Source organism: Neomonachus schauinslandi, chromosome 15 (genome assembly GCF_002201575.2).
Source record: "Neomonachus schauinslandi chromosome 15, ASM220157v2, whole genome shotgun sequence".
In the NCBI taxonomy this organism is placed as follows: Eukaryota; Metazoa; Chordata; class Mammalia; order Carnivora; family Phocidae; genus Neomonachus; species Neomonachus schauinslandi.
The window spans coordinates 53,762,615-53,884,510 of NC_058417.1; the positions used below are offsets into that span (position 1 = coordinate 53,762,615).

Below are 121,896 nucleotides of genomic sequence, written 5' to 3' on the forward strand. Positions count from 1 at the left end.
CAGTGTTGAGGGGTTTTTAAGGATGTTTCATTATGTAGGTACAACTAATTAAATCATTGGCCGTTGGTGATCAAATTCAGTCTTCAGCCCCTCTCCCTCCCACTGATGTCCAGGGTCAGCAAGTAGGACTGGATGTTCTAACCTTCTAATGGTGCTTGGTCTTTCTGGGGACCAGTCATTAGCACAAAAAAGACATTTTTATCCCTCAAGAAATTGCAAGGGTTTTAGGAGCTCTGTGCTAGGAACCAGGAACAAAGACCAAATACTTATTTTTTAGTATACACTTTTGTAATGGGAGTGCTACCATTTAACACTCAAACACTTTCACTCTCAGCTACCATCAGCAGAGGGTAAAAGTGGTTTGAACATTGGTATATTGTGGGATTCCTATTTAATATATTATTCCCATAATAAGGTTTCACTCTGAATAAGCCAAAATATGGTCCACATTTTCAGCATGTATGTCAGATATGAACCACTTAAGAAGATGATGTGACTTTCTTGTCCGAAGTGATTTTATTCTATTTTCTACTTTGGGAAATAGATGAAATCTAAGCACATAATTCATTTCTCTGAACTTCAGAATTATTTTACCCACTAATTCAGAGCCTTGGGCCTTTTTTTTTCTTCCTTTCCTTGGATAAGTTTTTATTGAAAAATGACATTGCTCCTTGTCAGAGGGGTTAGTGTGTGGCTGTCCAGAAAAAAATGTCCAAGCAAACTCCTTTTCGGTGTTCGTTTTTGGGAAGAGCCGCACCAGGGCAGCTGCAAACTGTTGTGTCCTTGAGATTGTTCTTCAAAGTCTATTGGTTGTCACAGGGCCCTGTGAAGCACGTGTACAGAGTCCTGCAGTGCCAGGAGGAGGAGCTTACACAGATGGTCTCCACTATGTCTGATGGTTGGAAATTCGAACAGGTATGTTTCCCAGGAGGCCACGCGCCTCAAACCATCGCCACCCGTAGGCAGCTCATAACCCAGGGGGTTCGTAGGGCCAGGTGGGAACCTGTTCAGAAACGTGGGAAAGAGCCACTTGGTGTGGATTATTTGCTCAGTCATACAGGTTGAGTTGGGGAGAATTCCAAATAGTATCATGTCTCCCGACTTCACATCCAAGTTTCAATTTGATTGTGCCCAGAGGGAGCCAGCCAGCTTGCTTAGGCTTGAAAGTGCCTCTCTGGGGTTTTTCCCTCCCTCAGAGGGATTCCTTTCAAAAGTGCTCAGTTGACACATTCTAGAATAAGTACCTGAAGGGGGCTAGGATTCAGCAACAGCCCTTCCTTTCTTTCCCCCAGAGTGAGAATGCTATCATTCCGAATATATATATAATCCACCCAGAAAAGCATGAACAGGTGTAAAGTGAAAGGAGTCAGGCGTGGTGAGAAGTGTGGCCTGGCCGTTTCCCATCAGTCTGGGCATTTCTGTTCCTTCAGCTTTGTGCCGTGGCGGAAGTATCTAAACAAAGCCACACAGTCAGAATTGTACTGTTTTCTTCCATTAGATGGCAGAATTGTTCAGCTCATCTATTGTGTTCGCCACAGGGAGGCTGGGCACGCACAGAATGAATCGTTACAGTTTTGTGTGGATCATGCCAATTTTTGTGCAGAGTTGAAGAGTCAGTTGAATGGTCACCATAAACTCGCCTTCTCAAATAGCGGCTGTGCTTCCTGTTAAGAGCATTGTGTTATAGATCGAATATACAGGTGTCTCGGCCTTCAGAGCCAACACGGGATCATTCCTCACATTTTCCTGCACTGCTGAATCCATTCTGCCTATATATGTTGGCCTAGCTCTTAGTCAGGTGGGGGCTGCAAAATGTTGCCATACTTCCACTCCTCAAGTATTTCCCCTGATATGTCCTTTTTTCTTTTTCAAAGATTTTATTTTTAAGTAATCTCTATGCCCAACATGGGGCTCGAACTCATGACCCTGAAATCAAGAGTCACATGCTTCTCCTACTGAGCCAGCCAGACACCTCTCCCTGGTATAAGTCTTAAGCAAAGAATACTATAAAAAAAAAATTTTAAGTATTTTTTTTTAAGATTTTTTTTTTTTTAATTTGAGAGAGATTGAGCATGAGAGTGGGGTGAGGGGCAGAGAGAGAAGCGGACTCCCCACTGAGCAGGGAGCCCGATGCAGGACTCGATCCAGGGACTTTGGGATCATGACCTGAGCCAAAGGCAGACGCTTAACCGACTGAGCCACCCAGGGGCCCTTTTAAGTATTCTTTATGAAACCAGTGAATAATTTTGAATCTTTTTCTCATCTTGTTAATGTTCTGGGGGCAGGTGAGGCATGTTTGTACTAACTCTGTTATATGGATGAGGAAGTTAAGGCACAGGGAGGCAGAGGGGCCCAAAGCCCATTCATAGAGCAAGTCAGTCATGTTCTTCTTTTTCTTTTTTTTTTTTTTTTGAAATATTTTATTTATTTTTTTTTGACAGAGACACAACGAGAGAGGGAACACAAGCAGGGGGAGTGGGAGAGGGAGAACAGGCTTCCCGCGGAGCGGGGAGCCCAATGCTGGGCTCAATCCCAGGACCCTGGGATCATGACCTGAGCCAAAGGCAGATGCTTAATGACTGAGCCACCCAGGCACCCCCAGTCATGTTCTTCTGACTTAAGGCCCTACATGCTTGCCCGGATGACTTACTCTTTGGCTCCGTTTTTCCCTGTGCATGTGTATTTCCTATTTAGAATTGAATCCTGAATTCAATTCGCTAAAAAGGTTAAAAGTTCCAGCAGCATATGGCTTATGGTAACTCTTCAGTGATTCAGTGCTTTCCAGAGCCTTCTGAGTACCAGTCCCCGGTCTAGGACTTCTGCCTAAAGATGAGCCAGCTCTGTGTAGGTGTTTGGCTGAAACAAGTGTCCATTCTCATTCACAGAAACATTCTCATTCACCTCGATGTTTGCTAGAAGTATGATCATGTTAATCCTGGTTGCTGCCTTTGAGATTGTTTCAAGTGGTTGGGTGGGGAGACAGTGGCAGAGCCCATACTTTCCTTCTCTGGAGAAAGTTTGTTGAGGATGCCCTGGTGAGTAACTGAGATCCAGATGTCCCCTGGGGCCTTGATAGTCCTGGACAGTCATCATCCATGAGAAGCAAAACTACACAGTTCAGTCAGGAGGAGGGTTGGATTTGTGTAGCACTTTGGTACCTTAAGGTGAATGTTCACCATATTCTTGTTCTGTCAGCTAATCAGCATTGGATCTTCCTATAACTATGGAAATGAGGATCAGGCAGAATTCCTCTGTGTTGTCTCCAGAGAACTAAATAATTCTACCAATGGCATTGTCATAGAGCCCAGTGAAAAGGCAAAGGTAAGAAATTGCGTCACCAGAAATTTTGTCTCTAACTCGTTTGTTTCCGGCCCCTCAAGGGGCTTTGTCTGAACCGTTCGTTGCTTGAGGTTTCTTCCCTTTCCTTCTGAAGCAAGCTTTGCATTTTGCCTTCATTTTGGTCTTTGACTGTTATGATTTGAATCAGGATTTATGGAGCAGAGACTGAGGGTTCTTAGTTAGGAAACGGGTACTGAAATAGGGTAGACTTACATACCCTCTGTCAAATCAATGAAAAAATCTTATTGCCTCTAATTACTACAACGTGAGAATTCTGAAACTCAAAATTGGAAAATATTTTGTGTTTATTCCTTGAAACTGTTCTCTTTTTTTTTTTGCCCTGCCTCAAGAGAAAAGGTATTTGGTTACCTTTGTGACCTCCTCATCTTATGTAACTGGAAAACTATACACTGTTCTCTCACAGGCTCATACGCTCACACCTGCACTCCTAAGTCAGCAGCACATGGTGTGTCTGAACCATTTCCTTTAGCATCAACAGCACGTAATCTTGGGGCCCCACGGTGTTCAGCAAGAGTCTTTTACAACTGAAGTTCTTCAGGGGAGGTCGGGGCTGCAGCCCTGCCTTGCCTCTTGGTTTAACAAGGATTGTTGTGCTGCTCACGAGGGTCCAGCGGAAAGCAGCCGTGGGTCCCTTTTCCCTCAGCAGTCTGCTTAGCAGCCTCAGCCTAAAAGGAAGTCTGCTGCAAAGTCTAAGCCTCAGCCCTCTCCCCGATCTTTCACTTGCAGATTCTTCAGGAGAGAGGATCTCGGATGTAAATTCCAGATCCTTAACCAACAGGAGAGCAACCCGGCAGAGCACCTCGTGAAGTTAAATCTTGCTCCTGTACAGTAACCGAGCTACTGCAAAGCAAAGCTGAGCCTGGCCCCCCAGTGGAGAAGTGTTCTGGTCAAAACCAAAGGAACCCCTGCCCCCACCCACAGGAACCTGAAGACAGATACGGCTCCCGGCTGCAGAATACCTTTTCAGAAACCTGCTTTTGTTTTCTTAGCCAGTGTTGTGACAAATCTTTATAACCGCAGCTGGGCTGGGTTCCCAGTTGGAGCCCTTATGGACATCTGGGGGAAGGGAAGAGGAAGGCTTAGCTCCTTGTACATGCCCATACTTCAGGGAAGCTGGAGCAAATGAAAGAGGATCGTCCCTGAGCTGTGCCATATTTTCACCTGAGTGCCACTTTGGACGTTGGCAGCTGCTTTGTAACACTATCTTTCCCCTCCTCTGCACCCCAAACTAATGCAGCAGATGCCAAGGATCGTGGCTTCAGTTTGTCAAATTGAATTGAGGTTTTGGATAAAGGATAGAGTTGCCAGAGTACCTCCACATTCCCGTGAACAAAACCTCTTTGAGGAAGGGGATGATGGGGTGTCCTTGGTTGTGTGGGGGAGTTGGGGATCGCCGCTCTGGGTTTGGGGCACTCAGCTGCTACCATGTTCATCCTTGCCTCATTTACCTCCAGTAGCTTACTTTCTCCCCAAGAGGAGGTCTGGGGCAGGTGGCATCCTGCACTCTGTCACACAGACAGATGGGAGCTTCAGGTAGTTGGTCTGTAGCCTTCACTCACCCTCCGTTGGTCCATCTTCCTTCTCTGACTTTTTAAACTGGACCGAAGATAAAAGGGACTTGGGATTCTCTGATGGCTTGGGGTGGGGACAGCATTTCTTTGAAAGTTGCCAAATGTGTTATGTTGTAGTATCCAAAAGTGTTATTTTTGTGACTGTCTCTTGGAAATGCCTTGACTGAACATTCAGTATTTATTTGTGTCTCTTCTCGGTTTCTAACCTTAACAAACTTGCCTGACAGGTGTGTCAGTGACCCCACACCATCCCCAGTAGAGTGTATGTGTTTGCTGGGCAGTCCAAGGATGCCACCCCTTAGCATCACTTCCTTCTTCAGAGTGCCATGTCATGGAGAATCAAATACTTGTTTGACCAAGGAGGGGAGTAAAGCCCTCCTTTGGGCTGGGATCACGGAGTTTGTAGCTGGATCTTCTCTCTGAGCTTTTGAGTCTTGGTGAGCAGTCATCGAACGCAAAGGGCCAGAGAATCCTTATTTTTCCCTAGATGACTTTCCTAGTGTGGCAGATGGCCCAGAGAAGGGGAAGGCGCCATGGGACCCTCCGTCTGTACAGCCACCTCGTGCCAGTCACTCCTGGCTTCCTCCGCGGCGGAGTGTCTATCTGCTCCACAGCTCAACTGCTTCCTACGTGGGTCTGGGGCTGTAATTTTTGGAAATGACTTACAGGCTGTGCTAAGTGTCTTTTGCGCTTGTGACCTGCCCACGTGCAGATGGCGTAACTCTTCTTCAGGATTCTCGCTTTGACCTTACCTGTGTGTAGAGCAGGATAGAAATGTGTGCGCAGGGGTGTCTGCTGATATGTGAGCGTGCGTGTGGACGTCGGCACCTCAGAACTCTGGCCTGTGCCCACGATTTCTACAGCTGTAAAATGTTACAGGAACTTCTCCCTACGGAAAAGCAGTCACCTTTCAAAAAAGCCACAGGTATCATCCTATCATCTTTCAGAAAAAATAAAAAGATTTGAGAGTGTCAAGGAAAAGCTGCTCTGACGAGAATAAGACAGAGGACTTTGGAAGAGGTGCTCTTTGGCCAATTCAAACAAGTAACATTTGACTCAAAAGAGGGAAAGCAGCCTCATTTGGGGCCTGGAGCCCAATCACATCTGCTTCCCCAGGGCATGCCTGGTGACGGCCGTGCTCCCCAGCCTGCACAAAGGAGTGAAGCACGGTGGACCAGAGGGCAGAGGAGAGCGAGCCCCTCAGAAACACATGGTTACTCATTTCTCTTTTCAGAGTCCCACAGAGGATCCCGTAGAAAGGCTGCTGAGCCCCTTACTCAGCAGAGGAACAAACAGAGGTGACATTTCTGCTCTCCTAGAGGGCTGGCTTTCGTGAGGATTCCTTCCTCATGGCAGCCCAGTTCCAGTTCAGTGCTCCTGAATCTGCAGATGATTCATTTCCCAAGGTTTCTGGAAAAGTACTCACCCCAGCCCTTTATGAACCGAGTCAGTATTTTTTCCTGAAAGCCTTCTCCCCCTGAGAGAGTCTGGCTGATGACTTCAGAGAGAGGTCTTGCCATTGGTTTGGGGGTGTCACATGGCCAGTGACCCACATTCTCTCCAGCTGCCCAGTGCTGCCAGGTGGGAAGGGTCTTCCTTCTTCATTCTGTGCTCAGGCCCGAGGCCACGGGCCATGCAGGCCCAGCTCACAAAGCAGCCTGGCCTCTTCTAGGAAACGCCACAATAGGGCGCTTCTGTCTTTCCCTCAGAACCTGCTTTCTCCTTGGCAGGGAGGCACGGCCCAACCTCCTCTAGAGCGACTTCGTTTCTGCAGTCTTAACTGATCTCAGGGGTGTCAGCGAGGTGTAGGGGAGGAAGGGACAGAGATGCTGGGGGGGAGGGGAGGCCCAGAGGACACCCACACCCTCCAGCATGGCCTTTGACCCAGAGGTTAGGGACCATGCCTGTCACTTGTGGGGGCCGTTTGTTACTGTTTGTGTATTTGAATAAAGTCTGAAATGCTGTGACCTTCTTTTGTCAATAAAGACATGAAACAAACCTCTGACTCACCTTGGTTTCCCATCACTCCTGATGATTCTCAAACTGTTCTCAGGAGATGAACTTCACTGTACCTTTCCTGCCAGGGCCTCTTATAAAGTCCTCATTTCTCCTGCTGCTGAAGCTGCCTGAGGGGGTGTTGGGCCTTCTTCCTCCTCAGGACCAGGAGAGAGGTGAGAAACAGGTGGGGACAGATGGGCTACCCACCAGAGAGTTGGGAAGGGGAAGAGTATGAGACCATTTTTAAGGGAAAAGAAGTCTTCCTGGAAGATTAAGTGGCTAGGTGCCCATTTTCTCTGCATGGTAGAGAATGAGGAATGAATGTGAGGTGAGACAAGTAACCAGCAAGCTAAGTATCGGTCACTGAAGGCACCAGGCAGGGTGTGGGACCCTCAGAAGGCATTAGATCACCCCCTCCCATAGGGTGCTTACAGTTGGGGAGACATCGTGTACACACAAACGTAGAAACAAGGTATGTGTTTGTATCAGCTAGGGTCCAGTGGAAGAGAGACCACAGCAGTTAACAGGTGGTAAGAAGAGGAAAGGGCCCCGAGGGACACTGAGGTGTCACAGATGTAGTGACTGCCGGACACAGTTATTGCTCCCAGGGCGGGGGAACAAAGGGAAGAGGTTGGGACTGTTAAAAGGTAGAGGCTTGCAGGAGGGGCCCCGCAGAGGAGATGCTGCCATCTCAGGGGGCTCAGGGAGGCTGGTTCTAGGACCACACTACTCCTGCGACCAGCTGTGGCCGCCGGAGCGAAGCCATGTTTGTTGTGGTTTCTCTGGCAACAGGAAAGAGCATGTCCCTTCTTTTTTGCCTCTAGCCTTGCAGTCTCCCTCTCACGTTCCCCATGGGTGAACCTGTCCTGGAACGAGCTGGTAAAGGGGAATTGTGCTTGGCAGCTTCCCAGCCCCAGGGGCACAGGGCAGAGTCTTGGGGGGGCGGTTGGCGCTGGGAGGTAAGAACAGCCAGTTCTGCCACCTCTGGCCGCTTAGCATCCTATACGTGCTTCGATGTGTATTTGAATCTAAAACAGTAAAAACAATTTTATGCCTCTACATAACACGATACAGGTACTCTACACAAGGTGACCTTGCCCTCTCCCCAACAATGAAACAGTGCCAATACTCACTGCTCCCAGGTCTGAGAGACTGTGACATCTATTTCTGGGCTAGGTTAAATACTCAAATTGGCATGGTGGGTTAGACAACCCCTAGTTTGTGACCGGCAGTCCAGGCCACATGGTCACTTGATGTCCCATGGTTAGGTACCTGATTCTCAAAAGGAGAAGAGTTATCTGCAAAAGAAGGCATGGATATTTTCCAAAACCCTGGAGTTCTTCATGGTAATTCTCCAGTCAGGGACCACTGGAGGCTCCATACAGCATCAGCATTTGCAATAGATCATTTGACTGTTGCTGAATCTGCTCAGTCATAAAGCCGAGGTGATGGCCCAGAGCTAAATTTTTAATAAGAATCACACCACACAGATTTCCATCAAAGCTTTCCCTTAGAGTGAACTATAACTCCATTAAGCCAGTTTAATTCCTTGATGGGTTTTCTATACAGTACAATTAAATTGTCTCTGTTTTCTATTTTTATTTTCATTTTTACTTTAAAATATTTTTATTAAGATCATTGTTTTCCGGGGCGCCTGGGTGGCTCAGTCGTTAAGCGTTTGCCTTCGGCTCAGGTCATGATCCCAGGGTCCTGGGATCGAGCCCCGCATCGGGCTCCTTGCTCTGCGGGAAGCCTGCTTCTCCCTCTCCCACTCCCCGTGCTTGTGTTCCTGCTCTCTCTCTCTCTCTCTCTCTGTTAAATAAATAAATAAAATCTTAAAAAAAAAGGTCATTGTTTTCCATGAAATGTTACGATGGAAATTTAACTCAATCTAACTAATTCTAGTTCTTGCCCTTGCAAGCTGTAGCTTTTGCCCTTGTGGGCTTTCTTTTGTGGCTGTTACTTCCTCCGTGTTTATTTTCCCCAAGTCAAGCTTGACAGCTCAAAATCTAAGTCTCATATCTAAATGTATGTGTTTTTAGCTGATGTCATTTTTCTGTTAATGATTTCTAACAAAACAACATGGAGAGAATATTGTATTTTTTATTTTAAGATTTTATTTGAGAGCGAGAGCGAGAGCGAGAGCACGAGCTGGTGGGAGGGGAAGCAGAGAGATAAGCAGACTCTCCACTGAGCAAGGAGCCCAACACAGGGCTCAATCCCAGGACCCCGAGATCATGACCTGAGCCGAAGTCAGATGCTTAGCCAACTGAGCCACCCAGGCACACACACCCCCCTTTTTAAGGGAAAATTTATCTAAACGGCTTTTTTTTTTTTTTAAAGCAAGCTTTATGCCCAATGTGGGACTTGAACTCATGGACCCTGAGATCAACAGTTGCATGCTCTACTAACTGAGCCAGCCAGATGCCCCAGGCTGTGTGTATGTCTTAGCTTTCCTGTAAGGAAATAGTGAGCAATATCCCTTAGATTATCCTCTATCATTCTTTATGTGCAAGGCTATGCCATTGCTTCTACTCACATTTCATTCTGATAACTTTGCACATGCGCCCTCTACACAGTTGGCAAATCAAAGACTACAACATCCTCAAAATATGTCCTGCTTTGTTAAATTGTGATGGATAGCCAATAAGTACATATTTGAAAAAGGAGGATTAGAAGGCTTCTTGAACTAGACCCTGAGGTTGGAGAAGGTGCAGGAAGTTCGTTGGCAGAAGGATAGTTTATACCCTGCGGCTAGTATTTCTCAGTTCTGTCACCTCTATCACAGGTCTAGAGTAGACATCCACTTATTTGCTGCCATTTTCTGCACAGCCACTGCATGCCCAGAACTGCAGTAGGCACTGATGACCAAAGCTGAGTCATGGAGGCCTGCAGAACACTGAGTGAGAGCAAAAACTGCTGGAGGCAGGGAGGAAATAACCAAGCCGCTGCTCTAATGGCTGGGGACAGTCTTCAGAACCTGGGCAGAGGCAGATGGATGAAAATCCCGAGCTGGAATCAAGCTCCATTGAGATACTTAGCATCCTTGCATTCAAGAATCACTACCAAATCCTGGGGTGCCTGGGTGGCTCAGTTGGTTAAGTGTCCGACTCTTGATCTCAGCTCAGGTCTTGATCTCAGGATCATAAGTTCAAGCCTGGCACTGGGCTCCACACTGGGCGTGGAGCCTACTTTTAAAAAGTGAGGGAGGGGTGGCACTGGGTGGCTCAGTCAGTTAAGTGTCTGTCTCTGGCTCAGGTCATGATTCCAGCCAGGGTCCTGGGATTGAGCCCCACATTGGGCTCTCTGCTCAGTGGGGAGTCTGCTTCTCCCTCTCCTGCTCCCCCTGCTTGTGTTCACTCTCTCTCAAATAAATAAAATCTTAAAAAAAAAAAAATCACCACAAATCCTAAGCAGGAGAAATAAAAACACACATATTATAATAAAAGTGATGAAAACAAATATGGAGAAAATCTTAAAAGCCACCAAAAGCAGAGAGGAAAGTTACTTGCAAAGGAGGGACAATAAGACTTATAGCCAACTCTCAACAGAAAAATATAAAGCAGGGTGCCTGGGTGGCTCAGTTGGTTAAGTGACTGCCTTTGGCTCAGGTCATGATTCTGGAGTCCTGGGATCGAGCCCCGCATCGGACTCCCTGACTCTCACCCCTCTCATGCTCTCTATCATTCTCTCTCTCTCAATAAATAAATAAAAATCTTTAAAAAGAAAAATATAAACCAGAACACAGTGGAATTAAATCTCCTAAGTGCTGAAAAAAAATAGCTGCCAACCTAGAATTCTATACCCAGCGAAAATACACTTCAATATTGAAGATGATATAAAGGCATCTTTGACAACCAAAACATGAGAGCATTTGTCACCTGCAGACTTTGTATTAAAGGAAATATTAAAAGGTGTTCTTCAGGGGGTACCTGGCTGACTCAGTCAGAAGAGCATGTGACTCTTGATCTCAGAATTGTGAGTTCAATGGCACAAAAACAGACACATAGTTCAATGGAACAGAATAGAGAGCCCAGAAAGGGACCCTCAACTCTATGGTCAACTAATCTTCGACAAAGCAGGAAAGAATATCCAATGGAAAAAAGACAGTCTCTTCAACAAATGGTGTTGGGAAAATTGGACAGCCACATACAGAAGAATGAAACTGGACCATTTCCTTACACCGTACACAAAAACAGACTCAAAATGAATGAAAGACCTGAATGTGAGACAGAAATCCATCAAAATCCTGGAGGAGAAGGCAGGCAGCAACCTCTTCCACCTCAGCGCAGCAACTTCTTCCTAGACACGTAGCCAAAGGCAAGGGAATGCAAGGGCAAAAATGAACTGTTAGGACTTCATCAAGATAAAAAGCTTTTGCACAACAAAGGAAACAGTCAACAAAAACAAAAGACAACGGACAGAATGGGAGAAGATATTCGCAAACGACATATCAGATAAAGGGCTAGTATCCAAAATCTATAAAGAACTTATCAAACTCAACACCCAAGGAACAAATAATCCAATCAAGAAATGGGCAGAAGACATGAACAGACATTTCTGCCAATGGCCAACAGACACATGAAAAAGTGCTCAACATCACTCGGCATCAGGGAAATCGAAATCAAAACCTCAATGAGATAACACCTCACACCAGTCAGAATGGCTAAAATTAACAAGTCAGGAAACGACAGATGTTGGCGAGGATGCGGAGAAAGGGGAACCCTCCCACACTGTTGGTGGGAATGGAAGCTGGTGCAGCCACTGTGGAAAACAGTATGGAGGTTCCTCAAAAAGTTGAAAATAGAGCTACCCTACGACCCAGCCCAATGCAATTGCACTACTGGGTATTTACCCCAAAGATACAAATGTAGTAGTTCAAAGGGGCACCTGCACCCCAATGTTTATAGCAGCAATGTCCACAACAGCCACAGTATGGAAAGAGCCTAGATGTATAGATGTCGAATAATCATCGACAGATGAATGGATAAAGAAGATGTGGTATATATATATAATGGAATATTATGCAGCCATCAAAAATGATATCTTGCCATTTGCAATGATGTGGATGGAACTAGAGGGTATTATGCTAAGCAAAATAAGTCAATCAGAGAAAGACACAAGTATCATATGATCTCACTGATATGAGGAATTTGAGAAACAAGACAGAGGATCAGAGGGGAAGGGAGGGAAAAATGAAACAAGACAAAACCAGAGAGGGAGACAAACCATAAGAGACTCTTAATCTCAGGAAACAAACTGAGGGCTGCTGGAGTGGTGGGGGGTGGGAGGGATGGGGTGGCTGGGTGATGGACATTGGGGAGGGTATGTGCTATGGTGAGCGCTGTGTATTGTGTAAGACTGATGAATCACAGACCTCTACCCCTGAAACAAATAATACATTATATGTTAATTAAAAAAAAAAAAAGAATTGTGAGTTTGAGCCCCACGTCAGGTATAGAGATTACTTTAGAAAAATTTTTTTAATAAAAAATAAAGTATGGGACTTTATCATTCCCAAAACGCAATTAAAAAGGGGGGGGGCACCTGGGTGGTTCCCTGCTTGGTGGAAAGTCTGCTTCTCCCTCTCCCTCTACCCCTGCCTCCTGCTTGTGCTCACTCTCTCTCTCGAATAAGAAATAAAATATTTTTTAAAAAGTAATGCTTTATATTAGACTTTGATAAGCCATGATGCATGTTATAATTTCTCAGGTAACTACTCAAAAAATAATAATTAAAAAAGTATAGGGGTGCCTGCGTGGCTTAGTCGGTTAAGCATCTGCCTTTGGCTCAGGTCATGATCTCAGGGTCCTGGGATTGAGCCCTGCATTAGGCTCTCTGCTCAGCAGGGAGTCTGCTTCTCCCTCTCCCTCTACCCTTTCCCCGCTGCTTGTGTGTGTGCTCTCTCTCATACAAATAAATAAATAAAATCTTTTTTAAAAATAACAAATAAATAAATAAGTATAACCACCAGGGCGCCTGGCTGGCTTAGTCGGTTAGAGCATGTGGCTCTAGATATTGGGGTAGTGAGTTCGAGCCCACACTGGATATAGAGCTTACAAAAAAAAGGGGGGGGGGGATAGATTTAAAAAAAGTATAGCCACCAAGATAATAGAGAAGGAGGAGGAAATTGAATAATAAAAAATCAGTAGTGGTAAAACTACAATTCACCAGGAAAACAATGATTATAAATTTGTGTACATCCAATGATCTAGCCTCAAAACTAATGGAAGTAAAAGGAGAAATAAGCAGGGCACCTGGGTGGTTCAGTCAGTTGAGTGTCTGACTCGGTTTCAGCTCAGGTCATGATTCCCAGGTCCTGGGATCGAGCCCTGCACTCGGCCCAGTCTGCTTCTCCCTCTTCTCCCTGCTCCTCCCCGCCCCCCCCCCCGTTCTCTCTCTCTAATATAAATAAATCTAAAAATAGTAATTAAAAAGGGGAAAATGTATTAGCAAAGGCTAAAAATTGTTATATAAACATCTCAGGAACTTAGAACAGCAAATTCAACCCAAGAAAGCAACAGAAAGGAAATAATATAGAGAAGAGCAGAAATCAATGAAATGGAAAACAAACACATAATACAAATCTCAAAACCAAGAGCTGATTCTTTGAAAAGATTAAAGAATGGATAAACTCCTAGTGTTGAGACTTATCAAGAAAAAAAAATACAAATGATATCTGGAATATAAAAAGGGGACACAAATACAGATCCTACAGTCTTTATAAGGACTATAAGTACCTTATATAAGGTATATACCCAAAGGAATTGAAAGCAGGGACTCAAGATATCTATTCACCCATGTTCTAGCATTATTCATGATAGCCAAAAGGGAGAAGCAACCCAAGTGTCCATCAACAAATGAGCAAACAGAATGTGGTATAGTGGAATATTATCCAGCCATAAACAGGAATTCTGATACATGCTATAACATGAACCTTGAGAACATTAAGTGAAATAAGACTCAAAAGGACAACTATCATATGATTTCACTCATATAAAATAGGCAAATTCATAGAGATAGAAAGATTAGAAGTTATTAGGGGCAGGAAGGGGAGGGGACAGTGGAATTATTGCTTAAGGGTTACAAAGTTTCTGTTAAAGGTGATGAAAAAGTTTTGGATATAAATCACTATCTATGACTATATCACTATTTATAGATCACTACATAATGATTGTTTAACATTGTGAATATACTTAATACCACTGAATTGTATATAAAAATGATTAAGATGCAAATTTTATATTAGGTTAATAATTATAAGTGGATGTTATAAACAACTTTATACCAAAAGAATTTGAAAATTTAGATAAAATGGACAAATTCCCAGGAAAACACCATTTACCAAAATTGATACAAGAACAAACAGACAATATGAATAATTCTAAATCTCTGAAAGAAGTTGAGTATGTAATTAATAACCCTTCCACATCCGGGGACAGCATCCATAGGCATTCAGAATGGTCCAGCATTTGACCTGCTGTCATAGGTTGTCCTACGATACAGCCTCTAACAAAACTAGGCTGTCCCAAACCCCTGGTAATAGAATCGTTTACCTTTATACCAAGAAGGTTGGGAAATCACCCAAATCTGCATGTGGTGTGGGCCCAGGGCGACTTCAGGAGTTCGTGCTATGAGACCTAAAGTCCTTACGAGGTTGTCTAAAATGAAAAAACAGGGGCGCCTGGGTGGCTCCGTCATTAAGTGTCTGCCTTCGGCTCAGGTCATGATCCCAAGGGTCCTGGGATCGAGGCCCCACGTCGGGCTCTTTGCTCAGTGGGAAGCCTGCTTCTCCCTCTCCCGCTCCCCCTGCTTGTGTTCCCTCTCTCTCTGTGTCTCTCTGTCAAATAAATAAATAAATGAAATGAAATGAAATGAAATGAAATGAAATGAAAAAACACATGGTGATTCCATGTGTGCTAAGTGTGTTCATGACAGGACCAAGTGTGCTTTCCTTATCAAGGAGCAGAAAATCATTGTGAAAGTGTCGAAGGCACAAGCAGAGTCAGAAAGCTAAATAAACAATGAAGTTTTTTTGAGTAATAAAAAAAATCAGAAGGCTTAAAAAAAAAAACAACCCTTCCACAAAAAACACTCAGGGCCTAGGCGGCTTTACCACTGAATACTGCCAAACATTTAAGGAAGAAATAATATCAATCTTACTCTTCCAAATAAGCAATAAAGAACACTCCTGAACTCATTTTATGAAGCTACCATACCTTAATACCAAAACTTGACAAGGACATTACATAAAAGGAAAATTCCAGGCCAATTTCATTCATGAACATAGATGCAAAAATCCTATGACAATATTAACAAGTTGAATCCAGCATATATAAAAAGCATAACACATCATGACCAAGTAGAGTTCATTCCAGAATACAAGGTTGGTTAAGAATGAAAATAAGTAAATACAGAATTGCCACATTCACAGAATAAAAGAGGCAATGCTTACGGTCATTTCAAAAGATGCAGAAGAAGAATTAGATAAAAGTCAATATCCATTCCAGATAAAAACTCTTAGCAAACCAGGAAGGAAAAGGAGTCTACATAATCTGATACAGTTATCTACAATAAACCTATAGCAAACATCATATTTAATGAAGAAATGTTGAAAATTTTTCCTCAAGGGGTGCCTGGGTGGCTCAGTCGTTAAGTGTCTGCCTTCGGCTCAGGTCATGATCCCAGGGTCCTGGGATGGAGCCCCGCATCGGGCTCCCTGCTCGGCAGGGAGTCTGCTTCTCCCTCTCCCACTCCCCCTGCTTGTGTTCCCTCTCTCGCTGTGTCTCTCTCTGTCAAATAAATAAATAAAAAATCTTTAAAAGAAAGAAAATTTTTCCTCTGAGATGGGGAAATGAGAAAGGGATGCCTTCTACTTACCTTTTCTATACAACAAACAGGGCCGCACTAACCTATTGGAGCAAGACAGTGATACACTGCAAGCTTTTCAGGGCATTTATCCTGTTGGGTGGGGGAGAATGGGAAACAGAAACCTTTAACAAAGAAGCAATTATAGAGCAATGAGAATCTCTCTTCCGCTTCGCTCATCCCTTTTTTTCTTCTGAGGATCAGAACCAGAGTGGAAGCAACAGTTTTTAGGATCACCAGTCAGATAATGTTGATCATTCAATTTCAGACCAAGAAGGGGCCTTGAAATATCATCTCCTATAACAACCCTGTTGATTCACAAGAAAAGGACCATGATCCAGAGAGTTGTCCAAGATCCGACTGCCACTTAGATGCCATTTTCCTCTCTGGTTGGTAATGTGAGTCCCTTAGGTCCAATGCATGAAGCCCCAGGTGCAACAGCGACTTCACCCCCTGGGGTGAAGGCTGTGGAGTAAAGCATCACCCATGGAGAGGCTGAGCATGTCCAGTGGCGCACCTTTTGCCCTGCTGACATCACAAGCAGAATGCTGGGGCTGGTCACACTTGAACTGTGATGTCAGGGAACAAAGCTGGGGGAAATCTTTGAGGAGGGGGGCCAACTTGATAGGGAGATCACGAAAACAGCCGCCAAAGGGAAAGGTACGAAGGCAGCCATCGGATCCCAAGAGATGGAGAGGGCTGGGGTGGGGGCGCACAGGACCCTCCCAACAGCTGGTGAAGTGGGACCAGGGCAAGACACCTGCACCTGAGTGCCTGGGGGTTCTATTCTCTCCCATCCCAGGGCAGCCGAGCCTCTAGCCCTCCCTGACATGGAGAAGGTTTCACGTAAGTACTTGTGCTTCCTACCTTTCTTCTGAAGGGCCAGAGAAGTGGCTCCTTTCCCTGACATTGATGTGACTTCTTTCTGCCATCCGCTGGCTTGTCCAAGATGTGTTGCAGGAGTTAGGGCTGGGACACGGAGAACACAATCCCCATGTCATGCCCCCCGTGTGGGCTGACCGATGACACAGTCTCTGTACCCCATGAGCAGACAGCTGCTTGTATGGGAAGGACTGGTGTACCCCTGAAAGGCCCCTCAGCGCCTGCTGTGGCTTCTTCATGGCTCTGCTCTGTCTTCTCAGGGCTAGCCGAGGACCACAACCCAGCCCTGCAGCCCCCTGCCCAGCCCTCGAGACCTCCCCAAACCCAGCTCCTGAGGAGTAACAGCAGTCTCCGCACATTCGAGGACCAAGTCCTCTGTCCCATTTGCCTGGAGGTGTTCCTCAACCCGGTCACCACCGCCTGCGGGCACAACTTCTGCATGACCTGCCTCCAAGGTTTCTGGGACCACCAGGCCTCCATGGGCAAGACCCTCTACTGCCCCCAGTGCCGAGAGAGCTTCCCCTCCAGACCGCGCCTCTGCAAGAATGGCATCCTGCAGGAGATGGTGACCTGCTTCACCCAGGCCAAGGGCCAGACCTTGGGATCCCCCCGGATCCTGGCGGGGCCCGGGGACGTGCCCTGCGACTTCTGTTCTCCGCAGAAGCTCAAGTCAGTCAAGTCCTGTCTGCAGTGCATGGCCTCCCTGTGCGAGAAGCACCTGCTCAGCCACTTCGAGGACCACGCGTTCCAGGACCACCAGCTGCTGGAGCCCGTGTGGGACCTCCAGAGCCGCGTGTGCCGGAAGCACCGCAAGCTGCGGGCCCTGTACTGCCGCACAGAAGGCTGCTGTGTGTGCGGGGCCTGCCTGCTGGAGGAGCACGAGAACCACGACACCCTCCCCCTGAGGAGGAGCGGGCCCGCGAGGAGGTGAGGCGGGGGGACCCGGGACCTCACGGCTCTGAGGCTCTCACGGAGGGTAACTGTCTTCACAAGCCGGGGCACACCGGTCCTTGGGGGGCAGTTACACAACCATGCAAGTGATGGTCATGGGGGCGGACGCACCACGACATGAGAAAGGGTTGGCGAGTTCGATGAGCGAGGGCCCCGGGTTGTATGTACGAGTTGCAGGTTCTGTGGTTGTTGTTGTTGTTTTTGCACAGCAAAAGGAAAGTCTGAGAGAAAACCTGTCGTGTCAGGTGGGGCATATCCCCTCCTTTTCTCTACTTTTTTTTTTTTTTAAGATTTTATTTATTTATTTGAGAGAGAGAGAATGAGAGACAGAGAGCATGAGAGGGAGGAGGGTCAGAGGGAGAAGCAGACTCCCTGCTGAGCAGGGAGCCCGATGCGGGACTCGATCCCGGGACTCCAGGATCACGACCTGAGCCGAAGGCAGTCGCTTAACCAACTGAGCCACCCAGGCTCCCTCCTTTTCTCTACTTTCAACTTTTGTTTAATATAGTTGTACTGCTTTTTCGAGGGGAACACTTAGATTTCAGACATTCCCTCACATGTATTCAGTACAAGTGCTCTTCCCACATAGCCACCCAGGAACGGTCCACGGCCAGGAGGCCCGGCCGGAATGTAAACCCATTCACCACCCTGTTGAGCTCAGCTGACACTTTTTCCATAGCAAGACTTGGTCAACGAAGCAAGCAGTGTGTTGATTTATAGTCTGGCTTGAGCTTCTTAACTTGACGGTGCACCAGCAACAGTTCCTGGACAGGCACTTGGAACGGCACAGTTCTGTCATCTGTTATAAACAAGAACGTGCCCGTTGCTGGAACGGGTGGAGACTGAAGGCTTCTCTGTAGAGGGACTTGGGACACAGGGCTGCCTGGGCCAGGCAGGGCCACCCCCAGCAAGGTATCTCCGGGGCTCCATATCTGATAAGTCCCTCCTCAACCCACTGCTGCCTCTCAAGCCCCTGAACCCTCCACAGCCCCTTTCTGTAACCTGAGACCCGGTGGTCATCACTGTCAGGAGCAGAGAACCTGAGTCCAAAGAATGGGGAGAGAGTCTCAGGGAGTAAGAGACCACAAGCAGAGGGTAGACCCCAGGCCATCTGCCCTTCAGCTCTGGTCTCTCTCATGTAGGCATCTTAGGAATGTAAGAGGTATGTCTCCTCTGGGCTTGTAGAAGGGCTTCTCCAAGGCCACGTCTCCAAATCAGGGCCCTCTCCTCCTCCCTCTCGCTCCCAGGTGGAGGTTCGGAAGGTTCAGGCCAGTGTGGAAAACCAGATGCTGATCATCAACTCTGACAGCCAGAAGCACCGAGGGCAGGTGGCCTTTCTCTCGGTAAGGCTGGCCCGCCCTCTCCCAGGCCCCGGCTTCCCCGCAGTGCCCTGCATCAGTCTGAGGGCCACTCTAAGGCCTTGGCATGGATGTCGTGTAGCCCGGCAGTCAGCAACAGGATGCCGAGGCACGCTCCAGGCCATAAGACTAGGGGTACCCGGCTGGGGCTCAGAGATGCCTCTCGACACACTGTCCACCCCCCCCCCCAGAAACTGATCCAGACAACACGTGAGGAGGTGAACACCTGCTTCTCAGAGATCATCCAGGAGGTCAGACAGCTGCAGATGAAGGTCTTGGATTTTGTGGAGAAAGAGGAGGCCACCGCTCTGGGGAAGCTAGGCAGCTCCATCCAGCAGAGCCACAACCGGCTCCTGAAGCTGGAGGGGGACAGCATCTGGCTCCGCACCCTCCTTGCCAACAGGAGTGACCAGCAGTTTCTGCAGGTGAGGCCCCACCCACCCCTGTCTCTGCCCCAGGCCCTGATCCAGCCTCTGCACCCCCTCCACCTGCAGGTGCACCAGATCTGTCCAGACCTAGGATTAAGTGATCAGCATTTGGGGCTGCATCTCTTTGTCCATTCTTCGGCCTCTGGGAGGCTCCCCATCCCAGGCCATAGGTCCTGAGCTTACACCAACCCACTTGGCTTCTTCCTCCACCTCAGCACTCAGCCTTACCCTAACTTTCCTGCCTTCATTTCCCTGGAACAGAAGGGAGTGGACCCTGGGATTCCAAGTATCTGCCACGGTCTATATGTTTCTCCAGACTAGCCCAGGCCAGGGATGGAAGCGAGACCAGAACAATCCATATAGCCTGGAATGAAATTCCTTTTCCTTCCCCAGCCCTGGTCTGGTCCCCAGCCCGTTGCTGCTACAAGAGGGTAGTAGGCAGGGTCGCCAGCAGAGGTTTGGGTGACAGCGGGACCAAGGCCTACCCAAACCCCGTGCTGGGGAACTCTGGACTCAGCACAGACCTCCTTTCTTCAGCTGATATCACATGCCCGGGAGCAGATTTCTAATTTCTAGAGCTGTTGCTCACCGTGTCCAGCCGCCGCGCCGCCCCCCCCGGCCCCGACACACACACCAGGAAACATTTGGCAAGGTTTTTCTTTTCTTTTTTTTTTTTTTTTTAAGATTTTATTTATTTATTTGACAGACAGAGACACAGCGAGAGAGGGAACACAAGCAGGGGGAGAGGGAGAGGGAGAAGTAGGCCTCCTGCCGAGCAGGGAGCCCGATGCGGGGCTCCATCCCAGGACCCTGGAACCATGACCTGAGCCGAAGGCAGACGCTTAACGACTGAGCCACCCAGGCGCCCCAAAGTTTTTCACTAAGCGATTAAAAGCCCAAAAGAAATCCTCTTCCCACTGTTTTCTCATACACTTTGCTTGATGCACTAGGCCACAGCGGCCACGCTTTTGGCAAAGCCCTCATCTAAGACCTCACAACCAGCAGGAAGGGAGGGAGATGTCCAGGTTTGAAAACGAGCCATTTCTCCACCTGCCCGTGATTCTGGGGACCCCGGAGGCCCTAGCATAAGCGGGAGCTCCTGGCATCCGCCTGGGCCCTGGCTCACAGGTGGTACCGCTGGCCGCTCCCTGCCTTCAGGAGTTCCCCAGGCTGAAACACTTCCCTGCCTACGTGGAACCCCTGATGGGAACCAACTGTGAGGAGAAGCAGACCTTCCTCCAGTTGCCAGAGACCCTGGCGGAGCTCCGCAGCCGGCTGATGGATGTGGGTCTCAGCTTCATCAATCAGCTCCTCCTGAAGGGTCAGTATGGGGCAGCCCAGGGCCACCGGAGACTCACCTGCATTGGGGGGCTGGGACTGCCCTACAGGGCAGTGTTTGGGGTTCCAGGCACTTGCAGAGAGCCCTGCCTGCCCCTGTGCACCTTCCCCCAGGTGGCGCAGCCTCCTGGAAGCCCATGCCTCTCTCCAGAAGGACCCTGGGCTCTAACAGTGTCCTCAGCAAAGCCCCTCCATCTCCCCCAGGCATTAAGATGAACTCCTATGAGGTGCTGCCGCCAGCTGTGGACAGAAAAACACTTCTCAAGTGTGAGTCCTCCGTGCTGGGGTCCAGAACAATGGGTGGGAAAGAAAGGAGCCCCCCACCGGGGGGCATTGTCTTCCCCAGCCCCGCCTGCATTCAGACCAGGGCTCCAGAGAGATGCCAGCTCTCTGACCTCCCACTGGCGACTGATCTCAGAAGGACTCAGCCTGTGACTCCATGGCCCTGATAGGGAGGGGAGGACTATCCTGTCCTCCCCATGGGTGGGGCAAGGACCTGCCTATGGCCCAGGTGCTGGTTCTGCCATCCTCCCTGGCTCTGGTGGGGCACAACCTCTGCCCTCAGTTCGGTGCCTGCCAGTATCCCCCCCCCCCCCCCCCCCCCACACACCCCGGGCTTTAGCCAAGCCAGCTGGGATGACACTGTCCATTTCTTCCTCAGACAATCTTCCTTTTCCTTTGATGCTTCTGCAGCCCCTCTCCGGGGCAGGGCTGGGAGGCACATCTCAGTGACTTCTCTGAGATATAGGGGGTCTCTCTGGTGAATCCCTGAGTCACCTCCTGCAGGAGCCCTTGACCTTCCCTCAATCCCGTTCAGTCTCCTGTCCTCAGCCCCGGGGGCGCTCACCCTGGCTCCCTTGCACGTCCCCTCCCCCCAGGTTACTGCAACCTGAACTTTGACCCCACCACGGCCAGCGAGGAGCTGTTCCTGTTCACGGAGACCCACTCGGTGCTGAACCTGGGCATCCTGCTGGAGCCCTTCGCCGCGGGCGGCCCCTTCCCCGGCTTCAAGCAGTGGCCGCAGGTGCTGTGCTCGCGCGGCCTGTCCGAGGGCCGCCACTACTGGGAGGCCGACGTGTCCAACTCGTGGGTGTGCCTGGGCCTCACCTACCGCCGCAGCCCCCCGCTCGGCGGCCGCCCGCGCCGCAACGTCGTCTACCTGCTGGGCCGCAACCCCTACTCGTGGTGCCTGGAGTGGGACTCGCTCAAGTTCTCCGTGTGGCACAACAACACGCAGACGGTGCTGCACGGCGGTTACCAGCGCACGCTCGGCGTGGCGCTCGACTGCGGCGCCGGCTGCCTCTCCTTCTACTGCGTGGCGGGCGGCGTGAGCCTGCTCTACCGCTTCCTCGTCTCCTTCCTGGAGCCGCTCTGCCCCGCGGTCATGGTCAGCAGCGGCGCCTCGGTCACGCTCAAGCAGCACCCGGAGGGGGGCGTAGGCCGCGGTCAATAAAGCTGGACTCGAGCGCTGGCTGGACCCGCGGGGAGGGGCGCCGGGGGCGGCGAGGGGCGCCGGGGGCGGGGAGGGGCGCCGGGGGCGGCGAGGGGCGCCGGGGGCGCGTGCCGCCGGAGGTCCCGGCCCCGGGTTGGAGGCGGAGGGCGGCCCACCGGCCTCCCGACCCGCGGCCCCGGACGTCCCGGGAATCCCAGGAAACAGGCAGACCCCTCCGTTCCCGCAGCCCCAGGAGAAGGGCTCTGAGACAGGCTGGAGCTCCCCCGGGACTGGGGACAGTCCGATGGTCTCCGGAGGGCAGATTCCTGACCCGGGTGCACAGTCTCCCCCACCGTGGCGACCGCCCTCCTAAGCCCCATAGAGGCCCCTGGCCTTGGTTCTCCAGGCTGGTCCCGGCACCGCAGCATCAGGGGCCCAGGGACGTGTTCCCGAAGGCCCTGTGGCCTGAGTGGGCGGGGCTTGGAGCAGACGGCTTCTCTGCGCTCCTCCCCCGCAGGTGACCTGGCTGAGAGTGGCACCTAACCGATGGTTTGGGGGGGGGGGGGGGTTCTGTCCCAGTTGCTTAATTGGGGGCTGGGAGGTTAAGGCGAGGAACCCAGGCTGATCTCAGGCCCAAAGAAAGGCTGAGGGCTTACTGGCCAGAGCAGAGCGTCGCATACACCTGCTGTTCCAACATCTGGAGCAGATGGGAAACTGAAGCTGTCCACTCCACCCTCCTCTGTGTGGCTGGAAGCTGTTTGCCCCAGCCTTCGGCCCACCCCCCTCCACTCTCCTAACATGTCGCACTGCCCAAAAGCAAAGGGGCTGCTTCCCCACCCAGGCCTCTGCCATCCCACCTGCCTGGTCAGCGTGTGCGGAAGTCGGCCCGCGAGGCTGGATCCCGGCCAGGTTCCTGCCTCGCCACTGCAGGAGCGTGCCTGGGGACTCGGCCCATCTGGGGAAGCCACCTCAGCATTTCCAGCCTCAACCAGCCGCTTGTTCCTACGGTTTCTCTGCGGGAGCTCTCAGGTTAATGATTGACTCTGAAGAGGAACTGCTACAAGTCCTGGGAGAAAAGCCCTCGGGCAACGTGGTCCAGAACCAGGCCAAACAGCGCCAGGCCCCACGGGTGTGCCTAAATTCCATCCCCGCCTGGCCTGTTGGAAGAGAAATTAGTGACCCTAGTTTCCCATCAGGAGAGGTCATTTTAGGGCCAGGATGGGGCCAGAACGGAATCAGGTGTAGGGGGTACTCTCAAGGTCTCTGAGGGTGGGGCACCCTCAAGCAAACTGTGGCTGTGATTTCTTGCTGACCTTCCTTTCTGGAGTCTTCACTCTTATTCCCCATGAGCTGTTCCCCATGCTGATAGGTAGGAATGAAATGTAAACTTTTCCCCGTGTTCAGGAGAGGTCTTTCACACCCAAATGCCTACATCTTGGCTCCCCAGCCCCAGCCCCTGCAATCTTCATTCTTCCTGGGATGAGGTCAAGAAGTGCTGAGGAGGCGAGGGTAGGGTACAAGGAGACAGCAGGGATCTGCTCTGACTAGCCGAATGGATCTCCAAGTCTTTCCTTGCAAGGAGTTGCAAGGAGGCAGCTACCCTTGCCAGCTCTTCATGGGGTGCTGTGTGATGCTGGAAACCATCCTGACACCTTCGGGCACATGTTGGTGTGAAATCCACATCTGAACTAATAGGGGTATTTGCTTTCCTAAACAGCTCTTCCTTTGCAGTTCCTAGGCCACTAGGAATTCACGATGATAGTCCTGGGGGTCCTCAAATGCTTTTTATTTCACAAAGCCAAATGGCAAGCAGGCCTGCACATCAGGGAGGCTAGCCAGCAGACCAAAATGTCAATATTTTCTGCTCATGGCTCAGCATGTGCCTCATGGCAGAAATATGCTAGAGGGGTCCTCCCCAGTGCCAGATCAGCCAGTGCTCTTGGATAATCCATGTCTGTGAACCCTACCCTTTCCCTTTCCCCCACTGCGGAGACACCAGGGAAGGGACTGTCCCTAGAACGCCACCCACACACTTCTCATGCCTTCCTTCTCCCGCCTTAGCACTCAAATATTTTTTTATTGTGAATCTGAATAGGCTGTAAACTAGTCTGTCACCAAGGATTATTTCACTTTAAAAATGTCCGTGTGGGGGCGCCTGCCTGGCTCAGTCATTAGGCATCTGCCTTCGGCTCTCCTCGAGGTCCCGGCGTCCTGGGATCAAGCCCCACATCGGGCTCCCTGCTCAGCAGGAAGCCTGCTTCTCCCTCTCCTACTCCCCCTGCTTGTGTTCCCTCTCTCGCTGTGTCTTTCTCTGTCAAATAAAATATTTAAAAAAAGAAAACTTACAACAATACTATATACTTTCAAAATGCAAAAAGAAAAGTTATTCAAAATGCAAAAATGACTTGTTCACTGGCTGCATAACATTACATTCTACAAATCTACATTCTACAAATTCTACAAGTCCTATAGCTTTGGTGTATGTTTTGTTTGTTTGTTTAATCTCTACACCCAACGTGGGGCTCAAACTCATGACCCTGGGATCAAGAGTCAGCATGCTCTTCTGACTGAGCCAGCCAAGAACCCCTCCTATGGCTTTGTTTTGTCTTTAATTCCTTCCTTGATTCCCACTGGAGGTGGGTGGCAAGTGGCAACCCAGCCAAAGCCAGATATTGCTTCCTCCATGTTACTCCCAAGTTTGACCCAAACTCAGAAGGGTCAAGGTAGGGGCCAAAGGATGCTGGCAACAGCCATGATTTCCACCCATCTCATCATGCCATCCCACAGTGGGGGGAGAACAGAAGCAGGACCAGGTGGCAGGAACCTAGGGAAGAAGCCTGAACCCTGCCCTCTCGCAGGGGTTGGTGTGCTCAGGCTGGGGATAGAAGGGAGAGGATGTTTGTGGGAGCCTCGGGCAGAGTATGCCTGGCATATGGTGGGCACCTGATGGCTTTCAGGAACATCCCACTCAAGAGAGCATAAGCTCAACTCTGCACTTTTCCTGTGAGGAAGGCCCCTGGTGGTATGTGGACCAAGTCCCACCAGCTAAGGAGAGGTGGGCTATCTCCAGCCTGGTGGCTCAGTCCCACCCCGACTCCACCCCCCAGCTCCTTGCCACAAATACCAGTCTCTTGTAGCTCTCACGGGTTTCATTACCAGACTTTATACCATCCTACCCTCCAAAGGGTCTTCCCTCCTGGGCTTTGCTCATGCTGTCCCCGCTGCCTGGAGCACTCTTCCACTCTCGCCCCCTTAAGTCCTACTCATCACTTGTCATGTACTCCCGTGCAGTCCTTAAGACAACTAAGATGCTGTGTTCCAAGAAGCCAGTCTTGAACCCCCCTCTCCCTAAGCCAAGTGGGGTCCCCTCCTCTCTGCTCCCATAACACTCCCTGCATGCATCCCGCCTAGCAACCACTTGTTTCATGTGAGAATTCTGCATCGGATGTAGGGCCAGGCTGGATATTTCATGTCTCCAGTGCTTAATGCATGCCTGCCAGAGAGCAGGTCCCTAATAAACGTTGACCCAAGGACTGAAGAAACCTTTGCAGAGGTTGGGTCAGGTCAGGCTGGGTGTGAGTGGCCTGGCACAGCTGCCCAACGACTTCCTTCTCCTCCCTTTGCCATCCTTTTGCTAAGTTAAGTCTGAACATGCCCTGCATCCAGGGGGGAGCAAAGGACCTTCCTATTCCTCCATTTGCTTCCACTTTCAACCTCCCCTTTAGCGTGAAGATTCTTTGAGGCTGAGGATCCTCCAGCAGGTGTGTGAAGTGAGAAACACATACCTCTCTCAGCCTCTGTTTCCTGATCTGTAAAATTGCATGGATAGGGATACCGTTCATATTTGTGAAAGAGTCTATGACTCCCAATGCTTCTCAAACCAGGCAGCTGGGAAACATGCATTTGGGGCAGGGCCAGGACTAGGGTGAAGCAAGTGAGGCATTCACCTCAGGCACAAAATTTAAGAAAGGGCTCCAAGGGGCACCTGAGTGGCTCAGTCAGTTAAGTGTCTGCCTTTAGCTCAGGTCATGATCCTGTAGTCCTAGGATCGAGTCCCACATTGGGCTCCCTGCTCCCTGCTCAGTGGGGAGTCTACTTCTCCCTCTCCCTCTGCTCCTTCCCCTGTTCATGCTCTCTCTCTCTCACCCTCTCTCTCTCAAATAAATAAATAAATAAAATATTATTTTTAAAAAGGGTACTAAATGAGAAAAATATGCAGCCAAGAATACTTTATTCAGCTAGGCTGTCATTGAAAATAGAAGGAGTCGGGACGCCTGGGTGGCTCAGTCGGTTAAGCGTCTGCCTTCGGCTCAGGTCATGATCCCAGGGTCCTGGGATCAAGTCCCGCATCGGGCTCCCTGCTCCGCGGGGAGCCTGCTTCTCCCTCTGCCTCTGTCTCTCTCTCTGTCTCTCATGAATAAATAAATAAAACCTTTAAAAAAAAAAAATAGAAGGAGTCAAAAATAAGTAAAATTAAAAAAAAAATGGCGCCTGGGTGGCTCAGTTGGTTAAGCAACTGCCTTCTGCTCAGGTCATGATCCTGGAGTCCCGGGATTGAGTCCCGCATCAGGCTCCCTGCTTAGCAGGGAGTCTACTTCTCCCTCTGACCCTCACCCCTCTCATTCTTTCTCTCTCAAAAATAAATAAAATTAAAAAAAAAAGAAAAGAAAATAGAAGGAGTGATAAAAAGTTTCCAGGACAAACAGAAACTAAAAGAATTTGCAATCATCAAACCAGCCCTATAAGAAATATTGAAAGGGGTCCTCTAAGCAAAGAGAGAGCCCCAAAGTAACATAGACCAGAACGGAACAGAGACAATATACAGTAACAGTCACCTTATAGGCAATACAATGGCACTAAATTCATATCTTTCAATAGTTACCCTGAATGTAAATGGGCTAAATGCCCCAATGAAAAGACACAGGGTATCAGATTGGATAAAAAAGCAAGACCCATTGATATGTTGCCTGCAAGAGACTCATTATAGACCCAAAGACACCACCAGATTGAAAGTGATGGGGTGGAAAACCATTTATCGTGCTAATGGACATCAAAAGAAAGCTGGGGTGGCAATCCTTATATCAGACAAATTAGATTTTAAACCAAAGACTGTACTAAGAGATGAGGAAGGACACTATAGCATACTTAAAGGATTTATCCAACAAGAAGATCTAACAATTGTAAATATCTATAATTGGCAGCAGCCAATTATATAAGCCAACTAATAACAAAATCAAAGGAACACATCGACAATAATACAATAATAGTAGGAGACTTCAACACTCTCCTCACTGAAATGGACAGATCATCTAAGCAAAAGATCAGCAAGGAAATAAGGGCTTTAAATGACACACTGGACCAGATGGACTTCACAGATATATTCAGAACATTCCATCCCAAAGCAACAGAACACACATTCTTCTCCAGTGCACATGAACATTCTCCAGAATAGATCACATACTGGGTCACAAATCAGGTCTCAACCAGTACCAAAAGATTGGGATCATTCCCTGCATATTTTCAGACCACGATGCTTTGAAATTTGAATTCAATCACAAGAGGAAAGTCGGAAAGAACTCAAATACATGGAGGCTAAAGAGCATCCTATTAAAAAATGAATGGGTCAACCAGGAAATTAAAGAAGAATTTTAAAAATCATGGAAACAAATGAAAATGAAACCACAACTGTTCAAAATCTTTGGGATGCAGCAAAGGCAGTCCTAAGAGGGAAGTATAGAGCAATACAAGCCTTTCTCAAGAAATAAGAAAAGTCTCAAATACACAACCTAATCCTACACCTAAAGGAGCTGGAGAAAGAACAGCAAATAAAGGCTAAACCCAGCAGGAGAAGAGAAATAATAAAGATCAGAGCAGAAATCAATGAAATAGAAGCCAAAAGAACAGTAGAACAGATCAACAAAACTAGGAGCTGGTCCTTTGAAAAAATTAATAAGATTGATAAATGCTTGGCCAGACTTATCAAAAAGAAAAGAGAAAGGACCCAAATAAATAAAATCATGAATGAAAGAGGAGAGATCACAAACAACACCAAAGAAATACAAACAATTATAAGAACATATTATGAGCAACTATATGCCAACAAATTAGACAATCTGGAAGAGATGGATGCATTCCTAGAGATGTATCAACTACCAAAACTGAACCAGGAAGAAATAGAAAACCTGAACAGACCCATAACCAGCAAGGAAATTGAAGCAGTAATCAAAAATCTCCCAACAAACAAGAACCCAGGGCCAGATGGTTTCCCAGGGGAATTCTACCAAACATTTAAAGAAGAGTTAATACCTATTCTTCTGAAACTGTTCCAAAAAATAGAAATGGAAGGAAAACTTCCAAACTCATTTTATGAGGCCAGCATTACCTTCATCCTGAAACCAGACAAAGATCCCACCAAAAAGGAGAATTACAGACCAATATCCCTGATGAACATGGATGCAAAAATTCTCACCAAGATACTAGCCAATAGGATCCAACAGTACATTAAAAGGATTATTCACCACAGCCAAGTGGGATTTATTCCTGGGCTGCAAGTTTGGTTCAACATCCGCAAATCAATCAATGTGATACACTACATTAATAAAAGAAAGGGCAAGAACCATATGATACTCTCAATAGATGCAGAAAAAACATTTGACAAAGTACAGCATCCTTTCTTGATTAAAACTCTTCACAGGGCGCCTGGGTGGCTCGGTTGGTTGGGCGACTGCTTTCGGCTCGGGTCGTGATCCTGGAGTCCCGGGATCGAGTCCCGCATCGGGCTCCCTGCTCGGCGGGGAGCCTGCTTCTCCCTCTGACCCTCCCCCCTCTCATGTGCTCTCTCTCTCATTCTCTCTCTGAAATAAATAAATAAAATCTTTAAAATAAATAAATAAATAAAAAATAAAAAAAAAATAAAACTCTTCACAGTGTAGGGATAGAGGGTACATACCTCAATATCATAAAAGCCATCTATGAAAAACCCACAGCAAACATCATTCTCAATGGGAAAAACTTAAGAGCTTTTTCCCTAAGGTCAGGAACACGGCAGGGATGTCCACTATCACCACTGCTATTCAACATAGTACTAGAAGTCCTAGCCTCAGCAATCAGACAACAACAAAAAAGAAAAGGCATTGGAATCAACAGAGAAGCCAAACTCTCACTCTTTGCAGATGATATGATACTTTATGTAGAAAACCCAAAAGACTTCACCTCAAAACTGCTAGAACTCATACAGGAATTCAGTAAAGTGGCAGGATATAAAATCAATGCACAGTGGCGCCTAAGTGGCTCAGTCATTAAGCATCTGCCTTCAGCTCGGGTCATGATCCCAGGTCCTGGGATCGAGCCCCACATCGGGCTCCCTGCTCCACGGGAGGCCTGCTTCTCCCTCTCCCACTCTCCCTGCTTGTGTTCCTGCTCTCGCTATCTCTTTCTGTCAAATAAATAAATAAAATCTTTAAAAAAAAATAAAATAAAATCAATGCACAGAAATCAGTTGCATTTCTATACGCCAACAATGAGACAGAAGAAAGAGAAATTAAGGAGTCCATCCCATTTACAATTGCACCCAAAACCATAAGATACCTAGGAATAAATCTAACCAAAGAGGCAAAGAATCTGTACTCAGAAAACTATAGAACACTTATGAAAGAAATGGAGGAAGACACAAAGAAATGGAAAAACGTTCCATGCTCATGGATTGCAAGAACAAATATTATTAAAATGTCTGTGCTACCTAGAGCAATCTACACATTTAATGCAATCCCTACCAAAATACCACCAACTTTCTTCACAGAAATGGAACAAATAATCCTAAAATTTGTATGGAACCAGAAAAGACCCTGAGAGCCAGAGGAATGTTGAAAAAGAAAACCAAAGCTGTGGCATCATAATTCCGGACTTCCAGCTCTATTACAAAGCTGTCATCATCAAGACAGTATGGTACTGGCACAAAAACAGACACATAGATCAATGGAACAAAATAAAGAACCCAGAAATGGACCCTCAACTCTATGGTCAACTAATCTTCGACAAAGCAGGAAAGAATATCCAATGGAAAAAAGACAGTCTCTTCAACAAATGGTGTTGGGAAAATTAGACAGCCACATACAGAAGAATGAAACTGGACCATTTCCTTACACCGTACACAAAAACAGACTCAAAATGAATGAAAGACCTGAATGTGAGACAGAAATCCATCAAAATCCTGGAGGAGAAGGCAGGCAGCAACCTCTTCCACCTCAGCGCAGCAACTTCTTCCTAGACACGTAGCCAAAGGCAAGGGAATGCAAGGGCAAAAATGAACTGTTAGGACTTCATCAAGATAAAAAGCTTTTGCACAACAAAGGAAACAGTCAACAAAAACAAAAGACAACGGACAGAATGGGAGAAGATATTCGCAAACGACATATCAGATAAAGGGCTAGTATCCAAAATCTATAAAGAACTTATCAAACTCAACACCCAAGGAACAAATAATCCAATCAAGAAATGGGCAGAAGACATGAACAGACATTTCTGCCAATGGCCAACAGACACATGAAAAAGTGCTCAACATCACTCGGCATCAGGGAAATCGAAATCAAAACCTCAATGAGATAACACCTCACACCAGTCAGAATGGCTAAAATTAACAAGTCAGGAAACGACAGGTGTTGGTGAGGATGTGGAGAAAGGGGAACCCTCCCACACTGTTGGTGGGAATGGAAACTGGTGCAGCCACTGTGGAAAACAGTATGGAGGTTCCTCAAAAAGTTGAAAATAGAGCTACCCTACGACCCAGCCCAATGCAATTGCACTACTGGGTATTTACCCCAAAGACACAAATGTAGTAGTTCGAAGGGGCACCTGCATCCCAATGTTTATAGCAGCAATGTCCACAACAGCCACAGTATGGAAAGAGCCAAGATGTCCATCGACAGATGAATGGACAAAGAAGATGTGGTATATATATACAATGGAATATTATGCAGCCATCAAAAATTTGAAATCTTGCCATTTGCAACGACGTGGATGGAACTAGAGGGTATTATGCTAAGCAAAATAAGTCAGTCAGAGAAAGACAATTATCATATGATCTCACTGATATGTGGAATTTGAGAAACAAGACAGAGGATCATAGGGGAAGAGAGGAAAATATGAAACAAGACAAAACCAGAGACGGAGGCAAACCATAAGAGACTCTTAATCTCGGGAAACAAACTGAGGGTTGTTGGAGTGGACGGGGGTAGGAGGGATGTGGTGGCTGGGTGATGGACACTGGGGAGGGTATGTGTTGCGGTGAGCGCTGTGTATTGTGTAAGACTGATGAATCACAGACTTGTACCCATGAAACAAATAATACATTATATGTTAAAAAAAAAAAGATTGCAATATTAAGAAAAAAAGGGGGGTTCCAAAAATCTCAGTAATCAAGATAAATGTTTTAATGCAATATTTTACAAAATCAAAATTAATGCAAAAATCTATGATGGGCAGAATATCAAAATAGTAAAAAAGGCCAGATCTGACCCAGTACTGGGACCACTTGTTTTGTAACTCCTCAGACTAAGCCTGGCCCTGATTCCAATAAAATTCTATTCATGAAACCAGGTGACTCCATTGGCCACAGTTTGTTGATCTGATTTTCTATAATTATTGCATTAAATTATTTGCCTTGATTACTGAATTTTCTTGGTATCCCGTAAACTTTGGGCCCCAGGCAAGTGCTTCACTCCTCTCACCCTAGATGGGCATGTTGAGTATATGGAATTGAGTAGCTGGACCAGGGGTAGGCGTCAGGGATGTCAGATGTCCTGCAAAGCTCAGCATAGCCATTGCCAAATACCCCTGTTGTTAGTAGGATATATATGTGCACAGATACTTCAAATGAAAAGTTAAACAACATTCATTTAGCTGCTCACCCTTGCCAAAACAAATAATAATCAAACGGTCAGAAGCTCAGGGGCACCCATTAAGAGGCTTTTGGTTCCCTGCCAAGTGTTTCTGGAAGCTGACTCTTCCTCATTTTCGGCTAGATTCTTCCTGCCTGGAGGACATGTGCCTTATTGCTTTTGCATTTCACACGCAGTTGGGAGATGACACCGGTGTTTATATTTTTGCCCAGTTTGCTCCAATGTTCCACAAAAGTCCTCTGAGTGGCCCTGTGGGCTAGGCACAGGGATCCCCATGGGGGCTGCCGTGGGAATCAAGATAGACTGAGTCAATCAAGATGACCCCGGTGCAGCTCAGGGAGTGGAGGAAGAGAGGCCCTAAGATCAGTCACAGTGGTGCATGTATCTAGCCACACACTGAGGTAAAAGCTCTTCAGGGGAAGAGATGACCAAGGAGCCATCCCACGCCAAGCCTCAGCAAACTGTGCCCATTGCCCGTTTTTGTATAGCTTGCAAGCTAAAAGTGGTTCTTACATTTTTTTTTTTTTAAGATTTTACTTATTTGACAGAGAGAGACACAGCGAGAGAGGGAACACAAGCAGGGGGAATGGGAAAAGGAGAAGCAGACTTCCTGCAGGGCAGGGAGCCTGATGCGGGGCTCGATCCCAGGACCCTGGGATCATGACCTGGGCCGAAGGCAGATGCTCAACGACTGAGCCACCCAGGCACCCCGGTTCTTACATTTATTAATGGGGGAAAAAAAATCAAAAGAAGAATATTTCGTAACACATGAAAATTACATGATGTTCAGATTTCAGTGTCCATAAATAAAGCTTTATCGGAACGCAGCCATGCTCGTTTGTTTACATAGTGTCTGGAGCTGCTTTTGCCCACGATGGCAGAGCTGCCACGGAGACTGGCTTGCAAAACCTAAAATAGCTACCATTTGGCCCTTGACAGAAAAAGTGTGTCAACTCCTGATTTAAATCAACATAAATGCACAATAATGAAAAGGTCAAAGAGGAGAGGTAGATGTGCTAGGAGGAATAACTAAGAGAACCGGCCTCGCCAGGGAAAAAGGGAAGTCTTTCTGGAGAAAGTGATGCTTGAGCCATGATCTGAAATGATAAGAGTTTCCAGGCAAAGGGGATCAGGACAGTCCTCCATGCAAGGGGGACAGCAGAGGCAAAGCCCCCACAGCTGGAAGAACATGGCAAGCGGAGAAGGCCAGTACGGCTGGAGGGCAGTGAGTGAGGATGATCGATTTGCGGCTGAAAGGGCGGGCAAAGGCCAGGCTTTGAGGGTCTTGTGGCCACACCAGGGGCTCATCTTCATCCTGCACCTCCTAGAAAGCCACCGTAGAGTGGCTCACCCTAAGCAGGGTGAGCAATGGGTCAAGATCAGACTTACTTTGCAGAAAGATCAGCGCAGCTACAGCGTTGAACGGGGATGTGAGGTCTCAGATGGACAACGGCTGAGACTGGTCTGGGGGTGGTGGTGGAAATGAGGGGAAGTGGCCAGAGTGGAGAAATACTAGGAGGTAAAGTGAGCAGGACTTGCTTATGGATTAGATATGGGGCATGAGAGAGACAGAAGGTCACAGAAACTCATGGGATGCTGGCACTGCCATTTACTGAAACGGCTTCCAGGAAAAAGACCCGGTTTGGCTGGGGTGTGGGGGAGGGGCGGGGGAGGACAGCATCCATGGCGAGTACTGGTTGATGTTGGGTTTGGGTGCCTTTGAGGCACACCAGTGAAGGTGCCAGGTTGGATCTGGAATGAGGGCTCATCAGTATACAGGTGGTGGTTGGAGCCACAGGAGTGGAATGAAAGAGGACGGGGTGAAGGTCAGAGTCTGCGGAACTCTGCCATGCAACGGTCAAGGGTAAACAGCCAGAGTGGCAGGAGAAGTGGCAGGAAACCCAGGAGAGAACGATGTCCTGCACGCCAAGGAAAGTTCAAGGAGGGAGGGGTCAGCGGGGTCAGACACTTTAGGTGAGGACAAAACATGTCCTTTGGCTGTGGTGACCCAGGAATGACCAGAAGGGGCAGACGTTCAGCTTTTGAGGTCAGAGGGAGGAGGGGAGTTGTGGAAACACACCCAGGGAGAGGAGACACCTCTCATATCCAGCTGGGCCGTGGAGGGGGCTGGGGCAGGAGCTGGAGGGGAGTATGAGTGGAAGGAGGAAAGACCTTTGGTTTTGTTTTATTTTAGGAGAGACCGGAGCTCATTTAACACACAACAGCCTATCTGCATGATGATTGAGAATTCCTCCGGGTAGATTTGCACCCAGCAGAAATTTTAGACTTAGCAGGAAATGCTAAAACCCCCAAGGTTCCCAAGGGAAGGAGATTCAGGGCAGAAGGGGCAGGCCAGGAGAACCAGGGAAGATGTCTCAGAGGAGGGGGTCCTGGAGCTGCACCCTGAGGATGGGTGACTCCATCAGGCCGCAAATGCATCCTGGGCAACTGTACTAGGTTAAATAGTGCCCCCCCCCAACTCATGTCCACCTAGAACCTCAGAATGTGCCTTGATTTGAAAATAGGGTCTTTGTAGACGTAATTAGTTAAGATGAGGTTATATTGGAGTAGGGTGGGCCCTAATCCAATGACCAGTGTCTTTATAAGAAAACAGAGACACAGAGATATCCAGACACATAGAGAAGATGGAGGCAGAGATTGGGATGATGCCGCCACAAGCCAAGGATCACCAGCAGCCCCCAGAAGCTGGGCAGACAGGCGTGGAATGGATTCTCCCTCAGAGCTCCAGAGAGAACCAACCCTGCCAATACCTTGATCTCAGACTTCCGGCCTTTAGAACAGTGAGAGAATACATTTCTGTTGTCTTAAGCCCCCCAGTTTGTTGTCCTTTGTTATGGAAGCCCCAGGAAACCAACACAGCACCTGTTGAAAGCTATGTGTTGGGTGCTCTGCCGGACACTGGAGATACCAAAGCTGATCATCCCTGAGGTGGTCCTGGCTCTCTGGAAGCTGTGACATGAGGGGCCACCAGGGATGACTCTCTAGAAGAGGTGGCACTTAGTCTCTGTCATTATAAACAGTGGGGGCTTTCCAGGGCAGTGGGGTAGCACCTGTGTGAAAACAGGGACATGACCAAATAGCCGTCAGGACCGGAGCTAAGGAGGGGAAGGGACCAGCAGGGGACGAGGGGCCGGCAGAAATCTGAACTTGATTCTTCGGTGCTCTGGGCACCATGGAGGAAGGCCCTTCAGGGAGTGGCATGATCCAGTTTGCCTGATCGAGGCTGAATGGGAGTGAGAGAGAAGGTTCTGGAGGTGAAGCGAGGACATGAGCAGGGGCGGTAAGGAAGGGCAGCAATGCACACGAGGTAGGGTAGATAAAGAGGTGAGTTCAATGCGTGGGCTGTCAGCGTGTGGGCTTGGAGTATTGGGAAATGGGTGTGCGTCCAGAGCCCTGCCCAGGTGTGGGCAGAGTGGTCCGGGAACTCAAAGCCAGGGAAGGCTTTCAGGTACAGCGCCTGAAAAGGTGGGTGCTTTTGGAAGATGAACCTGTCAGTCCAGGCAGGGAGGGGCTGAGTAGAGAGATCCTATCAAGGCTCAGTGTCTGCGCTGTGTGGGTCTGATGTGGCCCCAGCATCAGGAAGAGATAAGACATAGAGCAAGATGGGCAAGAGGAGTCAGTGGAATTAACGAGTAGCTGGATATGACGCTGGAGGCGAAGGGCACGGAGGGAGGCCTGGGACCAAGTCAGAGAACTTGAGGTGGGGCCCGGTCTGAAAAGGAAAATGGCAATGATGGTGTGAGGACAGGCTGAGTTGGGGTGACAGAAAATCACAAGGAGATGGGCCTGGAGCTCTGGAGAGAGGGGGGCTAGGCTGGAGGAGAGAATCTGGGTAAGAGGCTAGAAGGAGGAATCAGGAGAAGGAAGAGGGGACACAAGATGAGGGAGTGGCCCCAAAGCCAAGGGAGCCCCCCTCCAACAGCCTCCTCCTAGGCTAAGAGAGAGCAAAGTGGGTATTTGGAGAGAGTGCTGTGTCCAGGCCGTAGTTTCGGAAGTGCCTGCCTGATTTATGACCATCGCCCCTTCCCACACACCTGAACTCAGGGCAGAGCTCAGCACAGGCATAATCCCAAATCAGGGGGTATGAGGTCACCCTGTGTTTTCTCTTGTCCTGTTTCCCAGCCCGGCCCCAGCATAAGGCAACATGCTGCTCCTAAGTGGGAGAGAGCAGGACATCTCTGCCTACCCCCGAAGGTGGGGGCTGGAGCCGGGGGTGGGGCGGTGGAAGCTCTGGGTGCCCAACATCACCGCCAGCATTTATGACCAGCTCCAGGACAGACCGTGCCCATCAGATATGAATTCACGGGGTCTTTGGGCAAATAGCCAGCTAGACCTCTGGGGCCAGCCGACAAGCTGCCACACGCCCTGGGCAGAGTAGGGCGAACAGGCAGAGGAGTGAAAGAGAACGAATAGAGAAGCTGCCCCAGTGCTGGTGGAGAAGGTAAGGCCCTGAGGGGTCCAGCCACCAGCAGCGTTCAGGACAGCCCAGACAGGTCACCCCCGTTGTCCCAGCAGGGACAAAGCCAGAGATATCACAGGGTCATAGAGGCCAAGAACTGGGGAGAGGGACAGAGAGACCAGGACCCCATCCTGGAACTTTTAAGCACTTAAAAAAAATTTTTTTTTAAGATTTTATTTATTTATTTGACAGAGAGAGAGATAGCGAGAGAGGGAACACAAGCAGGGGGAATGGGAGAGGGAGAAGCAGGCTTTCCGCTCAGCGGAGAGCCCGACTCGGGGCTCGATCCCAGGACCTTGGGATCATGACCTGAGCCGAAGGCAGACGCTCAACAACTGAGCCACCCAGGCGCCCCTAAAATATTTTTTAAAGAATCCCAAACTGTGGGCTTAGGGTGTTAAGACCCAGGAATGGGGGAGTTACTTGGATGGGCAATAATTCATTCCTTCATTTCAGCCAATGAGCTAGTTCCTGGACAGCACTCCATACCATACATGTCGACCCCTTCTCTTAGCTATTATAATCCTGCATTACACACTGTGCTAAGTACTGGGGAAGCACGGATCCTCCAGCAAGAAAGCAAGGAGCTTAGTGGGAGACACACAGCACTCAGCGGGATTAATGCCTCCACCTATAAGGTCTGAGAGGCCTTCTTGGAGGAAGGGGCTTCTAAGTGGACACCTGAAGACCAACCAGGGGCCAATCAGATAAAGACAAGGCTCCTCGAGACAGTGTTCCACAACCCACGTGCAAAGATCTCAGCAACGGAGTGTGGTGGTGGTTGATAATCTGTACTGATGTATGGTGATTGTGCTATTAAGTACTAATTACTTACTATTAATTCCTGAAAATTTGTGATTTTGAGCAAGTGCCTCCCTCTCTTTGAGCAGATGCCTCAGTTCTCTTATCTGTAGGAGGATGACCCTTCCAACTCTGTGTCCCTAGTCACTCACCTGTATTGACAGCTGTCCCTAGGCTCTCACAAAAGGGGTCCTGATGCTAGGCTGTGAACTTAGACCAGCACTTAGGGGACAGAGGCACAGAGGAAGGCTGGGGAAGGCGGTAGGGAATGTCTGCCAGACCCCGGCTTGGAGCTCTGCGGCCACAGTGACCATGCTCCAGCCTGCTGGGAACCTCACCCTCGAGAAGCACTCAGAGTCTGGGAAGGTGGAGGGAGTGTCCCCACAGCTCTATCAATTTTATCTTGATGAAGCAGAGGTCATAGTTAAAGGTGGAGCTCCCGAGAGAACGGTGAGATCCTGGGAAAAAGAGAGGTAGAAGCTTCCAGGTAGTCCCTGGGTATCGAGTCCCTGGATCCCGCCAGAGTACCCAGGGATGGGGTGGAGGGCTGCATCCGGTCTGTTCTGAGTACCCAGGGGCAGGGACTGCCACTCACAGGACTGAGCCAGGCTGAAGTGCGAGGTGCTGAGATGGTGCAGATCCCTGAGTATGATCCCTTCTGTCCCCCATACAGGCCTGAGACCATCCCTAGAGGACCATGGATGCACTTTAATGGACCCCACCCCCTCCTCTCAATGTTTGTATCCAAGGAAACTCAGGCTAAAACGAATGTCCCTTCACATAAGAGCCAAACCCAGCACGGAGACCACTGGCAAGAAATGAAACATAATCACGGAGATGACTTACGTCTAAGACGTAACTTATAACTAATGCAAGTATCTCCTACATAATTCACCCAGAAGTTAAGCCATCCTAGTGGGTGTGAAGTCGTATCTCATTGTGGTTCTGATTTCCTTGGTGACTAATGATGTTGAGCATCTTTTTTTTTTTTTCTTTTTTTTTTTCAAGCAGGCTCCGCACCCAGCATGAAACACAATGTGAGGCTTGAACTCACAACCCTGAGTGAGATCAAGACCCCAGGTGAAATCAAGAGTGTGACGCTTAACTGACCGAGCCACCCAGGGGCCCCAAGCATCTTTTCATGTGCTTATTGGCCATTTGTATGTCTTCTTTGGAGAAATGTCTACTCAGATCCTTTGCCCATTTTCTAAAAGGGTTGTCTTTTAGTTGTTGAATTATAAGAATTCTTTGTATATTCTCAATACAAGTTCTTTATCAGATATATGATTTGCAAATTTTCTCCCTTTCTGAGGGCTATCTTTTCACTTTCCTGATGGTGTTTTGGCACATAAAAGTTTTAATTTTAATTTATGTGGCTTTTTCCTTTGTCACTGATGCTTTTGGTGTCATATCTCAGAATCCATTGCCTAGTTCGAGGTCATCAACATTTACTCCTGTGTTTTCTTCTACAAGTTTTATACTTTCAGTTATGACCCTTTTTTTTAATCCTGTGCGGTAGAGTCCAGGCTCATCCTTTTGCGTGTGGATTTTCAGTTGTCTCAGCACCATTTGCTGAAAAGATCATTCTTTCCACACTGGGTTGTCTCAAGACCCTTGTAGAAAATCAACTGATCAGAAATATAAGGGTTTATTCTCAACTCTATTCCATTTGATCTATAAGTTTATCCTTATGTGAGTACCACACTGTCCTTTTTTTTTTTTAAGTTTATTTATTTTTAGTAATATCCACACCCAACTGAACTGTGGACCCCCAGATCAAGTCGCATGCTCTTCTGACCAAGCCAGCCAGGCACCCCAGTAGCACACTATCTTGATGACCATAACTTTGTAGTAACTGAAAAAGCTTTATTTTTTTTTAAGATTTTATTTATTTATTTGAGAGAGAGAATGAGAGAGAGAGAGAGAGAGAGAGAGCACAAGATGGGGGAGGGTCAGAGGGAGAAGCAGACTCCCTGCTAAGCAGAGAGCCCCATGTGGATCCCGGGACTCCAGGATCATGACCTGAGCCGAAGGCAGTCGCTTAACCAAGTGAACCACCCAGATCCCCCTGAAAAAGCTTTAAATAGTACATATCAAGGGCTGGCTGGGTGGGAAGAAGTTGGAAAAGGGCCTGCAGGTCTGAGGGGTAGCCCTCTTGGCTCGCCCGCAGATGCCTGAGTTCCTCTGGGTGCGGCCCTCAAGCTCCAGGCTTTCAGTAGAAGGACCACTGGGGGGGGGGGGGGCGACTAAAGCCTACAAAGAACGGGTCCTCCGCTCTGGCCTCCCACCGGACTCCCGCTGGGAGGTAGAGCCCCTTAATCACACGCTTTCTCTTTCCCACTCCTGGGAGCCCCAGCCCTCGGAGGGAGCAGGAAACATCTGCATGCTAATCACATGCAAATGTTTCCGCGGAGCCGGCGTCTCGAGCCCGGCGGGCTGCAGGACAGGCCAGGCCACTCTGAGCCCCGGACCAGGCTGAGATTAGGGGTGCAAGCCCTGGCCCCGCCACGCCACGCCCCCCCACCCGGAGGCCAGGCCTCCTTCCCCACCGGCCGGCGACGCAGAGGTGGGCCCGCCCCCCGGGCGCCCTGCGGCCCGCCCCCCGAGGGCGCGGCTCTCCGCGGGTCGGCGGCGTCCCGCCTCCTCCATCGCTCGCTGGCCGGGCCGCAGGACGCCGCGCTCGGCGGGAGTGGAGCGGCGCCACCGCCGGGCCGCGCGAGCCGGTGAGCGGGCTCCCCGGGCCTCCCCACTGTCCGTAAGATGCCCTGCCGCCGGCGTCCGCGTTTGCGCCGTCGCGGACGCGCCTCTCCGTGGACCTCCCGGGCCCCTCGCCGCCTGTGACGGGCTCCGGGTTGAGGATCCAGGAAAGTCTTGTCTCATTCTTGAGCTGCCCCAGCCTGAGATGGCTGGGGACCTCCACGCCTGAGGGGGCTCTCCCGAGCCACTCCCACCCTCCACGGCCTGGGGTGTGGGGGAGGCACGGGCACTACGCCAGGCCTGGCCTGAAATCTCCACGCGGGCGCCGCCTGGGCGTCCCAGAAGCCCCACCCAGGGAAGATCCGTCCTGGGGAGGGTGGGAAAGCGGAATGACCCCGGATGGCAGGGTCATGACGTTCCTGTTGCCTATCCCATCCCCCTTCCAGGCTAAGGTCAGCCGGCCCCTGCGGGAATGTGGGGGCAAGTTTGGAGACAGAGAAAGGAAGAGGGTGACTTGTCCCCGCTCACGAAGTTCTGGAACACCTAGTTCCTTCCTCAGCCTCTGCCAAGTGTAGGGGTTTGAGGGCTTGTCAGTCCCAAGCTCAAGCTGGTTCTGGCAGCTCTCCTACACTGCCACCCTGTGTCCTGAGCCCTGCCTGATATGGGGTCTGGGAAGGAAGGGGGTCTCCAGGGCTTGCTCTGGAGCTGGTGAGGGCTCCTTTGCATCCACTCCACTTAGCACACCAAAACCCAGTGCTCCCTCCTATGGCCATGCCTGCAAGCTTAGAGGGGCAGAGAAGGGATTCTGAGGGCCTAGTGAAGGCTCTGGCCTCAGATGGGAAGCCCTAAAAACAAACCAAGGGATGCATGCAATGTTTGAAGGACAAGAAATGCCATTTGATCTTGTGCCCTGTCCACAAACCCAGCTTCCTGCCACTTGGGCACGAAGGTAGTCACTCTGACTCTGGGCTGGGGTCCCTGAGGGCTGAGGTGGGCAGCTCCTATGGAGAGCTTCCAGTCCCCGGAAGTGAAATTGAAATGTCTTCAGCTGCATTTCCTTCCTTGCCACAACCACGTACCAGGCAGTGATCATGATTCATGGTGCCCCGTACAAAGGAAAGACCACTTCCCTTCTGGGGCAAAGTTGGAGCCAGAGCCCCCAGCCCCATCTCTTCTCCGCTCTGCTTGAGTCTTCTGGAATGGACCTGCCTGCCAGGAAGCCAGGTCACCCTTGGTCCTGGTCTTGCCTGCCCCCTGGGGAACACAGGTGGGTCACATTAATGTTATCTTTTGTGCTCACCCAAGGCCTGGTAGGGGTGTGTGAAGAGGTCCCTGCTCATAGTGTAGGGGGTGGGGGGGGAGGAGGGGCAACAATGATAAACAAGAGAATGATCCACTCCAATGTGGTGTGAAAAGTACAATGAAAGAGAGAAATAGAGGAAGGGGGCCTAGTCCAGCCTGTGGTGGAGGTCACGGGAGCTTCCCAGGAGTGCTGTCAGGGCTGAATCTTGAAGGACCAACAGGATTCTCTCTGGCTAGGATTTTGGAACCTCGGCAGCCTAGTTTTTGAAGAGGGACCAGCTTGCTAGGGGAGGGGGCTAGAGGACCAACCAGACAAAAAAGCTGTTTATGACCTAGGAGTCACTGGGGGTCTGGGAGGGGATGCCCCCTTGTGGAAGGCAGAGTCTGCAGGGGGAACTCCCAGAGGGAGGCCAGGGGTCCTCAGACCCGGGAGGCAGGGCTCCCAGCATGCAAAGAGAGCAGAGGTGCTTAGGATTTCCTGGGCTCTGACTGTCCCCAGAGGCCTGGAGGAAGGAGAGGCTTGGAAAAGTCAGCTCCACTGAAAGATTTAGACAGAGGGTGGGTGCAGAGTGAAGGTCAGAATCCTGGACAAAGTCCCCAGAGGGCTACCTGGAGAAGCGGCTGCTAATACAGGCACTAAAGAGGCCACTCCGGCGTGGGGTGGGGGAGGTTGGGGGAAGAGGCCTCTCTATAAAGGGGCAGAACAAGCATGAATGAGAAAGGACCAGAGCTGGGCCTGTGTCTCCTCTGTCATCCACCTCCTCTGGGTGGCATCAGATGCCCTGCTACCTCTGAGTCAAGTGACAGTGTGCTCCTTTGAAAGGAAACCAGCAGGGTCCCAGGACTTGGAAGTGACAGGGGTAGGGCAGGAGGGAGTGAAGGCGGTGGAGGAAGGCTGGTGGACCTTCTGGGAGGAAGAGGGGAAAGCGGCAGTTCAGGGCAGACTAAGGGTCCAGCGCTGGAGACATTGAGGTGTGGAGGGGACATTCAGGCCAACACAGGATCAGGTTGCACCGTGGCCTTTCCATTTGCTGCAGGAACAGAAATCCTGGAAGGGAACTGTATCTGAGGTTTGCCTGAGCCTGGAACTGGGCCAAGAGGGATCTCTGGGGCCAGTACCACAAGCAGGAGCCAGGATGGCAGGATGTGCTTGCAGCAACCCCCCCCCCACACACACACGCGTACACACACACACACATATACACACACGCACTCTGCGGCTGGGCTGAATGGGCCACTCACCTTGGTAGGGCTCCTGGGGGTTCTCCGGGGAGGGAGGAGGCTTGGTGCCCAGAGAAGAGATTGGAGCGTCAGAAGGAGGCAGTTTAGGGTGGATCCCATTTAGGTGCTGTTTTAAAGCTCCTGGGCCTGGCGGGGAAGGTGTGGGGTGCAGGGCGTGACAGGAAGATAGGGTTGCATGTTTCTGATAGTTTCCTGAGTTTCCATGGATCTTCCCAGAACCTGGGGCTAAAAGGAGGGAGGCTGTGGGAACTGTAGCTCAAGGGATCCATTGCCTCCACTGAGGCAAAGGCTGCCGGAGCCCTGAGCCCTGAGTACGGTCTGAGGGCCACAGGGGACCACGGAGCAGGTGGAGAGCCGGACAGAGGGGACTGGGTAAGGGCTCCGCATTTGGGGAGGGGCCTTGGGGCTTTGTGGCCTGGTTATGGCAGCTTCTTTGATGAGGGAGCAACCTGGATGGGGTGGAAAACTGAGATATAGGACTGAGCCAAAGATGGGGGGCGCGCACGTGCATCTGCATGGTGTGTGACCCTTTGTGCATGTGTGTGTCTGCATTGTGTGTGACCGTGTGTGGGTCTGTATGTCTGTGTAGCATGTGTCTGTGTCCGTTTGTCTGTCTCTGGGCTTGTCTGCATGTGTCCACGTAGATGTGTATCAGTGTACGTGTGTGTCTCTTTGTATATGTCTGGGCACGTCTGCATGTGTGACTTTGTATGTTTGTGTGTCTCTAGACTTTTCTGTGTGTGTGTGTCTGTGTAAGTGTGTGTCTGCATATAGGTCTGTGTACCTGTGTGGTTCTGTGTGTCTCTGTCTATGCAGTATGTGTTTGTGTGTGTGTCTTTGTGAGCGTGTATCTTGGTATATGCCCATGTGTGACTCTGTGTGTGTGTGTGTGTGTGTGTGTGTGTGTGTGTGTGTGTTGGGGGCTGTTGCTCAGAGAAGTCCTGACAGGTGGTGGATCATTATTGAGCATCACTGTAGAACTGGCCTCCGCCATGAGCTCCCTCTTGCCCTACCCCTGTCACTTCCAAGTCCTGGGACCCTGCTGGTTTCCTTTCAAAGGAGCACACTGTCACTTGACTCAGAGGTAGCAGGGCATCTGATGCCACCCAGAGGAGGTGGATGACAGAGGAGACACAGGCCCAGGGCCTTTGGATGAGACCCGTGCCTTTTCCTGAAAGCTGCTTGTTTGGTGCCCTTGGACAGCTCTTCTGTGTACACTCCTTTTTTTTTTTTTTTTTAAGATTTTATTTATTTATTTGACAGAGAGACAGCGAGAGAGGGAACACAAGCGGGGGGAGTGGGAGAGGAAGAAGCAGGTTTCCCGCGAGCAAGGAGCCCAATGCGGGGCTCGATCCCAGGACCCTGGGATCATGACCTGAGCCGAAGGCAGACGCCTAACGACTGAGCCACCCGGGCGCCCCTGTTCTGTGTACACTCCCTGACAACACCCAGCACCGACTTACTCACCTAGGCCGTCTCGACAGCACTGACGGTGGACGCTGCTGTTAAGGTTGTGTGGTGAAAGTCTGTTTGTGTGCAGGAAGCCTGCCTATGAATGTTGGAAAATGCATCTGTGCGTGCCTGTGGGGGCATTGGGACCACGCTGGCTCTAGAGATCTGTTCCGTTCTACAAGCAGCTATTGAGTGCTTGCTGTGTGCGGGAGGGGGCCCCGAGGCTGGGCCAGGAAGTGCCACCTGCTGACTGACTACCAAATGTAAGTGTAGAAAGAATTCCACCCACCTGCCTTGCCCCACTGAAGGCTCACCTGCCTGCCCCTCCTGCCAGGCTGGCTCTGGGAAGTGGGTGAAAGGAAATGCCAAGGCCACCGCCTTTGCCTCTGGCCACCTCCCAGGGGGCGGTACACTCTGTGCTGCCTGGTGCTGGGGCAAGAGGGCGGGATGGTTTCAGCCACCCAGGGAAAGTGGCTGGTGAACTGGGGATGGCAGCTCCGTTCTGTCCCCTCCGCAGGTGGCCCAGGCAGTGGTAGCAGCATTCGTGGCAAAGGATGCCCCGGGTCCTGGAGCGTGCAGAGGGCTGCTGGGCCTGGGTGGTGCTGCTGGCCTCCCTGGTGACCCAGGGCCTCACTCTGGGCTTCCCCACGTGCACTGGCATCTTCTTCACTGAACTACAGCATGAGTTCCAAGCCAGCAATAGTGAGACCTCATGGTTCCCCTCCATCCTGACAGCCATGCTCCACGCTGGGGGTGAGCAGCCTGGGGAGGGGCCGAGGGAGGGTTGAGAAAGAGCATGGGGTGAGGGAGGAAGCCACCATCTCCCTGGCCTCCCGGAGCTCTCTCTCTGAGGCCACAGGCTTTGTCTCATGGGGTGAATTCCTAAGATATCACCTGATTTCAGCAGGGCCAGCCCCTGGCAGGAATCCTGCAGGGCTGGGCTGTGCTGCACTGGGCTGGGCAGGTCTAGGCTGGGCTGGGGATCGGGAGAGGGTACAGAGGTACCTAAGGTGCAGAGCCAGTCCTCTCAGTAGCTGGTCGCCGCGGGAGGATCGATGCAGACTGTGGGAGTGCCAGGCACTCAGCACAGACTTGAGGAAGAGCTGCTTGTGTGATCTCTCTGAACCTCAGTTTCTTCTTCTGCAATATGGAGGTAACACCCAACACCCTACCCACTTCCTATGTGGGATCATAGGGAGGATCCCATGAGTCACCAGCGAGTAGTATTTGGAGAACCTCGTCAGGGGCTTCAGCATGGGAAAGGGGGCTTGAGGAAGACACGAGGGGCAAGATGGGGGCAGGGCAGGAAGCAGAAGGGATGTTGCAAGGGCTGGGGAGGTTCGAGTGAAGGCAGCCCCCCCATTTCCTACTTGGCTCTGCCAAGAATGTGACCCTCTCACCCTGACCCCAGTGAAGGGGGATGGCCAGGGCTGCCTGGGAGACTCCCTGCAATAGACTTGGGCTCAGGGGCCTGCCCCAGGCTCCTGAGAGCTCTTGAGGGAGATTCCATAGAGAGTGACCTGCGAGGGGGGGGTGGGCCGAGGAGGCTCCGGTCAACGGGAGCCAGATCTCACGGCCCACCGGGCTCTCCTCATGCGTGTGTTTGCTGTCTCCGCGGACTCCATCTCCCTACGTACCTCCTGCCACTCCCCACCCAGCACAAGCAGCCTGCTTGTTATTCCAGGTCCTTCCCTCCAACTGGGAGAGAAGTCAGACGGGGAGAGATGGCCTCATGAGATTACCCCTGAACCTGCCACCCCGGGGCCTGGACTCAGGGCCCTGGGAGAGGCCTGGACCAGGCCAGACTGCGTGACCTTTTCACCTGCAAGGTTGGGGCAGAAGTGGGAATCTCAGGCGGTTCCTTCCACGCAGCCAGAAAGGGGTCCGCGCCAGGGCCTGGGAAACAGGCATCCATGGGGACCTCCACTCCCCAACCAGCTTTAGACTCGCCACCCCCTAGCGGGCATGCCAACACCTCAGTCGGCCTAGGATTCTTGTCTGTCTCACGTACACACACACCTTTAGCCCATGCTCATTCAGAGTATCAGAGGAATTTTATTTTATTTTATTTTTAAGATTTTATTTATTTATTTGTCAGAGAGAGAGAGAGAGAGCACAAGCAGGGGGAGTGGCAGGCAGAGGGAGAAGCAGCCTCCCCACTGAGCAGGGAGCCCGATGTGGGACTCGATCCCAGGATGCTGGGATCATGACCTGGGCCAAAGGCAGATGCTTAACTGACTGAGCCACCCAGGCGTCCCCAGAGAAATTTTAAACTTGAAATGATCCTCGATCCCAAGCACCCCCGGCCCCCACGCATCTTAGAGATGAAGAAAGCAAGCAAGCGCAAAGTACAAGGCATGTTCGGGGTGGCAGAGTGAGTTCAGGGCAGAAGCAGTGATGGGCCAAGAAAACACCCTGCCTCCCAGTGCCCTCGGCTAGCTAAGGTAAGCAGCTGCAGGTCTCAGCCCCCACCCCCAGGGCCATGACTTGGGGCTTTCCCCAAGGTCACCTCTCGGAAGTCAGGCCAAAGTTTGGGGTGGGGAAGATGGAAGATGTGTGGGGCAGTGGTCATGTTCCCTGCAGAGTCTTGCCTCTTCCTCTCTAGCCGCCTCTGCTTGATTATCTCTGAGTGTGGGCTGCCTACTTCCTCTGTCCCTCCCATACTCATACTGGCTCACACCCACACATGCTTTCTCCTCCCCAAACATACATAGACACTGCGTACACACACACACACTCTCTCTCTCTCTTTCCCTGTTCCTTTGGCTGTGCTCTGGGAGGGTAACTGTAGAAATTCCATTATGTGTACTTGGGGGCGGGGCACCGAGTGAATGGGGCCCTGCAAGGCATGGAGAAGCAGCCAGCCAGGACTGGTTTGTTTCTGCTCTGGGTCTGGGCTGGTGAGAAAGCAGCTTAAGGTGGGGGTGGGGTGGAGGAGAACAGGCCCTTCTCCACCAGAAGGCAAACGTCTGGGTGCAAGACTTTGTGTTGGCTGGAAGTGATGGGAGAGGGGAGAAAGCACCACACCCAACTTTCTCCAGAGCACTCCAGAGGCCAGTGCAAGGGGGTGTGGGGTGGCCCAGGGCCCCAGGCTGCCTGCCTTAGACAGGTTGGAGGCTAGTGGAAGGCTGTGGCCAGTCTTCTTGAGAATGGGAAGCAGGCAGGGGCTGTAGGTGCTCACTGGTTTTGATGCCCTGGGACCCTCACCCGCCGAGACAGACCCCCCAGCAAGGGGCATCCCACCCAGGTCATGAGCCAACCCTATTTTACCTAGATGGAATCAGCCTCAGGTTGGCATAGTGAAGGGCCTCAGTCTGTTGCTCTGTGGATCCTTGTTGGGGGTCAAACTGCACACTTGCAGGACCTCCCCTTGCAGCCGGTCAGATGTCATCCAGTGTGACCTCCTGTAGGGGAGGCGCAGAGATGGACTGAGTTTGCCAGCCTGTGGCCGGGTGGCAATCAAAATCTAGGCCTACAAGGCCCCAGGGCTGTGCCCTTCAAGCCACGTGGCTAATTCTTGCTGGAACCCCCTCCCAAGCCCACTCTCCCTCCCTCCCATCCTCCCCATTCAACCACCACCTGCTGGCTGCCTCCTCACCCCTGCCCCTCCCTGCATCCTCCCCACAGGACCCCTGTGCAGCATCCTGGTGGGACGCTTTGGCTGCCGAGTGACGGTGATGCTGGGGGGCGCACTGGCCAGCCTGGGCATGGTGACCAGCTCCTTCTGCCGCACCCTTAGCCAGCTCTACCTCACAGCAGGATTCATCACAGGTGACCGTATGCCCATTTCGAGAACTTCTGGGTGCCTACCAAAAAGTGTCAGCCATAAGGGCAGGCAGCGTGCCTAATCTTCCGGGGCTGCTTGTAGTCACATGAGGGAGAAGGACAATGAATACATAAATGAGAAAGATTGGTTCTGTTGGTGACAAGCACACTAGAAGACAGGACAGCTGATGCGATGGTGTCCTGGCTGGGGGTGGGGGTGGGCAGAGATTAAACAAGCAAAGAGGTAAAATCTCTAGAGCACCCCATGCAGAAGATAAAGCAAGGGTGGGGGAGGTTGCTACTTTCAACGGGGCAGTAAGGGTCAGGGAAGGCCTTGCAGAGAAGGTGACATTTGGGCAGAAAGCTAATGGAGGTGAGGGAGTCTGCTGCCAGGCTCTCAGGGAAAGAGCATTCCAGGCAGCAGGGACAGCAAGTGCTAAGGCCCGGAAGGGCCCAAGGGGCAGTGAAGGACACGAGCAAAGGTAGGGTGGAGGCTGGATGGGGAGTAGTGCCTGAAAGGCTGAGTAGTGAGATGGGAAACCATCTGAGAGATTCGGGCAGTGGGGTGAGTGACGTCATCTAACTGCCGTTTGTAAAGCACCACTCTGCTGTGTTGAACATAGGTGCACCGGGGCGGGGGGGGGGGGGGGCAAGTTAGAGCAGGAGAACAGGTAAGAGCATGGTCATAACCCAGACAGGAGGTGGCAGTACATTTGACCATGGTGGTATGATGGAGGTGGTGAGGAGCAGTCAGGTTCAGGACTGCGAGGGAGGTCCAGAGAAGAAGAGTCGAGGATGACCCAAGGTTCCAGGAGCCAAGAAGGGTGACGCCAAGGTTTTTGCCCCAAACCACTGGAAGGATGCAGTAGCCTTTAACTACCATGGGGAACCTAGGGGAGGAGCAGGTTGGTGGGCGGTTGGGAAGCTCAGGTGTGGAAACATCCAGTCTGCCGTTAAGGGACAAGCCCTGGGCTGCAGCGAGCAGTTGGGGATCATGACAGGGCTGGCATTCTAATGTTGACAGGAGGTATCATCCTGCTGTCACCGAGGGAACACGGGTGGGTGGCTAAGGAGGCCTGAGGACTGGGCCCTGCGGTATCCAGCAGTCTGGGTGGGAAGAAGCGACACAGGCAGGAGGAGATGCAGGAGAGTGATGTTTCTGGAGAAAGTGAGGAGACAGTGAGGGCTGTGTCAGGTTGCTGGAGGATCATATGGAAGGAGACCAGCCTTGATCTTTGGATTTGGCAATGTGGAGGTTTCTGACCTTGATAAGAGCAAGTCTGGACCAAAGGTGAGGGCGAAAGTCTGATTGCAACAGGTTCAAGAGCAAAGAGCAAAGGAGTTGGAGACAGCGGAGATAAATAGTATTTCCAGGAAATTTCGGTGAAGGGGACAGAGAAATGGGCCAGTACCCAGAAGAGGCTGTGGAGTCAAGAGGGGGTTGTTTTGTTTTGTTTTGGGTTTTTTGTTTGTTTGTTTGTTTTAAACTGCTTTATTAGCTTCACAAAACATAATGAGCATTGTTCCATGCAATAGGGTAAAACTCCCCGGCTGATAGAATCTTACAGACTGAGTCAAAATACAACATTCAAGGACACCTGGCTGGCTCAGTCGGTAGAGCATGTGACTCTTGATCTCAGGGTCATGAGTTCAAGCCCCACATTAGGCAAAGAGCCTACTTAAAATAAAAACAAACACACAAAAACCCCCACCCACATTCAGGAAGGAGCTGGTAACAGGAGACCCACAAGAAACATGTAAGACCAAAGGGTTGATGGGAAAGGTCCATCGTGAACATGTAATTTTAGAAAGCAGGTCTGTCTTCCTATGAACTTGAGGGAGAACATCAGGACTCAAGGCATCAGGCCAAACTCCTCATCCAGTCGTGGTGAAGAGGGTCAGTGTTAACTGCCCGCAGACCACGACCAGATTGCTTTTCCCTCTGCTGCCTCGCCTCCTCTCACCCTTGCCTGTGGCTCTGTGGCTCTCCAAGCCTCTGACGCAGGTCCCACCTGTACTGCAGGATGGAACCGCGTACGGAGGCACACGACATTCACCAGCTTCCAAAGGGAGGACCAAGGCTTCTTTATTAGCACCTCGCTCCTTTTCATCCTTTCCTGAATTTTCCTGGTTGACGTTTTGTACCGCCTGTTCCTCTTTGGACGCCATTGCTCCTGGGCCCCTCCTTGTGGTCTCCTGCTCCTCCCGAGAACACAGCAGCAAGAATGACCCCCGGGGGGCGCCTGGGTGGCTCAGTCAGTTGGGCGTCCGCTTTCAGCTCAGGTCATGATCTCGGGGTCCTGGGATCGAGTCCCGCATCGGGCTCTCTGCTCTGCGGAGAGCCTGTTTCTCCCTCTCCCCCTGCTCTTCTTTCTCTCTCTCTCTGTCAAATAAATAAAATCTTAAAAAAAAAAAAAAAAAAGAATGAGCCCCAGAGACACTTCCACCTGCACGCCTGCTCCCCCTCCGTCTCCTACTTTTTGGGGTCACCCCTGACCCACAGACCCTCAGGGCCACCGGGAGCAGGTACCGAGAAGGGAGCGGGAGCAAGCCATGGCCAGATCTCTGTTTTGTTTTTTTGTTTGCTTTTGTTTGCTTTTTAAAAAAGATTTCATTTATTTGAGACAGAGAGAGAGCACAGGTGGGGGGCAGGGGGAGAGGCAGAGGGAAATGGAAAGAGACAAGCAGACTCCCCGCTGAGCAGGGAGCCCAACCTCCGGGCTCGATCCCAGGACCCCGAAATCATGACCTGAGCCAAAGCCAGATGCTTCACTGACTGAGCCATCCAGGCGCCCTTTGTTTTGTTTTTAATGGGAGAAATAACAACGAAGTCGAGAATGATCTGGCAAAGAGGAGAAAGTGGGTGGTGCAGGAGAGGGAAATTGCTGAAGGGATACGCCTTTGAGTAGACAAGAGGAAGGGCGTAAGTGGAGGGTTGGCTTTGGCTGGCAGTAGGGACACAGTCCAGTTTTACAGATGGAAGGCAGGTGGTCAGCTGGGGGTGAGGCGGGGGGAGGGGAGGGTGCATAGAGAAGAACTGGTGGTCATCTAGGAGGGTGGGAGGGAAAACGGACAGTGGCATCGTAGGGGGCCCGAGAGTCCGCCTGAGGTTTGTGGTCATGGTGTGGCCGTGAGCTTTCTCTCCCAAAATGTTCAGCTGTGGGGGGCAGCTTGGTGTCCAGAGGAAGAGAAAGAAGCTGATGTGGCTCAATCATGGTGAGTGACAGAGAATGGCCTGAGATGGCACCCAAGAGATGACCAAGGGCCAGACCGTACAGAGCCTTCCAGGGCATAGTAAATACGGTGGCATTTTTTTCCAGGCATAATGGGAAGTCCTTGAAAAGTGTTAGGGAAGAAACTTACCCCAATTTAGGTTTTTATTTTGTTTATTTATTTTTTTAAGATTTTATTTATTTATTTGAGAGAGAGTGAGCACAAGCCCTAGGGGAGGGGCAGAGGGACAAGGAGAGGGAGAAGCAGACTCCCCACTGAGCAGGGAGCCCAACGCGGGGCTCGATCCCAGGACCCTGAGATCCTGACCTGAGCTGAAGGCAGATATTCACCGACTGAGCCAGCCAGGCGCCCCCCAGTTTAGGTTTTTTAAAGATCACCCTGGTGCTGTGCAAAGGGGACAGGTGTGCCCCTGGCAGCCTTGGGAGGGCAGAGTGGATGTTTCTAAGGGGGTGGCAAGGCAGGCTATTCCCTTCTTCAGTCCCTGGGGACCTGGAAGTGGGTCTGGGCTCGAACAGAAGGAGGGCAGACATGGAGCATGACCCCATGACCCCTCTCTGGGTACGGGTGGGAGGCCCCAGAACGCCCTTGAGCCGGTCTCCTCCCTCCCACCACAGGCCTGGGCATGTGCTTCAGCTTCCAGTCGAGCATCACCGTGCTGGGCTTCTACTTCTCCCGTCATCGGGCGCTGGCCAACGCACTGGCTTCGGTGGGCGTCTCCCTGGGCATCACGCTCTGGCCACTGCTCTCCCGCTACCTCCTGGAGGATCTGGGCTGGAGGGGCACCTTCCTTGTCTTCGGCGGCGTTTTTCTCCACTGCTGTGTCTGTGGAGCCGTTCTGAGGCCCGTGGCCACCAGCACAGCCCCTGAGACCACAGAAGGCCCCCCTCCACCTTCCAAGACACCTGCTACCGGCTGCCTGGCAGCGTGTGGTCGGGCCATCCAGCGCCACCTGGCCTTTGATATCCTGCGGCACAATGCGGGCTACCGAGTGTACACGCTGGGTGTTATGTGGATGATCCTGGGTTTTCCGCTGCCGCACGTCTTCCTGGTGCCATATGCCATGTGGCATGGGGTGGATGAACACAGGGCAGCCCTGCTCATCTCCATCATTGGCTTTAGCAACATCTTCCTGCGGCCCATGGCTGGGCTGGTGGCAGGCCGGCGGGACTTTGCTGGCCACCGGAAGTACCTGTTCAGCCTGGCAGCCCTGCTCAATGGCCTCACCAACCTGGTGTGCGCCGCGTCGGCCGACTTCCGGGTGTTGGTGGGCTACTGCTTGGTGTACAGCGTGTCCATGAGTGGCATTGGGGCCCTCCTCTTCCAGGTCCTCATGGATATTGTCCCCATGGATCGGTTCTCCAGCGCCCTGGGCCTCTTCACCGTCCTGGAGAGCATCTCCATTCTCATCTCCCCGCCACTGGCTGGTGAGGCCCCAGGAGGGAGGGCGGCCAGGTGTACACGGGTGTGGCCTGGGTGGGCAGGATATGGAGACAGGGCAAAGGGGAACGGTCTGAACAGATTTGGGTGCCATCAGCATCTCCAGGGGTAGGGACTTGGAATCTGTGATTTTCCAAGATGCAGGCTGTTCCCCAGCTGGCGCCCAGGGTATGAACAGTTAAAAATAAGGATTTTTATACCAGACTTGCCTGAGTCCTTCGTCTTCCTCTCTGTACCTCTGTTTTCTTATCAGCAAAGTGGATAATAGAATCTACCCTGTAGGCTTGTTGAGAGGATCACAGTTATATAGCAAAGAGCTCAGCAGAGAGCCCGGCACAGAGCAGAAAACTGCGCACGTTTGCCGTGATGAACATCCTGGCTGTCCCACTTCCTGCCTGTGGGACCCAGGCAAGTCACTTTCCTTCTCTGAGCCACAGTGTCATCTGCAAAATGCAGACAAGAACACCTGCCTTAACCACTGGTTCTCCTGTGCCTGTCCCTGGTGGGCATGGCTGAACACAGAGGCCCAGTCCCCACCTCTCAGGGCTGACCTTCTTCTGGTGGGAGAGTCAGGAATTAAAGCAGAGACACGTTTGTGCTCAGCGTGGTGACTTGTGCCAGGAGGGAAACAAACAGATGTGGGAGCAGAGACGTATGGGAGGGCCCAGGTGTAGCTGAGCAGATATCCCAGACTCCTGGCCCTTGTGTGCTGGGCTTCCTGCCATCAAGGGTAAGGGAGACATGCCCTGAGGAGCCCTTCTGGCCCAAGGGCTCTTCCTGCCCCCTGGAGAGCAGGCTTAGTGTTTCCTCTTCTCCTTTGATTCAACAGATCTCTGCTGAGTGTCTCCTAGGGGCCAGCCACAGTGGCTCCTACTGGGGATACAGCAGAGCCCGAAATAAAATCCCTGCTCTCAGAGAGCACACAGGTTACTGGGAGGGAGGCTTGGTAGCCCCAGACAGTGGCCTAACTTGCTCTCTGTCCCCCAGGGCTCCTCCTGGACACCACCGACAACAACTTTAGCTACGTTTTCTACATGTCAAGCTTCTTCCTCATATCAGCTGCCCTCTTTATGGGTGGCAGCTTCTGTGCCCTTCAGAAGAAAGAGAGGCCAGACAAGCAGGCTAAGGCAGAAGGAGCCATCACGGAGGCTGCCTCAGAGCAGGGCCTCATGGCGGAGGACTCATGTGATTCCAAGAAGCAGCTGTACACCGAGGTCATGTATGTGACCAGCGTCTGAGCCCTGAGGTCAGTGAGTGACCACCTCCGCAGCCCAGGAATGTGATGTCCAGCTGCTAGGGGCTGGGGTGAGGGGCTGCCCAGGAAGCCCGAAGCAAAAAGCCATCCAGGCTCTGCACACCGGGAGTCAGCCAGGAGCTGGGACCTTGGAGGCTGGCCTCCAAAGACTCAGGGCTCCTTCCAACCAGCAGAATCCAGGAGCGGGTCCTCCTGACCTTTTCTTTGGAGTACCAGCACACCTGGAGCCCAGGAAAGTGAGTCTAAGCCCTGCTTGGGTCTGTCACAGCCGGCTTGGCTCAGCTGGCTGCCCAGTACTTCTGCTGCCACTCAACACACTGGACCCTCCAGTCTAGCGTGGATGTCTCTGATGTGACTCTTTGTCCTTCTCCGGCCTCCAGACAGTTCCAAAGAGTTCACCCCTCCTGGAAGGCCCTCCACCCCCTTTCTTCCCAAGGGCCCCAGCCCTTGCCCTCAGGGCGGCCCCCAGCACAGGTTGCCGGGCCTCACGCTGACTGGAAGCTTGAGAAGAAGAACCTCCTGAAAGAATGAGCTGTGACCGGCAGTGGGGGAGGGCCAGGCTGAGGGGTTGGCGTGGACCCAGGACCCGGACAGATTAACGGTTGGGTAGAGGACCCATCCTGGTGTCTGAGCAAAGAACTGGAGGGGAGCCCTTGGCTTGGGTCCTAGAATCAATGAAGTCTGAGGGGTCCCCTGCACTCAGCAGGGCCTGCTCTACAGTGTCCCTCCCTCCAGTGCCCCCACCTTGTATCTTGGTCATGAAGCTGAGTGCTGGGGTGGGGGGAAGCCTGACATTTGAGTGAGCAGCAGAGCAGAAGGATTGCTAGGCAGGGCGTGAGACCTCTGGGAAAATGGAGCTGCTTTTGCAGCAGAAGCCTTTCACTCCCTCTCCCTACTGTGTCAGAGGTGTCCACCCTGGGGTAAGTAGCCGCCTGGGCCAGCTGCCAGCCCACCTCCACTCCCAGGGGGCCTGTTGCTGTGGCATGGAGATCAGTGCTCCCCACACACATCCTCTTTTTGCTGGTACTGGTCCCTGAGGTCATCACTCCAAGCTTGTCCCAGCAGGGTACCACCTGAGGCAGTGGAAGAACAGAGTTTGTTTGAATTACACACAAAAAACCTTCCTGTGTGTAGCAGGTTATAAACCCTGTGAACTAATGAAGCTGGAAAACAGGACTTGAGTAAGTCCCTCCCCTCCCCCTTCAGTTCTCCCTGCTCAGCAGGGGCTGCTGTGACCCAAGGCCTTGTTTGTTGATTCAGGCTCAACCAGGCTCCGACAAGAAAGCCTTATCAGGAAAATAAATTTTATTTTCATGACCTGACTCTGGCCTTCTCGGGCCCAGCTGGTGTGAGTAAGCATCCTTGGGGAAGTACTGTCTTCTCCAGGATCCTGCCATGAGTGCCCCCTTATGGTCAAATAAAGTAGTGCAGAGGTGAAGCAAAGGGCTCTGAGCTGGGATAGATCTGAGTTCATGTTTGGCTCTGCCACAGTTTGATGTATGACTTTGGGCAATTGTTCACCATCTCTGGACCTTAAAAAAGGAGGATGCTGGCCTGAATAAGTCAGAGTCTCTTCTTGTTTGAAAAGTCTGATCCTGAAGACCCCCATTGCCTTCTTGCTCCTCACCCAGTCCCATGCTTAGCCACCATCCACATCCTGTGCACTGAAGGGGTAACGCTTGGACACATTTTACCCAGTCCTATCCCCTACATCTCAACTGAGTGGAAAAGGAGAGAGTGGGACTGGTGGGTAGGTGGATACTTTTGGCACTAATAGCCACCAGGCTTTGAAATGTGCAACCCCTATTGGGCCCACTTCCTGAAAACATTTCTTTTAGGGAAAACAGATATCAGTGAACATTCAGCATAGGGAACTTTGATCTCATCTGCCCCCAGCCAACAGTGGCAATAATCGCTGGGCAGATTCCCTTCAACAAAATTACTGAGCATTTACTATGTGCCAGGGACTGGGCAGAGAGGAGTAAGACCTGGTGATGCCCTCAGCACAAAACCAAGGACTGAGAATTTTTCCCCAAGGAGGAAAGCCCCTGAGCCTTTCAGAGGGGACAAATGAGAGAGGATGGGATGGCCCATCTGATTCCAGAATCCCCACTTAGCTGCTTTCCTGGGAATCCTCTAGAGAGGATCTGGAGCAGTTCTTGACCAGTGCAGGGTAGAGCTCACCTACATCGTGTCCCTGAACTCTGAGCCCCTGGTCCCCAGGACTTTGCTGCTCTGTCCAGCCAGAGGCAGACAAGCCCCTGGCCACCTTGGGATGAGATGTACTTCCCCGAGTTCTATCAGCTCTTTACAGAAGCCGAAGGGCCTGATGACAGGTCTGGGACCACTGCCCTATGTGGAGTTATCAGGGTACCCAAGCACCCGGTTTATAGTCATAACTCCTGCCCCAAGGTGTGCGCATAGGTCAGGGTCTGACCACAGGGACCTGAGCCCATGGAGGTGGGGCCTGCTGTCAATGGGGCTGTGGCAGGCTGGAGTATGGCAGCCATTTTGACCTCATGCCAGGCCCAGGGCCAAAGATACGTGGTCCTTAACCTCAAGAAGTCACAGACCAAACCCCCCTTACCCCAACATTTGCAAGCACAGTGGGAGTGCAGTAGGGCCACTTCCCTGCCTGGTGCTCTATTCTCTGTGCCTACGAGGCCTAGGTCACACATCACCTTCCTGAGAAGCCCTGAGAAAAGGAATTGGGCCAAGCGGCTTCATCATCCAGGACTCCACAACCCAGAGCGGCCAAAGCAGTACATTTAGGTGAATGGAGGGTCCTGGGGCTCATCGATGCCCCTAGCGCTCCCCATCCACCTGGCTGGCAAAAAGCCTTAGGACATTATTACCCTGTAATTTCTAGCCAGAGGTGGCTAGCTCAGGGCTGGGGAGCAGAAGGTGCCAGGCTCACCCGGCTTTTTGGAAAAGACCAGAAGATAGTGTCAAAGGACCCATGTCGGGTTGCAGGGAACTGATGCCCGAGTTCCAGAGCGGGAGTCCCTTGGTCGAGGAGGCCGGGCTGCGCACCCTCGTCAAGTGCAAGGGTGTCTGGAGGTTCTTCTGCCTCGACACTTCCCCACATGGACGCCCTCCGACTCCTCTGGGTTCCCAAGCGCCCTAGGGGTACTCCTTAAAGCAACCTAAACGCTACTGCACCCTCCCGAAGGCGGATCCCCTCCAGCCACAGCCTTAAGGCACTATGCGCGCCGTGCACGCGCACCGAGCTCAGCGACAGCCCCACCTCTTGCTTGCCTCGACCCACCCCTTCCGCCCTCCGGTGGGGGCTGAGCGCGGCTTCCGCCGGAAACCTGGAATCGAGCCGGAAATCTAGCGCTGAAGTTGTTGTGTGGGTGCTGCTACTCCCTCCTCTCGCTTCCCGTTTCCAAATTTAGGTTTTCGCGCGGAACTCTAGCAAGGTCCTGAGACTCCACGCCACCCCCCACATTCCAATTTCGGCAGCAAATTACTGCAGAACCTGAAGCCAGGGAAGGAACCTGTTTCCGGCCTCACCTCCCACACTCTCCTGCCCTTCCACCTGCCCCCTCTGCCGCCCTGACCATGGCCCAGAAGCCGAAGGTAGACCCCCACGTCGGGCGCCTGGGATACTTGCAGGCACTGGTCACGGAATTCCAGGAGACGGAGAGCCAAGGTGAGAGCGGCAGGGTGGGGAGCAAGAGACGGGGCAGGGGTCCGGCCGTGACAGCCGTCCCGGACCTGGCTCCAGCGCCACTTTTTTGCTGCAGACGCCAAGGAGCAAGTACTGGCGAACCTCGCCAACTTCGCCTATGATCCCAATAACTACCAGTATCTGCGGCAGTTGCAGGTCCTTGATTTATTCCTCGATTCCCTGTCGGAGGAGAATGAAACCCTGGTGGAGTTTGCAATTGGTAAGGATGGGGCAGGTCTCCCAGATAACCTGATTTGACTGGGTGAAGTAAGTGAGTTAAAAGTCAGTCACTGGGAAAGGAATCTTTTAGGCAGTCCCTCTCCTGAGAAGGCAGATCTCGATGTCTGCGCCAGCGATGTCTGTGCTACCTCCTCGGTTCACACTTTGTCCCAGGTCACAGCTAGCTTGAATCCGGTCTGGAACTAATGCCCAGGACTCCCTCTGCATGTCTGCCTTTCCTCCTACTGAGAGATGAGATCATAAATGAGGGAATGGATTGAAGCCACTTGAAGAGGAAAAAGTTTATAGAATGCTGTCTATTTTTTTAATCTTTTAAAGATTTTATTTATTTGAGAGAGAGAGAGAGCACGAGCAGGGGGAGGGGCAGAGGGAGAGGGAGAAACAGACTGAGTGCGGATCCCATCTCAAGGCTGGATCCCAGGATCCTGGGATCGAGCCCCGCATCGGACTCCCTGCTCCGCGGGAAGCCTGCTTCTCCCTCTCCCACTCCCCCTGCTTGTGTTCCCTCTCTCGCTGTCAAATGAATAAATAAAATCTTAAAAAAAAAAAAAAAAAAGCTGAGTCTGAAGGAAGTAAACAGGGTGATGAGATAGAGCAGAGGTGGGGGCTACTTCATTTCCTCCAGCATGTGAAGGCATTCTAGGAAGTGGCACAGCATGGGCAGAGACCCTAAAGCAGAAGGAGCCAGAAAGAAGGCTGATGTGGCAGGCTGTGGGGAGTGAAGCAGAGTGGTACAAAATGAGGCTAGAGAGGTGGGCAGTACCAGAGTTTACATGACTTAGTTCTAGGCCATGGAAAAGAGTTTGGAATTTATTCTGAGGACAAACAAAAATTCTTCTTTCAGCATGCATCTTAAAAAATAACATTTTTCTGGGTGGCTCAGTGGGTTAAGCGTCTGACCTTTGATTTCAGCTCAGGTCATGATCTTGGGATCATGGGATCGCCCCATGTCAGGTTCCCGAGCTCAATGCGGAGTCGGCTTGAGATACTCTCTCTCCTCTACCTTTCCCTCTGCTCTTTCCCCTACTTGAGCACATGCTCTCTCTCTAAATAAATCTTTTTTTTCCCCCAAATAAATAAATAAATAAATAAATAATTTTGGGGTGCCTGGGTGGCTCAGGTCATGATCTCAGGGTCCTGGGATCGAGCTCCGTGTCGGGCTCTCTGCTCAGTGGGGAGCCTGCTTCTCCTTCTCCCTCTGCCTGCCGCTCCCCCTGCTTGTGCTCTCTCTGTCAAATAAATAAATAAAATCTTCAAAAAAAATATTTTCTACACAGTGAAAGGAATCTTATTTACATAGAGAAAGAAACCTTTTATAATTATTCCATTATCACCTAACACCTAGTCAAGCAAATTTTTCTAATAGTTCCCAAAAGGGCATCTAATCTGGTTTTTATGTTCCTTAGATCTCCATCTCTCTTTCTCTCTCTTTTTAAGTGAACTTTGTATTTTATATACACACACACACACACACACATATATATTTATATATATATATATATTTTTTTTTTTTTTTTTTTTTTTTAAAGTAAGCGCTGTACTCAGTGTGGGGCTGGAACTCACAACCCTGAGATCAAGAGTCGCGTGCTCTGGGCACCTGGGTGGCTCAGTCAGCTGAAAAACCGACTGTTGATTTCATCTCAGGTCATGATCTGAGGGTTGTAAGATGGAGCCCCGTGTCAGGCTCTGTGCTGGGCGTGGAGCCTACTTGAGATTCTTTTTTTTTCCCTGCTTGAGATTCTTGACACCCCCTTCACGCTCTCTCTTGTGCACACGCACACACATTCTCTCTCTCTCTTTAAAAAATAATAAAAAGTCACATGCTCTATTGACTGAGCCAGCCAGGCACTCCCATGAACTTTGTAATTTATTTATTTTTTGAACTTTGTATTTTAGAACAGTTTTAGAAAAATTGCAAGGAGGGACGCCTGGGTGGCTCAGTCGGTTAAGCGTCTGCCTTCGGCCCAGGTTGTGATCCCGGGGTCCTGGGATAGAGTCCCACATCAGGCTCCCTGCTCAGCAGGGAGTCTGCTTCTCCCTCTGCCTGCTGCTCCCCCTGCTTGTGTGTGCTCTCTCTCTCTCTCTGGCAAATAAATAAATCTTTAAAAAAAAAAAATTGCAAGGATAATACAGAGAGTCCCCATATATGCCATACCCAGTTTCTCTATTATTAACCACTTACATGAGTATGATACATTTGTTAGAATTAATAAGCCCAATTTTTTTTAAGATTTTATTTATTTATTCGACAGAGCAAGAGCATAAGCGGGGAGTGGCAGAGGGAGAGGGAGAAGCGGGCTCCCCACTGAGCAGGGAACCCAGCGTGGGGCTTGATCATAGGACCCTAGGATCACAACCTGAGCCAGCCAGGCACCCTTTGATACATTATTATTAACTAAAGTCCATACTTGATTCATTTCCTTAGTTTTTCCCTAATGCCCTTTTACTATTCCAGGATCCCATCCAGGATACTATATTACTTTTAGTTGTCACATCTTGGGCTCCTCTGGACTGTGCTGGTTTCTTAGACTTACCCTTTTTTGGATGACATTGATGGTTTCAAGGAATGCTGGTCAGGTATTTTGTAGACTGTCCCATAACTGGGATTTGTCTGATGCTTTTCTCTTGATTAGACTGGGTTGTGGGTTTTAGGGGAGGACAGCCACAGAAGTAAGTGCCATTTTCACCACATCATGTCACAGAGCGTGCTGTCAGCATGACTTCTCCCTGTTGATCATGGCCTTGATCACCCAGCTGAGGTGGTACTGGTCAGGTTTCTCCACTGTAAAGTTATTCTCTTCCTCCTCTTTCCATATTGTACTCTTTGGAAGGAAGGCTCTACATAAATTATTTCTTTTAATCATTAGTAGACTCTTTTCATGACACTAATTCTTGAAGGATCCAGACCAGTTCTGCAGAATTTCCCACCTTCCTAATTGTTTCCTAATTGTCTGGTTGCCTCTTTCTGGTGTCATTTAGCTTGTTCCTCTTTCCCCTTTATTCCTGGAACCCAGAAGTTAGATTGGAGGGCTTGATATGATCAACTAACACTTTTTCTTTCTTTTTTTTTTTGCGCTGAATAATTCAGGTAGGTGTGTTGTAAAATTTTGAAAGACTATCCAGGCTGGCCCCCACTGTTTGGGGTGCCTGGGGCTACAGTACAAATGGGGGTCATCCCTTTTCACCCCAATAGGTCTCACCCATGTGTGTGGACATCTTGGCTGTATTCATACCTGCCCTGTGGCCACTCCTTGGACTTAGAATCCACGTTGGGAGTCAGGATCCAAGAAAGAGGCCCAGCAGCCGTGGGAGCAGGTTCAGGGCCTAGAGCTCCAGGTATGGGGGAAAGGAGGATGGGCTCTGGGTGGGCTTCCTGGACTCTTCAACCTGTGGAGAGGGCCAGACTGAGGCCCCCTGGAAGATCATTATGCTAAATAAATATTCTAAACCATCAGTCACTTTAAGATTTTCTTCTGTGTAAGTCCTCTGCTCCACAGCTTCTGCCATCTGAATGGTGACAGTCTCCCCTGCGAAGCATAACCTCCACCTAGGAGTGAGAGAGCTCCTGCAACTCAAGCTTTGGACTGGAGAAAACTTGTATAAAAGGAGCAGTCCCCCACAAAAAGTTTTTGCAGGATCAGGAAGGAACTTGCCCAGGGCAAGAGCACTCTAAGAGACCCTGGTCTGCTGAGTGGGAGACTTGGGCTTGGCCTGAGTTCTTGCTCTCCTGGGCGGTTTCCCAGAGTGGGTGACCCGGCCCTGGACCTGGAGCCCACAGTCATAGCTTCTCCTCTTCCTAGCTGATTCTTGTGGACGAGATCCATCTGTCCTTTCTCTGAGACTCACCTTCTCACCTGTGCTTGCCCTACGGTGCTGGACTTTTGTGGGGAGCAGAAGTGGGTGTGTCTCCGTGTCTGTGTCTCCGTGAAGGTACTTTGGCTGGCTGGTCACTTTCTTAGTATCCTTATCACCAGTTTTCCTTTTCCCTGCCACTTTTCCTCATTTTCTCTTCCTCTCCTTCCACCAGCACAAGGCTCCTAATCCCCACAGTAGTCGCTTTCTCAGCTTTGACTCCTCCATGGGATTGTCTGCAGACAGGAGAGTCCCAGTCGTACTTAGATGCATATCTTGTTACTGCTGTCATTTCCTTCTCATGTTGCCGGCCCTGAATGGGAAACACTGTCAGGTGCTTTTTCGGCTAACAGGCTCTGTGCTGTGCTTTGTAGCTTTGACTCTTTCATCTCTGGTCGCAGGCCTGAAATTGTATCTCCATGAGGGCAGAGCTCAGCTTTGCTTATCTCTGGGGAAGAGGAGGGAAGGGCCCAGAAGGTGCAGAGTACGGGCCATGGCTTAGCGCTGTAGCCCTGAGTGGGATTGGTTCTGGAGGAACGGCAGAGAGGAGAGCTGGTTTAGATTGCCTCAGGCTCACAGAACTAAAACCAGTGTCTGTTGGTTGGCAAGGAGCATAGTGAGTTTGATAAGAGCTGGGCTTTAGGGCCAGGCAGGTCTGGGTTCAAGTCCTCGCTCTCCCACCTAACTCTGGGCATGTGATTTCCTTTCTCCCATCATTTGTCAGGTGGGGGCATCTGCCTCACAGAATTGTTGAGAGAATTAAATGCAAAGTGTCTGCAGCTGCAGGATCCCCTAAGCCTCCACCCAAGGGCCTGGTGTCCGGGCCCTTTTGAGGATAAACAGTTCCCTCATCTCCCAAAGAGGTGAGGTGGGATGGCATGCTGTCCTTCAAGAGAACCACTGCAGCTAGGCCCCTGGTTACAGAGCTGGTGCTCTGGGGCTTCGAAGGACTTGTAATAATAGCTAGCACTTACGGAGCACCCTCCCCTGGCACACACAGCCAGCGTGCTAGGTACTGGCTTCTTTGCCTTGTCACCTTTGACCCTGAGACACACTAAAAGTAGGTGTGCTCAGAACCTCTATTTTCCATAAGGAGTCTGAGGCTTAGGAAGGATCAGCGGGTTGGGCAGAGGTTTGAAGAGTGCCAGCCTGGGACAGAAACCCAAGGCTGTCAGATTTTAGAAGAGAACAGAGGAATTCCCCATTCCTAGGATGGTGGACTGTGAAAGCTCGAAAGGCACTGCAAACCCTTCGTTTCACTGATGAAACTGAGGCGTAGGCCACCCCCCCCCTCAGCTGGTTGGTGGCAGGTGAGGGTCAGAATGCAGGCTTCCTTCCGTCCGTCCATCCTTGCCGCCCAATCCAGGCATCCTTCCTCTAGGTGGTGCTGATGCGTTTAGCTCTGAGATGAGACCTCTCCTGTCAGGTGGCTCCACGTGCCCTGAGGGCTGAAAGCTGCTGCAGTCACTCACCACTGGTGAGCTGGTGTGCCTGACTGTTGACTTTCTGTGGGGGCCATCTTCCTGTGACCCCTCAGACACCCTGGGCAGGATAACTGCAGCCTTCAAGAAGAATCTGGTTACAGCGATTGCTGATAACATGCAGGGTTTTTGGAGTTTCTGTACCTTTCCCTTTCTCAGCCTTTTCTTTTGTGGATTTGCCCATTTAGAACAATTGTAGAGCTGTTTTACTTACCCTTTGATTGTCGCCCTGCAAGGGCTCTGAATGTGTTACCAACCACAAGGCCAGTAGTTCTAAAGCCCTCTTTACTTGTGAGGAAACAACTCCTCAGTGAGGTTAGGTCTGTTGCCTGAGGCTCCCACTGTTAGTGATGACTGGAGCCAGGAATTTACGCATTCTGCCTGGATCCAAATTCCGTGCCCAGGGGCCCCAGCTGGCAGAGCCAAGGCTCAAACTCCAGAGTGTCGTCTTTCCTTGTTCTTTCTTTCCACCACACCTTACACTTCCACACTATCCTTGAGGTGCTTCTGGTGGGAAGTCATCCCTGCTCCTACTGGTGGTGCTCACAGTCCAGGCCACGTTTGATTGGCGACTAAGGGTACCTGCCACTGGGAGGCCGTACTGGTTGGCCCTTGTTTGGGGTGGGGGACGGGAGTGGCAGAATTATGGAGGACCAGATAAAGACAGGATCTCAGTAAATACCCAAATGAGTGAAAGAATTTGGGGCTCTTGCTCCAAATAAAAACTCAGACAGCCTTTGGCATTAATTTAGGAATGTTTGCCCAAAGCACTATTGGTTGACTCTCAGGTGTTCTGTATGCAGCCTATGTGTCTATCCTAGATGCTGTATGGAGATAGAATGGAACCAGGAGAGAACTCTCTGCCTCCATGAAAACTGGTTGAACCCTAGGATATCACAGGATACTTGGCAGTTTTGTTACTAAAACAGGGTTCAAGTAGGTGGCCTCCCAGAATCCACGTTAAATTGTTTTCCTGTGTTCTATTTCCTGCAATACATGTAGTTGCCACTAGATGGTGGTGGTGCTTAGAAAAAGGCTGGTAGATAATCCTCAGCGGTCTCTGGAAAACATTATTTAATATAATTGAAGATAGGCACACCCCATGAGCCAGCAGTTACATTCATAGGGTTAGGGCACATGCACATCCAGACACATGTGCAAAAATGTCACTACCAGCATTATTTGTAGCAGTCCCAAACTTAAAACAGTCAATAATAGAGTGGATACTGACATTGTGGGATGTTCATACTCCTTACTTAGCAAGGTAAATAAACAATCTGTAGCTACATGCAGTAATCTTACTAACATAACCTTAAGCAAATGATGTTAGACACATGATATATACTGTGTAACTCTGTTTACATAAAAATCCAAAAATAGGCAGAAGTGAATTATAGTATTAGCATAGGGATATATATGTTGTAAAAAAAAATTTTTTTTTAAGATTTTATTTATTTATTAGAGAGTGTGAACAGGGGGAGAAGCAGAGGAGAGGGATAAGCAGACTCTGCTGAGCACGGAGCCCGACACAGGGCTCAGTCCCAGGACCCCAAGATCATGACCTGAGCCGAAATCAGGAGTCGGATGCTTAACCAACTGAGCCACCCAGGTGCCCCTAAAATTATTTTTTATTAAAAATTTAAAGGTTTGGGGCACCTGGGTGGCTCAGTCGTTAAGCATCTGCCTTCTGCTCAGGTCATGATCCCAGGGTCCTGGGATCGAGCCCCGCATTGGGCTCGCTGCTCCTCGGGAAGCCTGCTTCTCCCTCTCCCACTCCCCCTGCTTGTGTTCCCTCTCTCACTGTGTCTCTCTCTGTCAAATGAATAAAATCTTTAAAGAAAAAAAAAGAATAGAGGACTTTGTTTAAAAATTTTTTTTAAAGTTTCTGCTTGTTGGGCGCCTGGGTGGCTCAGTCTTTAAGCATCTGCCTTTGGCTCAGGTCATGATCCCAGGGTCCTGGGATCGAGTCTCGCATCGGGCTCCCTGTTCGGCAGGGAGCCTGCTTCTCCCTCTCCCATTCCCCCTGCTTGTGTTCCTGCTGTCACTATCTCTCTCTCTGTCAAATAAATAAATAAAACCTTTAAAAAAAAAAAAGTTTCTGCTTGTTAATTAGAAACTATTAAATGTTTTTAAAAGATTTTATTTGAGAGAGAGAGCACTAGAGAAAGAGAACAAGCATGAGTCAGGGGCAGAGGGAGAAGAGAAGCAGACTCCCTGCTGAGCAAGGAGCCAGATGCAGGACTCGATCCCAGGATCCTGGGATCATGACCTGAGTCGAAGGCAAATGCTTAACTGACTGAGCCACTTCCCACCCTGAGGAATTCCTTTTTAAGCAGAATGATGTCTGACCCCAGGAGCCTAACTCATCAGACAAGGAGGTATAGGGAAGCCCCAGAGTATGGAGGATGGAGCAAGAGCTCTATGGTTGGCAGATCTAGTTAGAATCCCAGTACTGCCACTGAGGAACCAGGTGACTGGAGCAAGCGATTCAGTTTCTCTAAGCCTCGGTTTCGTCATCAGTAAAATGGGGGAGAGAATTAAATAATGTGATTAAGCATCGTCCCCTTCCCAGCACACAGTAGATGTGGACCAAGCATATATACACCTGTTTATAGCCCCAGAGGCTGGCCCAGGGCCCATACCTGCAACCCACAGGTACAGAAGAGGACTGACACATACAGCTAGAGTAGCAATGAGAATGCAAATGCCTACGTAAGCGGCACCAAGGTCAAGAACAAAAATAATGTCAGCAATCCAAAAGCCTGTCTATGTCCCTTCCTGTCCAGTTCTCTTTCCTATCAGAGGTGAACACCTTCCTGACTTACAACAATTTAATAATTTCTGGGGTGCCTGGGTGGCTCAGCCGGTAGAGCATGCAGCTCTTAATCTCAGGGTCGTGAGTTCGAGCCCCACGTTGAGCATACAGTTAACTTTAAAAAAAAGAAAGAATTCCTCAGCTATCCATCTGTGGCAGGATTCCCCTTATAGAAAGGAGGTGATGTCAGTGTTCTCACCCCACTGCTCCCTTCCACACTAGCTGGAGCAGGGCAGCCAGCCTCTGCCATTCCTTCCAGACTTGCAGAGACCAGTTCCCCTTCCTCTGAGTTACAGGCACGAGCACACCTTGTCTGTGTGTGTATGTGTTCGTTTATGTGAATACATGATTGAGTCACCTGGTACAGAATTCAGAAGGGTATGTAGCCTTTCTGGAAGCAACCATTGTTACTAGTTTCTTTTCCATCCTCCCAGAGATATTTTCAGGATTTACAGACAAATCTGTATATATTTACATGTATACCTTTTTGCAGGTTCCACATGTGTGGTATTATATGTATATTCTGCTTTTAATTTTTTTTAACTTAGCATCATGTCTTGGTGCACCTGCAGTATCAGCCCACAAAGAGTTGCCTCATTCTTTGTAAATGCTTGCCATTCCCTGGCACCCGGGGACTGGTGTTCAGCCACCCGCTTAGGGATGGACATTCAGGTTGTTTGCCTTTGCTCTCCCGAGCAGTGCTGCTGTGGATAACCTTATTTGTATACCATTTCTCCCCTGTAAGGGTATACCGGTAGCATAAATTCCCAGAAGTGAAATACAGGTCAGAAGTATGAAAAGCCATGTTTTCTCTTTTTTGATTTAATTTGATGTTTGTTATGATGGGAGACATTCATGAATTTAAGTCAAAACTTGTATACAGGGTATTTTGAGAGAAGTCTCACTTCTATCCCTATCCCTTTCACCCTATTCCCCTCCTTTTTATAGATGCTAAAGTAAAACCCAAGAACAAATAGTCTCAAATGAAGATTTTTGTGTGGGATGGGCTGCAGCCAGCTCAGCGCCCTGGGGTGGCTGAGTCATCCGATGGAATAAAGTCTTGGGCCGCTCTCTCCTAGGGCTTGCCCAGCCCCCAGCCGCTGGCTAAGCACTTATGGGCATGACCTCATTTAATCCCCAGAACAATCCTTAGACCCTCCTGTCTCAGCAGCAGTGCCCTACTTGCTGTGTGATCTGAGGTCACCTACCTGACCTCTCTGAGCCTCCAGCTTTCTCATCCTCGGTTGTACTTGAGGTTTTCTCTTTTGCCTCTCCTGGGAATTTCAGTGGTTCCCTGTGCCTAGAAGGACCCAGGTTTTGCCCCTTGTTCTCTTTGTGTCTTGTCTGGTTTGTCCAAAACATGTTCATCAGCCAGTCAGAACTTGTTCTTTCTGTTTGGTAACCGTGGTTTAAGATGCCATGCGATCAACATATGGTGAAGTGCACATATCTTTTGTCAGTTTGACAATTCTTTTTCTTGACCTTTTTTTTTTCAAGTTTTTATTTAAATTCCAGTAGTTAACATACAGTGTAATATTAGTTTCAGATGTATGATACAGTGATTCAGCACTTCGATACAACACCCAGTGCTGTTTGATGGATTTTTAAATTCATTAAGGTATATGTACATCTATGTAATCAGCACTAAAATCAAGGTACAGAATGTTTCCATCTCCCCCAGAAAGGTCCCTCCATGGACCCTCTCCCAGTTAGTGTCTTCTACCCCCAGGTAACCACTATTCTAACCCATGGGTTTTACCTGTTTTGTTGTTGTTTTAAGATTTTATCTTGGTGGATGATGGAACATGGAGCCTGCTTAAGATTCTCTCTCCCTCTTGCCCCTCCCCCTCATGCTCTTGCACATGAAAGTGCACGCCCTCTCTCTGTCTCTCAAAAAAAAAAAAGTTTAAAAAAAAAAAAGTTTTTATTTTTAAGTAATCTCCACACCCAATGTGGGGCTTGAACTCACGACACGACCCCAATCAAGATTTGCTCGCTCCACCAACTGAGCCAGCCAGGTGCCCCTGTTTTGTCTGTTCTTGTGCTTCATCTAAGTGGGATCACACAGGATGTACTCCTGTGTCTGGAGTACAGGACACAGGGTGTCCTTTCTTTCACTGGGTGTTTCTGAGATTCATCCAGATTGTTACATCGTCATTAGCTCACGTCTTTGTATGAATGTGCCACAATTTTTTCATCCGGTTCACGTGGTAATGGAGATTCATTTCTAGTGTAGAGCCTTTATGAATAGAGCCGTTATGAATGTTTGTATGCAAGTGTTCTCGCGTACATTCGTACTCCTTTCTCCCAGGTTCAGGTAGAAGTAGAATTGCTGAGTCAGAGGGTAGGTGTATGTTTGACTTTAGTAGAAGCAGCCATGTACTTTTCCAACCCAATGATAGCGTGTGAGACTCCTGGCCACTGGCACATGAGAATCCCAGCAGCCCCACCGCCCACCAGTGCTTAGTCTTGTCAGTCTGTTTGTTTTAGCCATTACAGTAGGTGTGTGGAGACATCGGATCGTGGTTTGAATTTTCATTTCTCTGAGAAGTAGTGACGAGCACACTGTATGCATTGCTCTTATTGTGCAGAGTTAATATTTAAGTCTCTGCTCATTTTTACATCGCGTTCATTTTTTCTTGATAGGCATTAATATATATTCTTTATGTATTCTGGAAGGAGTCCTCTTTCAGATAGTTTATTAATATTTTCTCCTTTTGTCTTTTTACTTTTTTTAATGGTGTCATTTGGTGAGTTTCACTTTCTAAATGAAATTTAGCTTTAGGGGTGCGTGGGTGGCTCAGTCGGTTAAGCGACAGGTGCCTTTGGCGCCGGTCATGATCTCAGGATCTTGGGCTCCCTGCTCAGTGGGGAGCCTGCTTCTCCCTCTCCCTCTGCCTGCCGCTCCCCCTGCTTGTACTCTCTCTCTGTGTCAAATCAATCAATCAATCAGTCTTAAATGAAATTTAACTTTAAAAAAGAAAATCCTTTTCCGGGGCAGCCAGGTGGCTCAGTCAGTTAAGTGGCTGGCTCTTGATTTTGGCTCAGGTCATGATCTCAGGGTTCTGGGATCAAGCCCCGGGTCCGGCTCCGTGCTCAGTGGAGTCGGCTTGAGGTTCTCTCTCTTCCTCTCCCTTTGCCCCTTCTTCTGCTCATGCGCACGCACTCTCTCACTCGCTCTGAATTGAGGGAGTCTTTAAAAAAATCCTTTTCCTGGCGCCTGGGTGGCTCAGTCGTTAAGCATCTGCCTTCGGCTCAAGTCATGATCCCAGGGTCCTGGGATCGAGCCCCGCGTTGGTCTCCCTGCTCAGCGGGAAGCCTGCTTCTCCCTCTCCCACTACCCCCTGCTTGTGTTCCCTCTCTCGCTGTGTCTCTCTCTGTCAAATAAATAAATAAAATCTTTAAAAAATAAAAATAAAAATAAAAAAAATCCCTTTCCTGCTTATAAAAATAACACTTTTTTTTTTTTTTTATCATGACCCGGGCCGAGGGCAGCTGCCCAACCAACTGAGCCACCCAGGTGTCCCTAAAAATAACATTTTCTACCCTGTTTCCTCTCCACAGAAAACAAAAAAACAAAACACAGAACAAACAAACAACATTTTTGTGGAGGTAAACTTAGAAAATAAAGGAAATAAAAATGACTCCTAACCCTGCTGCACAGAGATAAGCATTATTAACCTTTTGCTGTGTTTCCAGCTTGTCTTTTGTTAACTTGTCTGTCCATTTATTGAGCATCTGCTGTATGCCAGGCTGAGGTGACCAATTGAGATAAGACAAATTCCCCCTCTGGTGGGAGTTGTGGTTTAGTGGGGGACCTTCAGTTAACCTGACAAATAACTTAGGTGTGAAGAGGAGACACAATGGAGGTGAGGAGAGGGCGCTGGGGAAAGGGGCTGAGGGCAGTTGCGGAAGGCTCTCTGAAGAGGTGACATCTTGCCGGGCTTACTTGTTCATTGCAGTTTTATTGTATATACAATTTGATGACGTTTTTTTCCTCCTTAACCTTATGTTGCAAGCATTTAGGCATTTTCCCATATTAAATACTCTTTGAAAACATGATTTTTAAGAATTATAGACTTTCCCATCATGCAGATATACGGAACTGGATCCAACCACCTTGTTCTTGCTGGGCATTATTTAGGAAGCTTCCAGTTTTTGTGTTCCTCTTTTCCTACAGCCCTCCTTCCTTCTTCAGGACAGGCTCACAGAGGTAGACTCGGGAGGGAGAGCTCAATTAGCTGTGGCCTTGGCTTCTCATGGGTCCCCTGGATCCATTTTGGGTGCTTCCATTCAGACTCCTTGCCCCCTGAAGCCCTTCTCTTTCCAAGCACTCACTCTTGTTTCCCACTCTGAGGATCGCTGCCAGCAAGGCAGAGGGGCTTCAAGAATGCCCTGTGGTTGGGTCCCAGGCAGTGGCAAGCTCTGGCAGGCACAGAATCCATCCTTGGAGACTTCCTAGGTCTACAAATAGGGAGCAGATGGGGCCAGCTGTCCGGAGGCCTCCTCCTGCCTTCACCCTCCAACAGATGCCATCTGATTATCCCCTGGCCTGGGTGGCAATGTCCCGCCCGGGCACATCCCTGTGTGATGATGACTCACTGGCCAAGCGTGACTCAGACTTCATCTTATCATACTTTACAGCAGAGATAAATCCCATCCCTTGCCCCCAGTCAATTAACCTACAGTGTGGGTAGGAGGCTGGTTCACTGCTGGTAGTTCAGAAGAGATGATGTAGATGTGTCCGGGAAGCCAGAGGCCTGCCAGAGCATTGCCACTTGTCCCATGACTGTGGCATAGGGCTTCCCATCTTCTGGGACTTCGGGCGACTTACTCAACCGCCTCAGCTTCCACTAAAATCGGGGCGATAGTAACACTTCATGGAGTTCAGTCATGTTCCCAGCATGTGTCCAGTGAGTGTCCACAGTTGCAGGTGCCTGGGATACAGAGGTAAACCAGAGAGCAGGGCCTTGCCTTGTGATGTCCAGTGACAGGGACAGAGCAAGTAGGGAGGGCAGTCAACAGGATGCCCCAGGATGTGCTGAGGACTCCACGGGGGTGAATGGGTGCTGAGGTGGTATGAGCAGGTCAGGCCTCTGCATGTCCCATAGGGAGGGACCTCTCTGTCAGAGTGCCTTATCACCCTTGCCTCGTGATTCCAGGAGTGCCCCTCACTCCTTCCTTCCCTCAGAGGTGCTCTGAGCCACAACTTGGATCCCAGAACTGCAGAAGTCCATGGTAGGCGACATCTCAGGGAGCCGACCATCCAGACCCCAGCTCTCTGCAGTTCAACCCTTTTCCCCAGCTCACCGCTCTACAGCCCTTCCAACAAGTATTTGTGGAGCTCTTCTTGCACCAGGCACCAAGGACCGGGTGGGAATAAGACGGCCACGGTCTTGACCTCAAGACATCTGCCTTCTAGTGGGACTTGGCAGCTAGTGAGCAAGAAGACAAATCTGCCAGGGTGGTTTCTTGGGGTTCTAAGCATATGAAGAAAATGGCATGCAGGGATGAGGGGAGTGCCCTGGACGTGGTGGGGAGTGGAGTGTTCCAGGAGAACCTTACTGGTGAGGGAGCAGTGAGGTTTGGTTACCAGCAAAAGGGAGGCAGCATGTGAAAATCTGGGGCCAAAAGGTCCAAGGGCTGAGGCTGGGAGTGACAGAGAAGGACCAGACCAGATGGCGCAGGGCCGTGAAGACCTCAAAGGGGAATTTGGATTTTCTTCTGAACGCAGGGAGAAGTCCGTAGAGGCTGAAGGGATAAAACTTTTAAAAATATTTCCCTATAGCAGGACTCAAACTGACCCAGGTACTGTGAGGGACGGGGTGGTAGTGCCGGCCCCGGGCAGACTCCTGCCCCTGGAAGAGACATGTCCCTGCCGGCCCACCTGTCCCCCCTTGCTCTAGCGTTTTAATAAATTACACTGCATCCATAAGGTAGTGCGCTGCACAGCCATTAAATGATGCCATGGTTAAAAAAATAAAAAATAAATGATGCCACGGTTGTAGGTATGTTGGCCTGGAAAGATGTTCACAATCCATTGCTGAGTGAAAAAAGCTGGCTTATAAAACAGGAAAGGATCACATTTTTATTAAATGTTTATATATATTCATATATTTTGAAGTTGAAGGAAAAGCAAATGTTGGATGGTAGGATTAAGATGGTTTATAATTTGGCTTCTAGTATTTTTAACAGCTTTATTGAAATAATTGATATATAATAAGTTGTACATCTTCGAAGGATACAGTTTGACAAGTTTTGGCACGTATACATCTGTGAAATCATTACCTTACCTATGCTTTTTAATTTTTTTTTAAAGATTTTGGGCACCTGGGTGGCTCAGTTGGTTAAGCGACTGCCTTTGGCTCAGGTCATGATCCCAGAGTCCTGGGATCGAGTCCCACATCGGGCTCCCAGCTCAGCGGGGAGCCTGCTTCTCCCTCTGACCCTATCCCCTCTCATGCTGTTTCTCTCTCTGTCTCTCTCTCTGTCTCTCAAATAAATAAATAAATAATTTAAAAAAATTAAAGATTTTATATATTCATTTGATAGAGACAGTGAGAGAGGGAACACAAGCAGGGGGAGTGGGAGCGGGAGAAGCAGGCTCCCACCGAGCAGGGAGCCCGATGCAGGGGCTCGATCCCAGGACCCTGGGATCACGACCTGAGCCGAAGGCAGACGCTCAACGACTGAGCCACCCAGGTGCCCGTTTTTTAATTCTGTAAAGTGATATATCATGGGTTTTATTTTTTGTTTGGTTGGGGGGTTTTTTTAGTTTGTTTTTTGGTTTTGCTTTAAAAAAAAAAAAAAAGGGAAAGCATATCAACCACTGAACTGGCTGAGCCAAGGAGGAAAGGGATTGGTACCCACTTCCGGAAGGCTAGGCTGTGGCAGGCAGGCCTTCAGGAGCCTTGAAGGGATGGATACCAGAATGGACTTTGGATCCCTTGTTCCTGGGACAAAGTGGGCAGAGAGGAGCTGGGAGGGGCGGTGGGAGGATACGCAGGGCTGAGGCACCCAGTCTCTCCTTGTTCTTCCCCAGGAGGCCTCTGCAACCTGTGCCCAGACAGGGCCAACAAGGAGCACATCCTGCAGACAGGGGGCATCCCGCTCATCATCAACTGCCTGTCCAGTCCCAACGAGGAGACCGTGCTATCTGCCGTCACCACGATCATGTACCTGAGCTCACCAGGGTCTGGCTCCCACCCTGAGCTAACCGCCATGCCCGTGGTCCAGTGCATGCTGCGCTTCTCTCTCTCGGCCAACACGAGGCTCCGGAACCTGGCCCAGATCTTCCTGGAAGACTTCTGTTCCCCAAGCCAGGTGGCAGAAGCCCGCACCTGGAGGGCTCACTCTGCCCTGGGTATCCCACTGCCAAGGACTGAGGCCCCACAGCAGCCCTGATCCAGGGAGACCTCATAGCCATGATACCCTGACTGCTAGAGAGGAGGCCACAATCCTAGTTGGGGCTCAGGGAGCAGGAGCAGCCTGGCTCCCACTGAGCATGTTCTCCCCAAAAGGTGTCCTTTCAGCTATTTTAAAGGTGAGTTTTCTCAGCGTGACAGGTATTTACACTGTGGTGAGGGACACTGAGAGAAGAGGCCAGGCTTTGAGACATATGGAGGAGAGCAAAGGCAATGCCATTTCCATAGGTTGGCACTCTCAACCAGCTGAAGGTCAAGCTCCTGCCTCCTGCCCCCACCCCCAGCGCCCACTGCCAGGCTGTCAACTTCCTGTGAGAAGCAGCTGGGACCCTAGATTCAGAGGCTTTACAGAAGGGGCTTTTCATGAGGAACAGCTGGGCCTGGGATTAGACTTGCTTGTGCTTGAGGAAACAGGAATTCTCCTTTAACAGAAGTACCTGAAATAATCTTGAGGAACAGAAATGAGAAGCCAGCTCAGGGCCCTGGGAAGGTGTCATGCCCACTCCAGGGCTACGGAGGCTGGGTACCTGCACTGCCAGCTCCCCAGGCTGGGCGCTGGGCGTGCTTGATGCCGGCCTGGAGAACTCTGTGGCCCACAAACAGTTTATCCACACGGGCCTATCTGCCAGACACCGTGGCGTTTCAAAGACAAAGATGTGGTCTCTTTTTTTTTTTTTTTTTTAAGATTTTATTTATTTGTCAGAGAGAATGCACAAGCAGATGGAGCGGCAGCAGAAGCAGGCTCCCTGCTGAGCAGGGAGCCCGATGTGGGACTCGATCCCAGGACCCTGGAATCATGACTTGAGCAGAAGGCAGACACTTAACCGACTGAGCCACCCAGGCATCCCGTTTTTTGTTTTTGTTTTTTTTTAATTAAATTTTTTTTTAAAGGTTTGATTTGACAGAGAGAGACACAGCGAGAGCAGGAACACAAGCAGGGGGAGCGGGAGAGGGAGAAGCAGGCTTCCCGCAGAGCAGGGAGCCCGATGCGGGGCTTGATCCCAGGACCCTGAGATCATGACCTGAGCCAAAAGCAGATGCTTAACGACTGAGCCACCCAGGTGCCCCTTAAATTTATTTTATTTTATTTTTTTAAGATTTTATTTATTTATTTGAGAGAGCACATGAGAGGGGGGAGGGTCAGAGGGAGAAGCAGACTCCCTGCCGAGCAGGGAGCCCGATGCGGGACTCGATCCAGGGACTCCAGGATCATGACCTGAGCCGAAGGCAGTCGCTTAACCAACTGAGGCGCCCGGTGCCCCTTAAATTTAGTGATAGAGTGAGTGAGAGTGTGGGGAGAAGCAGAGGGAGAGGGACAGTCAGGATCCGCACCCAGTGGAGAGCCCGACGCAGGGCCTTATCCCATGACCCCAAGATCACGACCAGAGCCAAAACCAAGAGCCAGACACCCAACCAACTGAGCCACCCAGGTGCCCCTACTCTTTAGTGATATAGCCCACGACTGTTAAGGTAGCTGTCAGGCATTAAGACATGAGGGTGAGGACATGTCAGAATACAGGCATAAACCCTTGAAGCTGTGTACTCTTCCCTCACCACCCCATGGCCCCAGCCTGAAAGTCCTGGTCCTCCTCTCCCATCAGGGTTGGGTTAGTGAGGGGGGTGTCCCTGCCCCTAGAAGTGAGTCTCAGACAAAAGGGCTTCAGGAATGCAAGAGTGGTGCTCAAGGGAGACAGAGAACCAGAGACTGACAGAAGTGTGTGGCTTGGAGTCCACAGTGTACACTGGTCAGCACAGGGGAAACAGTATGGGACCCCCATGGAAAGTTGGGGTTCAGGAGCAATGGGGAGCTTCCTGGCCTCCCTTCTCCACTCCCTCAAGGTTGACCTCTAACATGGCCAAGGAAAAGCAGATGCAAGAGAGATGGTGTCTGTGGTTGTGGAGGTGGGGCAGGTTCTGGAGCCACTGGACTAAGGACACGAGGAGGAGAAAGCCTATCAGCCTGTATTCCGACTGCCCCTCCTAGGGCTCCTGGCCCTTTACTTTCCTGAATAAAGGGCCTTTAAAGAGTGGTGAGCCAAAGTGTTTTATTAAAAAGGTTCCTGAGTGATTTTCCCACCATGTTTCCTGGCCAGCCATCTTGTTGGTTCCAGGTGGCTGGCTTTTGAGAATGGAGGTTACGGTGTCTCCCTGCTCCGCGGTGCTGGGGGCCACCTCCACGACACTGCCCTGCCATTCAGTTCTGCTGGGGTTCCCTGCTGGCCTGCCTTCCCTTCCTTCAGCTACTATCCACTGTTCTGTCCGCCTGCTTGCTTTCTATGATCTCCCTCCAGTTGTCACTCCAGGAGAGCAGCCGTCTCCTCGTTGGGGGTAGGGCTAGGTGCTGGTTGTGGCAGCAGGTGAACAAGATGTGCTCCCAGCTTGGGGTCTCCTCTTGGCCTGGGACAGGATGTGGGAGAAAGGCAGTGAGATGCAGTCAGTAATCTAGTTATTTTACTCCCTCTCCCTAATCCCAGCAGGCCAGATGCCTGGAAGGTTGCCAGAAAAACAGGTCTAACCTCGAATGGTGTCCTTGTCATCAAAGAGCAGGTCCCCCAAGACCACCGTCTTGTCCCTCGTCAGGATAATGCGCTCCACAAACTGGGGCCCCAGGTGATTCTCCACCCAGCGGTACTGAGGTGAGGACACAGGTCTGTCAGTAGGGCCAGTGAGTAAATAGGTGGGAATGGGGTCTCCAGCCTTTGCGAGATGCTGCTCCCCTCCCCCCCCCACACACTTCCTGTGTTTAAGTTCTGCTGGTTTATTTTAAACATCAGAACTTAGGAAGCCGTTTGCTATGAAGGGCTGGGGTAACCGTACCTTCTCACCCACACAGTGTTCATACTTCAGCAGAGGGCTGGAGCAGATGAAGACCTCCGTGCTGCGTGGAAGGGGCATGGGTTAGGGTGGTACCCGCCCTTACTCCACCGCCCCTCCCTCTCTGCCCTTCCTCACTCCTGCATGTTGTTCATCTCCTGCATGGCTTCCAAGGCTCCAGGGATAGGCTCCAAGTCTAGGAAAAAGCCTGGGGCTTCATACACACTGGCCACTTTGTCCTGAAAGATACCGTGTTCTTGTCCCAGCTTCTGCCTCCAGCAAATCTAGCCCCAGGGAGGACTCTCAAAGTAAGATTCCTGGGGGACCCATCCCCAAATCAGAGCCACAGGGAGGGGATTTTACATAGGGGGAAGCATTCTTCCAGACTTCCTTGTCCAGAGTGAACAATGGATTCTGTTAAACAGAAAGGGGGTGTCTCTGGAAATGGAGCAGAGGCAGTCTTGCCCAAGGGGAGGGCTCCCATTCCTAGGAGCCCTGTGCGGTCGGGCTACCTGCTTCCGGGGACACTGTGGGGCCAAGGTGCCCTGCTTCCAGAGACACTGGGGGGTCGGGGCACCTGGCTCCCGGGGAAACTGTGGGGTCTGGGCTCCCGCTCCTGGCGACAATGTGGGGTCCAGGCTCCTGCTCCTGGAGACACTGTGTGGTAGGGGCACCTGGCTCCCCGGCTCTCTGTGGGGTCGGGGTTCCCGCTCCTGGGGACATTGTATGGTCGGGGCACTTGGTCCTGGCGACGATGTGGGGTCCAGGCTCCCGCTCCGGGGACGTTGTGTGGTCGGGGCACCTGGCTCTCTGGCTCTCTGTGGGGTCGGGGCTCCCGCTCCCGGGGACATTGTATGGTCGGGGCACTTGGTCCTGGCGACAATGTGGGGTCCAGGCTCCCGCTCCCGGGGACACTGTGTGGTCGGGGCACCTGGCTCCCCGGCTCTCTGTAGGTGGGGACGCCCGGCTTCCGGGCGCCCTGTGGGGTCGGGGCTCCTGCTCCCGGGGTCACTGTGGGGTCGGAGCTCCCCTCCAGCGCACGCCCCTTGCTGCGCTCCCGCTCTCTCCCTACCTACCGCCAGGTCCGGCCGCAAGGCTCGGTACTGCTCGCGGGCGAGGAAGCCGCGGCGCTCTTCCAGCGCCACGTGCGGTTCCCCAGGGAAGCGGCGGCGGAAGCCCCGCAGGAGGCCCGCCTCGAAGTCGGCCAGCACGCCGTCCATGTCCACCAGCACCCGCACGGGCCGCGCACGCCGCGCCGCCATCGCCGCCGCCATCGCTGCGGACGGCGGGCGGGGGAAGGACGAGGTTGCCGGGGGGCGGGGAGCGGGCGCCCGGCCCGCAACTTCCGGAGGCGCGGGGTGGGAGGGCGCACCGGGGCTCATTTGCATGGGGCGCCCGGGAACTCGGCCCTGCGGGAGCGCGCGGCCTTCCCAAGGCGGCGGCGCGAGGCGGCCTGAGAGCGCGCCCGCGTGCACGTCCGCTCCCCCTCCCCCACTCCGCAGGGGAAGACCCCAAATCCTGCGAAGGCCTCAGGGCTCCTTAAACTTGTGGGGCTGGCGCGACCCTTAGAATCCCGACCTCCAGTCCCGGGGCCACCGCCCTCCCTGCTTGTGGGGCGGGACGCAGGAACACTACGGACGCCGGACCCCGGACCAGAGACCCCCACGACCCGACTCATGGAGGCGCCCAGTAACTTTGAAGTGAAAGACTGTTGAAGACCCCTGGCTCGCGTGAGTCGAGCTCCGAGGAGACGAACTCCTAAACCAGAGTTGGGGTTGGGAGCGTCCGCTTTGAACATTTAGTTCCACCCCGAGGAGACGATGTCCACCCAGCTCAGGTAAATCGGCAATGTCCTTTCTGTGGAACTGACCTCTGCTCTAGAATTGTCAGTTACAGCCCCGTCTAGAAAACGCGGAACACTGCTAAGTTTCGTTGATGCTCCTTTGTAGACTTTACGGCATTTTATGACCACATCCAAATAGATTTACCTACAAACTGTAAACTCAGATTTGGTTAAGTGACCCATCTTCCTGTAGTTCCCCATTTGAACACCCCAGTACTTCCAAACCAATGTTAACAGGAACATTACAAAGGGGAGACTAGTGTCTTGTTCTAAAGTGATCTAATTAAAAAGCCTTCAAGAGGTATAATCGGCATTAAGCAATAGTTCTCCACGGTTCCCCCCCCCCCCCCGTTCCCACTCACATCACACAACCTGAGTGTACAGTCCAAACTGTCAATGAAATACTGGTTGTTCTGCCATCATCATCTTAATATTCAACTCCATTTTCTAGATCCTAAGCTTTCTAAATAGAAAATGTAACACCCTTAGCAAACATGTTTTCATAGAATTTCTTAAAATCTGTTCTGATAATATCAGAATGACTGGCAGCACTGTCCCTCCTTCACAATACTTTAAGTTTGATTAGGCACTTATCTTCATAAAATTTATTTTAAAAAAAACACTGAAGTTACAAGTAGTGACACAAATCAAGGACATCTCGAGGCGCCTGGGTGGCTCAGGCGTTAAGCGTCTACCTTCAGCTCAGGTCATGATCCCAGGGTCCTGGGATCGAGCCCCACATCGGGCTCCCTGCTTGGCGGGAAACCTGCTTCTCCCTCTCTCACTCCCCCTACTTGTGTTCCCTCTCTCGCTGTGTCTCTCTCTGTCCTATAAATAAATAAATAAAATCTTTAAAAAAACCCAAAAAAACAAATCAAGGACATCTCTTTTCCAGGATCCCGAACATTAGAGAGAAGGGCACAGACAGGGTTCCTACCTCCTGAAAGTCCTAATAGAAACCATAACTCAGGCTAGTATTTGTAGGGCTAACCTGTTTTAGTGAAATTGGACAGATCCTGTAATAAAACTACTGACTTCATTTTGCAAATGCTTTGCACCATAAGGAAGAAAGACTTTACACCCCCCAGAACCTATAAACACCTTTATTCTTCCCAAAGAAATGTCCAATAGTTCAAATGAACCAGTGGTTATGCTCATCATCTCAAAGGTCTCACTTTTTAAGATAGGAAATTGGTCCCTAAAAGACAAGCCAAAAGAACACACTTTAGTAGTGTAGCTAGACCTAAGAGCCAAGTCTTAATGCCCAGTTTGGACAGTTAATATAGCATGTTGATCTAGAACTTTCTGCCTAGGGGCGCCTGGGTGGCTTAGTCGTTAAGCGTCTGCCTTCGGCTCAGGTCATGATCCCAGGGTCCTGGGATCGAGCCCCGCCATTGGGCTTCCTGCTCGGCGGGAAGCCTGCTTCTACCTCCCCCACTCCCCCTGCTTGTGTTCCCTCTCTCGCTGTGTCTCTCTCTGTCAAATAAATAAATAAAATCTTAAAAAAAAAAAAAAAAACTTTCTGCCTAGAACCTAAAGAGCTTTTTCCTTATCTTCTATCTCCTCAGGTCCTCATCTCCCTTCCTCTGGAGTCCTCTTCTGTAACTCTCACCATTGAGAGGCACCTTGCAAGACGAAAGGACTTAAAATCTTACATGTTACTGCCCAGCACAAAGGGTAGGTGGAGAATCTAAAATATATTGGCTAATAATTATTTTGCTTATCATTTATCCATACTACTCATGTATTTTATTACCACAGATATCATTTTGGTGTTTTGAACACCTGCTGTAACTTTAAATCTATTTTCTTTAGAGAGAAGCCCACTTGTCTGGGCCTTCATTAGTTTGTTGCACTTGAATGATTCATCAATCCTTGGGCAACAGGATTTAGGGTCACAGAAAAAAAAGCAACTGAACAGGTAGAACACTGAAACAGTCTCAAAAAGATGACACAGGACACAATGTTTCAAAATTTGTACATCGTTTACTTGAAGCAACAGTCCAGGATTGTGAAGTACAACACACATTTTAAGGATGAGACTTCAGTTCATGGTCAAGCACCAGCATCATGCACACAGCTTCAAGTTACCTAAGAAGAGCACTGCCCCCTTGGGGTCTGTTCACCACAAAGACCCACTTCCATGTGGCCACTGCCCTTGCTTGCTTACCACTTGGAATTTGTCAGTTTGAGCGTACATCGAAGCCTTCCTCTGCATGAGAGCAGCGGGCTTAGCTCATCAGCTAGTCGAGTTAGTATCTGGCTTATTTCTTAAGGTTCAAAAATTAAAAAGGCAGTTTTTTGCTTTGCAGGCAGCAAGGCATGAGGCACCAGCCTCTACTGTTCCATATGGCACAGGAAGATGCTTTTAGCAAAGGGCACTGGCAAGGTAGGCCAACAACAAGTAGGTTTGGCATAAAGACAACCCTGTGTTTGGGGGCCGGAAGGATCGGTGCCTGTGGACTGTTTACTGGTCTGTCCAGTCAAGGCTTGGTAAACCCAAGTAAAGCTGACAAGAAAAGGGTTTTAAAAACCTCAGTACAAAAGATCCTCTAACACATTTGGAACCAAATTGTTCTTAAAAACACTGTACTAAGTGTCACAAAACTTTCCCTCCAATCTACTACTAGAAAACACTCATGCCATGGCCTACAGACCCAGAGGAATCAGGACAGATAAAGAGAAACCTGTTCTTTGAAAAAAAAAAAAAAAAAAAGCAAAAAAAAAAAGGCTTTCTTTTTTAATGAAACAAATCCAAAAGATGTACAGTCAGGCTCAAGTTGTGCAGTTCACAAGCATGGAGAAAACAAACAAACAAAACGACAGAGTTCAAGAGAATCGGAGCTAACCCAGGACAAGGCTGGACTTGCCACCAGGGGGGTTTCTTCGGGATGGCACTGGGGCCGGAGCCACTGGGCTGGGCACAGGGGCAGCGGGCACGGGCTTCTCCTCACTCTGCCCCAGGCTGGCCTGCAAGTCTGTGTCCACGTTTTCTAGGAAAACAGAAGGAAGTTAAGGCTAACAACTATTTCCAGGTAAGACGAAGAGTCAAGATTTTCTTGGATGATGGTTCAAATCATACCTGGAGATACCAAATCATACCTAAAGAAGGCAACAGTCATTCAACCATGTTCCCACAAACCAAAACTAACCACTGTTAGGTCTTTTGTCATATTTGTCCCCAGGCCTTTTTCTGTGTGTGTTCTTTTCTAAATTATATACATATATGAAGATATATTTTATTTTTTTATAGGTTTATTTATTAGAGAGAGAGTGCAGGGGGAGGGGCAGAGGGAGAGGAAGAGAGAGAATCCTCAAGCAGGCTACCTGCTAGGTGCAGAGCCTGACATGGGGCTCAGTCCCAGGACCCCAATATCATGACCTGAGCCAAAATCAAGAGTCGGCCGTTTAACCGACTGAGCCACCCAGGCGTCCTGAAGATGTAAGTATTTTAAATTAGAACATTACAGTTAAGTGGGGCACCTGGGTGGCTCAGTCGGTTAAGCGTCTGACTTGATTTTGGCTCAGGTTGTGATCTCAGGGTCTTGAGATCAAGCCTCACATGGGGCTCTGTGCTCAGCAGGGAGTCTGCTTGAGATTCTCCCTCCCTCTGCCCCTCCCCACTGCACTCTCTTTCTCTAAAATAAAAGAATATTACAGATAAGCTATAGGCCCCTGACCCCCAATCTAGCTCCACATGGGTCTCTTCTCCCAACTCCCAGAGTGCCTACTATGGAGTTGTGTCTAGTCCCTTTGTTTAATGAATATTTATATTTTATTCCCAACAGATAATACATACTACTGTTTATTTTTGTTGTATTTGACAAAAATGATACAAACGTCCTTTTTTTACACGCTTAGAAATCTACCCATATTTATACACATAGTCATAATTCACCTTAATTGCTTTATAGTATTTTATCAGAGCCTATCCATATATTTGATCTAATATAGTACTGTATTTGCTCTATTGATAGCAAAAAATTGGAACCAACCCAATCATTCCAAACAAAGCTGTAACATAGATAGACTAGAACAGGTACCCATGGGGATTCAAGGGCTCCCATCTTCAATATGAATAGACACTGCACATCATCTCCCAAGAGGCTGTGCTGTGCTCTACCCCCACCTGCGTCCGAGTACACTGTCCATACAGCTTTGCACACCCACCATTTGATAACCACCTCACTTTAAAATTTGCCAAACTGGGGTGCCTGGGTGGCTCAGTCGGTTAAGAAGCTGCCTTCGGCTCAGGTCATGATCCCGGGGTCCTGGGATCAAGCCCCACGTCTGGCTCCCTGCTCAGTGGAGAGCCTGTTTCTCCCTCTCTCTCTGCTTGCTGCTCTGCCTACTTATGCTTTCTCTTTCTGTGTCAAATAAATAAATAAAATCTTATAAAAAAAAAATACCATTTAAAAAATAAAAATAAAATAAAATTTGCTGAACTGATGGGTGATGTTATTTCATTCCTGTTTGGTGTTACATTTCCATTATTACTAGGTGAGCTTGATTTTTCTTTTCAAGTAGGCTCCACGCCCAGGGCAGAGCCCAATGCGGAGCTGGAACTCATGACTCTGAGATCAAGACCTGAGCTGAGATCTGGACCCGCCCACATGTGCTCTAACAATAAAAAGAAAGAGTTGGACATTTAACTGACTGAGCCACCCAGGCGCCCCTGATTTCTTTTTCTAACCACAAAGAAAATCCATTGTACTGACATCATTTATTAAAGATCTACCTTTCCCCTACTAACTTATAATATCTCCATTAATCAGGTCATTCCCATTTATATTAACTGGGTACTTTCCATGTCAAAGTCTTGAGAATTAGTGCATTATTACCAACATCTTAGACATTGCTTGATGATCCACTAATCTGTGAAATTCCCAACAAACATATATTCTTTTTTTTTTTAAGATTTTATTTATTTATTTGACAGAGAGAGAGAGCGAGAGCAGGAACACAAGCAGGGGGAGTGGGAGAGGGAGAAGCAGGCTTCCCACCGAGCAGGGAGCCCGATGTGGGACTCGATCCCAGGACCCTGGGATCATGACCTGAGCCGAAGGCAGACGCTTAACGACTGAGCCACCCAGGCGCCCCCAAACATATATTCTTAATGAGGCAGTTTCCAAACATGGAAAAGTCTTTGTTCCAAGTCAAAAGTGCCTGCAAAATGCCAGGTCTCATTTCAATGTTAAACTATCAAATTCGGGCGCCTGGGTGGCTCAGTCGGTTAAGCGTCTGCCTTCGGCTCAGGTCATGATCCCAGGGTCCTGGGATCGAGTCCCGCATCGGGCTCCCTGCTCTGTGGGGAGCCTGCTTCTCCCTCTCCTCCCCACTTGTGCTCTCTATCTCACTATCTCTGTCTCTCTCAAATAAATAAAAATCTAAAAATAAAAAAAATAAAAAAAAAACTATCAAATTCAATTCAGTTGCATATTCTAACACCTGCTCTAGAATAAAATCTCTCTCTCTCTATCTTTCTTACACATACACACAAAGCACCTTTAGTGTAAGAAACCAAACACTAATTCATAAAACCTAAAAGAAAACTACCTTAAGGTTTAAAGACATTTATTCCCTCCCCTAAATTAAGGAGTTCCAAAACCCTGGAAGCAATAGAAGAGAAATACTAGTTATAATTTAAGAACTTCACATGGACTCATACTGGACACCAGTGAAAAATTCTGATGTTGAAAAAATGTACTTTAAGTCCCTCAAAGACTAACCATTAAAAGTTCATGTTCCTAAAACCACTTGTACCAAGTTTTGATTTAGCCGACTTTGATACTGAGAAGTCCAAGGGGGAAGAGGTTTAAGATGGGAAACTCAACAAAAAACTCAGAAATAGGGGCTCCTGGGTGGCTCAACACGTTAAGCGTTAAGCGTGGACCTTCGGCTCAGGTCTGCTCAGCGGGGAGCCTGCTCCTTCCTCTCCCCCTCCTCCCTGCTCGTGCTTTCTCTCTCTCTCTCTCTCAAATAAATAAAATCTTAAAAAAAAAACAACCAACTCAGAAATATGCTACTTCTGCTTTTGACATTACCTTTTATGAAAATTTGGAACATTCTTTAGAGGTAACATAACACATACAATGTTCTATACTATCATCAACTACAAGTAAAAATCAGTATGAAGCTTTCCAAAATGACAGCCCTCTAGTTATAAACAACAGTGTAGCAAGAAAAGGTCACCCCTCCCCCCCCCCCCCTTCCCATTGCCACACTCTTGTTGCACAAGAAGCAGGATCAAATGCGTCAAAATTAACTACCCAAGTCCTCTGATAAGGACTTAAATATGTCCCATTTACTGTAAATACAAACAAAACCCAAAAACCGACATCCTGAAACAATCCAAGATGGTCGAGCACAGAGCATGAACTCCACCTGAGCCAGCCTATTGATTTAAGCAATTTTGTTGCTGCTGCTAGGACTTGGCCTCACCACTACAAGTGCTCTAACAGTTCCCAATTGTCTGTCGGGATCAGGCAGTTACAGGAGTACTACTAAAGGACACAACATTACCTTGCAGCTCTACTGTGGTCATTTATTTCCATAAAATTTCCATATAATGATTTTTATTTTTATTTTTTTAAGACTTTTTTTTTTTTTTTTTAAAGTAATCTCCACACCCAACTTGGTGCTTGAACTCACAATCCCGAGATCAAGAATTGTCTGCTTCATGGACTGAGCCAGCCAGGTGCCCCTCCAATAAAGTGATTTTTATTTATTTTTTTTTAAAGATTTTATTTCTTTATTTGACAGAGACAAAGCGAGAGAGGGAACACAAGAAGCAGGGTGAGTGGGAGAGGGAGAAGCAGGCTCCCCGCTGAGCAGGGAGCCCGATGTGGGACTCGATCCCAGGACCCTGGGATCATGACCTGAGCCGAAGGCAGATGCTTAACGACTGAGCCACCCAGGCGCCCCAATGATTTTTATTTTATCATCATTTACTTTTTTATTTTTATTTTTTTTAAGATTTTTATTTATTTAGGGCGCCTGGGTGGCTCAGTTGGTTAAGCGACTGCCTTCGGCTCAGGTCATGATCTTGGAGTCCCGGGATCGAGTCCCGCATCGGGCTCCCTGCTCGGCGGGGAGCCTGCTTCTCCCTCTGACCCTCCCCCCTCTCATGTGCTCTCTCATTCTCTCTCTCTCAAATAAATAAAATCTTTAAAAAAAAAAAGAGGGGCGCCTGGGTGGCTCAGTCGTTAAGCGTCTGCCTTCGGCTCAGGTCGTGATCCCGGGGTCCTGAGATCGAGCCCCGCATCGGGTTCCCTGCTCGGCGGGAGGCCTGCTTCTCCCTCTCCCGCTCCCCCTGCTTGTGTTCCCTCTCTCGCTGTGTCTCTCTCTGTCAGGTGAATGGATAGAATCTTTAAAAAAATAAAAAAATTAAAAAAATTAAAAATTAAAAAAAAGATTTTTATTTATTTATTTGACAGAGAGAGACAGCGAGAGAGGGAACACAAGCAAGGGGAGTGTGAGAGGGAGAAGCAGGCTTCCCGCGGAGCAAGGAGCCCGATGTGGGGCTCGATCCCAGGACCCTGGGATCATGACCTGAGCCGAAGGCAGACGCTTAATGACTGAGCCACCCAGGCAACCCCTATCATTTTTTTTTTTAATTTTAAGTAGGTTCCATGCCCAACATGGAGCTCAAACTCATGACCTCGAAATCAGGAGTCGCATGCTCTACTGACTGAGCCAGCCAGGCGCCCCTCCATAAAATGATTTTTAGATAAATCAAGCTCACACCCGCCAATCTTATATTTGCCTTTCATTATTAAGGGAACAGTTTTGGGGGCGCCTGGATGGCTCAGTTGGTTGAGCGGCTGCCTTCGGCTTGGGTCATAATCCCAGGGTCCTGGGATAGAGCCCCGTCTGGCTCCCTGCTCGGCAGAGAGCCTGCTTCTCCCTCTCCCTCTGCCCCTGCTGTTCTGCCTACTTGTGTTCTCCATCTCTCTGTCAAATAAATAAAATCTTAAAAAAAAAAGGGAACAGTTTTGTCTTTCACGACTAGATAACATGCCAAAAAAGAAAAAAAAAAAAGGCACATATGGAGAATAAACAAGAGCAGGCCTTAATTTAAATGCTCCTTTGTCTAGTCAGAAATACTCCAGCCAGAAAGAATGGAAGCTAGTCTGTTACTCCATCCCTTTAGTCTATAATGAGGCAAGTACAGGAACTGAGAGTAAGGCTTTAGAAACTTACACAGGACCTGACAGAGAAAGCTTTTGTCTGTTGAATCTAATAACTGAAAAATGGGACTTTAAACACAAACACTGGGGCGCCTGGGTGGCTCTGTCGGTTAAGCGTCTGCCTTTGGCTCAGGTCATGATCCCAGGGTTCTGGGATCGAGCCCCACATCGTGCTCCCTGCTCAGCAGGGAGTCTGCTTCTCCTTCTGGCTCTCCTTCCCATGCTCTCTCTCTCAAATAAATAAATAAAATCTTTAAAAATAATAATAATAATAGGGCGCCTGTGTGGCTCAGTCGGTTAAGCGACTGCCTTCAGCTCAGGTCATGATCCCAGGGTCCTGGGATCGAGTCCCACATCAGGCTCCCTGCTCAGCAGGGAGTCTGCTTCTCCCTCTGCCCCTCACCCTGTTCTCATGCTTGCTCTCTCAAAAAAATAAAATCTTTAAAAAAAAATTAAAAAAATAAAAAATAAATAATAAATAATAATAATAAATAAACAAACACTTCTACTATAATACCTGTCTTACATACTCCTGACTTGTCTTTCTTCCTCGGCACATCAATGAGATCACTGAACAGACACTTACATCAGAACAAATGATATAGTGGTTTATTATAAGGATGAAAGAATGAGAACATCAAGAAGTGCAGCAGACTGTCCAACTTGCCTGAAGGCAGGAAAGACTTCGACCTAAATCCCATGGACCTTCTCCCTCCGCTACAGATTTCCCACGTGCTCCCTTTAGCCATTCCTGTATTTCATTCCCCAAAAGAGGAAGGCAATTTTCCTTATATCCAAACAAAATCTGTCTTACTTAAACTGAGTAGAAAGAAGAAAAATAAAAAATAAACTGAGTAGAGTAGCTTGACTTCGAAGTAAACTTGGCAACAGGACTGGGGTTGACCTCTAGGCCACCAGATAGATCTTGAATTCTTATGCCCCTTGTCACTTCATGACAAATGAACTAGAAGTAAAGGTTTGTCATACTGTTCAACCCAGGGTGCTGTTCACCTGAAGAATTTGTAACAAACTGAACTGGGGGAGAATTATTAGCAGGAATAATGACACATTTTTTCTTAACTTCATCAGGGGCTCTCACATATTTCTCCAGGCTCCCCAGACTTCTAACTATATCTACTGTCCCAAAGTAGTGACTAAGGATTAGCTGATTCTTGCTAAAAGTAAGGTCTGATGTGGAAGTATTTCAGAATATGAAAAGCAGCAAAACTGAAAAGCCCCGAAGATTTCTTTACCTCCAGAAGAGTCTTTGCAAATGGAACACACTGGACACGAACAATAACGAATTCATCTTCAGTCCAGTGAGACAGTGACTTAGGCACCGAGGAGGAACCCAGGTAATGCTCACAAAGGTTCAGGAGATTCACCTCCCACCATGCCCATCAAGAAACACTGTCTGAGGGGTGCCTGGGTGGCTCAGTCGGTGAAGCCTCTTCCTCCGGCTCAGGTCATGATCTCAGGGTCCTGGGACGGAGCCCCGGGTCAGGCTCCCTGCTCGGCAGGCGTCTGCTTCTCCCTCTCCCTCTGCCCCTCCCCCTGCTCGTGCTCTCTTGCTCACTCTCTCTCAAAAAAAATCTTTAAAAAAGAAAACAAACACCGTCTGAGAGGGCAGAAGAGGAATCTGGTTCTTAAACCTATTTCACAGGACGACTGCCTCACAAAATGTAATAGTAGCAAGAGGCCCTGAGGAAGCAGCCTCTTCCTTCTGAACCAGACGGCATTCCGACAGCTGCATTTCACCGAGTCAACTTTCACCTGATTCCTACTGCCTGACATGCACAAGCCTTTCATTACATGCAGAAGTAATTCTCTGGCACTTGTTAAGGAAGTTCCAATAAATACTTCAAAGATTGAATATCATTAAATAAATGATTATAGCTCATTTCCATATCTAATTGGCAACATGGATGCTGAGAATTTACATCTGCCCCCTAAATCATCATCTACAAGATCACAGAGGTACCGACCGATGTCTTGCTGAATAAGCATCTCAGCATAAAATCAAACAAACTTGGTAAATTAAATGCTGTGGGCCAAGCTTGAAATGCCAGCACCTTATTACTAAAAAGCTCTTATTAAGAATAACAGACACCAGCCTGACTACTGTACACATATTTGTGAAAGACTCTCCATTTTTCCTTTCTGGTGCATTTCTGACGTTGCTCTCACTGTGGCAGATACAAATGTGGCCATGTAAAAAAAAAAAACCAAATGTGGCCATGTTTGCTAACTTCCCAGTTTCATTTTTCTTTCCTCCCAACTCAGTGTGTGCCGGCACTTGGGGCAAAGCCAGGTTTCACTCCCCTCTTTCCCCAAGACATGATTTCAATAAAAATTCCAATCTATGCTAAAACCATTTACAGAACCAGAAATCTGGGCTTTAGAAGGACTCACCATGAATGTCGCCTTCTCCCTAGAAAAGAAAAGAAATTTAAAATTTACTTCAGTTTTTTTCTTTTTTTAAAGTTAATTTTTTTTTAGTAATCTCTACACCCAACATGGGGCTCAAACTCACAACCCTGAGATCAAGAGTCACATGCTCCTCAGACTGAGCCAGCCAGGTGCCCCTCAAAACTTACGCCAGATTTTAATTTTATAACAAACAAATAAAGCAGGCACAGTTCTGACGGGCTACTATCTATTTGAAACCAAATGTGAAATTTCATTTTGATGCAGTCAAGTCCAGGGTCAGGACGCAATGCAATTACATGACGACCTTTACTTACTTTGGGACAAGGCTGAACAAAAATGCTGCAGGACAAGTTGCCCGGGTGCCAGCAATATCCAACACACCAAAAAAACGTGAACATTTCCGCCAATGGCCTAATTCAATGAGCATTTCAGAGGATCTTTTATCAGAATGGGAAATTGGTAAATTTATCCTTCCATTCTCCCTCTCCTTATCCGGTTGCTGAAGGGCCTCTATAAATTCCAAAGCCCCACACAGGTCTCTCCACATTTGCACGGCTGATGCCTCTGTGTGCTCTGAGGTCCCTGCTCACAGGCTTCTAGACACATCCCTGGGGGCATTGGGACCATGCTCCTCTGCAGACACCTGAGGGTAACGCCTAGGCTGCAGTCTCCTGGAGTTCGGCTCAAAACAACTGGGCAATGTTTACCAGCAACGAAAACAGTCTGAACTCACAAATGCTACTACATATGAGTTACACAGGAAATAAGTGTGATCCAGAAGTTCCCAAAATCAACAGTGAAGGAGAGAGACTAATCCTACTGGTAGAAGAGACATCTGAACAAACCTAGATATGTCACCTCACTTTTCTGACTTTATTCTTTATTGATCTTCCATTCCCAATATGGCCTCAGTCCCTTTCCTAATTATCTCTATGTAAGACTCCAGGGGTGGAACTGAAGCTCTTCATACAATAGGAGAGAAGTGAATTTCATTAACCTCAAAGCCCTTTTTCCCCCCATGTTGTCACACTGACCTTCAGATCTAAGAAGTCTCCAGCATTTGCTTCAGAAGAGTTCCTTCTCTGGGGTCCAGATGACTCAGAATCCTCTCTGCCACCACTAGACTTGGCACCTGAATTAAAACATACTTTCGTGAGGAACATGACAGAAAGAACTAAAGCAAAAACACTTCTTTCGTGAGTGATGTTCATGTTAGTCTCATATTACAAAATGAACAAACAGGGTTAGGAGGGTTAACTGAAAGCTTAAAAATTCTACCAAATAACCCAATTTGACCTCAGTCCTTATTCTGACCCCTCAAGACTCAGGAGTTCCCACTTCTTGGTCCCAGTCTTTCCTCCACTGACAAGCTTTAACTGTTGTTGATCTCATTAAGGTTGAGCTGGATTTTGCTCATCACACAAAACCAACTTTAGTTATTCATGCTGGGTCTGGACCTTTTACCAGTGATCACAGATATAAGCAGTACCTGCCGACTTGGCCCATGAAGGAGGATTTTCCTCAGGTGTCCCAAAGATGCTAGATGCCATTTTGTTCCTCCTCACAGGCTGTTCTGCTGGTTCATCAAAGCCTAATGAAAAATTGGATCCACCGCCTGGAGGCCGCAAAACCCTTGGCATAATGGCAAAACATCCATTTCAGATCATACCAAAACATTTCTAGGCATAAATGTTTTCAAATAACTTTCATTTCATTTCCCTCACCCATTCATTCCTCCTACCCCACCCCCCACAAGTGAGAGCTGCTAATGGGAAAAAGGAATTGATTCACCGTGGTATAAATTCAGCACTGGATCACACCAGTCAGAATGGCTAGTAGCAGAGAGACAAGAAACAAGTGTTGACAAGGATGTGGAGAAAGGAACCCTTGTACATTGTTGGTGGGAATGTAAATTGGTGCAGCCACTGTGGAAAACGGTATGGAGGGTCCTGAAAAAATTAATACTAGAAATATCATATGACCCAGTAATTCCACTCTGGACATCTACCCGAAGAAAACAAAAACACTAATTTGGAAAGATATATGCACCCCTAAGTTTACTGCAGCATTATTTACAACAGGCAAGATATGGAAGCAGCCCAAGTGTCCACTGATAAAGGAACAGATAAAGAAGATGTGGTGTATAGATACAATGGGATATTACTCAGCCATAAACAAGAATGAAACCTTGCCATTTGAGACAAGATGGATGGATGTAGAGAGTATGAAGCCAAATGAAATAAGTCAGACAGAAACAAATACTACATGATTTCACTTCTACATGGAACCCAAAAAACAAACCAAATGAACAAAAAACCCAGAAATAGACTCACAAACACAGAGAACAAACTGGTGGTGGCCGGGGGGGGGGGGGGGGGGGGGGATGGGTGAACCAGGTGACGGGGACTAAGAGGTACCAATTTCCAGTTATAAAATAAATAAGTCACAGGACTGAAAAGTACAGCAAAGGGAAAATAATAATATTGAATAAATTTGTATGGTGACACATGGTGGACAACACTTATCGTGGTGGGCATCTCATAATGTATAGAATTGTCCAATACTATATGTTGTACACCTGAGACTAATATAATATTGTATGTCAACTATTCTCAATAAAAAAAACTGAATATTTGTAGTAAGGTTGTCTGACGCACAAGGCAGCTGAAACAACCGGGTTGATGTCCCCTTTTAGAAGACAACAAAAGGGGGCGCCTGGGTGGCTCAGTCAGTTAAGCGTCTGCCTTCGGCTCAGGTCATGATTCTGGAGTCCCTGGATCGAAGCCCGCATCGGGCTCCCTGCTCGGCAGGGAGTCTGCTTCTCCCTCTGACCCTCCTCCCTCTTGTGCTCTCTGTCTCTCATTCTCTCTCGCAAATAAATAAATAAAATCTTTAAAAAAAAAAAAAAAGAAGAAGACAGCAAAAGACCTAACAGACCTTGCCTAATGGGCTTAGCTGGATATATTTACAAATAAGTTTAGAAGTGCATCTTGTTATTTATGTATTCAGAAGGCATTTCCATTTTTATTTCCAACAAAACTAAAAGGGGGAGAATAAACATGTAAAAGTTAAGTTGATCAATTTGGAAACCCAAGGAAAGCTTATGATAGTCTCCTCCTGTCTGGGTGTCACCAGCGAGCCCTGTTTATACACCTCTAAGGCACGCTGCATTCTCACCAACAAACATGAGGGACTAACCACAAGGAGGAAGTCCGGACGAGACACTGGTGGAAGTCTCCCAGCGTGTTCGAAAACCAGGCACCACTGGACACCCTCTATAGCTTTCGGTTCGGCAAGGAAACCCAGCACTGGTGCATTTCCAGAGCTTCCTGCCTCGGGTTGATCAGTGTGTTCCCTCCCTGGAAAAACTCAATCTAACTTGTCCTGTCACTGCTCGGAAAGAGAAAATGGACATGGTTTTACGGGAAGTTTTTCTAACTACTAATTCTATTCCGTTATTGGGGACAGGAGTAGTCTGGTCTTCTACTTCTTCTTGAATCAGTTTGAGAAATATTTTTCTAGGAGGATGTCCATCTCATCCAAGTTCCCAAATAAATAACAAATGTCATTTGCAAATGATGCTCCTTACATTAGAAAGGAAAAATTAAACATTTATGGTGTAAATTCCCTTCTAAGTGCCCCTCTAAGGGCATTCCAAGTCTTGATTTTTTAAAAATCTATTGTTGCATTTTAAATGTTTTCTCACTTCCATTATTTTCTTCTTTGGCCCATACATTATTTAAAACTACATTTATAAGTTTCCAAACATAGGGGTCTTTTTGGTTTATTAATTTCTAGCTTTTAATTATAACACAGACAACTGCCTGTATGACATGAATCCTTTGAAATTTCAGGAAAGGTGCTTTTAAGGCCTAATATGTGGTCAACTTAATCTATATATGTTTGAAAAGAATGTGTATTTGCCAATGTTCTATTGGTCTACTAGGATCAAGCCTGCTGTGAGTTGTTCAAATCTACTGATTTTTAAGTATGTTTTTTCACTTAATGAGAGAATCTATTAACAATTCCTACTACAATGAAGAGTTTGTCAGTTTCTCCTCAGAATTCTGAGTTTTCTCTCAAAAAGACTGCCACTGGGCACACCTGGGCAGCTCCAATGGTTAAGTGTCTGACTCCTGATTTCAGCTCAGGCCGTGATCTCAGGGTCCTGGGATCCGCTCAGCAAGGAGTCTGCTGGAGGATTCTAACCCTCTCCCTCTGCCCCTCCCCCCAATCACACGCGCACTTTCTCTTACTAAAATAAATCTTTAAACAAAAAAAAAGGAGAAGAGGGGTGCCTGTTTGGCTCAGTCAGTAGATCTTGCGACTGTCAATCTCGGGGTCATGAGCTCGAGCCCCACATTGGGTGTAGAGATTACTTAAAAAAAGTATAAGAATCACAAGACAAAAATGGACAAAAGGTACTAACAGGCAATTTAAATATATGGATAGCGGGACACCTGGGTGGCTCAGTCGTTAAGCATCTGCCTTCCGCTCAGGTCATGATCCCAGGGTCCTGGGATCCAGCCCAGCATCAGGCTCCCTGCTCGGTGGGAAGCCTGCTTCTCTGTCTCCCACTCCCTCTGCTTGTGTTCCCTCTCTCACTGTGTCTCTCTGTCAAATAAATAAATAAAATCTTTAAAAAATAAATTAAAATGAATTTTTAGAAAAGATTTTTATTTATTTGAGAGAGAGAGATAGAGACAGAGAGAGCACAAGCAGGGGGAAAGGCAGAGGGAGAGGGAAAAGCAGACTCCGCTGAGCTGGGAGCCCAACGCAGGGCTCGATCCCAGGACCTGGAGATCATGACCTGAGCCGAAGGCAGACGCTTAACCATCTGAGCCACCCTGGCACCCCAAATTTGTACAGACTTTTTTTTTTTTTTTAAGATTTTATTTACTTATTTGACAGAGAGAGACACAGCAAGAGCAGGAACACAAGCAGGGGGAGTGGGAGAGAGAGAAGCAGGCTTCCCGCGGAGCAGGGAGCCCGATGTGGGGCTCGATCCCAGGACCCTGGAATCATGACCTGAGCCGAAGGCGGATGCTTAACCACTGAGCCACCCAGGCGCCCCTTGTACAGACTTTCTAAAGGATATTTTGATAGTATGTGTCAACTGTTTGCTTTTTATATGAACCGGCATTTCTACTTCCAGAAATTATCCTAATCAGATAACCAGATATATATGTACAAGGGTACTCCTATAAAAATGTTAATCTGTAAATAAAATTGGGACTACCCTAATTGGCCCTTAATAGGGGCTTAGTTATCAAAGCATGTCCATACAACAAAAAGCTGTATACATTAGGGTCAGATTTACCTTCATTAGTAGATGTGAGAAGTTATTCAAAACACAGTAAGTGAAAAACGTTGGAAAACAAACATAAGGCCAATTATGTTTTACATAAAATGCTGTGTATATAAAGAGATACATTTACCTAGCTGTGTGACCTTGGGAAAACTGCTTAACCTCTCTCTATGCTTTGGTATTCTCTTTTAGAAGAGGTTCATGGCAGTTGTCTTGTAAGACTATTCTAAGGATATCCTATAGACTGTGCTCAGAACAGAACCTAGAACATAGCCATCATGGCTACTAGCTACTATCATCGGAACTAGACATAAATGCCTGAGAATATATACACACAATGTTATCCAGGGTTTGTGCTCTCAGATGGGGTTTCAGGTGAATTTCAATGTCCTTTTTCATACTTCGTATTTTTCTATATTGCCATTAATCTAAAATCCTTTTTTTTTTTTAAGATTTTTTTAAAAAGTAATCTCTACACCCAACGTGGGGCTTGAACTCACAACCCCGAGATCAGGAGTTGCATGCTCCACCAACTGAGCCAGCCAGGAGCCCCAGTCTAAAATTCTTTTAAAGGCAGCTTCTGGGTCCCAGAATTCCCTGACAATGTTTCTTTTGACAATACTAGTTTTCCCACTGGCCACAGCATGTGATCATTCGTGGGTACCCATGTCCCCTTGCATCTTGCAACAGAAATCCTGGTCCTCTGCTCCCTCGGGTACAGCTGACACCCTGGCCTGGCCTCCCTACCACCACCCCTTCGTACCTTGTCCCTGCTACCCACAAGCCAGCAGAAGCCTTGGTTAAGCCCAGGCAGGACTGAAGGAAACATGACTAACTATCAACGGGCCTCTCCACCTTATCTAGTTCTTACCTTCTTCATCAATCCAGTCCAGCCACTTTCTTCACCTTTCCCTGAATAGTTGGTTCATCTCCACTTTGGGGTCTTTACTCCCATTCTTACTCAGGCCTAGAGCACTCTCTACCCTTTCCTCAAGGGCTCTTCAAAACCTAGCCCATCTCTTAAACCTCCACATCCTCCATAAAGTTGATCAGTAAGTACAGAACCCTCCAGAGGCTCAAAGAATATCACGCAGTACACGGAGGAAAGGGTGGCGGATCCTCTCCTTCTGGTGTAAAGTGCCCGAGAGCAAATGCTTTTGGCCTGTGGGTCATGCGGTCTCTTGCAGTTATTCGGCTCTGCCGTGTAACACAAAGGCAGCCCCAGACAACATGAAAACAAACGAGCGCAGCTCTGTTCAAATAAAACTTTATTTACAGACACTGCATTTGATTTTCATGTAGTTTCCACAAGTCAAGAAATGAATCTTTTTTTTACAACCATTTATGAATATAAAAATCAGGCATCCACTGCATTTGGCCCTTGGGTGATAGTTTGCTGGGCTCTGTTCTATCTGGTTCAACAGCCTCACTTTTAATGGCTCAGTTGGTTAAGCGTCCGACTCTTTGTTTCAGCTCAGATCATGATCTCATGGGTTGTGATCCCTGCTGGCTCCACGCTCAGCAGGGAGCCGGCTTGAGATTCTCTCTCCCTCTCCGTCTGCCCCTCCTCCCACTCACTTGCTCTCTCGCTCTCTCTCAAATAAATAAATCTTAAGAAAAAAAAGTGTGTCCAGGCATTTTATAAAGATGATTAATTGTAGGTTTGCTTAAACTGTTTAAATCATAATTAAAGGTGTGTTATAAATTCTTAATAGGCTTTCTTTCATGTTAAAGTTTGAAGCAACCAGGTTTTTATCCCTTGTTCCCCAAATCAACAAAGACACCTGAAATAAAATCAAAATTAACTTGCTTCATTGTCATCCCCTTCACTCCTTGGAGATTAGAATGATTTTCCTTTCCATCATAATTAAACTCTCATGAATTATTTTAGCAAGATGAAAATCTCCAGAACCCTAGCAGGCTGGGAAGTATTTTTTGGCGTTAAAAAAAGGGGGGTGGGGGGGAAAGATACTAGTACCCAAACACCAGCTTAAAAAGAAAGTCAAAGCTCTGACCACCCAACTTTTTAAAGGTCTGTGTTCCTCCCGCAATAGCAGGGAATACCTACTCCGATGACGTCAGTGTTGTAAAGCCCATTTGTAACAGTGAGACATCCCCAAACAAAGGATTTGGATCATAAGACAGAAATTATTTCAGTTTTATTTTTTAAGATCCTGCTATTCTTTCTGAACTAAACCAGGATTACATATTTGAGACTCAACAAAAATGTGCACGAGTACTACGGATAGCAATTTTTTTTTAAATTACTTTTTTTTTCTTCTTTCTTTAAACCCCAGAGTTCGCATGTGATCTTTGCAGATCATCCCCTACCAGACTAAATGTATAATGTGCTTATGGAGCCAGAAGAATGTTACTGCAGAAACAAGTGAAGAATTCGGGTGAGCTTACAGAGGAAGGAGAGGTAAGAAGTAAATACAAGGACAAAGCTCCAGTCCTGAGATCACAATATTGGAGGGAAATTGATGACAAAAGGTGAATGAAAACATTTATTCTGCAGAACCAAAAACCATTCCAGTCTCACATTTCCAATACACATATCAAAAAACTAGCATGAGGAATTAATTTGACCCGGTTACTGAAATTCTTTATGAAGCACTAAACAGCACTTAACCCCAAAAGATAAAACCTGGTTTTTTACATAATGTGTCAATTTTCACATTCCAGTCACTACAGTCTAACCAGCAGAAAGTTGACCGCATGGCACAAAAAGAAAAACCAAGGTTCAGTGTGTTCCAGTGTCCTCTGAAAAAAATGATCTCATTGCAAGGATGACAACAGAAGAGGGAGTGACCAGTATTTTCATAGGTCTGTCCTACTCAAGGTCCCCAACCTGCCAGGACCCACCAATTTAGTTTTATAAATCTTTCCCACTCTTTTCTACATTGTGTAAGGGAAAGGAATGAGTTGAAAAGGGATGTCATGTCCAACCTCCCGCCTAAGACTCACTGCTGAGGCCAGCTTTTTGTCCCCAAGTTCTCCAACCCCCGTGAGGCACTATTTCACAGCCGTCTTCTTAGCCCCACAAAATGGCTCCCTTTGTGCCACTTGCCCAGGACCCCAAGGCTGGCCGCACACGACAGCCGGTCTTGATCAGTGAAGAATAGATGCCCAGAAAAAGTGGACCTAAGCTTCCTACAAGCCTTGAGCAGGATCCCAGAAATGCCTGTATCCACCTTAAAAGAACAGTGTGCAATTAGCCGAGACAATGTGGACACCTTCCACCGGTTACAAACCCTTCCACCAAGTCAGGCAAGGGCTTGGAAAACGGTTCCAGTCCAAACACCCAGTGCCCTCTTCCCCAAATGCGGTAGCCAGACTGGCCAGAAAGGCCCCGGCTTCCCAGGTGGAGATAGTACGGAAGAGACAATGGATGTCTCCGGCCCCGCCCAAGAACAGGAACCCTCCTCCAGCTCGGGAACCCGGGCCAGCTAAGAACTCGTTTGGCAAACGTCAAAGGGGGAAGGGGAAGAGGTGGGAAGCAAAGACCAAGGTCCGAAGGTTTGAGCGCAGAAAACCCACTCGGACTGGCTCACCCCCCCTTTCGTGTTCGGGGGTGGGCGCGGGAGGGGAAGGAGCAGGGGTCTTTCCTTTGTTAGCAGAGGGGAAGCACTTCGCAGAGGGCTGACGGCTGCGTCCTGACGGGCGTGGGGGTCGCGATGACCAGCCCCGACCGACCACAAATAACACCCGCCGGGCGGGCCCCAGTGGGTAGGAGCCCGCAAGACTCGATCGCTGCGGCCGCAAGACGTGACTGCCGCGCCGGGCGCGGGGCCGCCACCTGCCCCGGGCCAGAGGCAGAAGCGCGTGGCCGGGGGTGGGACAATGGGGCCTGACCAGGGCGCCCCGGGGGCTGCCCGGGCACCTGGGGGCCAAGACCACCGCCCTGCGGCCGGGCCAGCCGCGCCTCAAAGGGAAGGAAGCGAACCCTCTCCGCATGGCCCGACTACCGAAAGCCCGCCGCACTGCGAGGGCGAGCGGCCCCGGCCCTCCCCGGCCGACCCCTCGTTCCGGGGGAGGAATGAATGGGAGAGGAGCGGGAATCGGGCGGGGCCGGCGCGCGGGGCTTGCGGGACCGCACAAAGACGGAGCCGACGGCCGAGCCCCGCCGCCCGGCCGGGCACGAGCGCGGCGCCCCGGGCACGTTACCGCCAACGACCGGCCGCCCGGCCCCCGCGGCCCCGCCGGGCAGCGGCCCTCCCGCCCCCACCCTCCCGAGCTCCGCGCGGGGCGGGTGCGACCCCGCAGCCTCACCGGGAGCTATTCCTGCTGTTGGGATCGACTCCCTTGAAGGTGGTGGTGGTGGTCATGGTGCCGAAGAGCGAGGTAGGCTGGAGCGGGAGCAGAGCGCTGAAAGGGTCAGGTCCGAGGGGCGCAGAAGTGCTCCCCAGCCGACCACCAGCGACCGCTGCAGGAGCCTCCGCCACCGGCTGCTTCACCGGCCGCAGCCTTTATAAAGCTCGAAAAAACACCCGCCCCCACCCTGCCGGTATTGGCCAATTCAAATAGCTTTTTTGTTCCTATTGGCTCCCTGGAGTGCCAAGCATCGTGCGGGCACCTTGATGGGCTGCGGTGGCCCCAGCTCAGCCTAAACCCGCCCCCTTCCTGGTCAGGGTAGGTCTTTGGAAGTTCCCCCTCCCCCACCCCAAATCTCGGTGATGATTGGACAAAGGACAAACCGGCCCCGCAGTGGGCACAAGTTGTGCTCGCTGTCACTTAAGAAAGTTACCTGACCGAGGGAGAAGCTCGCCCTGGGCGAGTTGGAACCCACAAGCCGAGGACAGATTTGTCTTTACCATTCACTTACCATTGCCTTACTCATGGAGAGATATAGTAAGGCATGCTCCTCAAGGGATGAAAATTACTGCCACAAATTGACATTCATTGAATACCTACTGTGTGTCCCATTTGGAAACATGACCGTCTCGAAACAGCAGCACTATGAGTCAGCAACAGAAAGCAAGCCAAGATGATCCCTTTTAAAACGAGTCGAAATTCTTCACATTTTAATGTTATTATTTAGCTGTCATGGGTGGTGCATGTACTAGACCAAAATTACAGTCGTTCTGATTTGAGGGCCTGTTCTAAGGCTGGTTAATGCTCGGTGGTGGGGAACAGTCACATCCCTTGCTACCAAGACTGTGGAGCAGCCCTGGCCTCTGCAGCTGTTTATAACCCTTAAGTCATGACTCTTCCACCTGTCTGGGTAAATCTATCCCTGCAACAAATGCAGACAACACTTGGAGGGCTCAAGAATGGCTGTTTACAAGATCCTAATAGGAAAGCCTTGAGCAAACAAGGATGGAGGCCTTCCCATGTCGTGCATGTTTCCTCAAGGCAGACCTTTTTCAATATTTCCATAAAAATGAATCAACATTCCTCCTTGTGTAGCCTCCTCTTTCCTGGCAGTTGGAAGCTTGTATCCTTGGTAAACCACTCTCCTGGGTTTTCATGAAAAGCCAGAGAGAAGTTCTCTTTTAGAAGGCATGGATGATGTCTTTATGTGCTGACCACTTGTTTGGATTAAAATCTTCCCATTCTTACAGGCTGGGCCTAAATTTCCAAAACTTTTATTTTTAATCATTTATTTTTTCCCAAAACTTTTTTTTTTTTAAGATTTTATTTATTTATTTGACAGAGAGAGACACAGCGAGAGAGGGAACACAAGCAGGGGGAGTGGGAGAGGGAGAAGCAGGCTTCCCGCCGAGCAGGGAGCCCAATGCGGGGCTCGGTTCCAGGAGCTGGGATCGTGACCTGAGCTGAAGGCAGACGCCCAACGACTGAGCCACCCAGGCACCCCTATCACAAACGTTTTAATAATCTGGGGGCGCCTGGGTGGTTCAGTCGGTAAAGCGTCTGCCTTCAGCTCAGGTCATGATCCCAGCTCCTGGAACCGAGCCCCGCGTCGGGCTCCCTGCTCCGCGGGAAGCCTGCTTCTCCCTCTCCCTCTGCCTGTCACTCCCCCTGCTGTGCGCGCGCTCTCTCTCTGTCAAATAAATTTTAAAAAAATTTTTTTAATAATCTGAAATTGTCTTTTATGTGTTAAATGAGGGGTTTGGACAAATCTCCCGGTGGGTCCCTAAGTAGGCTCCACACCCAACATGGGGCTTGAACTTACAACCCTGAGATCAAGAGTCCCTTGCTCTATGGACTGAGCCAACCAGGCACCCCAAGGTGGGTCCCTTTTGGCCTAAACCTTTGAGTTCATACTTGCCCAATTTCCTCCCTCCCCTGTATTATAAAAGACAGGTTGGGGGCGCCTGGGTGGCTCAGTTGGTTGGGCGACTGCCTTCGGCTCAGGTCATGATCCTGGAGTCCCTGGATCGAGTCCCGCATCGGGCTCCCTGCTCGGCGGGGAGTCTGCTTCTCCCTCTCCCACTCCCCCCTGCTTGTGTTCCCTCTCTCGCTGTGTCCTTCTCTGTCAAATAAATAAATAAAATCTTTAAAAAAAAAAAAAAAAAAAGACAGGTTGGTATAGCAATACAGCACTAAACTGGAAATCGAAAAGCCTAGGTTCTGGTTCTGCTCCCATAAAAAACACTTCTCCCGGGCGCCTGGGCGGCTCAGTTGGTTAAGCGACCGCCTTCGGCTCAGGTCATGATCCTGGAGTCCTGGGATTGAGTCCCACATCAGGCTCCCTGCTCAGCAGGGAGTCTGCTTCTGACCCTCCTCCCTCTCATGCTCTCTGTCTCTCATTCTCTCTCTCTTGCAAATAAATAAAAAATTAAACAAAAAACAAAAAACATTTCTTCCATGAAAGACACGTTTGGGTCATTTATGCTTTTTTTTTTTTTCCATTTATGCTCTTGAGCCCAGTTTCCTTATCTGTAAATGGGGTTAACAACACCTATTTTAAGTTGGTTGAAATGAGATAATTTTAAGAATGTTGTACTTGGTAGGGGCGCCTGGCTGGCTCAGTCAGTACAGCATGTGACCCTTGATCTCAGGTTTGAGTTCCAGCCGCACATTGGGTGTGATTACTTAAAGAAATAAAATCTTAAGGAAAAAAAAAGTTGTACTTGGTAAACTAAAGCTTCCTATTAGAGCTGCCCCATCCTGGCTGCACATCAGAATAAGCTATGAGCTTATAAGGAATACAAATGAATGCCAGCCCTATCTGAGATATACTGAATTGGAATTTCGGTTGAGGGGGCAGGGCGGGTAGAGTCTAACCAGGGATATCTTTAAGAAGCTAAACAGGTCACATGTGGCTTGGGCTGAGAACCTTTGCTTCAAAGGTAAAGGATCAGTCCCAGGGAACCCTTTTAATCTAATGATTTGTAAAGAAGAATAAATTATGTAAAACAGATACCTGATTAAAGCCATTTTAGGCAGGCCTGTTTCTGAGCATTGTATTTTAATGTAAAATTGCCAGGGGTATCTGGCCAACTCAGTCGGTATGGCATGTATTCTGGATCTCAGAGTCATGAGTTCAAGCCCCACATAGAGCTAACTTAAAAATAAAATAGGGGTGCCTGGGTGGCTCAGTCGCTTGGGCGTCTGCCTTTGCGGCTCAGGTCACGATCCCAGGGTCCTGGGATGGAAGTCCTACATCGGGCTCCCTGCTCAGTAGGGAGTCTCCTCTGCCCCTCCCCCCAACTCATGCTCACTCGCTCTTTCTCAAATAAAATCTTTAAAAAATAAAAATAAAAAAGAATCCTGCCTTAAAGTAAAATTGCCAGAAATTTCCAGAATAACAAGCCTTCCTGTTTACTTGTTCATGTCCTACAACAGTTTTGACTAAAATCACTATACTCCACTTTTTGCTACAAGTTAGAGATTTGGGGTAAAACAGATATGATAATGACCTTTGCTCCAGACGACCAACTCAACTGAAAATGGGACATTAATAAAATTACAGTCTGTTCAAAAGATCAACACAGATCAGATCAGGATCAAAAGATTCAAAAGGATGGCTGCTCTCAAAATGATGAAGGCCCATCATTGATTTGTAAAATACATATTGAGGACTCTAAATCAATACAAAATTTGTTCTGAACCCTTAGGTTGACCTAAAAACCTAATGAAATATTAGACAGATGAAATCTTATGACAAGGAATGGTCCAACAGCTATTTCATGACTATAGCAATGTTTTTTGGGTTTTTTTTAAGATTTTATTTATTCATTTGACAGAGATAGACACAGCGAGAGCGGGAACACAAGCAGGGTTAGTGGGAGAGGGAGAAGCAGGCTTCCCGCAGAGCGAGGAGCCTGATGCGGGGCTCGACGCAGGGCTTGATCCCAGGACCCTGGGACCATGACCTGAGCTGAAGGCAGACGCTTAATGACTGAGCCACCCAGGCACCCCTATAGCAATGTTTTTCAAACGTTTAGGAAGCAGGATCCAAATATATAAACTAGATGAACAGAGCAGCTGTGATTGAAACCAAGCGGAGGGTCCGGAATCCTGGCCCTTTCCGCTTCCCCGTCCCTGGCTGGCCGTCTCTCTACTGTCCTCTTCTGCACAACCCCATGGTTCCGGGCAATTTCAAAACCACTGCCCTACATGTATGTTCCATTTTTCACCTGCTTTTTAAATACAGTGAAGGGGAGCATGAGCAGTTATCCATACTCTGCATAACTTCTCATGTCTTTAAGCAGTAAGTGCCCCCTGATTTCACTTAGTCCCATGCTTCCCTACTATATTCCAAGTACTAGTCTTCCATTTGTAATTCAATTCAGAAAGCCTAGTAATCAGCATTCCCAACAGGTTTTTGTAAACCCAGTATTCTCAGAATTTCCTCAGAACACAATGTATTTTCTGAAGCAGGTGGCAAGAAATTACTATTTAAAAAAGGTCAAAAAAGGGGCACCTGGGTGGCTCAGTTGGTTAAGCGACTGCCTTCCGCTCAGGTCATGATCCTGGAGTCCCGGGATCGAGTCCCGCATCGGGCTCCCTGCTCTGCAGGGAGTCTGCTTCTGCCTCTGACCCTCCCCCCTCTCATGCTCTCTCTCTCTCTCATTCTCTCTCTCAAATAAATGAATAAAATCTTTAAAAAAAAAAAAAGGTCAAAAAATGTTTAAAGCCTTAATAATTTTCCTTTAACACGGACAGAAATCCTGTTGGTTTTTAAAATTTTTTTTTTTTTTTTTTTGACAGAGAGAGACATAGCGAGAGAGGGAACACAAGCAGGGGGAGTGGGAGAGGGAGAAGCAGGCTCCCCGCCAACCAGGGAGCCCGATGTGGGACTCGATCCCAGGACCCCAGGATCATGACCCGAGCTGAAGGCAGACGCTTAACGACTGAGCCAGCCAGGCGCCCTCCTGTTGGTTTTTAAATTTGTTGCTGGGTATGTGGAGAGTTTTATTCAAGAATGCAATGTACAACTTACTCAGAATAATCTGGAAGTTGTTCATCTCTTGAAGCCTACTAAGGTAATAACTAAATTTAAACGAAACACAAAAATATGCACTGACATAGCGTCTCTTAGCTCTCAAGCATCTGTTTTTTGCCTTGAATGTTACCAACTTTTTTCTGAATCTCCCATAATTTCAACCTGCCCCAATTTATTCCAGAATGCCAGAGGTTATGGGCAATCTCCAGGGCCTTATTATTGGGATTTACTCTACCTGGATTATGCAATCGGGTTTGAACCAATTTCTTAGTGTCTCTCATTCTGATCCAGAACACACATACTAGGTTGAACCCATATGAAATTGCAGACATTTGACTATTTCTGACCTACAAGAACAGTAATTGTTTATGTTCAACCATAGTTTAATGCATTTTCTTTCTTTTTTGTTTTCTTACATAATCTCTATGCCCAACGTGAGGCTCGAACTCATGACCCTGAGATCAAGAGTTGCGTGTTCCACAGATTGAGCCAGCCAGGCGGCCCAATACATTTTAATATTTTCTATTCCTTCTACTGTTAAAATGCTGCTCTTGTGCTTTTGAACTTCACTAAGTAACTGAATTAATAAATGACTTACTGACAAGTATTTCTAACAAGCTTTTCAACCCCAGGATTGCAGGGTGCCCCATGTCACTTCTGTGTGACTTAACCATACGTATTTACACATACATTCTGTATCCATCACTCCTAAGCCAAATTTAGTATGCATCTGTCCATTCTTTTCTTAGCTGTATCCTCGCACAAAGAAAGGCAAATCAATGGCACAGAGAGACAACTGAAGGCATTTATTTTTTCTTGAAACTCATTTGCCGTAAAACCAACCAACCACCTGAGATAAGGAAAATGGTGGTCATGTTTTGCCTTCTCTTTGTCAAAGGTAAACAAAATGGCACATACTCCCTACTAGGTCTGACATGCCACTCTCACATCCTTTTTAATCACTGGATTGTGGAGGGAGAGCATGATTCCTCTCCATTCTTTTCCCCTTCTCTCAGACTGAGCTGAATAAAATGATGTGGATTAAGTTTGTTTGCTTTCCCCAATCCCATGCTACTATTTCTATATTTAATAAACAAGCAAAAAACTCCCCTAACCCACCTGTCCTGCTCTCCTAGAGATGAATTTGGCCTCCTTTGCAAAAATTGCTAAAATTACAAACATCAAATAATTTTAAACAGTATGCCCTGAAAAATGTGAGAAAATTCTTCCCTTAATATTCCAAATTCTGTAACTTGTGGCAAAGTTAGCCACATAATATGCCTTAAAAATACGAATTGCAGGGCGCCTGGGTGGCTCGGTCGTTGGGCGTCTGCCTTCGGCTCAGGTCATGGTCCCAGGGTCCTGGGATCGAGCCCCGCATCGGGCTCCCTGCTCCGCGGGAAGCCTGCTTCTCCCTCTCCCACTCCCCCTGCTTGTATTTCCTCTCTCGCTGTGTCTCTCTCTGTCAAATAAATAAATAAAATCTTTAAAAAAAAAAAAATACGAATTGCAAGAAAGCAAACACTACATGACAATTCTGAGACTTTAAACGGTTTCATAAAGGCCCCAGGGGTATAGGAAATCTTAAAATGATCTCATACATAGTCACATGTCACTGCTTACAGGGAAATAACACTCCACATTCCAAATAGATTAAATTCCTAACCTGTTTATATGCTCTATTCTAATTATGTTCCACTCTGAGGAACTCTTTTCTTTAGCTAACCACCTTACAGACTAAAGTCTCACTATAAAGCACATGTGTGTCCTACGACATGGAGGATCACCCCTCAAATTACCACCGTCGTAATCAGAATGTTGAAGCATGTGTGGATGGGTCTTCTGGTTTTTAGAATATTGGAGAGTCATTACAATCCTGAGGACTGTTTTTCCTTAAAGACTCATTAGGGCACAATTTAGCATTAAACATTTATTAAAAAGCCTAACAAGACAAAGATTGAATTGTTTTAGAAATGAATAGAAAATTCTTGGCCTTTTTCACATGTTAAGTACGAGGCATCGTCACAGATTATGGAATTCTGTTGAAGCCTCAGCATCCTATGGCAGCCTTTACTGCATGCTGAAAATAATAACTTTTATTTAAAGAGTTCCATACGTGGGAGGCATTGTGCTAGGTGGCTGAAACATTTATTATCTCATGTAATCTTCACCATCCATAAGGTGCTTATTAACTCTTAAGAGTAGTGATGATGCATCCCAGAATTGCTTCTCATTCCACTGCTTTCAAAATACATTTCTAGGGATAGGACTCAGGCATTGGTATGTTTTTAAAACTCACCAGGGGATTCTAATGCAAAACCACAATCCAGAATCACTGTTAGTCGGATTTAAAAGCAGCAGTATCTTAACTCAAAAATAAGCCTCAGCAGCACAGCTGGCCCTCTCCAATACACCATAACCCCCACAAGGACGTTGGGAAGACTCCCAACAGACTTCCCTCATATCCAGGGATTCCACCTTCTATTGACCTCCTGCTGGCACAATCTCCTCCAGAACTACATGCTATGACCATAGTCTCCCATTTCTCCTCAAACTATGCTACTCCTCACCATCTTCCATTCCACATCATCCCCTTTTGGGAGAATATAAACTGGGTGTTACAGCGCAACTAATGAATCATTGAACACTACATCAAAAACTAATGATGTACTATATGTTGGCTAATCGAATTTAAATACAAAATAAAAAAATAAACTGATCATCAGGTTAAAATAATTTCCACAAAAACACGAACAAGCAAAAAAATGAACCGAACGACTTGACACTCCTATTTCTGAAAAGTTGCTAATACCTTTTGTTTTGGCCTCAAGCAGTGTGGATGAATAGGAGGGGTGCTTTGGAGTAAAAATTCTCTCATTTCCTTGTACAAAACAATGTTCACTTAGATACTATTTGCTGCTTTCAGGATATAAATATGTGGGGTATTAATGTGAGAGCAGCCAGAAAGAGATTAGCTAAATTGTTCCAATAATTACTCAAAATGGCAGTATAACTCCCATCATTTGAACCTCCCCTCCAAAGGCAAAAAATTAAAATGCAAATATTACTTTCAGTATTTTCAACAATTCACTTATTTTCAAAGTGTTCTTTTAAAAGTGCACCTTAGGGGCACCTGGGTGGCTCAGTTGGTTAAGCCTCTGCCTCCGGCTCAGGTCATGATCCCAGGGTCCTGGGATCGAGCCCCCGCATTGGGCTTACTGCTCAGCGGGGAGCCTGCTTCTCCCTCTCCTGCTCCCGCTCCCCGTTTGTGCTGTCAAATAAATATAATCTTTAAAAAATTTTTTAAATAAATAATAAAGTGCTCCTTAGGGATGCCTGGCTGGCTTAGTTGGGAGAGGGGGCAATTCTTGATCTTGGAGTCATGAGTTCAAGCCCCACGCTGGGTATAGAGATTACTTAAAAAAAAAAAAAACTCCATAAATTTTGCATAGAAAAGGTCTTTATGATAGCAACGTATGTGAAATAGGGGGAGAACAATGAAGAAGTTTATTTAACAGTGGTAGTTATACACTGACCCAACTATCAATAAGCTACACCACCATATTACCAAACAGTGCCCTTTCCACGCTTTTCCCTCTGGCTTTTAAAATTCCATCCAGTTTTTCTACTACCAAGTTTATATTCCCCCCAACATGGCAAAAGCTCAGACATTAGTAATTCCTAATTAAACAAGAACCCAATTCAAGATCCTTTATATAATAAAGTTCTCTGGCTTGAATTTCAATCCTAATTTTTAGGGCACCACCAAATTCCACCATTCAACAGTACCTAGTGCAACAACTCAAGAGATACACACTTACCTAAGATTTTTGGGGGGCAGGCTTCCCAGTTTCACAATATAAATTGTAAACGGAGATTGGTAACATACAGGAATAAAAGTCGTTGGTTCAATATTAACTCATATATAGAGTGAAAAAACTATGGAACAGGCATGCCTGGTTAGCTGTCAGAAGAGCATGCGACTCTTGATCTTAGGTCATGAGTTCGAGCCCCACATTGGGTGTAGAGATTAAATAAATAAAACTTAAAAAACCGGGCGCCTGGGTGGCTCAGTCGTTAAGCGTCTGCCTTCGGCTCAGGTCATGGTCCCAGGGTCCTGGGATCGAGTCCCGCATCGGGCTCCCTGCTCTGCGGGAAGCCTGCTCCTCCCTCTCCCACTCCCCCTGCTTGTGTTCCTGCTCTCGCTGTGTCTCTCTCTGTCAAAAATAAATAAATAAAATCTTTAAAAAAAAAAAAAAAAAAAAAAAACTTAAAAAACCTACAGAAAACCTGTCTGGGGAAGCTCGTTCACCATAAAAATGGGGGATGTAAAAAAAAAGACCATATTGCAACAGAATGAACTAAGTGAATGACAAGGCATGATAGTACATGGGGACTTGATCCCAAAAGGCCACATTGGTGAGTAAGAGGAGTGGAAATTCAGTTTCTTGAGAACCAATATGGAAGAACTGCATTAACAGGGATCAGACCTATTCTCTAGTCCTAGTTTCATAATCCTCTGTGTGACAAGTAACAACCCTCAGGAACTCAGCTTCCTCATCTCTAAAACGGGTTAGAATTAGGTAATCTTAATCTCTCCAGCTCTAATATTCTGTTTACTAGTTTTAGAGCTGTTACCCTTCCCCACACATTTGAATTTAAAAACTGTAGTGCCCTGCATATTTAAGGCTGTAAGAGTGGAGATATGTGGATAAGTATTTTCTGTCCTTCAACATCCTCAAGGAACGAAGACTCTATTTTGGGTTAGGGAATATTTATTCATCAAAGGAGGCTAGAATGGTTGAGTGATTTATCGGCAGAGTTAGCAAACTCAACTTTCTCTTAGCTGCATGTACTAACCCATTCTGCCAGGTAGTGGTTACAGAGAATACTTGGGAGTAAATCCACATCATGACCCAATTTTTGCTAGTAAAGTTGCGTATTTGGAACTGCCTAAGCTTTTTAAACAAAGAGGCTGAAACATCAGTTACTAGTCATTTATAAACTTTGTTATTCTTTGTTTTGTATCAGTCTGTCAGGAATGCAGTGTAGCTTTATTTCTTCCTTGAAATGTTACTTCTAGCAGCCTACTCATTTCATGGTTTTTTCTAAGCTTCTCAATATTCTTCAGAATAAAGAAAACAGCTCATTTTAAACAAGAAGTTTATTTAAACAACAAGACGCTTGACTTGAAGGGAAAACTATCTAGGATTCATTTCTTTTAGAGTAATTTATCCCTACTTAAAGACAGATTGCCCTACATGTAACAGCTACGTACAAAAAAGTTATAAAATTGTCCTTGGTTTTACAATGATAAATGAAAAACATTAAAATTCTCCAATCGAACAAGGTATGCAAGGATTTTTATGTTGTTCTTTTTTTGTTAAACAGTGAGAGCAAAATAACTTACTGGAATATAAAGATAAGAGCTGACTGAGCATGCCACTAATGGAGAGAGGGGGTATTTTCACAGAAGCAGTATTTTCCCCCATCCCATCTCCATTTGATGTCGATCAAAACATACTATTGGCCATTTAGTTAAAAAAAAAATGCAATATGCTTGTGCACATACACAGTTACTTTATGTACAATAAAGGAATGGGGAAGGGGAAAATGAAAGAATAGAGAAAACTATACTGTAGTAGTCAGGATGTGGTGGAACCAAATTGTGGCTTTCTAATTGAGAATGTCTTCTTGGTCTGGAGGAACAGAGTTCTGGAGTAAAGTAGCAGGTTCCCTTTTTAGTAGACACCTCCTGTCTGCTGCTGGAACACATCAATTGTATCTTCATCCTCCATTTCCAACTGGCATACGAGAGAAGAAAAACAAATGGAAGGCCACTGATTACCAGCTCTTAAGATCTGTAACTCTCAAGTACCCCGAAAACTGCACAAGTTCCACCCAATTTCAGTGTTCATTATTGTGGACATCCCATAGCTTAATGTAGCACCAGTCTTAACTTTTCACTTGGTCTTCCTTATATGAAGATTATAGAAAACTTAGTTTTTAAGTGAAAAAGCTGGGGAGCACCTGGGTGGCTCAATTGGTTAAGCATCTGCCTTCGGCTTGGATCATGATCCCAGTATCCTGGGATCAAGGTCCACATCGGGCTCTCTGCTCAGCAGGGAATCTGCTTCTCCCTCTTCCCTGCTTGTGCCACCCCCCTCTCAAATAAATAAAATCTTAAAAAATAAGAATTTTAAGTGAAAAAGCTGAATATGTGCACGAGTTAAACTGCCTCCCTTTTAATTATTGAAAATAAAAATGTTATAAAAATGATAAATTTATCACTTATCATAATGATAAAAATAAAGAATTATATAAAAGGGCTCCTGGGTGGCTCAGTCGTTAAGCGTCTGCCTTTGGCTCGGGTCATGATAGCAGGGTCCTGGGATCGAGCCCTGAATTAGGCTCCCTGCTCAGTGGGAAGCCTGCTTCTCCCTCTCCTACTGCCCCCCTGCTTGTGTTCCTGCTCTCGCTGTCTGTCTCTGTCAAATAAATAAATAAAATCTTAAAAAAAAAAAAAAAAAAGACATAAAAAACAAAATAAATGGAAATAAGAATATGTGTAAAGGGTCTCACTGCAATGTTGTTTAAATGAGCAAAAGACTGGAAATAACCTAAATATCAATAGAAACTCAAAGAAATGTGGTACACTCTTAACATGAAATACCACACAGATTTACATGTGTAGAAATGCAACTATCCCTAAGATATAATATTAGGCTAAAAACAAACTTAAAAACTAGGTAGCAGAGTGCCTGGGTGGCTCAGTCAGTTGGGCGTCCGACTCTTGATTTCAGCTTGGGTCATGACCTCAAGGTGGTGAGATCCAGCCCTGAGTTGGGCTCCAGGCTCAGCAGTCTGCCTGGGATCCTCTCTTCCCCCTTTTCCCTCTCCCCTTCCCTCTGCTCATGCTCAATAAATAAATACATAAAATCTTAAAAAAAACCAAAACCAAAACCAAAAAAACTAACGAAATGGCAAAAGTGCTTACAATATGACTATATTTGTATTTCTAAAAGTGTGTTTGTGTATGCGCACGCAGGCATAGCATGAATGCATCCTGGCATGTGCAGGAAGCATTGCAGTTAGCTCTGTGCAGTAAGGGAAGGAATATGTGTAAGGACAGATTTATTAAAAAACTACTTTAAATTTTAAACTGTAACTCACAAACTAAGTTTGCAAGGCTCACTACCCACACATTATACATAAAAGAACCATCCTTTCTACCACAGTAGAAAAATCTTAGTACATATGGCAATCCTATGAAATAAATAACCTTTGTAACAGTTTATTATGCTGAGGGCGCCTGGGTGGCTCAGTTGTTAAGCGTCTGCCTTCGGCTCAGGTCGATCCCAGAGTCCTGGGATCGAGCCCCACATCGGGCTCCCTGCTCCACGGGAAGCCTGCTTCTCCCTCTCCCACTCCCCCTGCTTGTGTTCCCTCTCTCGCTGTGTCTCTGTCAAATAAATAAATAAAATCTTAAAAAACAAAACAAACAAAACCCCACAGTTTATTATGCTGATAATTACCCTCAAAAAACACATTCTAAAAACTGGTAATTTGGGGGGAGAAAAACAAAAACAAAAATCAAGAACCCTGGATACCTAAAGACAAGAAAGGGAATCATTTCTAACGAAGTTCAAATACACTAAAAGTAGGACTGTGGCATTAAAATGTTAATGACTAAGTCTCAATTCCCTCTTTTGTAAATTGAAATAGCATTCAGTTATAAGAATTAAATGAGTCGAAGAAAATATTTAAAGAACGGTGGGCACTTAATTATATTACTATTAAAACTGGTCATTAAGATGTTCTAATTTTTACTTCTATTTAATAAACATTGGGAGAATAATTCTAAAATGAGTCAATTTCATTCTACAGTTAAATTCAATTTCAAATATTCAAAGGAATTCGATTCCACATTCAAAGATTTTATAATGCAGTTCTGAACAAATCCTCGTCACAGTTTAATATTTGCAGCCAGCAACGTAGAGACAAGAACTTGTTTATGGTGGTGGGTGAGAGCATCAAAAGACAGCAAATACATTCTAAACATCCAAGTTTAGCATAATAGGTTTTTATTCTTTTTAAACCATCAAAACATGTCTTCAGCCTATCTACTAAAATAAAACCCCCAGGATGTTACATTTATAGTGAAACTTGAAATGCCTTTAAGGATAGAAGAGTTTTTCCTGTCTCTCATTCACCAAGAGAATTCAGCTCCTCCTTGTGGCTACCTACTATAACTGCTTCTTAGAGACTCATCACAGGAAATTACTTCAAAATACTCTTCCCTCAATTACAAACCAGACATTTCAAAAAAAAATTTTTTTTTTTAAGATTTTATTTATTTGACAGAGAGAGACACAGCAAGAGAGGGAACACAAGCAGGGGGAGTGAGAGAGGGAGAAGCAGGCCTCCCACAGAGCAGGGAGCCCAATACGGGGCTGGATACCAGGACCCCGGGATCATGACCTGAGCTGAAAGCAGACGCTTAACGGCTGAGCCACCCAGGTGCCCCAACATTTCAAATTTTTGAAGGTTATCAACAAAACCACAACCAGGGTAGGCTGCTTCACTCCTACCATATTTACCACTTTCTAGTTTTTATGGACTGATAAATTTAAAAGTAGAAAGGCTCCAATTTAAACTTCTATCAAAATATTTTTTCCCTAAACTAGAAGTCTTGAGTGGAACCCGAGAGGGTAAAAAGAAACAAAGACAAAGAGCTTCTGCCATAGAAGACCGCCCAGCTGATATCTTACAAAGTGACATGTGAAGAGATAAAGGGATCAGACACAGCATCACCTTTTGCAGAGGCTTTGGAAAGCCACATAGTATCAAGAACCCTACTGATCGAGCAAAACCATCAAGATACTTCCAGTTAGAGCCCCAAGATCCCTTTAGTTCACAAGGACAACTAAAAGAGATTTCAGCATGAGAAGTAAAAAGACTCAGGATCAACAGCCAACCAATCACCTGTGGGGGAACCCGGAGTATGATCAAGAGCTATAGCAACAAAAACAGCATTCTGAATTATTTTCTCCAAAAAATGCTGGCAATAGGAAAGAATGGATTAAATTAAATGACCTGTCAGCTTTACAAAATGATAACTGGATATTTAAAAACCACGGACATATCCTGAAGAAATACTAATATTCATGATATTTTAGAGTTTTGCACTTGGGTGAAAAACTGTATTCCAATGTCTAAAAGTTTACAAATAAAAACAAGGCTGTTGAGAAAATTACAAAACACTGACTTTTCTAGTTAGCACAAAGAGATTTTTACCTGTGCAGGTGTGTCTGTTTCATTGATTGGCTGCCCATCAAATCGGAATCTGATCTGCCTCATTGACAAACCCTACAAGAGAGTTTAAAAGCAGTAAGAATGCAAAGAAACAGAACTAAAATTATATGCATACTTAGCCATAAATATATTAAAAGAGAAACCTAAATAAACAATCATCAACATGTTAACATTTCTGTGTGAATAAAAAGATTTGGCATGACTTTCACACTTTCTTTGAACTATGTTTGAACTTCTTTGGAAAAATGATTTTTTAAAAAGATTTTATTTATTTCAGAGAGAGAGAGAGAGAGAACAAGCTGGGGGAGGAACAGAGGGAGAGAGAAAAGCAGACTCCCCACTGAGCAGGCTGACTTGGGGCTTGATCCCGGAATTCCAGGATCATGACCTGAGCCAAAAGCAGACGCTTAAACAACTGACCACCCGGGTGCCCCCAAAATGATTTTTTTAAAAAAGGTCTTTTTAGGGGCACCTGGGTGGCTCAGTTGGTTAAGCAGCCAACTCTTGATTTTGGCTCAGATCACAATCTCAGGGTCATGAGATGGAGCCCCAAGTCACGCTCTGTGCTCAGCACAGAGTCTACTTGAGATTCTCTCTCCCTCTCCCGGTGCCCCTCCCTCAACTCACACTCCCACTCTCTCAAATAAATCAATCTTGAAAAAAAAAAAAAGGTCGTTTAAAAAAGCTGTATTACTTTGAGACCACAGCTACTCCAAGCTTGAATAGATTATAGCTTCAAACTATTTTTTTTTAAAGATTTTATTTATTCATGAGAGGCAGAGGGAGAAGCAGGCTTTCCGTGAAGCAGAAAGCCCGATGTGGGACTTGATCCCAGGACCCCGGGATCATGACCTGAGCCAAAGGCAGACGCTTAACAACTGAGCCACCCAGGTGCCCCAGTCAAACTGCATTTAAATGAGTTAGAAAGATACTGAAATTTAAAGTAACATATTTGCACAGCGACATTCTTCTGTGCGTTTAAAGAGCTCTCCAAAAAGGGGGAAAAAACCCACCCTTAATAATGAAAACTGTAAGTCACCTAAATAAATGTAATGATTAAAATTTTGCCTTAAAGCTACTTAACCTTCATTTCTATCCAAACAATTCCTTTCACCAAGCAAGAGTAACCTATGTCAAAACCCAGCACAACGTTAGGCACACCGCAAGAATTCAACAAGTTCTTACCCTTCGGTAATCAACATTTCCACCATAACTGTCCTAAAACCATCCATAAGCACACAAGCTTAAAACTGTGGAATACCTCAAAAGAACCACCTGCTTTTAAAATTCCTTCTCAGTACTTACCCAGACCAGCAATGATTATTTGTCAACCTCTCACTAAAAAGCATGCTCCAGGAGGGACAAGAACCTAAGACTGTCGTGGTTATACTGCATTCCTTGCACACAGCAGGTGCTCATGGGTACGTTACTGATGGAATAAAATGGATGAAATGCAGGATCTACCTTACCATGCTTCATTTTATTTAAAAATAAATCTAAAGCTACTAAGTTGAGGAGCAACTTTATTACAAAAAGGGAATTTTAAAATTACATTACTAGAGTTTAGCTTCAAGAAATTTTTATATTTAAGGAGATAAATGAGCCTAAGTATGCCCCTTCTGCAAAACAGATTCGGAAGTTTTACTGATCATTACCTACCTGGGTGGGGAAAAGGGGAAAGGAACAAAGTAGCAAAGCTGGTAACTGCAGCCAAATGAAGACAAGAGAGGAAAATAAAGTATCTTTGGAGACATGCTGTGAATACATTAACTGGAAAAAGAGCTTTTAAGGAAGCACTCTACAAAAAAAAAAAAAAATCACTCCTGTATCATACTCAAATCACCAGCTATAATTACTGTTACACAAATCCCTGCTTCAACTTAACTGAGTTCCTAGGACTAGAATATTGAAACAAAGTGCTCAATACTTATATGACACCTGTATTCCTTTATTTAACATGGATTCATTAAGTCTGTCTTTAAAACTACCTTTAACATGAAGATCCTATTACCTTCCTTTAAAACTCTAGTCTGTGACACGTAACACTTTCAGACTAGCCTTTGTCTTGAGGAATACAAGCAATTCCCAGACCAGATAGGAGACATCCACAACCTTAATTCATTCCTCATGACATCCAAATTTAACTTGTGATTATGCAAAGCAACCATGAATTAAATGCCAAGCCATTAACTACTAACTATACATTTGCAAACAATCCATCGAAGACCCATTGCTGTAACAAAATACTAAGCCATATGCTGGGTTCTCCCTCTGCTATATCCACTAGGAAGGTCCTAAGGTCAATGGCATGGCCGTTCAAAACAAGAGGGGAAAAAAACACAAGCCCAGAACACGCATCATATTCCTTTATTACTACCTGTTTGCATGCTTTTCCTTAACAATAAAATGTTTTATTTTGCTACAAATCAAAAGTCCAAAATTCAGGAGACTTGCCTTTCAGATTCCATGAATCCTGTAAATTCAAACAATGAACTTACATTAAACCAGTATTTGGGTTCCACTTCTGAGTAAATTTTATCTCTGAGCTTTACCTTCAGAGTTGTACCACAGAAGAGCTCTGTGAGGTTATCTCTTTGGATCCCTATTTCTTCGTTTCACAAAAATGAACGGGACTAAACCAATGAATCAGCCTGGGCTCTCTGAATGCACTTAACATTCCATGAAAGAATCTGTTATAGTAAATGCACACTAGAGTGGAATAGTATGCCCTCAGCCAAAAGCTATACAGCTGACAAAGTGGGCAAACTCAATTCTACATGTGAATAGAAAATTTATTTACAAACCAACCTCTGGAGGCAGTTTGAACGTTCTCTATCACTTTATAAGCATTTATTGAACACACTCTATATGTCAGGGAGTGGTTTAAGTTCTAGAGAAATAGTGAACAAAAAGGCCCTATGCTCATGTAGCTTACATTTTAATGGAGAGACAAATACAGTGATCAATACAAAAAACAAAAACAGTGAGAGGACCGAGTGATGGGAGCAGAAGCACTCTGAATTAATCAGGAAAGTCTCTGAAGTTAGTAATCAACCAAGAGTGGAATAAAATGGTTGAGGGCTCAGCACTATCCAAGAGAAATATGTGAGCTACATATATAATTTTAATTTTTCTAATTGCCACGTTAAAAGCAGGTAAAATTTTAAATGTTGTAAATCAATATATTAAAAATCCTTTTGTTTTAACATGTAATTAACATTTGAAAAATTAAGATATTTTACTTTTCCCACTATAAGTTTTCAAAATTTGGCATATATTGTACACTTTCCAGCACATATTAATTTGGACTAGCCATGTTTCAGGAGGTAAACAGTCACACGTGGCTTGTGGCTACTGTTTTGAACAGTACAGGTTTAAGTAGAGAACAGAATTTGTTGATGGATTTTATAGGAGTTCTAAAGCATCAAAGATGATCCCAAGATTCTGACCTCCCAACTAAATGTAACCTAGTGCTATTTATTGAGAGGGGACACCAGAGAAAAAGATTTCTAGGAGTAGAATCAAGAGTCTTTTGCACATTCAATTTGAGATGCCTATTAGACATCTACTGGAACTCCTCCAAAGATCCAATGCCAACTGAGTTCATTAGAAAGTAAATATGAGCATTCAATTAATCTTGATAAGAAATCCTTAGTCAAGAATCCTGAACTGTCAAAAAAAACACAAAAAACCACCTTTAACTATGCAAATTAGATTGGATAAATATTTTAGACTTTTGGGGCGCCTGGGTGGCTTAGTCGTTAAGCGTCTGCCTTCGGCTCAGGTCATGATCCCAGGGTCCTGGGATCGAGCCCCGCATCGGGCTCCCTGCTCGGCGGGAGGCCTGCTTCTCCCTCTCCCACTCCCCCTGCTTGTGTTCCCTCTCTCGCTATGTCTCTGTCAAATAAATAAATAAAATCTTAAAAAGAGAAAAAATTTTTTAGAATTTTTAAAGGCATTATACCTACACTTAAAAAGCAGGGATCAGCCCAATTAGGTGACACTTCAACTCCCTCTTCCTTAGAATGAGAGAAGTAAACATTTGAAAAGTAAACAGGGATCTTGTTTCAATCGAAACTCTGAGGTTATTCCCAATTTAAAAAGAAAATGGGAACTAATCTTTCCAAATTTTCCTGAATCTTATCTTCAAATTCTATTTGCATTCCAAGTGATATGCAGTGGAATTATATTTTTTATGGATTACCAATACTTTTTCCCCTAGTGCAAATTAAGAGTGGCCCCAAGTTTAGTCAACTTAAACCTAACTGAAAAAATTTAAGAAAAACTTTATTTACATGAGTAATGCACTAAAAAAAAATTTTTTTTTGACAGTGAGAGCAGAAACACAAGCAGGGGGAGTGGGAGAGGGAGAAGCAGGCCACCTGCCAAGCAGGGAGCCCGATGCAGGGCTCCATCCCAGGACCCTGGGATCATGACCTGAGCTGAAGGCAGATGTTCAACGACTGAGCCACCCAGGCGCCCCAATACACTAAATTTTAACATACCAGGAAAATCGCCGAATTCTTGATTGACCTACTAACTCAATCTTACAGAACAATCTCATAAAGACAATCTGCAATATGGGATGTGCTATGTGTCTTTGTTTTTCTGGCATACGGTATAAAGCCCCAGCACATGGTAGGCATCTGATAAATATCAGATAAGTAAAAAGTTCCTTTGGGTCCCCTACAAGAAATACATAAGTCTTAAATATGAACAGTCTAGGATTAATAGAAGTTATCAATAGATATGTATAATAAAATGTTAATGGTTAAACTAGGTAGTAAGCACGTGGGTATTCAATGAAGTTTTTCAACTTTGCATTACAGTTGAGTTTCCATATTAAGTTTTGGAAAAAATAGGACCGTTTAAAAAATGTATGACCATCTAAAATCTAAAACTTGGTAACGAGAAAAGATAGGCAGAGAATTTTGTTGAAAACCACTAAATCTAGGGCGCCTGGGTGGCTTCGGCTCAGGTCATGATCCCGGGGTCCTGGGATCGAGCCCCACATCGGGCTCCCTGCTCCTCGGGAAGCCTGCTTCTCCCTCTCCCATTCCCCCTGCTTGTGTTCCTGCTCTCGCTATGTCTCTCTGTCAAATAAATAAATATTAAAAAAAAAAAAAAAACACTAAATCTAAGCGTGAGTTTCTACTTTGTAAGGTATGCTATGTAAAAGTTCTACAAGATTACCTTTTAAAATTCCCCTGTAACCTGAAGGGGCACTAGTGTTCAAATATGGAAGACGCTAGAGTAAGAATTCTTTAGCACAAGTAGGAAGTACATATTTATTAGTGTGTAGAGGGATTTCACCAAAATTCTTCAAATAAGAGTACACTGAAAATCATTGTCTTTTAAAGAACTATAGGGGCGCCTGGGTGGCTCAGTCATTAAGCATCTGCCTTTGGCTTAGGTCATGGTCCCAGGGCCCTGGGATGGAGCCCCACATCGGGCTCCCTCCTCTGCGGGAAGCCTGCTTCTCCCTCTCCCCCTGCTTGTGTTCCTGCTCTATCTGTCTGTCAAATAAATAAATGAAATCTTTAAAAAAAAAAAAAAAAGAACTTTAAGATTAGTTTACGTATGAAGATAAAAATCATATAAGCACAGTATTCTATTATAAATAAATTAGACATAAAACAAAGTTTCAATCTCAAAATGAAGTTTATCCTCAGTTTCTTCCAAATGCCCTTAGAGCTCATGCAGGAAGTCCAAATATCAACTCAAACTCAATCTCCCAACTTCTATAGGTTTAAGTCTTACTCTATTTGGAGCCTATTTTTAGGACAATTTGCAATGCAGACAACTTGTTTTTGTCTAAAAGAATGACTTTCCCAACTTTTATATGTTATACATTCAAAGTTGAATAAAAAAATACTTCTGCCAGGTTATTATTGAATTAACTAATAAAGGTATCAGAGTTTTTGTTATACTTGCAAAAGTCATCTTTAAAGTTGCCTCTGTATTGTTACAGATTCAACCTCACAAAAGGAAGCTTCTTTGTCTTAAACTCTGCACTCACCTCCCAGCATCTATTCATCTCTACTTCCTCTTCTTGCTGTCCATTTACTAATTTCTGAGTAGAATGCAAATGTCCCTATAACATAGGAATGTTTCTACCTGACTCAGGAGGTTAAATTTCTTGACATCTACCATTATTTAAGAAAATATTACAATTTTACATGCTTCAGGAAAATTGCAGTTGTTAAACTCAATTTAATTTCCAAATTTGTTTAAATGCTCAAAATGTTTTGATGTGACACAAATTTTAAATGGATTAAAAAAAAAGAGCCTAACAAGAAATTTTATCAAGATCATTCTTATTCTCTTATAAAAGTAAAATCTCATCCCCCTGAGGAACAAATTCTGTGTTGTGGCTATAATTTGATGAATTCTGGCATAGGACTAGAATCATATAGACTATTAACCAAACCATCCTAAGGACTTTCATGAAGCATCAACATGCCAAGTGTAGGATATAACTGATATGTCAAGTATATAAGTGCATTCATTCAACCAAAAGATAATTATAATATTATGCCAGCCTAGTTTCTATTCTCAAAAAAATAAGGTTTTTCTTAATAAGTTTTATTGGAAGTGCGTATGTCAGTTCCTCACCTGTCGTTCACAATAGGCTTTCATTAGTTTACTAAGTGGTGTATGCCTCTTAATCTTAAACTGCACCACAGAACCATCCTGCCCCGCCACCTTCAAATTAATATGATCGTTGTTCTCAGTCTTGACTCCTTCCTGTTGAAAGAAAAATAAAAGTATAATTTGGAAAATGTGAAAAACAAACACCTTTTAAAGTAGCAGCAGCCCAACTTGCTTCAGAAATCAACAGGTTTCTCATTCTGTATGATAAAAGAGTATACAGCTGTTTTCAGCCGCTGAAATCAATCTGAAAGATGAAAAATCCTGGAGCATTGATATTAAATAGCTGTCACAGAAACGGAAAAGTAGCCTACATGCAATACCATCAGCGAAAACCATTGACTTTTATCGATGGGTCCCACTCAATTCACTGAAAGGCACTCCTGCATCTGAATTTTCTAAAACGGCAGATTTTATCCCTCAAAATTTGTCATTTCCCTTAAAAAGATTAAAAATAACCATCCTTTCTCTTTATAAAGCGCTTTAAGTACAGAATGCAAGGATAAAAATCTAGAACTTGCAACCGAAAACTCATTACAACCGTCTTGTTAAAAAGTTACTAAACTCAATTTAATAACTTATATCTCAACTACATTTAAAAAAAACCTAACTGAGGAATATCCCTCGATTCTCTCTGAAGCAGCGGTGGTAACTTAGAACCACTATTCATGTTCGCCTCTATTAGCAGCCTCACTTTTGTTTATTTTCAGTTAAGAGCCCTTATTCTCCCCTCCCCTTTGTTGTCATGGGTCAAATGCAGTTTTCTTCCAAGTCTTCCTTGTAGATTTCCACCCAACCTGAAGTTCACCAAAATCAAAGGCTGATGTAATTCTGTAGCCCCCAAGTCACTTCAGAAAGGAAAGGGGAGGGGGTGTCACAGAACAAACCCTACGAAAGTCCCGTGTGCCAGGATTAGAAGTGTGTGCCTTAGTCCTCACGGGAAGAGCCTCCCGGTGCCTCAAAACCCGCGTTAAAAAGTTAAGCCCTACCAAGTCTTTCTGCTCGCACCTCTGCCTCCAACTTCTCGAAACCGCATGGTCTCGGCAGGTTAGGGGTGATCTGGCACCCAGGCAAAAGCCCCTGCCCAGCCCCCTGGGGACCCCGAAGCCGGGAAAGTGGGAAATACTCCCCGGGAATCCCCGAACCCCCGGCCCCTCACTACGGCCCGATGGGGAACCCATCGGCAGCCCATTGATTCTCCTCGAGCCCTCTCCAGGCCAGCGCGGCGCGGGGCAGGGGTCCCCAGATGCCCGCAGCCCCCCATCCCTGAGGGGGGAAGCCCGGGGTGGAGGAAACTCCCCGCCACCGCGGAGGCGGCAACACCCGCCGCGGCCAGGCGCGGGGTCCGCGGAGGGTGGGGACACCGCGCGCCCTAACGCCCCTCCGCACGCGCGCCCGGCCGGCCGGGCCGGAGGAGCTCCGCTCGCGGCCGATGGGCCCGCGGGCGTCCGCGATTCGCCCGCCCTACTCGCGCCCGGCGCGCACTCCGAGGCGGTCGGGGGCGGGGGAGGGCGGCGGGGCCTCCTCCGGCGCGGGAGGGAGGAAGAAGGGAGGGAGGAAAATGGCGCGGAGCGCCCGGGCCTGAACCGCGGCCGGCCCCGTGGGGGGCCCAGGAAGGCGCGGGGAGCCCGCGGCGGGCTCGGGCCGGACCCCGGCCCGCGCCGTGACCCCGACCGCGCGGCGAGCCGAGGAAGCCAGCGCCGAGCTCACCTTGGGCTTTTCGTCGGCCATGGCGAGCGCCGGAGTCTCCTCAGCTGCCGCTTCACAAAAGAGGTACCAGGTCCGCACCGAACGAGCACACAAGCAGCACCAGGAGCGGCAGAAGAAGGAGGCGGCAGCGGTGGAGGAGGGAGAGGGCGCGCGCACGTCGTGCGCTCCCTCCCCCCACCCTGCGTGCGCGAGCACGAGTCGTCGGGGCTTCCTATTGGTTGCCGCCTCGCGGGAGCGCGCAACGCTTACATAACCACCCCCACCCCCCGCCTCGCACCGCCCTGGCCTGGGCCCGGCGCCCGCCTGGCCGGCGGGAAGAGGCGCGGACACGCGCACCCGGCCCGCCGCGGGGGCGCGCCTGGCTCTGGGCGGGGCTGTATTGTCCTCCTTCTGTGGTGGAGCTTAATCAAAATGGCTTCCAGCTGGTCCTCGGTGGGGACGAGGAGGCTTGAGGCCTAGACGTAAGACTCAGGCCGGGGAAGGCAGACTGAGTAGAGGAGAAAGGGGGAGCCTAAGTAAAAGCCCCAGCAGGAGGATCTGGGAAAAAACCATCTTGTTTGGTGACCCAAATGCAGCTTTCCACACGGTTGGAGGTACATCACACTCACTCAGCCTCTCATCTTTTGAATTTTAAAGCTTCAGCTTCAACCCGCTTCCCACCGGGCTCTTGCTTCAGTGCGGTGCCTCCTTGCTTCTTGCTGGTAAACCCGTACTTGGTTAGCTGAGGAGAAATTTTCATCCTACAAACTCCTTACTCATGGCCTGGCTCCCAACCTCCAAGAGGAAACAGGATCTGTAAGAGTGAACCACTCAATATCCAGCTTCCAAACCAATCGGTCAGGTTAAAAAATAGAAGTAGGTCCCTCCTGTCTTAGGAACAATCCTGACTTCAATGCAGTGGATTCCTCCCGCTACTCTCGGTAGGTTTTATTATTTCCTTCGTCCTGTCTTCCACTCCTCCCTTAGCATAGAAAAAGACTCTTGATTCTGTTTCCTTCTTCTATCTAACTCCATTCTTGGCCAAACATCTTGAAAAACTGTCCATGCCA

General features: G+C 48.0%; 7 protein-coding genes, 1 long non-coding RNA gene and 1 pseudogene across 15 annotated transcripts in view; 6 read left to right on the top strand and 3 right to left on the bottom strand.

Moving 5' to 3' along the window:
* Window positions 1–6,929, top strand: part of KCTD2 (potassium channel tetramerization domain containing 2) — a 15,659-nt gene extending 8,730 nt beyond the window's left edge. Inside the window, exons 4-6 of the mRNA XM_021681013.1 lie at window positions 820–915; window positions 3,196–3,321; window positions 4,087–6,929. Of these exons, the coding sequence (XP_021536688.1) occupies window positions 820–915; window positions 3,196–3,321; window positions 4,087–4,116 (252 nt within the window). The 3' untranslated portion in view covers window positions 4,117–6,929. The remainder of the gene's footprint in view (window positions 1–819; window positions 916–3,195; window positions 3,322–4,086) is intronic.
* A 7,460-nt stretch (window positions 6,930–14,389) lies between these two features.
* Window positions 14,390–14,946, top strand: LOC110572447 (annotated as a pseudogene).
* Window positions 14,947–16,627: 1,681 nt separating this feature from the next.
* Window positions 16,628–22,207, top strand: LOC110572446 (E3 ubiquitin/ISG15 ligase TRIM25-like). Its single transcript, XM_021680737.1, is given in 8 exon segments — window positions 16,628–16,643; window positions 16,940–17,578; window positions 17,581–17,606; window positions 18,878–18,973; window positions 19,180–19,413; window positions 20,575–20,737; window positions 20,959–21,021; window positions 21,633–22,207. Coding segments are annotated over 8 exon segments (1,812 nt in total).
* Window positions 22,208–40,012: 17,805 nt separating this feature from the next.
* SLC16A5 (solute carrier family 16 member 5) lies at window positions 40,013–55,069 on the top strand. Of its 2 annotated transcripts, XM_044921683.1 has the most exons (6): window positions 40,013–40,086; window positions 41,143–41,327; window positions 44,574–44,809; window positions 47,684–47,827; window positions 51,670–52,479; window positions 53,480–55,069. In XM_044921683.1, exons 3-6 carry the CDS (start codon window positions 44,611–44,613, stop codon window positions 53,728–53,730), a joined length of 1,404 nt encoding a protein of 467 aa, XP_044777618.1. In that variant the 5' UTR covers window positions 40,013–40,086; window positions 41,143–41,327; window positions 44,574–44,610; the 3' UTR covers window positions 53,731–55,069. The 2 variants fall into 2 exon arrangements, with proteins under 2 accessions (XP_044777618.1, XP_044777619.1); XM_044921684.1 differs by lacking the exons at window positions 40,013–40,086; window positions 41,143–41,327 and having other exon boundaries at window positions 44,087–44,809.
* A 1,974-nt stretch (window positions 55,070–57,043) lies between these two features.
* On the top strand, window positions 57,044–73,574 carry ARMC7 (armadillo repeat containing 7). 2 transcript variants are annotated; one of them, XM_021680857.1, is made up of 3 exons: window positions 57,044–57,402; window positions 57,497–57,640; window positions 72,851–73,574. In XM_021680857.1, exons 1-3 carry the CDS (start codon window positions 57,312–57,314, stop codon window positions 73,210–73,212), a joined length of 597 nt encoding a protein of 198 aa, XP_021536532.1. In that variant the 5' UTR covers window positions 57,044–57,311; the 3' UTR covers window positions 73,213–73,574. The 2 variants fall into 2 exon arrangements, with proteins under 2 accessions (XP_021536532.1, XP_021536533.1); XM_021680858.1 differs by having other exon boundaries at window positions 57,497–57,576.
* A 1,633-nt stretch (window positions 73,575–75,207) lies between these two features.
* Window positions 75,208–77,352, bottom strand: NT5C (5', 3'-nucleotidase, cytosolic). Of its 2 annotated transcripts, none has more exons than XM_021680856.2 (5): window positions 77,123–77,352; window positions 76,185–76,285; window positions 76,050–76,110; window positions 75,749–75,863; window positions 75,208–75,629 (listed from the first exon to the last, which is right to left on the bottom strand). In XM_021680856.2, the coding sequence occupies exons 1-5, from the start codon at window positions 77,318–77,320 to the stop codon at window positions 75,469–75,471; spliced, it is 636 nt and encodes a 211-aa protein (XP_021536531.1). In that variant the 5' UTR covers window positions 77,321–77,352; the 3' UTR covers window positions 75,208–75,468. The 2 variants fall into 2 exon arrangements, with proteins under 2 accessions (XP_021536531.1, XP_044777565.1); XM_044921630.1 differs by lacking the exon at window positions 75,749–75,863 and adding an exon at window positions 75,967–75,969 and having other exon boundaries at window positions 75,268–75,621.
* Window positions 77,353–77,442: 90 nt separating this feature from the next.
* On the top strand, window positions 77,443–96,144 carry LOC110572612. Its single transcript, XR_002479874.1, has 3 exons — window positions 77,443–77,883; window positions 79,458–79,566; window positions 96,114–96,144. It is a non-coding gene; the product is annotated as an uncharacterized LOC110572612 (long non-coding RNA).
* Window positions 79,856–98,283, bottom strand: JPT1 (Jupiter microtubule associated homolog 1). Of its 3 annotated transcripts, none has more exons than XM_021681011.2 (5): window positions 98,089–98,283; window positions 89,998–90,140; window positions 89,543–89,640; window positions 88,491–88,509; window positions 79,856–80,882 (listed from the first exon to the last, which is right to left on the bottom strand). In XM_021681011.2, the coding sequence occupies exons 1-5, from the start codon at window positions 98,142–98,144 to the stop codon at window positions 80,734–80,736; spliced, it is 465 nt and encodes a 154-aa protein (XP_021536686.1). In that variant the 5' UTR covers window positions 98,145–98,283; the 3' UTR covers window positions 79,856–80,733. The 3 variants fall into 3 exon arrangements, with proteins under 3 accessions (XP_021536686.1, XP_044777753.1, XP_044777754.1); XM_044921819.1 differs by having other exon boundaries at window positions 80,760–80,882; window positions 88,487–88,509; XM_044921818.1 differs by lacking the exon at window positions 88,491–88,509.
* Window positions 98,284–108,317: 10,034 nt separating this feature from the next.
* SUMO2 (small ubiquitin like modifier 2) lies at window positions 108,318–121,030 on the bottom strand. 3 transcript variants are annotated; one of them, XM_044921820.1, is made up of 5 exons: window positions 120,848–121,021; window positions 119,102–119,233; window positions 112,469–112,540; window positions 112,157–112,232; window positions 108,318–108,975 (listed from the first exon to the last, which is right to left on the bottom strand). In XM_044921820.1, the coding sequence occupies exons 1-5, from the start codon at window positions 120,866–120,868 to the stop codon at window positions 108,959–108,961; spliced, it is 318 nt and encodes a 105-aa protein (XP_044777755.1). In that variant the 5' UTR covers window positions 120,869–121,021; the 3' UTR covers window positions 108,318–108,958. The 3 variants fall into 3 exon arrangements, with proteins under 3 accessions (XP_044777755.1, XP_021536685.1, XP_044777756.1); XM_021681010.1 differs by lacking the exon at window positions 112,157–112,232 and having other exon boundaries at window positions 120,848–121,030; XM_044921821.1 differs by lacking the exons at window positions 112,157–112,232; window positions 112,469–112,540.
* Window positions 121,031–121,896: the final 866 nt, after the last annotated feature.

Bases quoted from the DNA above. Each gene is read 5' to 3' on its own strand.
- NT5C (XM_021680856.2), bottom strand. From the start codon at position 77,320: ATGGCGGCGGCGATGGCGGCGCGGCGTGCGCGGCCCGTGCGGGTGCTG. The intron at 76,286-77,122 runs GTAGGTAGGGAG...GGTATCTTTCAG, and splicing joins CCTTGCGGCCGGACCTGGCG to GACAAAGTGGCCAGTGTGTA. The intron at 76,111-76,184 runs GTGAGGAAGGGC...CCTTCCACGCAG, and splicing joins GAGATGAACAACATGCAGGA to CACGGAGGTCTTCATCTGCT.
- SLC16A5 (XM_044921683.1), top strand. From the start codon at position 44,611: ATGCCCCGGGTCCTGGAGCGTGCAGAGGGCTGCTGGGCCTGGGTGGTG. The intron at 47,828-51,669 runs GTGACCGTATGC...CTCCCACCACAG, and splicing joins CACAGCAGGATTCATCACAG to GCCTGGGCATGTGCTTCAGC. The intron at 52,480-53,479 runs GTGAGGCCCCAG...TCTGTCCCCCAG, and splicing joins CATCTCCCCGCCACTGGCTG to GGCTCCTCCTGGACACCACC.
- JPT1 (XM_044921818.1), bottom strand. From the start codon at position 98,144: ATGACCACCACCACCACCTTCAAGGGAGTCGATCCCAACAGCAGGAAT. The intron at 90,141-98,088 runs GTGAGGCTGCGG...CATTATGCCAAG, and splicing joins AACAGCAGGAATAGCTCCCG to GGTTTTGCGGCCTCCAGGCG. The intron at 89,641-89,997 runs GTACTGCTTATA...GTTTTAATTCAG, and splicing joins TTCATGGGCCAAGTCGGCAG to GTGCCAAGTCTAGTGGTGGC.
- SUMO2 (XM_044921820.1), bottom strand. From the start codon at position 120,868: ATGGCCGACGAAAAGCCCAAG. The intron at 119,234-120,847 runs GTGAGCTCGGCG...TTCTTTCAACAG, and splicing joins TGGCCGACGAAAAGCCCAAG to GAAGGAGTCAAGACTGAGAA. The intron at 112,541-119,101 runs GTGAGGAACTGA...ACTCTCTTGTAG, and splicing joins AAGCCTATTGTGAACGACAG to GGTTTGTCAATGAGGCAGAT.
- ARMC7 (XM_021680857.1), top strand. From the start codon at position 57,312: ATGGCCCAGAAGCCGAAGGTAGACCCCCACGTCGGGCGCCTGGGATAC. The intron at 57,403-57,496 runs GTGAGAGCGGCA...TTTTTGCTGCAG, and splicing joins CCAGGAGACGGAGAGCCAAG to ACGCCAAGGAGCAAGTACTG. The intron at 57,641-72,850 runs GTAAGGATGGGG...GTTCTTCCCCAG, and splicing joins CCTGGTGGAGTTTGCAATTG to GAGGCCTCTGCAACCTGTGC.